The sequence below is a fragment of the Sinohyriopsis cumingii genome, chromosome 2 (assembly GCF_028554795.1).
Source record: "Sinohyriopsis cumingii isolate HCF-2022 chromosome 2, ASM2855479v2, whole genome shotgun sequence".
In the NCBI taxonomy this organism is placed as follows: Eukaryota; Metazoa; Mollusca; class Bivalvia; order Unionida; family Unionidae; genus Sinohyriopsis; species Sinohyriopsis cumingii.
In genome coordinates, this window is record NC_142962.1 from 711878 (window position 1) to 856056 (window position 144179).

Consider the following 144179-nt stretch of genomic DNA (forward strand, 5'->3'; position numbering starts at 1 on the left):
ACAAAATGGACCGACTAAGCTTCAATATTTAATTTTATAGTATTAAAAAAAAATTGCTCTTGTTTTTGGTCCATAATTCGCTGTATTGAAGGCAAGTACTTAAATACGTTATTATTTTGTATCCGTTAACATCCTTTAAACTATATTCTGTACTCCATATTGGCCATGATGCAATCTTCTGAGTTAATAACAACTTGAATCTTGGAATCTATGATGACGTGCATTTTTTTTTTTTTTTAAATTTTATTTATTTTTTGTAAACCCCTAACCGTTCTTTTCTTACTCATCCGCCATAACAGGGTTCTCGTCAAATCACAAAAACTAAGCGAATTCGGGCCGGATGCGTGCGAATACCGGCCGCTATGAGAATAAGGCACTGGAGTCGTGACTAGAAGAATGCGGGTTCGATACCCACATTCTAACCAGTTCATATAGGCAGCAAGGTGTGTCTATTTCTCCCACTACAATTCTAGATTTGGACCAAGTCACAATAACTGAACATACTCTAATGCTAAAATGATATTCTTGTTGAATTAGATTTACGCTTCATCCGTGTTGCACAAAATTTTTAAATAGATGTGACACAAATCTATACAGGTATGTGTACCTGTTGTTAGATATTATTAAATGTACATGTAGGTTGTGAAATTAAATTTGATTAGGTTATGATGCTAATCTGCCTTTGATGCTAAATATGATTATGATTTTGGAAAAATAAAAACTTGCCGAGTGCTTCTTTTGTTTGATATATTAAAATTTATACGAAGCATTTGCAGTTTGTATCGTGGATCGCATGAGTTCCAATTTCCTTTGACCCTTGATTCCACACCCCAACATAAATGTCCAAATATCAAAAATTGGGTTGTAAGAGTCAGAGTGAACTCGGATCTGGATCTCCTGTTTTCTTGTGCTATTACTACCACCACCACCACAACTACTACTACTACTATTGTTTCTACTGCTATTACCACTACCACCACAACCATCACCATCAGCATCACCAGGAAAAGAATTCACTCTCCACCTCCGCTAATATACTGTCATCATTTCTATCATCACTATTATCCCAACCACCAACTATCACCATCACCACCACCACCAATACTACTACCACCACTACAACGACAAGACCATCACTACAGGTAACTACTTCAACCACCACAACCAATAAGACATATATTATCCTAATATTTTACTCTGTTGCTGCTACAATAACAACAAGATGACTACAACTAGTACTACTACTACTACTACTATTGGTGCCAATGGAATTTTAAATGGTTTGTTTAGTTATTAGTTAGTTAGTTAGTTAGTTACTTAGTTGCATTGCAGACCAACCATAATTAAGTTACCAGTGGTGATTGCAGAACTTTTCTTTAATTGCACTGCTAGTGGTTTGGTTATTTTATTACATTTGTAAACCTGCAATTCAAGCAAAAACAATAACGTTTGCGTTACCTTAATTAAATATATTTTTATCACTTTGAAATTATTTTGTAATTTTTTTTTATTTTTTTTTAAAAAAAACATTTAAACAACAAGATCACGTTGCTCGCCTGTAATGCTATTAGTTAGAACCTGATAATTTGGATCTGTTTAAAGAGTTGTTGTAAATTTAATACAAAGTATTAATTTGGAGCCCACTTCACAAAGTCTGCTGTATGTTACTAAAGTTGATTAGATCACACTCCGGATGAGACAAAAATATAAGCCTCAGAATTTGTAGTTGATGCGTTTTGATACCCTGTATTACAGTTTGATTAGTTTTATACCGTATATTACAGTGATGAGTTTTATATCGTATATTACAGTCTGATGAGTTTTATACCACATATTACAGTGCCCGAGTGGTCTAAAGGGCTGACCGTTCCGGATCAATGCCATCTCACCTCTTTCTGCGTCGGTTCAAGTCTCAGGCTCGGCGAACGTGGGTAAGTGAGAAAGCTTGCCAGTAGCTTCTCGTGGGTCGGTGGTTCTTGCTGGGGTTTTCCATGGTTCTTTTCCACCAATTATACTGGCCGCCATGTGCTGAAAATGGCGTCAAACCCTACAACAACAACAACAGTCTGATGAGTTTTATATTGTATATCTCAGTCTGATGAGTACTTTAAATATTTTTAAGTTTAATATTACAGTTTGAAGAGTTCGAAGCTTGTACTGTGTATTGTTTAGCAGTACTGCCAAGCCTATATCATGCTTCAGAAAGCAAAATTGAACTCTAAGGAACCGTATACGCTGTAAGGCTCGCTTTGGAGAATTATCCAACTTGTATGTGCCACAATCCATTGCTTCTAAAAGGAATTTCTGTGTTGTCAAGAGAAAAAATAAATGAAAAAACATAATAATTACAAAATACTGTACCTACAGGAACTTATGCCTATTGTTATCATTTAGATGTGACATATAGATGTGTTCATTTATTTGCGTGTCTTGAGAGAGTGGAGAAAAATGAACTTAGAGCATCGCGACAAATACCCTTGTCAACTAAACATAAAATTCGGGCTCCAGTGCAAGTACATTGATTTGCGATTGGAAAGGAAAGTCCTACAACTCAATCACGTCTCGAAGGAAGTATACCTAAAGTTTGAATCCTTGAGTCCAATACTTGACAGTAAAATCCATTTCAATTTTATTAAATTTGTACGTGGGATGTTCATTCATTTATTTATTATACATCCTGATAAGGGTATGAATTACACTGCAGACGATTTTTTAGGCCTTCCCACAAATAACTAAAATAGCAGTCTCTGCGTCTGCTTCTTTAAAGTTCTTCTTTTCTACCTGTATCGTTTCTTGTCTTGCCCCCCTATTGGTACTATATTCTATATATCACTACCACTTTATTAAATACAGCAAACTCCTAACGATGTTGGAGGGGTGTTATTCCATGTGTTCATTGTAAGTGTCTTTCCTCTATGGATGGGTGGAAATGTCATTTTTAATAGATAAGTAAATTTTACTTATTCTCTTAACTTTTGAGCAAAAGCCTGATAACATACAAAGGTCAGGTAGAACACGTGAAAATACAGCAGAAGATTCGTTTCATCTTCAGGATATATAGATATGGCAGATTTATGTCCTTATATTGCGACCAGATGATATCTTCAAAATGTCTGGATAATAATAATTCGAAATATGCAAAAGAACAAGTGCCCTGAACAGCCGACTAGTCTAAAGCGCGTGTCTTTACCAATCACTGCCATCTCACCTCTGTCCGCGTGGGTTCGAGTCTTGGGCTTATCGTATCTGAGAAAGCTTTCCAGTGGCTTCCCGTGGGTCGGAGGTTCTTACCGGAGTTTTTCCAGGGTCTTCTTCCACCAGCTGCCATATGTAGCCTATCATGCGCTGAAAGATAGCATTCAACCCAAAACAACAACAGAAAGGTATCGCTTTCATATCTACCTCTTCAGGTATGGGTACGCTTTATGATCAAAAACAATTATATTACAACCTAAAAATTTACATCATTTGAATTTACTTATTCATAAACAAAGATTAGACGAATTAAAAAAAAATATCATTTCACATTATTATAAGACTGACTGAAGACGTGATTGCATCATTTCAACATTCAAAGCAGGATTATCTAGTATTAATATTTCATACAATCTTGGGAATCTCTCTTGTGTCTGCTATATTTTGCTGCTGGTGCAATCGATCTAGCTTCCCCTAAAACGTTGGGTTCTTTTGCATTTATGTGTGTCAGATTACATTAGTAGAACCCCTCCCAGTGCTAGAATAGAAACAATCTAGATTATTAAACCGATCAATAGAGACAAGTTCAATAAGTTTCAAGTACTTATCGTCGTCGTCATCTTCACCATCCTCGTTATCGTTGTTGTTATCATTCAAATCTTCATGCTAAAGTTGTGATTTTTCAAATAAACAAATCGGGGCCCCGAGTGGCCGAGTGGTCTAAAGCGCTCTCCGTTACGGATCACTGCCATCTCACCTCTGTCTGCGTGGGTTCGAGTCTCGGATTCGGCCAATGTGGGTATGTGAGAAAGCTTGCCAGTAACTTCTCGAGGGTCGGTGGTTCTTTCCGGGGATTTCCCGGGTTCTTCCTCCACCATTAATACTGGCCGCCATGTATAGCCTATCGTGGGCTGAAAAATGGCGTTAAACCCTACAACAACAAATAAACAAATCAACAACTTAAAGTGTCTCTCCCATTTGACATATCCTGCAAAAAAATAGTCAAGTAAATGGTTGTCCTTGTCCCATTGTTTTTGTACATTATATGTTCATAGTTTGTGAATAAGTTCGTAATATTGTTCTTGACACTGAATTAAATTGTATCACATCTTTCTTGTTGCATTTTTGTAGTGATCCAGAGCGTAAACAAAATTTATATTACAATGATCTTCGCAAGGTTACTTGTACTCATATGTACCGTATGTACTAGCTTATAAGTCGAGTCCAACTGCAAAGAACATAGACCCTGATCTGCTGGCGTATAATCCGCCGGCAGATCCCGGTCTGTGTCGTCTTGTTCTTCTGATTACTCTTTACAAACTACATATATCAAGATCTGTCGGCCAATAATGCGACAGCAGATCTGGGTCATTCCAATTTATAGCTGGGCTCAACTTTTAAGTTAATATATCCAGTAAGTAAGTTTTAGTTTTCATATTTTATTTTGCAAAATATGTTTTCATAAATTACATTACATATCAATTCAGTGAAAAAGATGAGACACGTTTATCACCCTCACTATAGCTGTGTGGCAACATTTCTGTTCTCTTTTTTGCAGGGTCTGTACTGAACTCTTTTATTTTCACTCCCTTTCATGTTTTTAGTTGTGTTCAGTGTATAGCATGGTTGTTAAACACCGTGTTATTTCTTTTGTTCGTACATGGTTTGCGGACATTTATCCGACTGAGTAAGTGAATGTTTGGATTTTTTCATGGGTCATTATGCAGGAAACCGAAGCAGAAGATCCAGACACCGATATCGGCAACATTAAGGTCTTTTGCTAGCGCATATTTTGAATTACCCTTAGTATGTTTCGTATCTGAATAAGTTTGCAGCCCATTTGCAATTGAATTTGAGTGTTGAACCAATCCCAAATGACACCCATTTACCAATATATTCGTAAATTCACGTTGGATTATGAAGAGATATTATTCCGTTCTTTACAATATTGACAATTGTTAAAGAAACGAAGGAATTAAAGGACGACACTGAATGCCCGTGTGGTAGTTTCAATACACTCTATTCCACTCAGTACACTCCACGTGTGTTTTGAAACTGGTGTTAGACCAAGCCAAAAACGACCCACTTACATGTACAAATAAAATGATAGCTTTTGAGGAATTAAATTCTCAAATATGTATTTAGATAGAGCTTTTGAAATTTTTCAAATGAGGCGACTTTTTCGGACCGTGGCAACATGATAGATTACGAATGCGAAAGGGATGTGACATTTTTTGAAACCGTAAACTAACAGACTGGTAGCTAAAGAAGAGTTACTTCCTGTCACAAATGAAGGCGCAGGAAAACAAGCGCGATAATGTCTATTATAAATGTTTTTTGAACGTAAACGTTCCATGCTTTCCTTGTTTTCACTAGGGCGCGCGACATATGCAGCGAAACAAATCACCTTATTTTCCACATTCATGTCATTAGCTCTCGGTTAGTATAAGATACAGGTGTAGAGGAATTTACCTAAAATATCGAAGGAAGTTTCTTGTTTGCATAAAAATGGAGAGTAAACCAAGTATTAACCCCTTTGAAAGTGCAAGAATATCGTATATATAAGTCAAACCAAACTGCAAACAACATAGTCCCCTTATCTAATGTCGAACCCAACTGCAAACGACATAGAGCTTACCTACTGTCGCACAATAGATCAGGGTCTAGTTGAATCCACCTACGAACAACATAGTATCTGATCTGCCGTCACATGATCCACCAGCAGATCAGGGTCTCTTATTTCTTTATGCATTAAACCTTGTATTCTTGCATTCCCATTTCGTCTTCCGCATTTAAAAAGTATATCGATCCATTTATTGTGCATTTTTAAAAGAACATTTAGAGTTTTCCATAAAGCTCTGCTTTTACGGAGCTTTTTCCAGATGATATAACCGACACTCCATGGTTAACCGGAGAACGCGTGATGCATTTACAATATGTTGAGAAAGCAGCTTTAAGACCCTAAACATTGATCTTCGACTACCTTAGAGAATCAAACGAAAAATGATACACTTTACTTCATGTGATTCATCTTTTCGGATTTGACAAAAGTTCTTTGAGAACTGATTTCATTCCATGACAAATTTTTATTGACCTTTGTTCAGATTTTTTTCTTCTCTTTTCTGAACTTGTTGTAGAAATTGCTTTGCAGCATATGTTTTCCTGAAATGGACCAAATATAGAAATGGACCAATTATAGAAATCTTTTATACCAAGTCTAGTATAGAGCTTAATTGCAATGAATTTATTTTGAACTGAAATTCATCCAGACATAAAAACCGAAAAAGACTTTGCAAAGATTTATATTGATTAGACAAGTTACAACACGTCCTAGCACAGTTAGCGTACTTTTAGTCATGACTTGAATTTTTACCGAAGTCAGTGTTACTTTGAAGGTCGAAAAGATACTGTCAAACAAAACTGAAACTCCCATGCCATTCAAAGGTAGTATTACAATAAAATGATACACATAACTTCCTGTTATAGACTTCAGTCAACATATGTAAATATGGATGCAACTTAGACAAGTTCCAAATTCAGTATTTGAGTGTATAAACTATACCAAATATATCTTTTGAGAAAATCCCTCTTCATATGAAGAATAATTGATATTCCTCGTATATGAAGGCATCGTCCGGAAGCTGTTAAGCGTGCTCGTATAGCAAATATATTTGATGTATACTGTTGCCGGGGGTGATTGTTTTGAGTCTTCCAGAAGATGGGCCGGATTAGATTACCAGAAGGGGAGCTACTGATTTGAGATGCTGTTACCAGTCTACTCGCCACGGAAAACTTAACAGTTTAAATTTAGCACTGGACGAGGCGAGAGAAGAACTTCTTTGGAATACTGCACTATTGATACATAGTCACTACACAACAGTTGTGTTTACTGCTGTGAAAATCAGCGTTTTGCCACACTACGATTCCTGTGTACCCATATTAGTGGATCACTGTATATGAAAATATTATATCGCTGTTATACCTGTTACTAATAACACGTTTGTTTGTTTACAGCTTTCCATTCTTCAAAGAATTATCGGATTATCTGCTGCAAGGGAAGAAGAGATGAAGGATTAATCATCATTGAGACATATAAATCGGGAAATATTTTGTTCGTTCTAGGATTCATAAATATTGGTTTGTACAGGATTACATCTCAGCAACGGGTTATGAGGCAAAAGGATTATCGTTCAAGCTTCTGGTACACTAAGGTTGCAGTCGAGATGTTCGAAATGGCAAACAAAGATGTGAGCCGCAGTCTCAAACCTTTACTCAGGTAGATCATTTTGCAGTAATGTACTCCATTAATTTCTCTTTATACATTGATTTAGATGTCTTTTGAATTCAATAATATATCTGTCTCATTTCGAGTCATAGCACACCCAAATTAATTTCACTTTCGACGGGAGGTATTTTTATTCAGGAACACGTTTTGTCGCCAACGATAAAGTATCTCTGACAGAATTACCTCGTGTTAGATACTATTAAATCTCGTATTAGATACTAGTAAATCTCGTATTAGATACTATTAAATCTCGTATTAGATACTAGTAAATCTCGTATTAGATACTATTAAATCTCGTATTAGATACTAGTAAATCTCGTATTAGATACTATTAAATCTCGTATTAGATAATATTAACTCTCGTAGTAGTATCTTATCTAGTTTATCTTATCTAGTTCATATTAGACACTCGCAAATCTCGTACATCTTGCATATAATCAAAACCTGGTCTTAATTAGTATAAAAACCAAATATTCATATATTATTAATTTTGCATATAACAAATATTTTGTCATAAATTTGAATATAACATATACTTCCCGCCTCAGATTTAACTATGGCATATACTTCCTGCCAAAAATATGAATGCAGATGCTGGCATAAATATCCCCTTAATGATAAAGATAAAACACATAGACCACGACAGTTACATGTGTTTTACAACCCAGAGTCCGCATGTATCTCATATACTAAATCATTGGCAACATACGGATAGATTTTGTAAGCTTTTATTGCTTACCGGTTTGAGATAATTAAATTGCTTACCGGTTTGAGATAATTAAATTGCTTACCGTTTTGAGTTCATTAAATTGCTTACCGGTTTCAGTTCATTAAATTGCTTACCGGTTTGAGTTCATTAAATTGCTAACCGGTTTGAGATCATTAAATTGCTTACCGGTTTGAGATAATTAAATTGCTTACCGTTTTGAGTTCATTAAATTGCATACCGATATGAGTTTATTAAATTGCTTATAAATTATTATTTTAAATACTTACGAAGAGTATAACCTATCACGCGATGTTTTCATGAATGAGGTAAGCAAGGCTTCAATTGCATTACATTCATCATCAGTCTGTATGGTTTTACGATTGTGTGGATGCAGCATTATATGTAAATGTAATCCCGTCTGTATTATATCCATGTTCAAAATGCCAATAACATGCTGCTTGATGTATTAAATACAAAACACACGTACACATATAAGTTTGAGCCATTAATTTCAAGGTTTACGTACCAAGACCAGACATTACATTTAAAAATATAAAGTCACAACATATTTATGGCTAGATTTTTGAAACAGAATAAACTGATTGGATATGTGTTGAATCAATTTTGTCTGAAAATTTAAATAACGTATTTTAGATCTTGATTTTCTTCTAGATTTGTTGTTACCAGTATAAAAAAAATTAACAAAATACAAAAATACAAAAACATAATATAAAGTTTATTCTCAGATTTCTTGCCCAACTTTATAACCATAGCCATTCGTCCTTCCTTCCTTCCTTGCTTGCTTGCTTCCTTCCTTCTTCCGTTTATTAAAGCCTTAATTAGAAATACACATATTATACACAAAAACAATTTATACAAAAGATTGACATTTGAATTTAACATCCTTATTGATTTATAGTTTTAGGGTTCGGGATATGCAGATAGTATCCTTCTTTTACTTACATGCAGTAATATTTGGATTTGAGCCGAAACTCATAAATCTCATTTTAATTTGAGCACATGATGTATTATTATAGTTTGTTTCTTTCCTTTTGTGGGTGTAACATACTGTGTCAGGTGTGATGGTATTATATTGCCATATTATGACATCGACTGACATATGTATGTATGCATGCATAAATCCATCCATCCATCCGTCCATCCATCCATGCATCCATCCATCCATCCATCCGTTCTTCTGCGTGAATATATGTCTTGCATTTGTCTGTCGTTTTTACTCATCGTACACTCATCACATCGTCTGTCATTACGATGGATATAATTAATATGATGAAACGTCTGTGGTATGGAGCCATTGATGAAGACCCAGGGGCAGAAACCCCCGTAAGCTCATGCACTCAGGTTTTTTTTTTTTGGGGGGGGGGATTGGAGGGAAATATCCTTTAATTTCCCTCGTCTTGAGATCCATGCCTGTATACTTGATGTTAAATGTATATGACATTTTGTGATTATAAGTTCATTCTATCGATAAATCTTATTAAATTTCCTAGCCGACGCAAATAATCCAGTTTAGTGATGCGAAACATCAACGCCTCATCACGAATCAAATAGTGCTCGTGGTTAGTTATACAATAATAATAATAATAATAATTGTTCTTATTTAGATAGTGGGTGTAGGATCTGGTTGCCTTCCATATTCATATAAAGTTAACTCAGTACGATATGAATTAAAACATGTTTGCAGTCATGGCTTATGGAGAACTATGCAAGCGCCTATCCATCCCGTCCCCCACCCGAAAGAATTTCCAAATTTACGCTGGACGAACCCACCCACCCAGGGAAAAACGACAGCGATCTCTTTATTTTTTTCAAAATATTGTAATCGTCATGGGAATAATAAATAACCGCAGATATTTTATAGAGAAAGCGTTTATTTATATAAAATGCAAAATTAAAAATACTTGGAGATTTTTCATTGAAATGAGATTAAGTGGCTGGCGTAGAATCGCAGCGGAAAGGGCATGATCGCAGATTTCTAAGGAAGTTCTGATATAATAGACCAATAAAAACGTAGCTGAACTAATTAGCATCTTCATATCTTTCATTAACATACTTTATAGCTTAGTATTTAATTTTTTCATGTATACCTGTAAAACTAACACATTAAAAACGTCCATTTTGAAAACAAACGTTCTTAAATGCTATCTCACATTCTCTTGTTAGAAGCCCTGTAAATACAATGTTGACAGCGGATTTTGCTCCGAGTTTCGTGTCCTCACCATTTGATACTAACAATACATTGATAACAAATGCACTGCTTTCGATCAAACGTGATGTAATTCATCAATATTTCAAAGTTTATTTGGAAAAATCTACGTACATTAAAGTAGAAAGTTATGAGCGATGAGCGAACGATCGAACTTGTCCAAAATGGAAAAAAAAAAAATGTATTTAAATCGCCGGCCGAATATCATACATTTTGTTCGATCGTTCGTACGTCTGAATATTATTTTATTGTTGCTGATTTAATTAAAGTCATTACGTTTGAGTCGTTTGTTTATCGTTGTACTCAAGATAATCACAATTATAAGAATCCGATGTTGCTTCCAGTGATCTGAACCATGCTACAACGCGATGCTGGTCTATGCCTCACCACAACGCGATGCATTTGATTTTCTTCAGCCCAGTGCGGTTCTAAGACATACTACAACGCAATGCATTTGATTTACTTCAGCCTAGAGCGGGTCTAAGCCATCCCGCGTTCTTTTTGCTAACTGCGTGTGTCACTAGACCTTTACAATTAACTAGTCTTTGATCAACTGTCAGTTTTAACACATGAATGGCTCAGTGTAAGATAAGATGGAGCAAACTGATTCAAGTCTAATTAGGATAATGATTACATCCGACTGACGGTGACGATGAAAAAAAAAATGCTTCACGGAATAAACGTTCTTAGTACGAACATGGTAGCTTAAAACACATTAATAGTCGCACAACATATCTAACAAGTTGTCGTTTATGAAAACGTCAATGTATTTGTAACAGTATCTTATTATGGTCCCACAATGAGCTAACATCCTGATGAAGGGAGTGAAAATCATCGAGGTTTACACGGGTTTTGAGTTAGAGTTTCTGTAATATATAAAGATAATTTGCACTCAGTTATCCAAGCAAAGTAGCTGCAGTTTTGTGACTAATATACTGTTATGCTTCAAGGAAAATGGCTTAGATGTAGTTATATGTAATTTGTATTTTTTTGGGATATCAGTGTACGTCACCTAATTCTTCGAAGTCTTTGATGATCATTGAAAGCATGGTATTCAATTACGATATCTAATTACAATCTTTTTTGTCAAGACGATGGAAAGTATTATATGTCGAATGATAATCAATAGCGAATGCATTTTCTTCTTGTCTTACAAACAAATTTAAATCGGAAATAAGTAACTCTCTGTAGTCAAGTACTTCAAAACGTATTCTGCGGAAAACGTCACATCAGAAAAATATTTAAACCAATAATAAAATAAGGAAAATTCGTCATGCTGGCGCTTACTACCACACACCTTAGGTATATAAATTATTATTAGAGGATATTATATATATATATATATATATATATATATATATATATATATATATAGAGAGAGAGAGAGAGAGAGAGAGAGAGAGAGAGAGAGAGAGAGAATAATTATGATACTTGTTATTCTAACTGATCCGCCCTGAAATAAATGTACATTCTGCTCGTGTCATTGTGCAGGAGGAGATAATCTGTAACCTCGTCTTTTGCCCTGTTAGTGTGGAAGGTATTAAGATCGTAAGATCTAAGGGTTGATAGTATCAACTTGTCGTCAGTATCGATCCAGCAAAGTTTTGGTTGATAAAAATGTTCCGTGATCTCTAAGCTGTGCACACATCATACACGTCAGATATCTTCGTGGTATGATAAACGTCAGATATCTTCGTGGTATGATAAACGTCAGATATCTTCGTGGTACGATAAACGTCAGATATCTTCGTGGTATGATAAACGTCAGCTATCTTCGTGGTATAATAAACGTCAGATATCTTCGTGGTATAATAACATCGTGTATTTTCGTGGTACGATAAACGTCAGATATCTTCGTGGTATAATAACATCGTGTATTTCGTGGTACGATAAAAGTCAGATATCTTCGTGGTATACCATTGTTGCACCTTTCAATGCTTCTCACAAGAAAACTGAGATAAGTTCAATTATAATGAAACTAATGTTGTAGTGATATCCTTCCCAAGGACATACAAAACATTAAACATAGAATTGAGAACAAAAATGCTTGAAAGAAAATTTGAAACGATATTACCACACCACCCAACCAACGAATGAACTAACGAACGAGAGAGAGAGAGAGAGAGAGAGAGAGAGAGAGAGAGAGAGAGATCAGTGTAAATCAAATGGAGATCGAAAAGAGAAGTTGTCTAGAAACTGAACAAATGTGTGCCCATGTTCTGAACCTGCTTCAATGGTGTAGTTGCGACAAATAATTACCGGTGCCACTGATCAAAGATCAATGGCGTGTGCTACTGATACAAGTAAGCTAGGCAACTGAGGCGATGCCATCAATAATGGATACGATGTAGTTTCTGCTCGACCTCCCGGACTGATATAACTGTTGATCTGAACTCAAACGCTCAGATATTAGTAGTGTGTCTATAAATATTGTACAACTCGGATGTTATGCTTGTCTTTTTACAGACTGGAGAGTTTTTTTTTTTTTCTTTAAATGTGCTTGCTCTGGCTGATTATGAATAATTCAATGAAGTCTCTACTCTGGGATTCACGATGCGCCTCCGTACGCTAGGTAATTGGAAATCATACTGTTGTATACATAATAAATTCCGTTAGAGTTATTCGTATTGAATACTATATTCTACTTTATCTTCTTTCAGATATGCGAATTTATGAATCCAATTCACTGTGTCATCATAGAAACACCCGAATAAGCTTCCCCTACAGGTGATATCGAACTCACATGGATGCGTTAGCTTCAGTCTCTTAATTCTGTTACTAATACAAAAGCAGGCATATTCCTTATGTTCATGATGGATATACGATTACTATGTGTTGTGATAGTCTCTTGGATCGCTACTTGTTCCGGTTTAACAGCAATTGATGACGTTATTAACAAAGCAAGATGCAGGGCAACTTGCTTAGCTAAGGTAAGTTGTATTTTTTTTTAAATTACAAAAATACATTTTTTTGTGAGTAGGTATTCGTTTCTAAATTAAATTCTGTTTGAGAAATATCTGAAGTTGTCCATATTTTTATGAAAATGAAACAGAAATTATTTTATGATATTCTCTTCACCATTATCAGATGACGCCTTTTGATATTATAGACATACTTTGAATTGCAGTCAAACAGCAGATGACGCCTTTTGATATTATAGACATACTTTGAATTGCAGTCAAACAGCAGATGACGCCTTTTGATATTACAGACATACTTTGAATTGCAGTCAAACAGGAGATGACGCCTTTTGATATTATGGACATACTTTGAATTGCAGTCAAACAGGAGATGACGCCTTTTGATATTATGGACATACTTTGAATTGCAGTCAAACAGCAGATGACGCCTTTTGATATTACAGACATACTTTGAATTGCAGTCAAACAGCAGATGACGCCTTTTGATATTATGGACATACTTTGAATTGCAGTCAAACAGGAGATGACGCCTTTTGATATTACAGACATACTTTGAATTGCAGTCAAACAGGAGATGACGCCTTTTGATATTATAGACATACTTTGAATTGCAGTCAAACAGGAGATGACGCCTTTTGATATTACAGACATACTTTGAATTGCAGTCAAACAGGAGATGACGCCTTTTGATATTACAGACATACTTTGAATTGCAGTCAAACAGGAGATGACGCCTTTTGATATTATAGACATACTTTGAATTGCAGTCAAACAGGAGATGACGCCTTTTGATATTACAGACATACTTTGAATTGCAGTCAAACAGGAGATGACGCCTTTTGATATTATAGACATACTTTGAATTGCAGTCAAACAGGAGATGACGCCTTTTGATATTACAGACATACTTTGAATTGCAGTCAAACAGGAGATGACGCCTTTTGATATTATAGACATACTTTGAATTGCAGTCAAACAGGAGATGACGCCTTTTGATATTATAGACATACTTTGAATTGCAGTCAAACAGCAGATGACGCCTTTTGATATTATAGACATACTTTGAATTGCAGTCAAACAGGAGATGACGCCTTTTGATATTATAGACATACTTTGAATTGCAGTCAAACAGGAGATGACGCCTTTTGGTATTATAGATATACTTTGAATTGCAGTCAAACAGAGATACAAAACGTCTACCGTGAGTTTGGGTATCAATATCGTGATTATTGGGACAACATCTAAAGGACGAAGGCAGATTCATAACGCATTGCTATTTTTAAATTTGCATGAACTCTTTTATTCCTTCATTCTGAAGACGTATTCATATCCTGTTGTTGTAACTATGTAATTTCAAACATTTCAAGGGGCTGCATTAGTACTTGATACACTTTGTCCGTTTAAAAAAATATGAAGAAAAATCCAGGAAAATCTACAAAAGCAAGATCTTTTTCATGGCAACCAAATGCATTTTTTTTAAAATTAAGATCTATTTAATAGCAACCAAATGTGTTTTCTTAATGAAGATCTATTTCATAGCAACCAAATGTGTCGTATATTAATGAAGATCAATCTGACAAATAAAAAGAATTTGAAAATGTGAGAATTGATCGACAAGGCCCATGATTTTAAAGGTCCAAGACTGAAAAAATCACAAAAATTAAAAATTCTTTCAGCTACTCCGTCTAAAGTAAACAAAATTTCTTATTGTGAATTTCTAAAATGCGATATATGTTTAACTTTGTCAGCGTTCCAGGACAGCAAGCGAGACTGTTTTGGTTCAATATTTGTATTGTTCTTTACCAAATTATGAACTGGTATCATTTTCAAACTAATATTTCCTCATAAATCGAGAATCGATAATGATCTAATTAATAATTATATTTTGAAATATGATATAGGCACCAGTCGGTCGAAGAATGATTTTGTATGAGAATAATTTTAGTGGATACGATTCTTCATCAATTTGATTTATACATTGGCTATAGTCTCGTAAACTTTGCTTTGACTGAGGAACAGTATATATAATTTATACTTACATATGACTGAGGAACAGTATATATAATTTATACTTACATATGACTCCAAACTTTATTTTAAATAAAGATGTCAAAAAACTTCTTAAATGTGCCCACCAATAAAGTAGCATTACATGACATGAAGCACTGCAAAACTGAATCAGTTTTAAATTGTCTATAACTGCGAAGTCTTAAAATAAGCAACTCTTTATAACGTTCAAACATGCATTCAATTACTTTACCATTTCCATAAAAGCTTATTTGATATATGTTATACGTATAATATGCACGCTGTATAACTGATAAATCATGAGATAAATTTTTCATTGCAATGAAACTAGGCTTGCCGAGTTTTCTTTCTTCGTTTGTTAAAAAACGTTCACAGCGAGTGTTAACTCAAAGGCACAGCGTACATATACATCACATGCAACTATACATACTTGTAAGGTAGACTACAGGCAAATGTGCAGTGTGTCGGTTACAATTTGTAGTTCTGTATTTGTTGTGGCTCTTTTCAACCCTCTTTGTAAATTTTTAGGTTGCTTCTTTTCTTGTTTGAGATTCGTTTCATTCATATTGATCAAATAAATATAAGACACACTTATGAGTCAACCATGAAAGATGATTTAATTGAAGAAAGTAGAGTACTACAAACGCAAAAGGCTTAACTTTTTGAGCATCGAACACGCAGCCATTAACTTACCGGCGAGTATCTTGAGAGGAGAATATAGAATAAAGAAATGACGAACCTGCAATAGGTAATTCAAGCATTTATATTTTTTTAGAGTTGATCTAAATCATTATTTGGCTTTAATTAACATTGTTGCCGACCATATTATTGGTATTATCTCTTTCCTCTTTCCGTTGGTCGCCTTGTTTGTAATTTTATAATTTTACCATCATTCCTAGGGTCAGGGACATTATTGTATTTCACAGAAGAAAATCCGTTACATCTTTTTAACGGATTTTCGACCGTAGCTTGCTGCGATGGTTAAAATTGTCCCATTTTTTATTTAATTCAGTAAACTGGGATTATTATCACTGATCTTGAGAGCAGAGAACCAACAGCATATTGTTGGAACAACCGTTACTTTTAATTAAGACTTCAGTCTTCATAATGTAGAGTTACCTACCTTTAAATCATGAAATGGGTACCTGTGTTTCCAGACATTTGTCTTAGAGATACCTTTAAATCATGAAACGGGTACCTGTGTTTCCAAACGTTGTTGTCTTAGAGTTACCTTTAAATCATGAAATGGGTACCTGTGTTTCCAGACATTGTTGTCTTAGGGTTACCTTTAAATTATGAAATGAGTCCTGTGTTTCCAGACAGTTTAAGAGCAGGAAACAACCGTGAAAATGTGTATCGTTTGCGCTTTTCTTTCTAACACGTTTTGGACAGTACTCAAAACATAAAGATACACTTCAATTACATTATTGTTAACTGAGATGTCATTATCTATACTGGATGGAAGAAACATGTACACAGTCTTTCAGATGTTTGATATTTGCAGTTGTGTCTGGTTCGCTATTTATTTATTTTGTATAAAGATAATGTCTTTGCGTTCTTTTTGAGCTTAGACATGTTAGGAACGGTCAAGTAAACAATTCTAATTTAAAACTACACATGCTGCATATGAACATTATTATGATTTGAAATGTTATGAATTGCGATAATGACACCACGTTACTGTAACTGGGTGATTGCTACTTGATGATGACAACCAAAACGGATGACGTAATTGTTGTGAAAGGCGTACATGTATGTACAATTAATTTGCAAAGAATTTGTTATTGAATTGCGAGCGAAACATGCGCAAATTTCAGTGTCATAGACTTCTCGCTTTTGAACAACCTCATTTCATTTTTCTTTTGCTTAAAATATGCATTATAAAGGTAAAGGAAGCTTAAACTTACACACACATAAATCGTTTATTCTGAGAATTTTACTCTGATAATCTTTGATTCGCTGATTGCTTGATGACGACGACAAATCTCCTCCTTCTTCGTATTATTATTATTATTATTGCAAAGACTAGTAATTTTCGGATTTATTGCTGAGTATGTTAGTGCAATGCATATGAAAATCTATAAGACAATTATGGACACTGCGTCATCAAGATGACGGCAAATGATGGGTTCAAAGGAACTGTTTGAACGAAGTTGTGAATAGGGGTGTCGAATCTTCATTGATGGATGGGCGAGGTGAAGCACAATTGTGTGATTGATGCTTGACTAGATGATTCAACAGACAACAACTGTGAAATTGTTTGACTAGATGATTCAGTAGACAACAATTGTGTAATTATTTGACTAGATGATTCAATAGACAACAATTGTGTAATTGTTTGACTAGATGATTCAACAGACAACAATTGTGTAATTATTTGACTAGATGATTCAATAGACAACACTTGTGTAATTGTTTGACTAGATGATTCAACAGACAACAACTGTGTAATTGTTTGACTAGATGATTCAGTAGACAACAATTGTGTAATTATTTGACTAGATGATTCAACAGACAACAATTGTGTAATTGTTTGACTAGATGATTCAACAGACAACAAATGTGTAATTGTTTGACTAGATGATTCAACAGACAACAACTGTGTAATTGTTTGACTAGATGATTCAATAGACAACAATTGTGTAATTATTTGACTAGATGATTCAACAGACAACAATTGTGTAATTGTTTGACTAGATGATTCAGTAGACAACAATTGTGTAATTATTTGACTAGATGATTCAACAGACAACAATTGTGTAATTGTTTGACTAGATGATTCAATAGACAACAATTGTGTAATTGTTTGACTAGATGATTCAACAGACAACAAATGTGTAATTGTTTGACTAGATGATTCAACAGACAACAACTGTGTAATTGTTTGACTAGATGATTCAATAGACAACAATTGTGTAATTATTTGACTAGATGATTCAACAGACAACAATTGTGTAATTGTTTGACTAGATGATTCAGTAGACAACAATTGTGTAATTATTTGACTAGATGATTCAACAGACAACAATTGTGTAATTGTTTGACTAGATGATTCAATAGACAACAATTGTGTAATTGTTTGACTAGATGATTCAACAGACAACACTTGTGTAATTGTTTGACTAGATGATTCAACAGACAACAATTGTGTAATTGTTTGACTAGTTGATTCAGTAGACAACAATTGTGTAATTGTTTGACTAGATGATTCAACAGACAACACTTGTGGAATTGTTTGACTAGATGATTCAACAGACAACAATTGTGTAATTGTTTGACTAGTTGATTCAGTAGACAACAATTGTGTAATTGTTTGACTAGATGATTCAACAGACAACAGTTGTGTAATTGTTTGACTAGTTGATTCAGTAGACAACAATTGTGTAATTGTTTGACTAGATGATTCAACAGACAAATGTCGCCTAAGCGCCATAGTTAATGATATTCTTCAGACAATTATGTTTAGTTCCTTACTTCTCACATATATCTGCTGGCAAAGCGCCTGGTAATTTCCTTTCCGGACAACATAAATATCCTTTACTCGACTGTAAATGACCTGTGAGGAATAACTTTTCCCCTCCTAGCAATTGCCGTCATACACTGGTAAAAATGATCCCGAATTCTGACATCTTAACTCCAACAATGTTAATACCATCGTGTATGTCTGTAAAGACAAAATACTGCTGTGAATGGCTGGTCGAATCATTTACTGTTTTGCTCAGATTTTTGGCGTTGTGTGACCAGTGCATGGTACCGTCTTTTATTACAAAGATAATATAATTATAGTTAGAAAGAACAAAATTTAGAAATAAGGTATATTGTTCTACTTGAGCTCAATATAAACCGCAGCCTTTATTGATGACATGACTACTTATGCGTTCTCTTTAACCGCATGAAAATTTCGTATTGATACTCGTACTGACTGATACTAATTATGTAGTGATAAAATAATGTATAAGGAAACAATATCTCTGGCCTAGCTGAGCACAAAAGTATAGCTTATCACGTGTTATCATGATTGGTTTCCTTACATATTACCTTATTTTCTGTTTTTTATTCGTTTGAACGAACCGAATAACGCAACACTTTCGTTAACTAAAAACAAATAGACAACGGCATAACAAGTTTTCAAAAGAAGCTGTGAAATAGACTTTGAATCATGTTATTAGTTGCTATTTGCTTAACTCGTGTTATTTGTTGCTGTATGGGTAACTCATGTTATTGGTTGCTATTTGCGTAAACTCATGTTATTGGTTGCTGTTTGCGTAACTCATGTTATTAGTTGCTATTTGCGTAACTCATGTCATGGGCGCCCACACATAGGGACAAGGAGGGGAGGGGTAATTGCCACCCCCACCCCCGTATTTCTCCTCCAACATGTTTTGGCCTACATCCGTAAAACTTAACACATGACCTATACATGTTTGCCCCTCCAATCCCCAACCCCCAAATACGTTTGCGCGCACCACTGCCTCCAGTTCTGTTACTGTTTAGGTGCAGCAAAAGGTGGATTGGATTTCCTTCATGTCCTTCTATTGTCCAGGTGTGCGGTGAATGGTTGGTTGGATTTTAACAGCACTTTCAACATATAGACAATATTTCGATACACTGGGAGCTAAGATAATTTAACAAAGATACAAATAGCTGGTCTGGGCGGGGATAGTACCAGGGACTCATGGATAACGAGTATGTCGCTCAATCATCCAAATAATTCAGTTGTTGTCAACATATGCATAATGACTTATAGCGTGTGCCTGTTACTATATTCAAAGTCAGGTTAAATTAATTATGAAACGTTCATAACGGCCATGATCAGCGTGATTAACCGGTTGTTCCAGCTGCATCTTCTCGGCATCGAGACTATAAGACTACTTGAACTGGAGTCCCCCAGACTATAAGGCTACTTGAACTGAAGTCGCCCAGACTATAAGGCTACTTGAACTGAAGTCCCCCAGACTATAAGGCTGCTTGAACTGAAGTCCCCCAGACTATAAGGCTACTTGAACTGAAGTCGTTGCAGACTATACAGCTACTTGAACTGAAGCCGTCCCAGACTATAAAACGACTTGACCTGAAGTCCGCCAAACTATACTACTACTTAAACAGAAGCCTTCCCAGACTATAAAGCTACTTGAACTGAAGTCCCCTAGACTATAAGGTCACTTGAATTGAAGTCTTCGCAGACTATAAGGCCACTTGAACTGAAGCCCTCCCGGACTAAGTCCAAGTCACCTCCCCCGTTATACTATATGAGGGTTTGAACCGAAGCACTCGTAGACTTAGTCCAAGTCACCTTTCTTGAGATACCATCAATGGGTTATAATTGAAAAGTGAAGAAGAAAAACCAAAATTTAATTTGTCAACTCCGTAACAAACAAAAAAATATCCAAGATGTTCACGCAGTTGTTGTTAACTGATGAAAGAGAAATATATTAAATATACTTAATAACAACACCTTTCCAAAAGACAGCCAAAGTTATTTTGTTGCAGTTCATAATAGTGCTGTCTGTCTGTGCAAATTCAATGTTGTCACACATATCAGAGATGTTTGTTTTTGGCGCCAAAATTCTAGTTCTAGCCTGAAAGTCGTCAAACTTTAGACAGATTTTTAATTGTACTTTGTTTTTTCTGAAACCATACATGTTGGCAAGGTCTGATTGGATATGTTTAATAACATTTACTTTATAAAGGTAATGGAAATATTTTAATTAGCTTCAAATGCTTTTATAATCTCCGCAATAGAGTGGCCTACTATGGATAAATGGCGCCAGTGGCAACGATGTGGTCCAATTGAGTTTTAGCGCCCCAAGCCCTCAGGCACGCGGAGTTTTGACGCCCCAAGACCTTTAGCGCCGCCCGATTTCCCTTTCGCCCTCTCCCCGTTAGTGCGCCTCTGCCGCAATGGATTGAGGACATAACCTTTTTTCTGCGTACCTCCCAAAAAACCTGCTCAAATACCTTTGCTGCAATTTCCTCTCAGACATTTCCAATACCCCTAACATTAAGTATTGATTTAAACTCATTCCAAGAAAACTTGTACGATGTTAATTTTTTCCGTAACCTAAACTCTGGGCTAGGTTGTTTAATTGGCAAATGATGATGAAGTGTAAACAATACCAGACAGTCTACCATGAAGGCTATTAATTGATATTGTTTTGATTCTTGTTCTGGATACGATTGATTTGACAGATTTATTGCCCTACAGCAGGCATCCGTAAATAATGAAGCGGCATCCATAGTGGTCCAGGCTGGAGTAGGAACTGACATGACCTGAAAGTATACAAAGCAAAAGTGTCTCAGACTCATAAAACTTGGGAAAGGTCGGTTTGTTGCCAGATGGGGTTTTCTTTTAGCTGTTATAATGCTCACAGAAGGGATATCGCAATTCCAAAATTTCGGGAACCAATATGTTCGCGAGTTTTTTTTATACGTCTAATTAAATAATCCAGCAAATTGGGATTGGACTAAAACTGTGGCCATTTTTAGAAGATTCAGAAGTCTGTCAGCTTTTGTTGCCACAAGGATAATTAATTTAGTTTCTGACTTAGATACAGAATTAAATTTTTGACTATAGTGTTTTTGTAAAATGCATCCCTATATTCCCCAGCTTGTTACTCCCACACATCACGCAAATTCTATCTGGCTGATTCTTTTCTGAATAAACCTATATGGTTGACTCGTTACTGGATAAGTTTATTTGGCGGACTCTTTACTGGACAAGTTTATTTGGCGGACTCTTTACCGGATAAGTTTATTTGGCGAACTCTTTACTGGATAAGTCTAGATGGCTAACAAAAATATTGGATAAGCTTATTTTGCTGATTCTTTTCTTGATAAACCTAGCTGGCTATCTCTTGACTGGATAAACCAATCTAGCTATGTGATATGAACCATTAAGCTGTATCATTCGGACTTGTGCATTTGAATGAGTAGGAATAAACTTGTTTCCAGTGTTTTAATTATTTTCAGATAAATTGATCGGGTAGTGAGGTCAGTATAGGAATATTATTTATATTCCTATTATTTGTATAAATAAATTGTATACCGTTGACAGATAGAGTATACATGAACTGCATACAATATATGACTTTAATAAAACTAAATTGTATACCGTAGACGACTAGAATATAAATAAATTGCATAAACTAGACGACTAGAATATAAATAAAGAGTATACCGTAGATGACTAGGATAAAAATAAATTGTATACCATAGACGACTAGAATATAAATAAATTGTATACCGTAGACGAATAGAATATAAATAAAGTGTATACCATAGACGACTAGAAGATACATATAATGTATACCGTAGACGACTAGAATATAAATGAACTGTATACCGAAGAGGACTAGAATATAAATAAAGTGTATACCATAGACGACTAGAATATAAATAAATTGTATACCGTAGACGACTAGAATATAAATAAAGTGTATACCGTAGACGACTAGAAGATACATACAATGTATACCTTAGACGACTAGAATATAAATAAAGTGTATACCGAAGACGACTAGAATATAAATAAAGTGTATACCGTAGAAGACTAGAATATAAATAAAGTGTATACCGTAGACGACTAGAATATAAATAAATTGTATACCAAAGACGACTAGAATAAAAATAAAGTGTATACCATAGACGACTAGAAGATACATATAATGTATAGCGAAGACGACTAGAATATAAATAAAGTGTATACCGAAGACGACTAGAATATAAATAAATTGTATACCGTAGATAACTTGAGTATATATGAATTGCATACAATTGACGATTGGAATATAAATAAAGTGAATACCGTTGACAATTAGAGTATAAATGAATTGCCAACAGTAGACGAATATAATAGAAATAAAGAACATACCGTAGATGACTAGAATATTACAGAGTTCGTTTTGCTTTTCAATGTTTGACTTCTTCATACTAAGATTCCTATATAAATAAAAGAACAAATTTTAAACCAGATTCTTGTGATTCTGCTTGTGTTATGTGAAAGTAATTCAAAATTTTGTGTAACAAGAGAAGGAAACAAAGAAACATTGTCGTTGCATGTATTTCGTACTTAAATAAGTATGTGTCCATCTGTCCGTCTGTCTGTTTCTCTCTTTCTTTTGAACTGTACATACGTTCATATTTTTCTCTCCTGTCATGACCTGTTACGGAAGCATGTTTTATGAGAAATTATATTTTTGGGGTAGTGGTGGTGGTAAATATATGGAAATTAATATTAGTTTTGATGATATGAGTATTAAAACTGGTTCTTGCAAATCCATATAAATTACAATTGGCAGTTTTAATAAAGTTGTCTTTTGTACATTGCTGAGATTACATTACAAGTATGATATATGAAAATCATACATGAAAATAAGTCTACAAATGCAAACAAAAATGTAATAATGTGCCTCTCAGGCGAAAACGAGTATTAGGGCCATAAGGCTAGAACCCAGACTTGCATTAAGAGTTTGGGACGTTTATATATTCACTCTATTTTACATTGCTATAATATTTTGGTCTTGCCTATTAGCTTTGTTATAAGATGACATTTTAAACTTTTAAAAATTTAAATGTATTTATTCGTTTAAGAGGTGGGGCGGGAAGGGCATCTCTGACAAAAGAAACAACTAGTAAATGCCACTGTTTTTGTTTCAAAGATAAAGTGCTGCATACATTTCCTTAACACACACACACACACACAGTACCTATCTCATTGTAGAAATCCCTTACGGGGCTGTGATAAAAGCTCTGCGGCAACGGTTCTTGATATAGCGCAGTCCCTTTATACAAGACTTTTTGATAAGGCTTCAACTCTGGTGTTACTGAGGCAGAACTTGCCAACTGGGCATGTAAGTACCTGTGTCAGGTGTATACCGAGTCATGCATCTTGGTTGTTGAGAGGGAAAATGGTCTTATTACATACATATACCGCACAGGCGTACACAGGGCATTGCATATCAGTCTTCGTATTTTAAACGCCCATAATAAAGTGCGTCAAACTGAAACACTGTATAAGAAAAGCATTTTTAAAAAAATGAACCAACACAAAACCAATGTGACGTTCTGTCGTATTGGGGTGGGGTTCTCCCAATATAATTTAATTAAATTAAATTAAAAGTTCCACCCTGGCTCGTTAGGTTAGAAAGTTCAATTAGTGATGATGTAGATTTACAGCTCTGATCCCCCAGTCAGCAATGCCAACGGTTAAATTATAGAGAACACGAAGATGAAATTCAATCAATAACAATTTAATAAATGTGATAATTTAAAACGATAACTTCCAATCACTCGTCTTTCCCTCGACCAAGTGACAGCCTAATTCATCCCGTGATTTACAGTGTGAGTTCGATTTTCCCCCGTCCTTGCATCTACTCATCTATTTCTTTCCCGCTGATTCCTTCCTTCTTTCCGTTCCTCTAACTCCTCCTTTGTCTCCGTTTCCCTCTCTACTATCTCCTCCTACAATTTCGCTCCCAGACTTCAACTTCTCCTGACTTCTCTCCTTTCTTCTCCTTTCCTCCGTCTCTACTATCTCCTCCTCCAATTCGCTCCTAGACTTCAACTTGTCCTGAGTTCTGTCCTTTCTTCTCTTTTCCTCCTTTCCTCCGTCTCTCTATCCGAGACAACGGGACCAAACTTTAACTGGTCTGTCCCTCAAAGCTTCCTGTGAAAAACCACAAGGCGTTAACAAATGTTTTATCGAACCTCACCTCACACTATAACGACAATTAACCATCAGACAGCTATCACTGTTTCGGCCACGCATGCATACACATCGAAATTCCCACACACTTCTTGCAGGGTAAACAATGGCGTAATAACACAGTATCAGCGAATTGTTATACAGACATCAATACATTGCGTCACGTCAGTATATACACATATATATTTAATCTCATCGTACTACAATCTGACAAAATCAGACGCATGTCTGTACATTACAAATATTCAACAATGGCAAAATCTATAATCATATGAACATATGTGTTAGTCTACTATAAAATACCCACATAGTAAATTACAATATTAACTCTTACGACGGTTGGCAAGCTATATAATTCTTTACAAATATCAACTCATTTCTTCAAAATATGCAAACATATTAACAAAACAAAGTAATTCTTCGTACTATGATTCTAGTACTAATAAAGTATACATACGACCTACAATTAAAATGCAGTCGCATTCCACAAAGACCGAACAAATATCTACTGACCTTTTGAAGCTTTCTGTACTTAGAATTTCCCGCTCTAAGATTTTCCCGCCAATAACGAATGGCTATTCGGAGTTACGCTAACCTCTTCTCTGGGTAATTTCTCTCAGCGAACTAACTTTTGCCGGAAAACGCAGGGATATCATTCTACCCAAATCAAGGTCTTCCCCCCCCCATCTCGATTCTGATTGGGTGGCGCTGTGCCCCTGTCCAATCGTCTTAGCGGCCAGTTCAACCTGTCTGTCTATTTGCAGGGGAAAGAAGTTAGGACACTCCAACTTCTTCATGCAATTTCTTTTGATCTGGGAACATTTCGACACCTAGGTGATAACTGGCTATCGGGCGCCTCGCAACTCCGATGTCCGGTTCTTCTGTTCTAGCCACAACAGTCTTACGTAACGGATTAGTGCTAGCCTTCGGCAATGTTCGACATCAAACAATGACCCGTCAGAATTACCTTGATTATACATGTTTCAAACTGGCTACTCTGGGTCGGGGTAAACATGAAAACCAATATGCTGATCATTCTTTCTATTGAAGTGAAAATCATTCTAAATATAAATATGTAATGAAATACAGTGTATCTTTTGATCTTTTGTAATGAGTGAGGGATAACACGCTGATAAAACGAGCGTTACCTTTTGCATTATTTTTAATGTTCCTCCCAAGAAAGACTGAGAAAGAGACAACGATACAGAGAAAGAGACAACGATACAATACAGAGAAAGAGACAACGATACAGAGAAAGAGACAACGATACAGAGAAAGAGACAACGATACAGAGAAAGAAGAAAGGGAAGGAATAGTTCTGACTCTTTCTATTGTCCAACATGAATTAATACTGCTGACGAAATTCAACATGTCATCCTACGACATAAGGAATGTTTCAGTCCATTTGAATCCATATAGTGCTCTTTAAAATTGCATCCATATTGTTGACTTCAGCACAGTATAGTTTCGTTGATAGTATTGGATAACAAAATGAGTGACTTGTTTATTTAGGTCAAATACTGTTCTGAAGAAAAAGCACTTACAATATGGCCACTGCGCTGTTATGTACATTTCCTGAATTGAGAACACGAGAAGGATCGGACGAGAAAGCCGCCGTGATACAATAATTTGAAATAATAATAAAAAATGAGTTCGTCAACATGGTTTTAACCATGAATTTTCAGTGTCTAATTTTAAAATAAGTGTTTCAATATAGTGACCCTTTCATTGAGGACGAAGAAATGAAAAGCCTGAGAAGAACATTGACTACCACCACTGACTCTAACTAGGACTCGCAATGCGAATCGCGTTGGCCCACCCCCACTCCCGAGTTTAATAATATGCGTACGGGACACATCAAAACATGCCTCTAATTTCTTTCATGTTCGAGTGTATATAAAAATAAAATGATTATGGAATTTGCGAGACAGTAAATGGTTGATAATTATTTGTCTCTTGCAACTGTTTTTCGTCATTAGTTTCATAGAAACAAAATGAAAAAAGAAATGACCCCCCACAAGAGTAATACGATCCAAATTAAAGGTTAACACCTGTATTGTTTAATTGCAGTCTCTTTACCTCCCTAACTGGTTAGTACGAGAGGATGTGGGCAACATAGTTCCCATAATTCAACAGCTCATCTGATTCTCTAGAGACGAAAATACTACCAAGGTTAAATCTGTGCTGTTATAAGAGAGAGAGAGAGAGAGAGAGAGAGAGAGAGAGAGAGAGAGAGAGAGAGACTTGTGCAGTACAATGATGCTCTTGGCTACTGAGCTATCTATGGTTGTAATAGTAATACCCCCTCCCCGTCTCTCTCTCTCTCTCTCTCTCTCTCTCTCTCTCTCTCTCTCTCACACACACACACACGTGACAAGTCTGTGTAAAAAGGTAACTTGTTCCAAATGTAGTGGTAAACTGGCTTGACACTCGTATGTCGTCCGATAACCCAGCTTGGCATCTGGTAGCAAAGTAGATGCTGATAGCACACGCTGTCTGTCGCTGAATGGTGTAATCCTAGTCGAATCTGACCTAACTACCGATACAACACGAATAAAATATGTTGATAATACTTCCCTTAAGATAGGAGAAATTTCCATCTTGCAGCTTGCATGCTCTGTTTTATGACCTTTATACTGGTACACGTAGTATCCCTCAATCCAACGAAAATAAACTCTCACGCTGGTGCGCGTTTTTATAATCTTTCGAATGAATATGGGGTGGGGGTGGTTACAGTCGCTAATAGGTGTAGGCATATAAAGGAAAACATATGTTTATACTGGTATATAATGTAACAGATATTTATAGTGGTATATAATGTAACAGATGTTTATACTGGTATATAATGTAACAGATGTTTGTAACCTACATCTAAAAATCGGACCGATCATCTAACAATTTATACCGCAGAATGTTATTCCCGCCGAGAGATATGGCTTATAAAAAAGATATCGATACGTTCAACCATGTTATATAAACTCAATGCGCCGCCTCTTTTGAAACTTGTAAATGCATTTTAGCAACTGGCCCAACCAGAATCTAGGGATTGTATTATTTATTTAGTCTGACAAAAACCTCATGGTGTTAAAGTAAGTCTAAAGCTGCCATTATAATTATTTTAACCAGTGTCGCATTCTGAAGTCGGCCAGTTCTAAAGAGAAAGAGTTAATTCATTTAGTTTAACAAGTTTCTACTTCAGCCGTGTCTTTCGCAAATCTATTTTCATTTCACTTACGGTACGTTATATGTAGTATTGTTTGTGAATTTGGGTCTTTTTATACATTGTTCCACCGCACTATTAACACGTGTTTTGACGATATAATGTCTAGGGAAAAGAAAGCTAAGCGCCGTTCTCGAGGTCACGCCGCGGCAGCTGACCCTGGCGCACGCAGGAGACGCGGGATTTAAGAACTGAACTACCGCAGTTTAATTTGTATGTGATAATATATTTATAACAAGCCATGGGACAGAACCGCACATCTTTCTGGATAAATGTTCACTGTACATCCTTCAGATAAGGGACCGACCATGTAAATTTCGGAAGGTGGGGTTGGGGGTCACGAATTGTTTATAAATTTGTCAGGCTCTCAAAATGATTTGATTTGAAGACGTTCGTCTTAATTTCAACTTGAACTGGATGAAAGAGTTATATGGAATGAAAATTGCAAGGTGCTCCTCTTTAGCTTGTCGTAGAAGATATTCCATGTTAATCATTATTCCACGTTAATCATTGGTCGTTTTAAGAAAGAAAAAAAGAGAAAGAAAGAAAACGTTTAGATCGTCAATCTGAAGATACTGTCATATCATTGATTTCCATGCCAAGATTCAAAATGCCAATGCCCTTTAAGTTACATAATGTTTCTCCTTGGAAACGCGAAGCAGGCTAACACACAGTGGTCGGTTGACAGATGAAGACGTTTCCTTGTATTGTGATATGCTAAGACCCCATATCTGTCATCTAGCATGTGAAGATTCAATATTACGTACCAGGCAGCAAGATGAAGTCGACATATTTTCATTTTTATAAGCTGATTTCTTTGTTTTGAATGAATACGTTATTACATAATCGCGTGTATTTATTCCTGGTGTTTAATTGTTGAACTTTATTTCCGTACTGTTCTTAATGTTGCTGTCCCCTTTGTTGATGGTGTCGCTATCCGATCGTTGCTCTTTTTATGTCCAAAGCATGCTCTTATTGTAATTCTGAATATTATGCAATTATGTTATTTCCGGCAGAATAGTATCTGACACGTGATCTTGTTTTGGTCTTGGGTTTATAAAACGAAACGTATGTGAACAATAGTGCAGTAGCACTAAGTTGACGAAATGATTATAAATGGAAAACAACGGAATAAATATATATATTTAAAGCAGTATCATTTGAACGGCATCACATGATAATTACAAGATGATGATGGTAAAATATCATACCTAGTAAATGTCTAGTTCGGCATTCATATATATATATATATATAGTTTGGAGTCCACTTTCTTCCATAGTGACATCCATTTACGAAGAGAGTGATAAGCAATTGCGCAGTTGTAGACTTTATTTTCAAATTTCGAAATTTGTGTTATAATGGATGCATTGCTAGGTGTCCGACTTATAATGGCTGTATATATATATATATATATATATATATATATATATATATATATATATATATATAGTACAGTATTCATCACACGCGCATTGCAATATCATACACATTGAACACAAACTATGCTTTTTTGTTGCCTTGACAACCCATTTCCAGAAAAGGAATCGAAATCCGGGGAAACTTGTTAATAATAATTTTTTGGTCATATTAGCAGCTGAAAAGTATGTATGTGATATAGGCAAAAAGTCATTGGTAAAGAGTGCATGTTGTTGTTCAAATACCTATGCTTGCCTTTAAACCAACGTAACCTACTATATTCCTTAGCGTAGAAATACACCTTTGACGAATAAATCGGTCGTCAGTCACTGCATCAAAACAATTTTATTCGTAAAAGCGGATAGGAATAAAGGAATAGTTTTGTGTATATTTAGAAATGATAAGTCTTTGAGAAAGGGATATCGTAAATATGCTCATGACACCCTTTGTTTTCCCAGCAGTTTCAATATGGTTTAATAACATTAATTATGTATGCAGGCAAGCAATAGTTTGAACACAATATTTAATGTCACACTTAGACGGCTAAACTAGCTCCTTTTTTCGTCAGCACACTGATAGTAAGGTCATCAAATATAACAAGCACTACTTAAAATTTCTATTTAACAGATGGCTTTCTACTCCTCTGCTACAATTGTATCATATCAACACCGTACCATGTGTTTCCCTGTTTTCATAATGGGTTGGCTTTTGTCAGCAAGTTTCACGTTATTCGTTCTTCTTTTCTCTATACGAGCAATTATGAACAATAGGAAACATGAAAATGTTACACAAGCCCGTTAAAATTGTCTGATACCTCGAAACGTACTACCAAGTTGGCACATAGGGTAGCATGTGTAACATATGCCAGCTAAACTCTCGAGTTTGATAATCGTCCATCTGATACGTTGTATCAGAGACAAGTAGGGCGTCGTTCAAAGAAAACCTCGTGCGGTGCTTGTCATCAAATTCAATCCTGAGTTCTAAAGCGCTCTTTCTTGATTCCTTTGCTCCATACCGTTTACCGGGCGATATTTAACCCCATCAGCGAGCCGACATAACGATGGAATTTATCACGCCAACAAGATAGAGTATATATTAAAAGTTCCCATCGTTTACATCTTTATGTGATTTGTACTATCTTTTCCTTTCCAGAGCTTTATGTACAGGAGTAAACCCACTGTAAAACTGATTAAAAATGATTTTGGTACTACATGTTAACCTATGCTCCGAATTGGGCGATTGTATGGCACCCTTTTGCGAAAAATGGTTTCTTAAAGTTCGTGCATGATTGAATTTAAAACCATTATTGTTATACCGACATGATTGAATTTAAAACCATTATTGTTATACCGACATGATTAAATTTAAAACCATTTAAAACCATTATTGTTATACCGACATGATTGAATTTAAAACCATTATTGTTATACCGACAGGGTCAATACTACTTTTTATTTGCGCCATGTGATTTTGCTATTTTTGTTTAATTATTTTATAAAACATTTCGGGAGGCAGACATGTTATATCTTAAACATGGTCTATCCGTGTGTTTCAGCATTACGTATACTCCCTCTCCCTCTCTCTCTCTCTCTCTCCATATCTATATATATGCTTTAAAAGGCCAGTAAGGGTGCCAGTAGGCATACTGGTTCAGCGGCTAGTTAGCTTGTTGCTGGTTCGAATCCTACCATCCGATTAGCCAAGGTCGGGCACTGGGATATGTCTTTGGGCAAAGCACTTCATTCCAATTGCCTGGGAAATAAATAGCTATCCCTTGCCGTAAAACTTCTAGCCTAACCAAGCAGTCATGACAGAGCATATAGAGGTCTGAACATTACAGGATGATTTCGCAACAAAGCATTTAGGATGCATACGTAAGCCTTTCACTTGACGCATTACATCAAAAGCTGCCATGAAGAAATCAGTAAATGGAACATAATAATACCAAATAAAACTTAAATTCAAAATAAATTTGGGGAATTAAATGTAGGTTAGCTGGCGAGACTAATCAATATTTTTTTTTCTAATACAGGTATTTCACAAATCAAATTAGTAATAATTGCAATGCCAGTAGCTGGTAAAGGAAAGTAACATTTACATTGGTCAGAATGTTACCACGTGATCAAATGAATCTCGTTTATTTCTGTATAAACTGTAAGGAGAACTACTTTTTTTTATTAAAGAATACCCACTTCTATAAATAGAGTCACGTGTACAGCATAATATAAACACTGCAAGTGAAGGCAGACACGAAGTAAGCATTAAAGGAAAAGAACATTCTAACATTTTTTAAAAATTAAAATAACTGAATAAATTTGGTTTTCATTTGTTGAAGGACTGGTATTATGATGACCTTATTACGATAAAGCAGGACATTCCCAAGTGCTATGAATAGCTACGTAACAGAAAACCCCAAACATGTATTACTACGCTCAATTAAGATTTCTGTTTTTTAATGATGCAAACAAAATAATATAATGAATAATTTAAATTTCAATTATAAGACTTTAACGTTGTTTTTTTCAGAGTTTATCCTGGTATAAACATTGTTGCCAACTCACACAGCTTACATAACGATCGTCGGGCGTTATTTGCTGTGCGAGTCGGCAAATGACAGTTTATACCACGATAAACTCAGAAGAAAAAAACAACAACGTTAAAATCTTAAATCACTGTTTCAGGCGATTTTTTAATCGATATGCAAATATACGCTTTGGTGGATTTCAGGACAATCTGCAGAATAATTATTTCTTTTAATGCTTCGATTAGAACATGTTGGGCATAATTTCATCTATTAATATTTATTCCATAACAAATATAAAGTTTTTTTTAAAAATGTTCTTTTTCTTGCAGTTTTTGAAGCCGGACAAAGTGACTAGTGACATATGTGAAGAGAACAAAAACTGCCAAACGGTAAGTTAATTAGTATTTAAAGAAACTTTGATATTTGGTTTGTGTTTCTTTTCTTTAGAATAAATCTGTTGGGTGGAGTTGATCTTTTCAAACCATTCCCCCTCAAAAACAGCTCTGTGCTCATCAACAACTCATCAGAATCCTCTTCGGTTCAGATATTCTGAAGTCAATCCGAAGAGCAATTAAAATGTAGAGTCTTAACTGTGTAGTACATCGATTAACAAAACAGGGAGATTGCCAGATCCATGTTGTAATAAATATCTATTAGTCTTTGAACTTCATATCCCTACACTCATATGGCTAGATCTGTAATTTTATTCAAAAAATTTGTTTCTTGCTCTTGATTACCTTGGGTTGTCTTGGGGGTACAATGAATTTGCCGTATGTAAAAAATATCCGCTTTCAGTTTTTCGTTTCGAAAATTTTGAAAAGACTGGAGTTTATCTCACCGCCTACAACATGCAAGTTACTTTTTTGTAATGTCCCAGCACGTGATTCCCTTACATATAGAGATTGAGAAACAATGAAAATAACAATTTTCTTTTGTTTCATTTCTGAAGTTGTGTTTTGATGTAAATTTGCAATTTGCCCATACAGTAAGCATAGGAACACAAATCTGGAAACGACCAAATAAGAACAATACATAAAGTATAGATTTATTTAATTATTTATTAATATTCTGAGAGAACACAATTTTAAGCAAGAATTATTTTTTCTTTTTACCGCTGTCAGAGTTATATATATATATATATATATATATATATATATATATATATATATATATATATATATATATATATATATATATATATATATTCTTTTGAACAGATACAACAAATATTAATTTGTTAGAAGATTTATAGCGTGAGGTATATATACATACATACATACATATATATATATATATATATATATATATATATATATATATATATATATATATATATATATATATATAAAGCATGTATTACAATATTTTGCGTACCCCAGTAAAAAGCTCATTATCATGTAGATGAACATATGGCCTGTAATCAGAATATATGGGTCAAAGTGGACTTTTTCGTGTTCGTCTAACATTATCCTCGAATCACAATTATGGGTCGAAAGGAGCTTCTTCACGTTCGTCCAACACACTCGAATCAGAACTATGGGTCGAAAGGGACTTTATCACGTTCGTCGAACATTATCCTCGAATCACAACTATGGGTCGAAGGGGACTTTATCACGTTCGTTTAACATTTTCAGATACATTCACCTTATACCTCGATTTCTTGGATAAATCCCCCACTTTTCTTTTATAACATGAATCCTAACTCTAGCCCAAAATCATTTTTGTGACTGTGGTACCTTATACTCAATAATTTATCTTAAGGACCTCACCAGTGTATCTTCTTTTGGTTTATTATCTTGGAGGTATCTACTAAACGGGTTAATTAGTTAAATAACGATACTCATGTTGAAAAAATATCTTTGTTAACTTTCATACCCTCACATGTTTTCAGAGTATTTCGTTTCTCCGATCCAAACTCCTCCATATATTCAAAAATATTTCTCCCTACATCGGTTTGAAATCGCTCTTTAAAATTATCAGACTCTTGTCAAATGATGTATTCTGCATGTGTTTTAGATCTGATATGCAAACGTTGCAGAAAACAGCGCTCTTATCAGTCGCAAAATTTGCTCTTTGCCGTCCAATATGACCAGGGAGCTACATTTTACTATGGTTCAGTGTGTATACACAGATTTTGACAGGCACGTAAATATGTAAATCTCACGTGACCAAGTGCAGTTCATGAAACTGACAAAACATTTGTTACACAGGTTGCCCTATTCTAAATGATGCATACCTGATTGCGTGTCAGTGTCTTGTTCGTTGCGGAAAAGAACTTGAAACATTCTGATAATCCTTTCAGATCCGCTTCACAGTCCGTTGGGACTTTATTCTGTGATTGAGAAATGTTAGCAGGACTGTAAGCAAACCCAACGTTTATGTTTAGTTCAGCAAACAGTATTGTTACAAACGACAAAGAAAGAAAAACAATAAAAAACGAGAATTGTTATAGCACCATACCAACAATGTATGTCCAGTACACTATTATGTGTTGAACAGATACTTTTTAAAGCAAACAAGTCGTTATCATTTCAACCTATTCGTACAGGAATGTACTGGTCGCAATCCGTTTTTCCTACTCGAACCGTAATGGCCGTCCCGAAATAAAATTATTAACAGCAGTATCTTTAGAATTATTTCAAATAACGGTTGGAAATATTCCAAATACTCGGTATTTTTGATAAAACACACACTTTCCACAAACATCACTGTCTAGGAATTGTTTCCTTCGATGACATTATAAGAACCATAATGAATAAGTTGTATTTTTTCTGCAAAGGCACTATGAATATATGTAAACCTTTCCAAATACATATATTACTTTACTCTATCTCTATCCCCGTGGATTCCAGTCTCGGACTTGGCCAACATGGTTATGTGAGAAAGCTTGCCAGTAGCTTCCAGTGTGTCTGGTTCTTTCCAGGTTTTTTTCTGGTTTCTTCCTCTGCCAGATATACTTGGCACCACATATAGATTACTATGTGCTGAAAATGGTGTTAAACCCACAACATGAACAATAACAACAACTTTAACAATGTCTCTCACTTGTTATGTATTTTATTTCATACAAAATTTTAAAATTTGTACTCTAAGTAATTCATCTGATATTAAAACAAAACCAAAAACATAAACCATATAACTGCATGCTGGTATTTTCTTCTTTTCAGTGCTGGGAGACATGCGGCCTGTTGTTTGAAAACTACAATGTATGGGATGAAATGTGCATTAAGAAATGTGTAAGATTCTTGTACTCTCTTTCCATTATTCTCATTAGCGATAATTCCAAGTGAAAGTGATGAAATACATGAGATCAAGAGTATATCATTATGGTAAAACAAAAATGTCATTGGTCAAGTGTGTAGCATTTAGCGTTGGGAGTGTCTCGTATTCGTTGATTTGTCATTCTGTCAAATAGGCTTACGTCAGCGGCTTGGCTCTCCAAATACGACGAAACCAGCAATGCGTGGACCTAATTCCGACTAAAGCTCTATTATATAAAAGCAGTACTATTCAATTTTATTTACGAAATTAGAGACTCTAACATACACATGTAACAATAAATCCATTAAATTCATGTACGTTGTATTCTGTACACTATATTTCATAAAGCATTAAAGTTATTTATGCGTCAGGTGTGTTTTATTTTCGGTATATCATTATGAATTGGCAAGACCCACATTAACTTTTTGGAGGACAAATATGTTCAGTAATGAATCCTCAAAGTATGGATAATCCAGTTAACTAATTTAAAAACTTCATGTGCTTATTAAGAAAGACGTTGACAGAAGTAGGACGTGAATTCTCGAAACATTCTGTTCATTTGAATGAAACAATTTCAAAAGATGGAAAACTGAAAAAGCAATGTAATGGAAATGTATCGTTCTTGTCTTTCTTTACAGAAAAGATATTGGAGTACAGCTTCGTTGAGAGGCATCATTTCCGGTTTATCTAATTATGTTTCAATACAGCTAATTAGGTGGTCATAACATTTATTATAGATTTTTCTACTGATCTGCGAAAGAGAACCTTTGCAATACAGGAATATTCTACACTGGATGCCCGAATAAAATATCTTATATTGATCACATGACATGCACAAGTAAATGTGTAATCTGCATGCACGGACCGTCTGCACTCGCTTATAAGATGAGTCCACCTACAAACTGCACAGACCCGGATCTGCCGTTGCATAATGCGCTTGCAGATCTGAGTCTTTGAAGCTTGATATGAATAATCAGTAGAACAAACAACACAGAGCCTGATCTGCCGGCGCATTATGTCACGGCTGAACAGGATCTTTGTAGTTGGCAGTTTGATCGACTTATAAGGACGTATAGGCCGTACTTCAGAATCTATAAATAATGTAAAATAAACGTGCATATCACATATTAAATATATGAAGGGAGATGCACTTTTCCCTCTCTTCATGAACAATTAATTAACCCTTCACAAGGGAATAAAAACCTATGTGTCCCGATGTGACGTCATAGTGGCGACCAGTCGCAAATGGCGTCACATACTGCTTGGTTGACACCTAGCGCAGCTAATGCAGACTGAATTGCTACCTTTAACTCGAGTATAGCCTTACATTCAGGTCGCTAGGGTCTATGAAGCCAGTCACATTGACCCAAGACCTGACGGCTCAGTTAAATAGTGCCTTTTATGTACAGTAATGCCTAAGGGATGAGGCTTTAATTCCTTCCCCCCGGGATCAGTTAAATAGTCCGCTTATGGACATTAGCCAGACGTACATGCCCGTATGGGCGAAACCGCCTATAATTTAAATGATGATGATGATGCACCCACGATAATGTAGTATCAACGGTATATTTTGGTTACGGTTTGTATAAAGAGCCTACACGACTGACTTATTTTCGCTAGGGTATTGCTTGTATAAATCCAGAATGTTTCGCAAACGTATCAATGACTGTATACTCGTCAGTCTCGTCACTTGTTCATTGATGACCTTCTTAAAAGGGATAGGCGAATCGAACGTCATGATTCATGGAATAACGTAATTTTTTTACCTTTGCTGCTAGAGTTCGTAACCTAGCTGAGCGTCTGACTCGTAATTTAAGAGATCGTGGGTTCGATACCCGCTCAGGCAAGGCTAGGTTGGCTGCTTCTGTGCGTCCTTAAAAATAAAGGCACTTAGCTTCCATTCCCTTGGCATGATATTGACAATAATAGGGTTTAGAACCGTTAACCAAAAACCCAACTAACCAAGTCTTCAAGAATGAGATCAGTATAGATGTATACGGTTTTAGTGTATGATAAACAATTTAGTACTGTGCTTGCTTTTATGGCACTAAATCATACAATCCTTGTGTATTTTATGCATTGCAGCAGTTGCTTTTATCTACTTTATGTAACGTTAATTTTTTAATATTGGCTTAAAGTCCGGATCAAACGAGCTCATAAGTACACAATTGAACATCCTGAAGAGAATATCCTGTTTCCGGTTTAAAAGAATATGATGCTAATAGCTGTTATTGAAGATAAATAAAAAAAAATTACTGGCGTACTAATCTATTTAAATTTGTCAAAAACATTGGTCTGAGTCACATTTTCAAAAAACCTTTATGTTCCAAAGTCGCAAAGTTGAACAATGTCCGAAAAGTTAACAACCAAACAAATGTTTGCTTCGCTTACGGCAACGTTATTTGTTAAACATTTTTTCAGCCATTCGTATTTTTGTTTGTGTCCACATGTTTATTTTTTATTAAGCAAGGTTTTTTTTCTTAGGATTGTATCAGTTTGTTCGCTTTACATTTTTTTTTACCAAATGTTTTACTCGGTACTGCATAACCAGGATTGTAATGATGTACCATTACAAACGTATACATAGATACATACATAGATACATACATACATACATACATACATACATACATACATGCATTCATGCATACATATATACATACATACATACATGCATTCATGCATGGATGCATTCATACATACATACATACATACATACATACCAATACACACATACATATATACCAATACACACATGCATATAAACCAATCTATACATACCAGGGCAGATAGCGCTCTTGATTATTAAATTTTTGATAAATCTGAGTTTTTGTTAATTTTAGAGTGCTGTTGATACCTATTTTTCTTTTACAAATTGTGTACATTATCCCACAAAACGGAAATACTGCTTCATCCATGTGACACAGAGGAATCTTAATCATCTTGAAAACATTTTTTTAGATGAGTTAGACATTCTTGTCATACGAAACTATCATCATCATCGTCATCGTCATCATCATCACCATCATCATCTTTGGAAAGATTTTGGATGAGTGCAAATGAAAATATTAAGTTAATATCTTAGTTCAACAGTACAAGTTAGTCCACGCGTATATCTATATATCTAGCTATCGGTATTTGTATCTATCTGTCTATCTATCTGTCTAGCTATGTGTGTGTTTGTGTGTGCGTGTGTGTGTATAACCTTTTGCAGGTAATAAATAAGAACTTGCAAAGCCATTTAATATTTGCTATTGTTTATGTTACAGAGACAAGGGTGCAAAGTTGCCTGTAGCTTCGTACAGACGCCAACCTCAAGTATGTACAGATTTGTTTCCTTAAATAAATTATTTCTCGAAACTTTTGTATGGATTAGCAAATTTCATACCATGTCAAGTGTAACATTTAATTTGGAACCCAAATATTAAGGAACTGACCAGTACTGGTCAAATTTTTGGATTAAATCCCAAAGGTATCTTTAAATTCTGATTTAAGTTCTTTGTTGAAATAAATATTTTTTAAACACAGAATTCGACCAAAGCGTGTTTTAGTTAATGTTATTTTATTATATTTTACAGATAACATAATCTGTGTTCCAAATACTTTGCTTATTTTATATCTTTCTATGAACACACACACACACACACACACACACACACACATATATATATATATATATATATATATATATATATATATATATATATATATATATATATCCTTAAAGGTATTTCTATCTTACTTTCTGATTATTATTCTAACTCGTAGGTACCGTACTTCCTGGAAATGATAGCTGGGAGTTTGCAGAAAAGCCTGTGGTAATAATGAGAGAAGACCTACAGCAAGCATTAATGCTTTGGTCGCCGCCACAACCCCGGGTAAAACTAGCGCCTGAGGCAGACCAATTTGTCGTGTACATATTGATGTCAAGGGATATTCTACACAGAAATACTTCTTCAAACTGGATGGAGACTCTGCAGGTAGTGGTTGATATCTCTCTCTCTCTCTCTCTCTCTCTCTCTGTATCAAGAGTCACAAATAACACATAATCAAAATGATTTTAAAATCGAAGGTTAATTTTGCAGTCTCAGATCTACCAACTCTTTTTCAAGATATAAAATTTAAGTTATGAAACTCGGATAAACATCATAATATACGTAACGTTTATGAGTTGACTCACACGTGATCATAACTTCGCCAAGGTTTCGGGGATAAATCCAATTGTACATTAAAAATAATGGCGATATATTGGTCAATAAAAACGTTGCGTAACCAGCCACGTAGTGTTTAGCATGTCGGTCTTTAATTCTGTACTCTTGCTTTTGCTACGTTTTTAGGATTTCACTGTTCCATATTTAGACACTAATATTAATTTCTTGCAATGTCAATTCATTATTTTAGTACGTTTTTAGGATTTCACTGTTCCATATTTAGACACAAATAATAATTTCTTGCAATGTCAGTTTATTATTTTCCTCCTTTATAGGATTTCACTGTTTTGTATTTAGATGGACGTATTAATTTAATGCAGTATAAATGCACGATTTTGCGACATTTATCGATTTCACTGTTCTGTATTTAGACGCAAGAAACAATTTATTCACGAATAATTTATTGCAATTTAAATTCAAACTTTTCTTTTTTTTTCTCTTTGCACAAAATTCATATAAGCCACCGAAGGGTCGAAATATTAAATCAGTTGATCTAAAATCATCTCAGCCATTTCATGTTCACCGAGCCAATACACGCAAAAAAAAAAAAAAAAAAAAAAATTATTCTGCTAACGAAAAGGCAGGATTGAACAAAACACAAAACTAATTGAAACACATTGCGGTATCCAGTTGGTTAATCGAGACAACCATAAACACTAAATTGTCCAAAGGTACTCACACAAACGAAAGCACACACACAGAGAAACAGACACACAGCGGATATGTGCGATGTATGTTAGATACAAGGCTTTGAAGTACAGACCACTTTCTTTTGTAAAAACATTCTCTTCCACATTCTGTTTAAGTAAAGTTTCGACTTAACTTTGAAGTTTCAAGTGCTCAAGACTTCATTTACATTTTTATTTGCGTGTTCATATCGACAGCATATCACTATGACAACACACGATCAGAGGTAATGTACTTGATAGGCCACGATGAGAACTTGACACGATCAGTGAGGTAATGTGCTTGATAGGCCACTATGACAACTTGACACGATCAGTGAGGTAATGTACTTGATATGCCAAGATGACAACTTGACACGATCAGTGAGGTAATGTACTTGATAAGCCGCGACTCTATCGAAAATTGACTAATCTCCTAGGCTTCATGTCGAGATTTGCTTTTGGCAAAACAAGAGTTTACAAACTCAGGTTGTTCAGCTTAGAAATCTTACTTTGGTTCCAGACGCAAACAAGATGGAAACTGGAGGCCCCCTGAGGAGTGCGACACCTGTCAGAAATCGTATATTAATGTTTAAGAGTACACATCCGTTTAGAAACATATTTTCATAATGTCGCTTCCACGTCACATGTCTTGTATACTTTATTCTTTTCGTCAATGGTGTTGATAAGACACTACGCGAATTATGCTATAATGAAATATTTACATAAATAGTACGAAAACTTATCGCCATTACTCTGGTATAAATTATGTACTGCTGGTGTTGTGTGGTCCACATTTAGATATATAATGTACTCATCGTCTGGCAGCTTGAACTGCAATCAAACATATCATCTACACTGACCTAGAAGAAGCCTGTGTGAGCCTGAATTTTCACTACGATCCTATTAATATCACCGCTCATTGCATATACAAGTGTTACACTTGCGTCAAAAGGACAGGTTGATACGACGGTTTCTTGAAATTTCAATAACCCTAGGTTTTATGTCTATAGACAGTGATTTTGTGGCAATATCGTCAAGTACGTTAAAGTGCGTGTGATCACTAAATAATTACATCTGATGTTTAAAATTAAAATTGAATAAATCACAATAAATGTATGTTTCAAGATCATTATTTCCGTTTCCCGGGCTAACAAAAAATATGATGACAAGAAATAAATAGAAACAAATTAAACAAGTCAGTTATGGTAAAATAAAATAACCAAAGGTTCCCTGCTATTGTGATATTTTTTCAACTAAATCAACTGTTTAAGTAATTTCTTTTAATAAAAACAAATGAATCCTAAACTCAATATCAAACTGGAAGGCTTCACGTCATCATTATTGTCCAACACCTCTTTCTAAAATCAACCCTCTTTCCTTAAATGTTTTGCTATCTACTTACAAGTTTACACCAATATTGATGTTTCCAGCCAAATATCCACATTCGCAGCCTAAATACGCAAGACCTGTTTATTTTCATACTCAGCCTTACGTTGCTGTACAATGTTCGCACAGAAAATTAACCCCATTAAGTGCAGAAGTTCCATACATACATACTTACGGCGGTCTTCCTACCGAAATCCCATACTGTGTTGTCTGATATCTGATGGCTACATCTTTGCTTATCTGGGACTTTCTAATCTTAAAGTAAAGTAAATGGCTGCATAAATTGATAGATTTGTTATCATTTAGGGCAAACCAGAGTTCACTAGAACCTTTTCGGTGCCTTTGCTTTTTTCATCATTAACACTGATGCTGAGAGATGAAATAAAAACTGTTTCATGTGAACCGCTTTCCACTGGCACGAAAAGAAATACATTGGCTCTTTTTATAGTTATATCTAAGAGGACCAACGTGATTCTATGAAATAATACTTGTATTAAAATAGGAAATATACACATAAGTTATCTGCATGTTCAATGTCAATATTAAGGACGATACCTCGAATGTATGCCGTTCAGACCACTTACGAACGAAACAAAGACTGAAAAAGAAGTTGCGAATGCATCGAACTGTTGTTTTTGAATGCATCGAACTTTTGTTTTTCATTCACAACTTCTCCATCAATCTTACGGTCAGTCCAGTCGTAGAAATAGCTGTGGTGGTCCAGCTAGACTGCGATTTCTTTTATGCGAAAAATATTTCCGACCGGAAAACAAAATGCACGATTTTCCCTGTAAATTAACGCGCCAATATACATATTATTCTTGTCTGGCAGAAACATCCGATGTTATCCAAATGAACTGCATGTTTGCTAAAATTTAGGCGGCAGGATGTTTTTGGTGGTTTAAAAACTCGTACATTCAAATGAAGCTCAAAGGAATTAGAATCACATGCCTTCTTACATTTGATAGCTTGCGTGTATTTTCTTAAATGTAGCCACTTCAAATGTTATAAATTACGAGACTCGACCTATCTCACGACGTTCGAAATGTTTCATCGTTTCTTACTTGCATAATGAAAGACTGGAACTTATGAGGTTTCTCAGCTGATATCGCGCAGTAAGTGCGCGTGACCTTCCTTAGTATTAAAAGTTGATGCGTAGATAACGAAACCGGCGGGTGTCAGTCAGTCCAGCATGGTGCGTGCTTACTGGATAAACAAATTGAGGGGAGCCAACTTCCATCAGATAGGACATTAATTTTGGTCAGATTGCAGCTGATGAGCTAGATTATTGATCCGGATTATCAGCTACACTAATGCAGGAAACACGAGAGGGGTTAGCGAGCGCACCACAGATTAAACTCAGCGGAGTCTTTTCAGTTCAACCGAAATCGCGGACGTTTACATAAATCCATTAACTGAAACCTGCATGGTTCATGAAAACAACGTTATACTTTTTTGTCATTGGAAATCAGAACAAAAACAATATTCGCATCGTGCATTAAGTTGTATCAGATTTAGTGTATTCTCTATGGCCCACTTGGAGACGAGCTCCGGTCGTTTTAATGCAAGAGCCGCTGAGTCAGGGTGATGGGGTGGAGGACCAACTAACTCTGAATTGGCGACTACCAATCATCGTGCATGCTTTTTCAGGGGGAATCGAATCAGGGACCTGTACATTAAGGCAAACGAGAACATTGTTCATTGCTCAAGCCTAGTGAGGTGTAAACCAAGTTAAAAACGGACATAGAACTTTTATATCCTGCCAACTCCAAAATCACACGATTTTGAAGTTTAGTCATCTAAAACTCTAAAGATCTCGCCGGAACAATTTCGCATTAAACGGAATATGCTAAATAATGTATAGAGGCAAGGAATGAAAGTAACCAATGCAAACAATCATACCCCACTGGATGTAAAACCCAATTTCTCCCCATTAAAAATTAAAAGTCATCAGCACTGAAGCCTACAGTGCCTTTCAACAGAGGGTAATTAATCGATTCACCAACATAAATTACTGCTACATCAGTGCGGCTATAAACAAATGAACATAATTTCCTTCTGTGGTAGTCCCCCTTGATAAACCAAAGACGACCATTGTTAGTCCAATAAATCAGCCCCACACCTGATTAATATTGTACTATTACACGTTAGGGGGATGATTTATTGGGCTCGATCATTGTAGTCATTCAAATTACATGTCCCACAAAAAAAAAACACAAAAAAAACAAAACAATACCGCAGCTATGCTAGAGAGATCAAACGATGAAAGAAAGAACATAAAATAGGTATATATTCGTAAAATGTCCAAAATTTTAAAACTTGATCTGAAATGATTACAACTGATTGACAGCCTTTTCTGGTCTAATTTCTCAGATAATAATCTATTTTTGAGATTAGATTGCTCGTGGGATCGACCTAGAAGTTGCAGCTGAAAAGCAAAAAGATTTCGTTGCATTCGCAACTTCTCGGGCAATCCTTGTTTCGTAAGTAGCAGAAGTGGTCCGAAGGGCAACTACCGACATACATTTAAGGTTTGATCCGTATTGCGAATGGTCTTGTGTGCACATAACGTAATTTTAAGAGTTTGTATGCACGTATATGTCTGAGGAACCCGTGTTGGTTAGTCAGTTAATCACGCTCTGGTTAATGGCTCTTTCCACATCGATACTGATGAGTTTTTATTTTTGAAGTGAGAAAATGGACCCTAGCTATAGTGGGGTATGGTAGTATACATTATATATATATATATATATATATATATATATATATATATATATATATATATACACACACACACACACACACACACACACACAGTGGCGTCACTAGGAGCGGGGGTGCGGACCGCACCGGGTCACACCATCATAGAGGGTGACACCAAAAACGTTTGAAATTTTTTGCAGGAAGGAGGCCCATGAGGGTGATACCATGAGTTACCACACTGGGTGACACTAATCTTAGTGACACCACTGATTTTACATACATACACACACACACACACACACACATATATATATATATATATATATATATATATATATATATATATATATATATATATATATATATATATATATATATATATATACACACTCACACACACACACACACACACACACACATATATATATATATATATATATATATATATATATATATATATATATATATATATATATATATATATATATATGTGTGTGTGTGTGTGTGTGTGTGTGTGTGTGTGTGTGTATTATAATCGGTTTATGCAGAAATTGTTTGGTGACTATATTGCAAAGCTCTGTGCTGATAATTAACTCGGGGTGGGATTCGGTTTGCGGAGTGGTGGTCGAGGTGGCAAAAGCAATTGTTTATTACGTGCGGTCACTGTTCCAGTGCTACACCCAGACGATTTTTGCCCGAGATTGAACCTGTCTGACCGAAGAAAGAGTATTAGACTCTGTCGGAAATATATAATTTTTGAGGTTTTTCTTTGGAACCAGAATTATTTTTCTTTTTTCTGAAGTTTAATTCTACACATTTTTGGATTTATATTTTTTAAGATATTTGCGGCTTCACCTCTCAGACATGCGGTTAACACTAAAATGGCCTCACAACTGGAATGACGTAATTAAAGACATTAGTACGTATGCCATCAAGGGCAAGAAAACGCAGTGCTCTCTCTAGTGGCGAAACTGGATGTGTAACATATAGCGAACTCCCACGTAAGACTTGAAATAATTGTTACAAATAAAGACCTCGGTAACTCCAACTGTGAGTATAAACTCTATGTCGTTCATGAGCAGGAATATCCGGTGCAAGAAACACGGTCTCGCTGCGATTTTGATTGTGCCAACCATTGCATGATCAGCGTCATCATGAATCGGTGTTAAACTATTTATTAATTATCGCAGAATAAATGTTTAATCTGCATGGATATATTTTTTTGTTTTATCTACATTCAGTTGGAAAAACGAGTGTTTTATAAACATTTTGCAGAATATTAGCATTTTTACCTTTCATATTTTACCTCTTAGTAATGAGTGTTTTGGAATAGTTAATTTAGAATAGTTAATTTAGAATAGTTAATTTTCATGAAACTTTTGTGCAATTCTTCATTTATTTTTTTATTGGCACAATGCAGTCAAGTTAAGTACAGAGAGAGAACAATACATTATACTGAAAATTAAAATGTAACCGGTATGTGGGATTAGAAAGGCCATTTTTGGATTGAAAGATTTCCATGCATATATAAAAAGTTCCGATACCTAAATCATCGTGATAATATGACAACTACTAAACATGGCAAGATGGTCTCGTGGTTAGAGCATCCGCCAAGGATGCGGGTGGTTGCGGGTTCGAACCCAATACCAAAGACTAATAAAAATGGTACAAACAGCTGCCTCGCTTGAAGGTAACTATTTTTAGGAAGTTAGTGTTAGGACTGGTCGGTCTGGTGTCAGGATAATTTGACTGGGTGGGACATGATGCTACATGTCTGTGGCATGATGTTCCAGTGCTAGACATCGCTATTAACTGTTACACTGCAGACTTCATAGCGATATGGCTGAAAAATTGTTAAACCTATGTTAAAAACTCCAAATCCAAAACATGGTAAGGGGTTTATTTACTTTAGATTGCGCTCTAATTTAAATGGCATTAATTCCAATTGGAAAATCATTTTGGTTGCTGCAGCAGCTTTCTGTACTTTGTTTACTTGCATAAACCTACCATGTTGCCTTCAGAAGTTTATATTTGGAAACATGCTATGTTGTACGCCCAAGTGTGTTACTAGGGGAGTCGATCTGCCTCTAATTTATAACACCTGTTTCAAACTATACCAGATCAGTTATATTCGGGTAATAACAGTAATAGATATGAAAAAAGTTCGCATTTGCAAGATATCAACGTGTACTACATGGCTCGTTTTATTTCGTAGTTGAAGCTTACAGAGCAAATATTTTTTCGTTTCAAAATTATCGCCAGGCTTTAAGGTATCATTCGCCTAATTGAAACAATCATTTATTATTGCATCCTACTGTAGTCCCAAATCATTTATTACTGCATCCTACTGTAGTCCCAAATCATTTTTTATTTTTTTTGGAGACCAGTTGACCTGTTGTGAATGCTACTTGCCGTGAAGAAAAGTGGCACAAATGTCTAAACAAAATATAAAATATTTATTGAATACAGTCTCTTGGCTTTGGCGAAGGGTGAACTAGATTACAGGGTGTGATTCGGCCCGGTCCAGAAAAGTTAGAATCACTTGCGCTAAAGGTCCTGTAATTTAATTCAAATGGTACTATTTCCAGAAAATGGTGAATAACAAATGCTGAATGTTGGATATTTCGAGTCCAAATGATCGCTTTAACAAACTTAGGATAGTCTCGGTATCGGCTTGGAAATTATTTTAGCAATACCGTAGTAATTTACCATTAAATGCAAGTACTCAGAACAATACATTTATTTAAGTATTTGCTATAGTTATAACTATAACCATCAATAAAGATTTTCTGTTATGAACAAAACCCAGTTCTTTTAAATAAAACCATAGATGATTATGGACAGATCTGACTTTACACCATTCATACCATAGCGATATAATCAAGATTGTGTCCTCTAAAATATTGTTAACTATATGCTTCTATGATACAGTTTTTCCCTCATAAGTCATGTGATAACGAGGTACAGTATAGAACAACTTGATACTTATGAATATTTACCGAGTTTTGACGTATTTAAAAAAATTAGATTGTCAGCCATGTGTACATGCTTCCATTACGGAGAATATAAACATGGCGGAGAAGTTAGTAAATTGTTTATGATGCTGTTACGGGTGAATCACTGCAATTTTATGGTGACATTTTATTTAGCTATTTAGTCCTTTTTTTTCTCCCCGTAATCGTGTTGCCATGTTTTTAGCAAAACGATTCCGTATTATTCGCACCAAAGCAGATCTTTAAGTTGTTTCAGGCACAGGTGCTCGACGCGAGTTTGACTTTGAGAAAAAAAAAAAAATAATCTAAAGGAAAAAAAATCATACAGAGTGACAAAAATGCCCTTGATTACACACATGACCCGTTCTGACATAGGAACCTCTCTATCATAATATATTAGAAAGAAGGTACGGAACTTCCAAACACTTAGTTCCACCCATGACGTTCGATTTCCTTATGCTATTTCCGTTTTTAAAGGCACACGACCATACTATATGGCTTGTTTTACTCCTGAGATATTTTTCTATTCATCAAGCTATTATTGACTTTTCTACGTTGTACCAAACTGAAGGTACGGGCTCCGAAATGTGCGATTTTCACGAATTGTTGCTGCTGTGACAAATGCGTGCACATTTGAAAACCGGTGAAAAGAGCTACATGTACCATGTTTACGACTTTACGATGCATCCCTTCTAGAATTACAGAACAGTGATAGATGCAAAAGTAAGTTTTTACTTACCATTAACTCGATTCAACTTTAGGAATCTTGTTACATGCAAGAATGAGACATTGTCTTCTTTACTGCACAGACATCGTATACATGCGACTCTATTTTCAAAATAGGTAAGCTATGCAGCACACACGTCAACGCCGAAATATGATTGGCTCAAAAGGTTATACTTATTATCACATGAGCTCGGACTTGTCCCATTGTAAAACTTACGCGAAAATCGCACGTTTCGGAGCCCGTAACTTCAGTTTGGTACAACGCAGACAAGTCAATAATGGTGGGTAATCTAAGGTATTTTTGTCACTGTATGATTTTTTTCCTTTATATTATTATTATTTTTCTCTCAACATCAAGCTAGCGTCGAGCACCTGTGATTTCAGGCATCTGCGATTTTACCCAAAAATACAGTAGTAGTTCGCAAAGCGTATTTGGATAGAAACCTGAATTGCCTATCAAAAGATAACAGAGAATTCTTATTACCGACATTATGATTATTAAAGGGACTATAAAGGGGCTATAAAGGGACTATAAAGAGACTCTTTTACAAGTGGCTTTTACCCTTTGGTCGAGTGCTGTATAATAATTTGAAAGAAATTCATATCATAAGGCAATGTGTCATTTAGGATAGATTATTTTAATAGGAATCCATACATTCTTCACCGTTTTTTTATTAGCATGTTGTTCTATTTTTTCAAGAGGTCGTGGGTTCGAATCCCGGTTGAGTCATACCAAAGACTTATAAAAACGGTACTTGCAACTGCCTCGCTTGGCGCTCAGCACTAAAAGGTTAGTGTTAGAACTGGCCAGCCTGGTGTGAGAATAATATGACTAGATGGGACATGACGCTACATGTCTGCGGCATGATGCCCCAGTGCTAGACATCGCTATAAACTGACACACTGCAGACATCGTAACAATATGACAATACATTTTTAAAGCTACGTTAAAAATAATAACAATAACAACAAACACAAACACCTTGTCTCAGTTATAATGTATGAATGTGCGCCAGTGTATGGTCTACATACACACTGGGCTAGTCATATTAAGGTTGCTAAAATTTAAAAAAAGCACATGTAGCCGTTAAAATATCTCATTAAATGTATATTACTTACAAAGTATTTAGTCATTTATTTGAACTGGGTTGGTCAATAAAAGATACTTTCTTTATCACTAATCTGGGGGAGGAGATGGCTGCTGAAAATGACCCCGGAACGGTCAAAGGTCATGCCTCACAAGATATATTTTTCACAAACGTCGAATCGTGGTAGGTGGCCTTTGCAATATTTGTTCAAACGGTTCTCTACCGTTTATACTCGCTGGAAAGTCGAGTCCAACTGCAAACTTTAACAATCTGGATATGCCGTCGCAAAATGCTGTTGTAGATTTGGGTCTATGCACTTTGTCTGGAGTAGACAGCGGAATATATAATATAGACCTGATCTGTCGGCGCGTTATGTTGTTGACAGTTTGACTCGACGTATATGCGACTGTATACGGTATTTAATAAACGATTCTGTTCGATCACTTGCATGTACCTAAGTAGACATGGGTTATATAACTAGTGCATAACTGTCACTTTTAGAGAGATCCTACGGTAAAGGTAGTCATTTGGCAACTTCCCAGTAAGTTTGCCTCAAACTTAAATCCTTGGCGGTTTGACATTCCTCATGTTGTAATTATTTAACCAAAGATTCCATCAATTTCTCATAATAATACTGCTCTACTTTAGTCCATATAGACGAAGTTGTTTAACATTGCTTGTTTATTACCACCTTTTTTGACATTATTGCATCTTGATCATATATGTACTTATGTTCTTGAAACATCTCTGTGTGTGCACAATAGCGTGTTCATTCTTTTAGCAATCGTATTTTAATATTGTTTTGCACATTAGTCATATGAATACCTACTGAATGTAGCCAGAAGCTCGAAACTATCGCATCGGCCTGTCTACACTTTTCACGCAAAATGAAAATCATGTGCTTCGAGTTTCGAGTTCTTTGAGGGAGCTCTTAGAACGAGACCAACTTGAAGCATAACCTTCAGGCGTAAAACACGTCGTCGAAAGGTGCTATTTGCTATACTTCAAACGCCAATAATTAGCACACACACACACACACACACACACACACACACACACACACACACATGCATACATACATACTTCACTGAATGGACCATTTTAATTTCTTACTAGACGGCGTCCGCCATAGCTCATATGGAGCTGAACAAACTGCCCTACGCCCCGGAATTTTGGCTGCTGGCGGTCAACCAGGATGGGACAATAGCGCAGTTACTGTTTGACTCCAACTACTGGACAGAACTATCGTATGAACGACGTAAGATTTATACTCACGTAATATGTGCAGTAAGGGTTGTATCGATGATTTTGCCAGAGGGAGTTCAAAGGAGAAGGTGGGGGTGTTGAATTCGACTATTATAAGTTAAAGTTACTAACGAGTTGAACGTTGGAGGGGGAGGGGGATGTGATAAGTAAAAATGTGATGTATATGTGTTCCACATATTATGATCACATTTATCAGTCCCACATTGTACAATGTTTTGCACACAAGCTTAATGGGTACCAAAACACGCTTGTAAGTCGAGTCCAAATGCAAACTGTTCAGATCTAGATCTGACGCTGTGTATATGTGGTTTGTTGTTGTTGTTCTAGGGTTTACTCAATTTTTCAGCACAAGATAGGCTATACATAGCGGCCAGTATTAACGGTGGAGGAAGAACGCAGGAAGACACCGGAAAGAACCACCGACCCACGAGAAGCTACAGGCAAGCTTTCTCACATACACACATAGGCCGAACCCGAACCTCGAACCCACGCAGACAGAGGTGAGATTGCAGTGATCCGTAATGGTGAGCGCTTTAGACCACTCGGCCACTCGGGGCCCCGTATATGCGGTTTGTGAGGAGTAATCAGTAGAACAAGCAACATAGACTCTCACCTGCCGGAGCATACTGCCACCTCAGAGCAGGGTCTGTGTTGTTTTGCAACTGGACCAGACTTTACTCGAACAGACACGGTACCTGATAACTCATTTTAGTTAATATATTTTCTTCACAGCCAAATTATTTCCATATACAAAGAATACATTATACATTAGATCCAGTCAAGTCCTACAAGCTCATAAAAGAATAACGCATATAACGTTCTATATAATCCGAAGATAACGTCAGTGTTTTACCGACATCTTACACGATTTTTTCAATTCATTCGCAATTGGCATTTTCATATTGCTTCACTGTATCGAAGGACCATTTAATTAGCGTCTCATAAGACACTGAAAATAGATACAAAGTTTGGATTGCGAAAGCAAACACTTCGGCATATTATAGAAACAAGCTGATTGGTAAATAAATCGGATGTAAAGGAGTAAATGTGTATACGTGAGATGAATGGTTAAAATCACAGTACTACGTGCTTAAAATTGTTATATATCCTGTCGTTGCCACGTGACCGCTATGTTGACTAAAACGACATGGTTGCATAGATTCCCTATGCCCTCTATAAACTCCACTTTAACGACTCTCTTTCTCACTGTAGATGATATACATATTCCCCCAAGGAATGAAGAGGTAAGCGGCGTAGAGGCCAGCGTTGAATATGACACAAGCTCCACGCTGAACGTTTCCATGGATATTCAAGTAGTGGATGGAGAGGTAAAGCCAACCTTTATGTGGAACCTTCCCGTGATTCCCGGGAAAATCATGCAGGACTATGCACTTCATTATTTTCTGGACCACTGTGATTGTGATCTACCTCCGGACCATTATGAGCAATCACTGCGTTTCGAGAATACGGATGTGAATAAAATAGTGAGTTTCTTTCTTCATGTAAAGTACGGAGCATGTGAGATGCATACCCTATAATTACTGCGTATATACCCTATAATTACTGCGTATATACCCAATAATTACTGCGCATATACCCATAATTATTACACATATACTCATAATTACAATGGCATGTATATACCCCCATAATTACTGTGTATATACCCCATAATTCCTACGCATATATCCATAATTACAATGCCACGTATATACCCATAATTACTAAGCAACAGTCGAGCTAGCATAAATTACTGATAACTAATACGAACTCGGATATATCTTATTTTGTATGCTCCAGACAAGTATGACATGTCAAATATTTAACATTAAGAGATTAAATTTTGTCGCAGATCTGCATTAAAATGATTGCACATTCATTAACATCGTCATTTACACTTGGTTATAAAATGATTGAACATTCATTAACATCGTCATTTACACTTGGTTATTATAAAATGATTGAACATTCTTTAACATCGTCATTTACACTTGGTTATATAAGTCAGTTTCTCTTTATGTTACTTGTTTGCTACCTTTTCCAATGTAAGCCTAAATGGTGATTCCTTGCACACTTATAAATGATATTATATAATAATGACACGTGCAGCAATTGACTTTTCCTGGAGCGGGTGGGTTGGTTTCAGTATACACGTGTTGAAACACATGCACTTAGATAGGGTTTGGAAGGAAGTGAAGCTAAGTAATCGATGAAGTGTAATTTACTCTCAATACAGTATAGTACGATATAATCAACTATAAGTAAAACAAAGCAAGTTTCCTATGAAGTCGATTATAACAAAGTTTTGCAACGAATGAGACGAATTCTTCGACTGAAGTAAAGATCATAAGCGTTCAGAAATAAAACTTCATTGGATACGAAGAAATGTTGTATTTAGTCATGTTATTGTTTATTATTATTATTATTATTATTATTATTCGACACTAGGCTTCATTTCGACTCAAGAAGATCGCTTTTAGTGCACAGTACCAGCTTATACTGGAAATGGAGGATTACAAGGATAAATGGTACGCCAAAATAAGATTCTACACCCCAAAGTGTCTGGAATTTGAGGCCCTAGAGTTCAGTAAATGTCGAACACAGGCAAAGACCTTAATTCAAAGCTCCAAAGGCGATGCTGATAAAGGTAAGCAGAAAGTATTAACGGCAAAAATTAAAATCAAACAAAATTTATACATTTAAATGCTGCACGTTATAAAAATAGACATATTTGTCATTCATTAGCAATAATTTATTTATGTTCCTCATTTCTTGTTGTTCATTATCTGCGTGTTTGTTTTGCTATTATAATTAATGTCATCATCATTGTTGACACTGTAATTAACACCATAATAATTAAGATCTTCATCGTTATTGACACTAATAAACACCATTATAATTAACACCATTATACTTAGCATCATCATTGTTGACACTGTAATTAACACATTATCATTAATATTTTCAACATTATTGACAGTAATAAACACCATTATCATTAACACACATCATAATAATTAAAACCATTATAATTAACATCATCATCATTGTTGACGCTGTAATTAACACCATTATAATTAACATCTTCATCGTTATTGACACTCTAATAGGAAATGCAATTGATTTGTTGACTTTACATAAAATAGCTATCAAACTTTACTTTCAGTTACAACGAAACTTGACAGTAACGATGAAAGTATTACATCAAGCATTAAAGCGAATACATTAGCAACGGGTAGGTTGATGTAACGTGATATTCCCATGAATACATTAGCATCGGGTAGGTTGATATAACGTGATATTCCCATGAATGCATTAGCATTGGGTAATCATAACGTGATATTTCCATCAATATATTAGTATCGGGTAGGTAGATGCAACGTGATTTTCCCATGAATACATTAGCATCGCGTAGTTTTTTCTAGATGTCCTTAACGAACTGTGTAATCGGCTATGACTCCGGTCTCTTGCTAAATAAGGTATAAATAACATTCAGTCTCTAAAAACATTAATAAATAAATAACTTAAAGAGGCAATATCTAAAAACTTATAAATAACATAACGTAGGAAGGACACCCTAATCACATCGACTAGTAATACCATAATAACCTTGAAAATCTCTCTTCTTACATGATTTCTACTAACAACCTCTATAAACAGCATAGAACCCCCCCCCCCCTTTTTAGAACATTTTGAAGAAAAAAAACCCAAAAACCAAGAAACACCAGGCAAATGCAACAAGAAACCAGCGATGTAAAGCAACCAGGACCGTTCCCGAGCTCTCCTTCCCACTAATGACAGCCAACCATTCAACTGTAAGGGACCTTTATGGACCCACATATTGAGGCCAAACTATCAAGGTTCTTTTAACCCATAAAAGCCTGGGGGAGGTGGCACCATTCCCTTCCCCAGGAACAACTAGCAAGCTGCAGTGCAGTCAGAAAAAAGTGGCACATGCACAATTGTGCGCACGCCACTATAATTAAACTCAACAACAACAATAACGTGATATTGCCTTGAATACATTAGCATCGGGTAGGGTGATGTAGTGTGATACTCCCATGAATACAGTAGCATAGAGTAGATTGATGTAACTCGATTTTCCCATGAATACAGTAGCATCGGGTAGGTTGATGCAACGGGATTTTCCAAGGAATACAGCAGCATCGGGTAGATTGATGTAACTAGATTTTCCCATGAATACTGTAGCATCGGGTAGGTTAATGTAACTTGATTTTCCCATGAATACAGTAGCATCGGGTAGATTTATGCAATGGGATGTTCCCATGAATACAATACCATCGGGTAGGTTGATGTAACTTGATTTTCCCATGAATACAGTAGCATCGGGTAGGTTGATGTAACTTGATTTTCCCAAGAATACAGTAGCATCGGGTAGATTTATGCAACGGGATTTTCCCATGAATACAGTAGCATCGGGTAGATTAATGTAACTCGATTTTCCCATGAATACAGTAGGATCGGGTAGGTTGATGTAACTTGATTTTCCCATGAATACAGTAACATCGGTAGATTTATGTAACGGGATTTTCCCATGAATACAGTAACATCGGTAGATTTATGTAACGGGATTTTCCAAGGAATACTTTAGTATTGGGTAGGTGGATACACTGTAATATTCCTAATTTTTCCTTTTGCAAAGGACTATAAGAGTTTAAATGAACGTAGAAATCTGCACTTCTTATACTTCAGGTTTGATATCCATGTGTGTGTGTGTGTGTGTGTGTGTGTGTGTGTGTATCTCCCTACCTATTTTAAACTGTTTCATTTGTCAAACTTTAAGTATTCGAATTGCAGTCATACTTCTAGAAAGAGAATGAGGGAGAGAAATCATATTTCTTCACTATTTACAAACAACAATGCGAGTAAATCGATATATTTGTATTGAACGACAGTCTCTCTCATTATTATTGTATTTAAAATAGGATACATAGAAGACTTAATTATATTTTTATTTTATGTATAAAGTATTCAATTTTGTTTTTCTAGGTCAGGGAAAAACACAGAGTATAAATGCACCTGATGATAGTCACCATCTGGAAACTACGACCACAGAAGGTTTTTTTACACACGTTCTTTTGTTTCAGTAAATACGCAAAATTTCGGCTGTGTCCTATTCCTACTATTTTCCAGAAATTACGTCCCATATATTTACAATACAAAGAAATAATAATTTCGACTTTCCCGTTAATCGATATATTTAGTTTTGGAAATAACTTATTGGTCGAAATTTTACTGTCATTTGCAATTTTTCATTCGATTATTAGTTACTGTTTGGATGATCCTCCGTGGATACTGCGAAGAACTGTTTTGATTGTCTTCCGTAGATACTGTGAGGAAGTCGAGACCATATGTCGGATCAATCGAAGAAGATACGATGAAAATATTTGAAACTTAAAAATGAATTTCTTGAAACTTAGAAAAAACATTTTCGCATTTGTGTTGCTAGTAACCGTTTGTAATGTCTGCCAAGGCGTTTCGTTTCGATATACAAACAGGTACTTCATCAGTAGTCAAATGCCCGGATGTGAAGCGGTTTGAACATTATTGTAAAAAAATTATTTTAAAAATAAAGTGAACACAGAAAGATTTATCAGGGCAGTAAAGTAACTCTCCAATGGCTTTATGTTTCATACAATAGTAAATACGTAATTATTTAATTTTAGAGCCAGAGAAGTGGAAGTTGCTGCTTGTCAGTATTGTATACCAACCTGAGGAGAATGCCGTGATTTACAATGTCACGTGGTCCACTGTGTTTAATCAATCAGCAGTCAAATACAAGCTGGATGTATACGACCACAAACTCAATAAGGTCGTTGATGTCCTGGTGGAGAACGGAACCTACGCCATCATTGAAATTCCTGGCTGGTTGAACGACACTTATTTTATTCATGTAAGATTTATCAATCTAATTATGTGTCTAATATTTACTTATATATTATTATTTTAGTGTTAATGGATCAGTATGTTATGCAGTCTTGTTTCAATGTTATTTAATTGCAACTCTTTCTTTTTATCTGAAACAATACGCTCTTCTTTGCAGATGGCTATTCTGCAATTTTGAAAACAGTTTTGGTCTACTGGATGGCGAAACTATATACGAACTATCATGTTGTACATACATATAATGTTCCAGACAGGTTAGGCAGCGCCTACTGCCGTGCGTAACAGTAGAACGTGCTACATGTTACGGTTGATCCAATATCTGTCTCTTCCTGGAAAGTCATCTCTGGTAGATCAAGCGGCCGGGTAGATATGCTCGTCCTTTTTTTACTGTGAAGGCAGATGGGCTAGAGCTGTATGGACAGTGCAAGACATGATGTAAGGTTGTAACCCCCACCCACCAACCTCCAGACGTCTCGACAATGTCGTGCTAGTGGATTCAGACAGACCTGAACGAGAGCGTGACGCAAGTTCTGCACAACTTTCCCAGATCATATACAATCAAGTTCTATGGCGATTGGAGAGTGGCAAATCAGCAGGTGTGGATACACATTGGAAGCTGCTGCTGTAGACCTGCACACAGGCCGCTCATGACATATCGTCGCTTTTCACCGGACCGAAACAGTAGTGGAACTCTGCAGCCATTTGGGCGACCAATCAGCCCTTTTTAGGAACACACTGCCTCTGTAGCACGAGGAAGGGGATAGAAAAAGGTGCCCTTCACCTTCTTCCGGAGTGGCTGAAGTAATCAGATCACTGTTTAGTCTAAAATCTCACACATCTCCCAAAGGGCATGACTGAAATGCAATCGAGACTCCGACACTTTTTAAAACGACATTCCTCTGTCATTTCCGCATATGCACCAACGATGACCAACCCAGATGAGATCAAATACAAATTTTATGTAGACTTGGAGTCTCTCATTGCAGAAGTATCGAAGGCAGATAGTCTCATCATCCTTGGTGATTTTAGCGCCACAGTTGACACAGATCACTAGACTTGGCCAGGCGCAATTGTAAAACAAATGACTTTGACTGTTCTTGACTTCTTTTTTTGCTGACGTTAAGTCTGTGTCTGACATGTAACAGAGTATGGACCATTTCTCTTCAGGTTTTGGGTCTCAAAATCAGTATCACGAAGATGGCACACCCAGAAAGCCTTACGTAGAACATGCCACACAGTGAATTGCCAACCCCTCCGCCTTACGTAGAACCTGCCACACAGTGAATTGCTAACCCCTCCCCATATAGTGGATAGGTTTACCTACCTCGGCAGTTCGCTGTCACGTGCAGCCTACATCGATGACGAAAGCAAGGCCAAAATTCATATGGCAGTCTGCGTGCAAACGTTTGGGAGCACAGAGGCATCATTCTGAACACATAAGACTGAAGGTTTACAAACCTATTTGAAACCTGGACTGTGTACAAGACACCATGTAAAGAAGCTGAACCATTTTCTGAAGAAACTGATGTGGATAAGAGGGCAGAACAGAGTTCCAAGCACTGAAGTTCTCACACGGGAAGGTATTTCAGACATTCACTCTCTGCTGATGAAACCACATATGAGCTGGAAAGGCCACGTCATCAGGATGACAGGAGAATGACTACCAATGAAATTCTTCCACAGCAAGCTGAAAGCTAAGTCAAGGAGGTTTAATAAAACGCCCCATAAACTCCATCTAGTATTCCTTTCAACACTCCAACATTGGCCCTGAATCTCTGGAAAATCTCGCACAGGATCGTTCCACCTGGCGCAGTCACGTCCATACTGGAGCTACATACTATGAGCGGAGAAGAAATGAAGAAGTGCAGAAGCGCGAGGAGCATAAATCCCGGAAGTACAACACGTCTTCTATTGAGCCAGATACTACATGCAGCATCTCCTGTCCAGGTGGCCGCGGACACACCAGATCACAACTCAGCCTTACCAGCCACTCACCTGCGCACAGAAACCACACCAGATAGAATGCCATCATCATTCAACTCAAGGACGAACAACAACTAATATAATGACATTTCAACATTGACAAAAACAAAATGAGAAATATTTTATGATATAGCGGTTCAACGGAATTTCAAACGCTGACAAATTTGCAATCATCTGTACATGTAATTGAAAGCAACTGGATTGTGTCCTACCTATAAACGCGACACCTGGCGGTCAGATTAAAGGAGATAACTTTCTACAGCTTATTACGACGTTGGAAATGAAAAAGCTTAAGGAAAACTAACATTCATATTTTCTATTATATAATTTGTTTTACGCGCCGTCATTATCAATTTTTATTTATTTATACAAACATGTTCATAATACTCTAAGCCAGCGTTAATCTCAAATGAAATTGATCGTCTTAGTTGTATTTAAAACAGAATACTCTAAGCCAGCGTTAATGTCAAATGAAATTGATCGTCTCAGTTGTATATAAAACAGAATACTCTAAGCCAGCGTTAATGTCAAATGAAATTGATCGTCTCAGTTGTATATAAAACAGATTTTGGGGTATTATCTTGGACAGATAGGTAACATAAGTGTTTAAAATTACTTAATTTAAATAACATGGCTGTAATACCCACTTACATTTCTCTAATTAAACAGACCGTGTTTTTAATGGAGCTGTGAGCAAGCCATTTTCTGTTATTGAGCTTAGTTCCACCTTAATTTCCTCGGAAAGTAAATGACAGTAGGGCAAATTTATTTTCTATTATTTATTTTGGGTTTCTACAGTGAATACAATTTTTAAACCTCAGCAGATATTTGCTTGATTTAGAAAAGTTCTTGACAAATATCAGTGTAAAACCTGTTTGGATGTATTGTATTATTTACCTCATTTATACATTTTATAGGGTGTAAAACCTGTTTGGATGTATTGTATTATTTACCTCATTTATACATTTTATAGGGTGTGGCCTTATACAACACGACTTCAGGAGAAACTCGAGAGATCACCAGCAAACAATTGGTGGTTGGTCTTCCAAACGAAGACATACACGCCAAAGTCTTACCAATTAAAAAGAATCTTCAAGGTCAGTATTGATATCTAGAGCAGATCAATCTTTAGTTATATTTACTAGTATTACTACAACTACTACTACTGATACTATTGCTACAACTACTACTACTAATGTTACTATTACTACAACCATTCCAGTGGTCTAGTGGTTAGAGCAGTGCTGTCCAACCCGCGGCCCGCGTGCTGATTTTAATTGGCCCGCTGGAGCTCTAGCAGCTATATAGTCGTTACTTTTAAGTTTTCTGCTGCGGCCCTTGGCTTCTAGAAAAACATTTTTCAGTGGCCCATGGTGTCAAAAAGGTTGGACAGTACTGGGTTAGAGCGTCCGCCTCGGATGCGGGAGTCTCGGATTTCGAACCTCGCCAGAGTCATACAAAAGACTTATAAAAAATGGTACTAGCAGCTGCCTCGCTTGGCGTTCAGCATTAAGAGTTTAGTGGTAGGACTGGTCGGCCTGATGTCAGGATAATGCGACTAGGTGCGACATGAAGCTACATGTCTGCGGCATGATGCCCCAGTGCTAGACGTCTCTATAAACTGTCACACTGAAGACATTGTAGCTATATGACTGAAAATTGTTAAATCTACATTAAAAATCCAAATCACTCACACACACGCACACCACTACTACTGCTGCTGCTACTACTGCTACTGCTACTACTACTAATAATAATAATAATAATTTCATACACAAATTATTCCCTTAAATTGAATATTTACTGAAAATAGTCACACATCAGGCAGATCGTTAATGTTGAAATATATCCACGGTTTACATAAATAAGAGACCCATATAACGTGGAATTACAGAGTGCATTAACTGTAACATTTTTCTCGCTATCTCCTTCACTCTAGTGTTACTATTTGTTTATCTGCTCCACAGTGTAGAAGCAAATGTAATTATTTTTTCTATTGTCTTATACATAGAAAGGAAACACCAGTAATCTTGAAACACCAGTAATCTTTTACCCTGCTGAATTGTCTTATACATAGAAAGGAAACACCAGTAATCTTGAAACACCAATAATCTTTCACCCTGCTGAAATGTCTTATACATAGAAAGGAAAAACCAGTAATCTTGAAACACCAGTAATCTTGAGACACCAGTCACCAGTAATCTTGAAACACCAGTATTCTTTTACCCTGCTGAATAATCATGCTATAGTTCATGATATATTGATGTATATTTTTTTTATTTCGCTCACGTGCTTATTATTTGTTAATGTTACATGCACTTTGTAATTTGGGTCATTGGCCTACAATACTCCAATAAAGACTTACTATTAGTACTCTGCTACTACTACTACTACTGCTGCTGCTGCTGTTACTACTACTGCTACTACTACTACTAATTTTAATTATAATACAATTATAGCAAGTTTTGTTTATATTCAGTTTCAGTCAAAATTTATTAAGACAGCCTCATACCATGATCAGTTTTCACCATATTTAACAGCAAAGGATGGTTGTAGGAACTATGACAGACTGAACACCACAAAACTGGTACAAAATCCACAAATGTGTGTGTAAGAGTGAAATTAAATTTGATTTTGCTTTTTTTTTGTCGCATTCGCGTTTTTTTTTGTCGCATTTGCTTTTTTTTGTCGCATTGTCGCATTTGTCGCATAAAAGGATTTAATAAAATTTTTACAGATGTCTTATTTTGGCAAAAGACCGATCCAAGGCTCGGCTAGCGTGGGTACGTGGGAAAGCCTGCCAGTAGCTTCTCGTGGGTCGGTGGTTCTTCCCTGGGTTTTCCAGGGTTCTTCCTCCACCAATTATACTGGCCGCCATGTATAGCCTATCTTGTGCTGAAAAATGGCGTTAAACCCTAGAACAAAGCTGGCTAATTATAGAGAAATTACAGTGTTCCTGTTCGATATTGATATACATGCTTCTTAACTATTTCATATTGTTCTATAATTTCCTGCTCGTCTAGCTACCTTAATTCGTATTTGTTTTGATTTGCGTTTCAGCAGAAGAAATCAGCATATTTAATGGGATTATTCTTGGTGTCTGCGTGGTCGCCAGTATCATTATCCTCGGAATCATCGTTCTTTTTATCTACAAGAAAAGACAAAGCTTCAGGGATATTATCATCACAAAAACTACAGTTGCCAAGAGTAACAGTTACAAATCCAACGTTGGCTGTAAGTCTTTTTTGATTTATGTGTATAGAAAAGCTTCCTATATCGTTGTATCATTGCCCTCATTTCCTTTATTGGTTGGTGTTTTTGTCAACATTTCGTTACTGCATAACAATCAAACCTTATTCATTTATGACTTGTGCAAGGTTTGGAATCACTCATTTTGCACATACACCAGGCGGTTCTTTGTAAGGTGAGTTTTAACTAGTGCTGGAAACGAATCGTTTAAAATATAAAGATTGATGATTGTTTCATTAGAAGATATCAACAGTCAATTTTAATCGGTTGGAGATATTTTCTGTATTTTACATGGAGAATATCAATTTTACAAACTTGATATACTGCCAGTGCCAATAGCAATTCAAACGGTTCACCGGCACATCTGTTGTCTGCCATAATGTTGTTGTTAACGGATAGCTATATTAATTGGATGCTATTATTCACACACTGTGCTTTTCCTGGAAGACTTCGTCCCAAAAGGTCGAATAGTTAAAAAACGACAATTTGAGTCGTTCATGATCGATTATAGAAAATCATGATCGACGCTCTATTTTGATCACTCGTCATACCACCAACTATAGCATTTGTATGCCATATTGCCATATGGACTAGAGTATTATTTTGTGTACCGCATATTCGATGGACTAGAGTAGTATCTTGTGTGTCAGATATTAGACGGACTAGAGTAGTATTTTGTGTGTCATATATTAGACGGATTACAGTAGTATTTTGTGTGTCATATATTAGACGGACTACAGTAGTATTTTGTGTCTCATATATTAGACGGATTACAGTAGTATTTTGTGTGTCATATATTAGACGGATTACAGTAGAATTTTGTGTCAGATATTAGACGGACTAGAGTAGTATTTTGTGTGTCATATATTAGACGGACTACAGTAGTATTTTGTGTGTCATATATTAGATAAACTACGTCAGTATGTTAATTAAAAGCTACATTTTCACATGGAAGTATTCTCATAGTATTAGTGTACATTTGTATCCTTATTAAGACAGAAATCCAGCGTGAAGTAAAAGACGTAAAATATTATCATGGATAAAACGTTTAGAATAGGAGAAATTGCAAAATTAAATCAAAGATATATTTTCATAATTTGTAGAGATGATCTTTCATACTGTCTGCAAGTTTTGGGGCGTAAGTGGGTTGGTTGGTATAAAAAGTGATTTTCCAAGATACTAATTACTTATTTGAATATATATATATATATATATATATATATATATATATATATATATATATATATATATATATATATATATATATATATATATATATATGTGTGTGTGTGTGTGTGTGTGTGTGTGTGTGTGTTAAAATACAATTTTTCAACCTGTATTGCATCTACTTTCAGGAGTGCGAAAATCAAACCGTATTATTAGCATTGCAGTGTGTGTGTGTGTGTGTGTGTGTGTGTTAAAAATACAATTTTCAACATGTATTGCATCTACTTTCAAGAACGTGAAAATCAACCCGTATTAGCAATACATCCCATCATGCATCTGCCAATAATCACTGAATTCTTTATTACATTATCTCAGCCATGCTAAACTAATCTCGGCATAATCTAGTTTTATGACTTCTTGTCCCAGTATATTTATCAGCAAAGTTCATTAATGTTCCACAAATTAGACTTGGCTCGGGAAGGCAGCACATCGAGTCACTGTTTTATATATGGGACTACACAACAGTTCGAAGCCCAAATGCTACCCAGAATTCATCCTTTCCTAGTTAAATGTTGAGTAAAATCATATTCGTTTTAAAGCCCTTTCTCCTTCATTGGACCTCAGTGTAGAACTACACTGTGCAACAGTACCAAATCGAAACAAATTATGTCCGGCTTTAGAAGATGGCTAGAAGCAGACTGGTCTTCAGTTGGCTTCCAGAAGCTTACATGAATTTTCCTTTTTTGTTCTTTTCTACCCACTCCAAATTATGTCCAAAGCGGTTGCTGCTTTTCATGAGATGCCCTGAAATTTAGGTGATAAGGATTTTCAATAGTAGACCATATTATTAATATACGCTGTAATCTTTAATTTCATAAAGGCTGTACTCTTTACTTTCATAGGCCATAATCTTTAATTTCGTAGACTGTAGTCATTAATTTCAAAATGTTTTTCTCTCTTTCTCGTCCATCAGGTAAGGTGGATTATTCAAATCAAATGCTGATTGTCAACGATGAATGGGAACTCGACTGTAGTCGTCTGAAATTCAGCAGCCCATTAGGTCAGGGAGCGTTTGGAAAGGTGGTTACGGGATTTTATGGAGAAAAAAGAGTAGCTATCAAACTCGTTAGAGGTAAGACATACTTTATAGTAAAATAGTATGCGACATATTGATATTAACCCAATTTTACATTCGGGTTCAAAGGACACACAATCACCAAGTAAGGGTCCTAAAACTGTATGTAAAATAAAGCTAAAATCTTCACAAAACTAAAAAACAGTGATGCTTACAGTACCAAGCCCAGCTACATAACTGCCTGCTCTCACATTCCACTCTTGTTTTAATAAGGGTTAGAGATAAGTGATTTTAATTAATTTAACATTTGTGCCTTAGTCAAGGGCATGAACTGGTCCAGGCTCAGTCAGCCATGGGAAGAAGATAAACAACAGAACCGAATCTCTTGACAGTCTCTTGTATCAATTATCCAGAATGCTGGGATTAATGTTATGGGCAACTGTAACCTCTAACAGCTAGAATCTGATACAGGCACTGAGAGTGAAATCATACTGATAACACCAAAGTTAGAGAGAGAGAGAGAGAGAGGTGGAGCCGCTGTAACTAGGTTGTTGTTGTGGGTATCGACGTCATTTTCAACACATTATAGGCTCGACATGGTATCCGCTATAATTGGTGCAGGAAGAACCCAGTAAAACCCAGGTAAGATCCACCGATTCAATGGAAGCTACTAGCAAGCTTTATCACATACCCAAACTGGCTTAGCCCAAAGACTTCAACCCTTGTGGACAGAGGTGAGATGGTAGTGATCTGTAAAAGCGAGCGCTTTAGACCACTCGACCTCCAGGGGGCCCCTACCTCAGTAGAGCATAGCATTCTTAATACAAGGGTAGCTGGTTCAATACCGACGCAGCCCAAACTATGTCTGCTCTGTCCAATAATGTGTTAAAAGTGCCAATAATACAAACAAAAACAGAATGAAAAATGAGAGATAGAAATACTTTACGGCATTATGTAACATATTAATATTAATATCTTTAAAGAAAGAATAATTTCAAAATTCTGTAAAAAAAATAATTTTATTGGGATATTAGTTTGATTTAATGGTTGCTGAACACCATGAATATAAGGACACAACTATTAATGATCCGTCTAAAGAACGAACAATCAATAGGTTCCGAAACAAATGTTAGTTTTTGCAACACCACGAAGATTGATACCATCAGCAACACCACAATATCGATACTGTCAACAACACCACAGAATGAAAAGTGAGAGATAGAAATACTTTAAGACATTAATAGTTGTGTCCTTATATTCATGGTGTTCAGCAGCACCAAGAAGATTGAGACCGTCAGCAACATCACGAAGATTAATACCGTCAGCAGCATCACAAAGACTGATACTGTTAGCAACACCACGGACCTTCAGCAGCATCATGAAGATTAATCCCATCAGCAACATCACAAATATTGATTTCGTCAGCAACATCACGAAACTGATACCGTCAGCAACACCAAGAAGATTGATACCGTCAGCAACACCACGAAGCTGATACCGTCAGCAACACCACGAAACTGATATTGTTAGCAACATCGCGAAGATTGATACCGTCAGCAACACCGCGAAGATTGATACCGTCAGCAACGGCAACACCACAAAGATTGACATAGTCAGTAGAAACTTAATACACAGTAGTATTGGAGATATTAATAACAACCCCTTTATATATATATTTGTATGAATGAGGTTAGTTTTTTAGTAAGGAAGTTAGTCTGTATGAATGAGGTTAGTCTGTATGAATTACATGTATACATCTATGTTTCTACGCCTCTTAAAATATAAAACCCATGGAGGGAGTTAATTGTACTCTCTTTTGACTTTCATCTTACTGTTAAGTAGTATTCCACACAGGGCCGTAAAGAGTGATCATAGGCCCTGGGGTAAGAAACACCCGGGTCTCTCCTAGTTCTTGTTCAAACAAAATATTTCTTTCATAAAATTAAAAGGTGTTGTTCAACCCGGGCCCCCTTACGTGCCCGGGCCCCGGGGATATCCCCGGTTGCTCCCCCTCTTGTTGGCCCTGGTTCCACATACTAAATAATCGATTTTTGATTCACATAAATGTAACACACACATCAACGTGCTCTTGACCCCAACCCCTCCCCCGAAAAAAGGCTTCGAGTGCCGTGTATGTATTGGAGTAAGTGTGTTCTATGCACATATTATGTTGCCCACCTCCTCTAAAGTATGCCGAGAATTAGAAACGAATATAATATTCGTGCTTATTTTGTACCGCACTGTTTCTGAAAATACATACCACGGCATACCGCAATTATATTAGGGACCAACAATTTAATTTTCTTGTGCAGGCACCTGGCCTTTTTTTTCAATTTCCGGCTGTATTATATTTGGAAAAAAATACCTGCGTGCATGTGTTCCTTCGTTTATTCTTACTATATTTTTTGTATTGTATGCTGTTGATGATAATGTCTTGTTGTTTATTGTACTAACCGCTATTCAATGTATCATTACAGTCCGTCTGAATGAAATCTTCTGTAAATAATACTAGAGGTTAATTCCTTATCAGAGAGCACCGCTGTTCTTTCTAATTTATTATTGTAACAGGAATTCTAATTAGCTTTAGTTGTGTTCACGAATTTCAACTCGAAGTAAGAGAATTGTGTACCGTTACACGTTATGCTAAGAAACGTGTACATGGGTGTGATTTGGATTTTAAACATAACTTTAAAAGTTTTTTGGAAGTATCGCTATGACGTATGCAGTGTGGCATTTTATTTTGATGTCTAGCACTGGGGCATCAGACACGTAGCATGATGTCCCATCCAGTCACATTATCCTGACACCAGGCCTACCAGTCCTAAAACTAACCTTTAAATGCTGAGTGCCTAGCGAGGCAGCTGCAAGTAACATTTTTATTAGTCTTTGGTATGACTCGGCCAGGGTTCAAACCCGCGACCTTCCGCATCCGAGGCGGACGCTCTAACCACTTAGGCCACCGGAGCGGTTAAATGTGTACAGACACAAATTTGTGTTATCTGTAGTTGTAGACCTCCACTATTATGTGATCCTGTGATGCAATAAAATAAATTATCTTGGATCGAAAGAAAACCGTAGCCACTCCGCCGAAAATAAATGGTTAGTACCGCTAGTACATGAATGTGCTATGTGTATTATCTGTCATCTAAATAGTGTAAGTGAAGTCGGATGATAAAACTTACACTACACCTGCCACCTGTAAAAGACACGGTGCGGGCATTAGCGAGTTGGTCAAAATATGAAGTGCAGGCACTGAAGCCTTTCTTCATTTTTTTTAATCCGAAATTTCTCCAATAGTTTGATTTGGACAGAATATATTTTACAACATCCCAGTATGAAGTCATGTTGGCATATTTGACATGTGCCAAATATAATTATATTTATTATAATCGGAAATAATTTGTAACAAATGGAATTATGTTTTAAAATAACACAAGTTTTTGAATTATTTTGTCATGAAAAATACAATCATACTTATAATATAATTAAATGCGTCACAATATTACTCGGAAATTTCCATACATTTCTTACGGACGTACACTCCCGAAGAAGATACAGTGAAAAAGTACAAGGATACGTGCCACCGAATAAACATATATCGTGTAAACCTACAGACCGGTAATACAGCACACACTTACCATCTATACATTTATTTACTAATATGTTTTGTTTTGTTTTGTTGTTGTTGATTATCTTTTCTGAGGATGATCTCACAGACTCTCAACTACACGTCCTTAATGTTTAAAAGGGTTTCACCCACCCCTGGAGTCAAGACCTTTCGCCTCGTGCAAACACTAAAGTGTCTGACTTTGCTGTGTAATTTATATTTAAAACACAAGACTTCGGATGGGAAACACCCCCTCCAAACCAATAACTACCCAAAGGGATCTCGTTTAAATATCACTCCGCTATTAATACACCCCCCCCCCTCCAATCATGTGGATAATTTTACATTTTCCTAATGAAATTAATATACTCATCTCTACAAATTTTAAACTTATGACAAACATTCCATCAAGTACAAAAGCTGTTTCTGCAACATTTAACCCTTGGTCATTTCGATAAACAAAACCCAATCTTCACACCTTGTCTATTTTCGGCTGACATAGTTATCATTAACAATTAATGAAGTCTCTGTCGTATATATTCAGGTTCTTATATCCTTAAATATGACACGGATATAACGCGCTGCCAATTCTCATTTATCAGTTTAACATTTTTTTGGTTACAATGACATCTGTAAAATTCACCTTTTTTACATATTCATTTCGTGTCATGGCCCGAAGTACAATAAATTTCAATTTGGGCCTATGGAAATATTATTCTAATTTCATTCTTTGACTATAACCTTAAATATTAGAATACTAACTGTAATAATTTTAAGCAGATATCGTACAGAGGTAGAGTTTGGAGCTTTTAAGGGCCAAACTTCCACTATATCCGTCATTTACAGTTTAGATCGAACCCTTTCTGTGCTTCGTTTTAGTGTATCTTATGCAGTAATTTCTTTGCCTTAACTAGCAGAACATATCAGGCTTGTTTTCTAATAATCGCTTGTACGAAAGAATGAGACAATACGAAGTGTTTCTTGTTTTCTGTAAATATTTATTACAGATGCAGTTTAATCGTTGATATGCCATTTACAAATGTTTTCTGAAATAAATTCGTAAGTTGTGCGTTTATGCATGTGCTTTAATGTCCACATTGAAATAAGAAACATTTATCATTGTCTGTGTTTGGTCGTGCCATCATTAGAATATTATACCCATATATTGTCTATGTCTTTCATGAAAATAATAAACGAGTACGCGGCCCTGCTAAACGAATCTTGTATAACCAGTCTATTTTCATCTAGAGCTGACAAAGCGGTACTCTAGTAAATTAAGGAAGTAGTTTTTACATGTCTGGACTGCATTTTCTTGTTGGCTTCGATGTAGAAGAATTTATACTTATTCACCCATTTATCTATAGATTAAACACAACGCAAAAACAAGGTGTTCCGAATGTGATAAAGCAAATGGCACTTTCCTCCATCTCTCGTAATACTCTTTACCTGTTGTTCAAGATTGCAGTTTAGTAATCAAAGAAGCAAAATACTGAATTGGCACAACTGGATCTGAAACACTTTTAATTCTCTCTCTCTCTCTCTGTCTGAATTATTGGACTAAATTATAGTTACTGCCTAAGCACAGCCGAGATGTTTCTTGTTTTCATAAGTAAATAATTTTAAAGAAAGCATTGATCCTGTAATTGTTACAAACGCCAGTAAATGTCACAAGTTATTTGTAACATCGAATGCAAAGTAGTACTTAAGTGTTACTTTGTGACATTTGTTGTGACATTAATAAGTGCCACAAACTCCGGTAAACATTATACTTAAAATTGTGACATTATCTATCATTAATACGGTTTTGTTTTTCACACAGTGCTTTATAGTGCCCGTGTGTTATAACGCCGGTAAATGTCATATTGTATCCTAACATTTATTAGGCCGATAAATCAACCCCCAAACCTGTACTAATACTGTTTGACAGTTTGGGGGATAATCTCGCCATTTTTAAAAATGTGAAATCACATGCAGACACTCGTGAACACTAAACAACAGTGGAGATATTAGACACCTACCGGTATTTCTCACGGTTCTTGGGCTACGATCAGCTGAGGGATCCTTTCGGCAATATGTACAGAATATTTCCGGATCAAATCCTATATTTGATTCGTTGTAAATGAAGGTGGAATAACACACTAGCAGACGGCAGAATTAAAAAGCAAAGTAACTAAAATTCACACATCTACATTTTGTTTCTAAAATGTGTTCGTAACGGTCTACAACTACAATGTAATAAATTTGTGTATTTTCACTTTTCTCTAACTTTGAGTTTTAATTGGTCAACACAAACCGATTAGCAATTATTTCACAACAATACATGAAAAAGAACAGTAGTGCTCTTTGATAAGGAATTAACCCCTTGAGTTATTTTTAGAAGAAGAAGCGTCATTATTCATTCCAATAGCCCAAACGGAATGTGATGATACTTTGTTTTTTATTTAATGAAACTGAATGGCGGTTAGTACAATAAGCAACATGGTATCGTCATCTTTATTATACAATATACAAATAAAGCTTAGTAAAAAACTGAATTACACATGTATGCAGATAAATGCAAATAACATAAGCAGGTTAACTCACACATGTTTTAGTAGGTGAAAGAGGTATATACATTATACCGGTAATGATCTTCTATTCCCATCGTAAGTATCTTCATGCTAATTCACAGTTTGAAGCATAGGCGAGATTATTCCCCAAACAGTCAGTCAGTATCAGAACTGTTTTGTGGGATGATTTATGGGACTAAACAAGTATAGGTTCATTTCGCGCCGTTAAAAGTAACAACATGACAACTATCGGGGACTCTAGAATAAATGTTGCTAATAAAAATTATGCATTGTGACGTTTGTTGTAGGATTGACATTTTTCTACCTTCCTACATATGCATTCATTCAGCCATCCATCAGTCTATCAACTTATAAATCTTATTTAATCAGTTACTACCCCAAACTTCCTAATTTTTTCCACTATATTGAAAACAAAACATGGAATAATCTGCACATATAAGTAAATAAAGCAATGGAAGGATAACAAAGGTAAGTACATACATTCCTAGCTAGATGTATTGAAAGACAGATGCAGTACCAACGATAAATGTAATAAAAACAGTCACTGTCACAATTTGTGACGTTTACAGTTGCAATGTCAACGGTAAATTAACAAAAACAGTCACTGTCACAGTATATTACGTTTTCAGTTGAAACATCAACGGTAAATTAACCAAAAAAGTCCCTATCACAGCATGTGAAGTTTACAGTTGCAATGCCAAAGGTAGATGTAACAGAAACAGTCCATGTCACAATATGTGACGTTTACAGTGGCAATGTCAACAATAACTGTAACAGAAACAGCAATTGTCACAACTCATTCGTCATACTTGCAACAATACACTTAGGCCTGCCGGTAATATGGCGTGATATTTACAGGCGTCAAAAAAACCAATACATTCTAACATTTACCTCGGTTTGTGATGCTTACGGGTGCTGCAAAGCATTGAGCATGGGACGTAAGAGAAAGCGTGTCTGGTTTTGAGATAAATTCACTCAGTGTTTCTGAAAAAGTGATAAGGTAATCCGAGCAAGAAAACGGATTTATAAAGGTATTAATCTTGAGGACATAACAACAAAACGGATACTTGCTGTTTCATGTTGAATTTTCTCATTAAAAACTGCAATCTATGTAACATTTGGTTAATGTTTTGTTTATGCTAATGTTTTTGTTTGGTATGAAATGTGCGTTTTCAGACGCGTGGTTCCTAATCGGTGAGTTACTGTATTGCAAGCACTTTCAGCGGTTGAGAAAGCATAGCAATTTACCTATTTTAGAATGAAATTGCCAAAAAATAGATCCCGACAAACATTTTTCACCTGATATTTTATTACCTCCATAGATTTGCGATCGCCATTCTTTATCTGCTCGGGAAATGTACGCACGCGCCAATCCACGAGTCTCCTGCTGCCTTGCAGGTCGGCTTTGGCTACCCAAAGGCTATGGGAGTAAACCCTAAAAGAAAATCCGGAGTGGAGACCCTAAGGCAGTTGGACAATGTACTATATCCCCTTCTGGCAACTCCTTGGTCTGGAGAGCGATGGGCTCCGCCAGACGACTTTTGCCCAAGACACACTGATAATGCTGGACAAATCGGATCTTACCATACCGGCTCGGTCGTCGCCCGGGTCAACAAGGACCGCACCTGCCGTTGTCCACCAGGACGGTGGTGACAAGTGTGCTACTGGTACTTTGCATAATATCAGAGCGACAGATAGCATCGCCATCGCCACCTGGAACATTAGAACTCTGGCGCAAATTGGAAGACTCCAAGAGTTGGCACATGAGCTGGAACACTACACATGGCACATTCTGGGACTCTCTGAAGTTAGATGGAAAGCCCTAGGAGAACACCAAACTGAAGATGGGCATATATTCTACTATAGCGGAGAGTTTGACAAGTCCATAAATGGAGTAGGCTTTCTTGTAAACAAAGCCAGCAAGGGATCTGTGCTTGAATGCTGCCCCATATCTAGCAGAATCATTTCCATTCGTCTGAAAGCATCTCCCTTTAACATCACAATTATCCAAGTCTATGCTCCAACTGCCGATCATGATGATGAAGAAAGAGAGGAGATTTACAACAAACTCCAGGGTATTCTAAACATGGTCAGTAAAAACGACTTCCTCGTCATCCAAGGAGACTGGAATGCCAAAGTTGGCAAAGATGCTCTAAAAGACTGGGAAGATCATTGTGGATCTTCTTGCAATGAGGTTACCAATGAAAGAGGGAGGCGGTTGCTCTACTTCGCAAGCTACAACAACTTGGTACTAGCCAACACCCTGGGACAACATAAAGCTTCACGGTGCTGGACATGGCACGCACCAAATGGAACCTATCACATCCAGATCGACTACATACTGGTTCGAAACCTTTACCAATCTGGCATCAATAGAGCAAAAACAAGGACGTTCCCAGGTGCTGATGTTGGAAGTGATCACGACCTCGTGATTATGAACTTCCTAGTGAAGCTGAAGAAAATTAACAAGCCAAAGAACATCAGGCTCAAATTCAACCTTGAACAACTGAAGGACCCTAATATCTGCAAGTCATTCCAAGCCACAATTGGAGGAAAATTTGTTCCACTCCTTGTGATGGATGATAATGTTAAAGTGATGACAGACACTTTCAGCACAGTCATGACAGCAGCTGCCAAGGACATCATTTGCCTCCATCGCCCAAAGAAAAAACCCTGGGTTACAGAAGAGATTCTGAAGTTGTGTGATGTCCGAAGAGACCTCAAAAACACCAGACACACAACAGGGGCAATGGAATACCGAGAAATAAACAAGAATATCAGAACAAAACTTGAAGAAAGCAAAAGAAGATTGGACTGGACAAACGTGCACAGAAATAGAGAGCAGTCTGATAAGGAAAAACATCAAAAAAGGCATTCCCAATTGTGAAAGACTTCACCAGACAGAAACAACCAAGAGTCAGTACCATTCAAGCCAAAATGGAAAATGCATCACAGAAGCGAGTGACACTGCAAATAGATGGACTTAGTATTGCAAAGAACTCTACAACCATCAGTCCACAGGAGACCCAGACGTGCTTGAAGTTCCAAACTCCTCAAGGATGATGTTTTCCCCATTCTCAAAGAAGAGGTGGAGTCAGCAATAAGAGCACTGAAGAATGGGAAGGCAGCTGGAGTAGACAGCATCCCAGCTGAACTTATCAAGAATGGGGTGGGGTGGGGAATCAGTGAAAGAGCTACTAACAAAACTCTGCAACAAGATCTGGCAGACAGGTGAATGGCCAACACAATGGACCCAGTCATTGATTATAACACTCCCCAAAAAAGGGAATCTCCAGCTGTGCCAAAATTACAGAACTGTCAGTTTGATCAGCCATGCTAGTAAGGTAATGCTGAAGATCATCTTGAACAGACTGAAACCACAAGCAGAAAAAATAATCGCTGAAGAACAGGCCGGGTTCCGGAGTGGAAGAAACACAACAGAACAAATATTCAATCTCAGAGTTCTGTGTGAAAAGTACTCGCAACACCTACAAGACATTTATCATGTGTTCATAGATTTCAAAAAGGCCTTTAACAGAGTCTGGCATGAGGCACTGTGGGCCACAATGAAGAAGTACAACATGGGTCAAAAGTTGACCAATACCATCAAGCAGCTGTACGCCAAGGCTACCAGTGCAGTAATTGCCCAAGGTTCTGTGGGGGACTGCTTCCAGACAATAGTCGGAGTGCGTCAAGGCTGTCTCCTGTCACCCACGCTTTTCAACATCTACTTAGAGCGCATCATGAGCGAAGCCCTGGAAAACCACTGTGGGACAGTCAGCATTGGAGGGCGTAACCTACGCTTTGCAGACGACATTGATGGGCTGGCAGGCAGTGAAGATGAGCTTGCCACCTTAGTGAAGAACCTGGATGAAACATCTTCCAGATTTGACATGGCGATAAGCGCTGAGAAGACAAAGCTGATGACAAATAGTGGCAAACAAATTTCAGCCAAGATTAAAGTCAGAGACCATGAACTGGAAACAGTGAGCCAGTTCAAATACCTTGGTTTCATAATCACCGAAGAGGGATCAAGAGCAGAAAGTTTGTCAAGAGCAGCACAAACAACGGCAGCTATGTCAAAGCAAGACCCATCTGGAGAGACAAAAAGATCTGTCTGAAAACTAAAATCAGACTATTGCGAGCACTAGTCATCTCAATCTTTTTGTACTTATGTGAGGCCTGGACCTTGACAGCAGAATTACAACGAAGAATCCAGGCACTTGAAATGAGATGCTACAGAACCATCTTTGACATCTCTTACATGGACCACATCATAAATGAAGAAGTGCATAACACCATCAGGCGCAAAGTAGGCCAATATGAGGACCTCCTCACCATCGTCAAAAAGAGAAAGCTGAAATGGTGTGGCTATGTCACAAGAGCCAACAGTCTATCCACAACAGTCCTGCAGGGCAGCGTCCAGGCTGGCAGAAGGAGAGGTAGACAGAGAAAAAAGTGGACTGAAAACATCACAGAATGGACCAGGAAAAGTTTTGCGGAGACACAGCATTGGCACATGATCGAGACAAGTGGAGGGAACTGGTCAGATGTTCAGCAGCACAGCGCCTCGACGACCACACTAGGTCAAGAGACTGATGATAATGATGATGATAACTCACCAAAGTTTGGAAACGTCTTTCTGGATGAAAATCGCTACATTGTCCTGAAGTTTAAACGCTAAGATCTGCAGTTTTATAGATTACATGTAATTACTTAAACGGCCTTTTTAATTCTTATTCTATGTACACAGTAGGCTAAACCTTTTTTCAGTTCTTATCTAATGGTGGATATAAATTTCATCAATAAATATATATATATATATATATATATATATATATATATATATATATATATATATATATATATATATATATATATAATAAACTAGAGACAAACAGTCATACATATAATTATATTGTTATAAAGGATATGCAATATATCAGTGTAAATTATACAATTTTATATAGTGCATTAGCATTAAGTCCATTAGGATACAGAATATCTAACTTATGAATCCAACAAGTTTCTTTTATGAGTCTATTCATGTCACCATGCACAATATCTATTGGCATGAAAGAAAAATCAAGTAGAGAGTGATTATTGGTGTTAAAGTGTGTTGAAACATTAGAGGAGAACTGAGGATCTCTATAATTTTTTATATGAAAGCGATGATTATTCATTCTCTTAGAAACTTGTTGTAGTGTTTGTCCAACATATTGCATGCTACATTTTTTACAGGTTATTAAATAAATCACATCAGTTGATATGCAGTTAGTGTTATCGCGTAGAGAAAATACCTCTTTTGTATTAGCACTACTGAAAGAAGTACTTTCTCTTATGTTTGCACATTGAGAACACCGGTGTCTGTTACATTTAGATGACGAAAAGTGTTTTTTTTTTTTTTATTTTCTGTCTGTTTAGTTCTGATTAAAAAATCTTGCAAATTCTTGGGTCTTCTATAAGCGAGAACTGGTTTAATTTTGAAAAGTGATTTGACGCTAGTTTTATTGGATAAATTTAGGAGACTATAATATTTATTAATTATACGACCTATATTAGGTAATGAAGGATTATATTGTATTGTGAAAGGAATTACATCTCTCTCTATTTTACATTCTGCTGGGTTTAAAGCTTCATGTTGAGTAAGATTAAAGGCTTTGTTAAGTGCAGAATCAATTATGTATGTAGGATAATTTCTATTTTGGAAATAAGTTCGTAATTTATTCAAAGAATTTTGTAATTGACAATCATCTAAAATAATGCGTCGGTATCTTTTGGCCTGGCTATATGGTATACCGTTTTTGCATGACATGGGATGACATGAAGAATATTCTACATATTGGTGGATATTAGTTTCTTTGATATGAATATTTGCAGAGATAGTGTTATCAATATTTTGTATTACATTTACATCTAAAAATGAAACATGCGTACTTGATGCAGTATAAGTAAATTTAATTGTCGGATGAAAATGATTCAGGCGATCAATAATTTTTTTCAGTTCTTCATTTGAATGGTTCCAGATCATAAATATGTCTAAAAATCTGAACCAAACAGATGGATTAAACTTTTCGTTTTGAAGAAAACATTTTTCTAATTTACCCATGAAAAGGGAAGCGTATGAAGGAGCCATGGGACTACCCATTGCTGTACCCATTATTTGTATGTAATTCATATTATTGAATTGAAAATAATTGTTTTCCAAGATAAGTTTTAATATTTTACATATATCTTCACTAGATAGTGTGCTATTATTAAAATTGTTATCAATAAAATATTTACATGCTTCAACACCATCTGCATACGGAATGTTGGTATATAGTGATGTTACATCTAATGATACAAGGATTGAGTTATCAGATAGCTGTGGAATAGACTTCAACTTTTTAATGGAATCAGTGGTATCTTTAATGTATGAAGGAAGTGATTTCATTAAAGGTTGTAAAACACTATCAATAAATTTGGATAGGTTTTCAGTATATGAATTATAACCTGATATAATTGGTCGTGAAGTGGTTCCAGAAAAGGTTCTCAATGTGCAAACATAAGAGAAAGTACTTCTTTCAGTAGTGATAATACAAAAGAGGTATTTTCTCTACGTGATAACACTAACTACGTATCAACTGATATGATTTATTTAATAACCTGTAAAAAATGTAGCATGCAATATGTTGGACAAACACTACAACAAGTTTCTAAGAGAATGAATAATCATCGCTTTCATATAAAAAATTATAGAGATCCTCAGTTCTCCTCTAATGTTTCAACACACTTTAACACCAGTAATCACTCTCTACTTGATTTTTCTTTCATGCCAATAGATATTGTGTATGGTGACATGAATAGACTCATAAAAGAAACTTATTGGATTCATAAGTTAGATACTCTGTATCCTAATGGACTTAATGCTAATGCACTATATAAAATTGTATAATTTAAATTGATATATTGTATATCCTTTATAACAATATAATTATATGTATGACTGTTTGTCTCTAGTTTATTTTATTATTTTGTCAGAATATGACATTTACGATGATTCACTGTAGGTAAAACACTTCTTACTATTCTTTCCTACCGTATGTTTATTGGATTGTAGATGTGTTCCTTTTTTAAAAAAAATACCAATTGCATGATTTGAACAAATTTACTTTTTTTTATTTTCTCTTTTACTTTATGTTTGATATTTATTTGGTAGGGTTTGTCTTCCTAAAGTTGTGGGAAAACCATTTTTACATTTGTCGAACTTTAGCTAGTTTCATACATATTGTGTGATGTGGTTCCATAAAAGGCTGTATGCAAACATATTATGTGAAGTGGTTCCATAGAATTCTGTATGCATACATATTGAAGTGGTTCCATAAAAGACTGTATGCATACATATTGTGTAAAGTGGTTCCATAAAAGGCTGTATGCATACATATTGAAGTGGTTCCATAAAAGGCTGTACGCATACATATTGAAGTGGTTCCAGAGAAGACTGTATTCTTACATATTGTTCTTTCTTAGGATATGTATCCACACACACCGCCCGGCATTCACGTCGGTATGTATTTATGCACATACGTGTAATACGATAAAATGTTTAATATGATGGATTTTTTTCTTCAGTGATTGTATAAACTATTGGATAGATTGATTTTATTGTTTCATTCATATGCAACGTACAGCACATATCAGAAGTAAATAGAACTCAAAATCACATGTTTTTTTTAGTTCCTTTTGTTATCGTAAAGTCCATCTGCATTCCTACATCTGCTACAGCAATCATCAACATATTTTGTTCTCAAGATTGTCTTGTTGCTTCTTCAAAAGAATGTATATCTCCATTTAAAAATCAAGCGCAAGCAGGTAGAGATGGTTAATTAACGTTGTCGACGCTTTACTAGAGAAAGAAGTTCTGTATGCAAGTGTGCAAGACAACTAAAGCATCGACACCCACAATTTAAGTCGAACATAAAAGTTCGTCACTGATTCTATGTCAAGCAATTAACAGACTTACACGTGAAGCAAAAATGTTTGATTGCTTATAAGAAGCTAATCATGTAATAATACGATATCACATGTGAAGGCAAAGTTAATGTGCGTACTAGGATTTACGTCACATACGTACAAATGTGTTATGTAGTGTCCGCAAATGTTCAGAAAATGCCTAAATGAATTGCACAATTTAGTAGGAAGATAAACCATTCAAAACCACCTAAAATCAAGCACATGAACATAAAATTTCAATCGTAGACACATTAAAATTCAGTAAATATATATAAGAAACGGATAAAAAATAACATATTGTAAAGTATTTAAAACATATATATATGTGTGTGTGTGTGTGTGTGTGTGTGTGTGTCCCATCAATCAAGGATAGGAAAAATATCATAAAGTAAAACCGATTAAAGCTAAAACAAGATTAAACGATCATACTGCACTTAGATATAAATTTGACCATTTCAGTTTTAATTAGAGAACATAAACCGAAATTTGGGGAAAAAAGAACTGAAACAGAATCAAGCGTTGTACTTTCTCCGAAAACATACCTTGGACAATTAAAGAAACAGATGTTAGGCTCTAAAACTATAGACAGAATGTTTTAAGGTTTCGGGGAATGGCCATTATTGATAGACTGAACGTAAGGTTTTATTAACAATTATTGTATAAGTGTTCAAACATTATAAATTAGTTCTTCTCATACTTTACATTATAAGTACTGATACTTCATAAATGCTGGGTTTTTTCTCTCTCTCTATCTTACTTCATAGCAGTTTTTTATGAATGTTTCCAAGAATATAAATGCTGACACTGGCGTCTGCACAAATGTGTGTATGGGAGAGGGGAGCACTTGCTTCCCCTCCCCATTTTCACCTCTAACAACCGTAAAACTTAATAGCTGACCACGCAACATGTTTGCCCACCCCATGAAAATAATTTTGCGGGCGCCCCTGCATGCTTTGATCTCTGAAGGCAGCAGCGTCCGCAGCAAATGTCGGGCTTGATCTGGATCATTTTGGAAGGAACCCCTGGATTTACACACAGGGCTCCCTGTGAGCGCGACATTTGGAAAAAAAACTCTTAAACAAGTTGTTTATGATATTGAACATAAAATTATCTTCCATTACTTTAAAATAAGTTCCTCTCTTTAGATATATTTAAAAAAAATTTTAACGCGTGCGGCCCAGTCATCGTTGGACCCAGTTGGGCCAAATTGGTCCAATCGTCCTAAGGCCGGTCCTGTTATAATGAAGGTATATAGTATAAGCGGGTAACCAATAATACACTTTAAATCATTGTTCTAGAATTTATCATGTGACATAATTGTTTCCTGGTGATTATGCAGTTTATAGGTGTCATTTGTGATCTCATCCTTTTTAAACATCTGATCGATCGATAGCGAAAAACATAAAAATAACATAGAATGTTCGAACTGACATAATTAAAAACAAAAATAGTATCAGAACTTGTTTACAGTAGCTCTCATTTTACAAACTCGAACATTTTTCTTTGCAGAAATTACTTTGCCCATACTCTCTGCAAGGTTAGGTAAATTAACAATATATTCCTCTTGAGTTTCGGGCTAAAACAGTGAAAACAGCATACGTAGGAAATGATGCAATATACCCTTGACATCCTTACATAATGGCTGTCTTGGTGTTAATCATGCCTGACAAAAACAACTGCATATAATGACAAGATAATATTTGGGAATTATTTAAAATGCATTGGCATGTTTCTGTTTGTGTGTTACAGATAGTGCTCCCATTTCGTACAAAGAGGATTTGCTGGCGGAAATAAACCTAATGAAGAGACTGGGCTCCCATCCTAACATAGTGGGTATGATAGGAGCGTGTACGCACATGGAACCAATTGCATTGGTCATGGAATATGTGCCTTACGGAAACCTACAGAATTTCCTCAAGTACGTTTCATCATTCGATGAAATTTTGATTCCTTATTTGTTTTAAATTCAAGTTAACATTTGTGTCCACTGTTAAATGTGAAATTTGATATATGTCCTTTGGTTTTATTGAATAGAAGGTCCGATAATGGATTGCAAATACTCTCTAAAATCAAACTCCTCTGGTAACTTAAACATTTACAATTTTTTTACCGACTCGTATCCAGTGTAGGTATTAATTAAGGCAACGACGATTCATTAATCCGGATTGTGTCTCTAACATTAAATTGTGGTGGTGCTTTAAAACCTTATTTAATGTTTTGGACTTTTTAACTTCCTTTCTTCCGGACGGTCCAGAGTATGTATGTATGTATGTATGTATGTATGTATGTATGTATGTATGTATGTATCTATGTATGTATGTATGTACGTATGTAGGTATGTATATATGTATGTGTGTGTGTGTGTGTGTGTGTGTGTGTGTGCGTGCGTGCGTGCGTGCGTGCGTGCATGTATGTATGTATGTATTTATGTATGTATGTATGTATGTGTGTGTATGTATGTGTGTGTGCGTGCGTGCGTGCGTGCGTGTATGTATGTATGTATTTATGTATGTATGTATGTATGTATTTATGTATGTATGTATGTATTTATGTATGTATGTATGTATGTATTTATGTATGTATGTATGTATGTATGTATTTATGTATGTATGTATGTATGTATGTATGTATGTATGTAATGTATATATGTATGTATGAATGTATGTATGTATGTATGTATGTATTTATGTATGTATGAATGTATGTATGTATGTATGACTGACTGACTGACTGACTGACTGACTTTATTTCCTCTTTAAAAAGAGATTACATCAGAATAAACAAATTCATGATAATACAAGATCATAAAATAAAACAGAAAATTGACAAAAATACAATAGTAATACTGTGTCAGCTACCGTATTGACAAAACGAAATATCTCAATGCCTGCAATTATGCAAATCTGCAGTCATTTGGCGGAGCAAGGCACTAATCTTTTAACAGTTGCTTGATGATGATAATATTTCGAAAAGTTAATACGTCTGTAGTGTTATGTGCTTAACATTAAGTTCGAGATAGTAACGAAAATGAAATGGAAAACTTATAACAGTGTAATTCTATATGTAGTTTTTTTTTTTCTTCATATGACGCATGTATTTATGCATATATATACTTGTTTGCGCGTATGCGTGCGTGCATGCATTTATCTATGACTGACTGTCTAAATGACTTAGTTACCTCTTCAACAAAGAGTATATCAGGTTGCTAAGATACATATTATACATATCATAGGATTATGAGACACATCAGAGACGAGAACGCAAGCATGATATATATATACATCGTCAACTAATGCATTTACAAAATGAGATATATAAATACAGAAAACCGTATAGAAATCTCATGGAAATAAACATAAACAAATACATAAACAAATACATAAACACACACAAACAGCTGTCATACAACAAAATTTGCGGATTTGACAAGAAGACTTTGGCCTTTAATTGTTTATATTTAATGTTAATTTACTACTTACTTTTAATATCATGTTAGGGCATGTTAGTTGATAGTAGGGCACACATTTTATTGTAGAATGAAGCTATGCTGTTTGCGGTCACCAACATGATATGATATGTATGTATGACTGACTGACTGACTGACTTTATTTCCTCTTTAAAAAGAGATTACATCAGATTAAACAAATTCAGAATAATACAAGATCATAAAATAGAACAGAAAAGTGACAAAGATACAGTAGTAATACAATTGTAATACTGTGTAAGCTACCGTATTGACAAAACGAAATATCTCAATACCTGCAATTATGCAGATCTGCAATCATTTGGCGGAGCATGGCACTGATCTTTTAACAGTTGCTTGATGATGATAATATTTCGAAAAGTTAATACGTCTATAGTGTTATGTGCTTAACATTAAGTCCGAGATAGCAACGAAAATGAAATGTAAAACTTATAACAGTGTAATTCTATATGTAGTTTCTTTTCTTCATATGACGCATGTATTTATGCATATATATACTTGTTTGCGCGTATGCGTGCGTGCATGCATTTATCTATGACTGACTGTCTAAATGACTTAGTAACCTCTACAACAAAGAGTATATCAGGTTGCTAAGATACATATTATACATATCATAGAATTATGAGACACATCATAGACGAGAACGCAAGCATGATATATACATCGTCAACTAATGCGTTTACAAAATGAGATATATAAATACAGAAAACCATATAGAAATCTCTTGGAAATAAACATAAACAACTACTGTATGTATGTATGTATGTATGTATGTATGTATGTATGTATGTATTTATGTATGTATGTATGTATGTATGTATTTATGTATGTATGTATGTATGTATGTATGTATGTATTTATGTATGTATGTATGTATTTATGTATGTATGTATGTATGTAATGTATATATGTATGTATGTATGTATGTATGTATGTATGTATGTATGTATGCATGCATGCATGCATGCATGCATGCATGCATGTATGTATGGATGGATGGATGTATGTATGCATGCATGCATGTATGTATGCATGTATGTATGTATGTATGTATGTATGTATGTATGTATGTATGTATGTAATGTATATACGTACGTATGTATGTATGGATGGATGGATGTATGGATGGGTTGATGGATATATTTATGCACGCAAATAGGCTGGTAGATTCACAGATAGTTGTATGGAAAATAGAGTAATATATATTGTAGCAACATAGCTAATCACTTTCGAGGGAAGTGACGAGTAGAATTGACTCGTGCATTTGTTTTCATTTGTAGCTAATATATTTCAACACTTCCTGACACACAACTGCCACTCCAACGGCTTCCTTTGAATAAAAAGAAACCGGATGCAAACCCATTTTTAACTCAAGTTGAAGTAGGTGTATCCTAGAGAACAAAATAGGATCTTGAATTATATAATTGGAGAGGCAGGTGCTTTGTATTAAAGAAGGATAAGAATAAAACTAGGTTGTGAAGTAAACTTTGGAAGTGATGTCTGTGGTATTTAAAAGGATGAGCAAATATAAATCAGATATATTAGATACATTAAATTTACCTACCTGCGATTCCACCATCAATATACCAGAAGTGTTTAAAAGAGAGATAAGGACAATGAAGGTCACTTTCCGTTGCGATGATTCATCCCCCTATTTGCCAAAACGATATCAGAAGTTAACTTGGGCCAAAATGAGGTATGACATTTCAGGTCTATTAAGCATCGGGGCTCATGCGTTTAATCTTCTAAAATATAGAGATGACACGATGTTGGTATTTACGTTTATAAACAATCACGATAGAAGACGTTGTATCGTTTCACCTTCATTAGATCTGTATCTCATATCGATCGCTGTATGAGTTATATTGAAAATTACTTTACTATTTTATGCATGTTCCTGAAATTATTTAGTCGTTGGATTATAGTGTGAGGTTTTAGATTAAAAGTTCTTGCCTTCGGGCTTTTTTTCCTCCAGGTTAGCCAAAAGCTGCAATATCTGTATTGATCAAATATTGATGCTAAATTAACAAACTTGATTAGCGTAAAAGCATTTTTTCAAAGATGGTCCAATATTTTCATAATAAATAGATTTCCAATATTTTCATAATAAATATACCTTTGCTTAGTCGACGAAAGCTTTAACACTTAGTTAGTGATCAAACAGGCTGTAATGTATGCAGTAATGTCCTCGTTGTATGCAGTAATGTCGTATGCAGTAATGTCCTCGTTGTATTCAGTAATGTCCTCGTTGTATGCAGTAATGTCTTCATTGTATGCTGTAATGTCCTCGTTGTATGCAGTAATGTCCTCGTTGTATGCAGTAATGTCCTCGTTGTATGCAGTAATGTCTTCATTGTATGCAGTAATGTCTTCATTGTATGCTGTAATGTCCTCGTTGTATGCAGTAATGTCCTCGTTGTATGCTGTAATGTCCTCGTTGTATGCAGCATGACTCGGCTAATGATGTGATAACCTGAAGTTGGTTGTTACGGTAAATAATCCCTTTCTCTTACTCTCACGTCCCTTGTGAGAGCAAATGCTTTAAACATTTCATAGAGCTGCAATTATTAAAATTTTCTGGTAATGTTTGAAGTTCAATCTGTGCCTGGATAACTTCTCAATCTTACATGTATCGTGCAGTTGTATTGTTTTCATTACTCTTGGTGTTTAATTAACTGCTTTCCCACACTTAAAAGAAAACTTCGTAATATCCCATCATTCCAGAGTTGTAGATCGAAGTTATTTTGGGACAAATATTAAATTATGAGTCAAATATGCATTTTGCTGTTTTACGTCATCGTCGATGTTGTGTAATTGATATTTTGGGTCAAGATGTAACCTTTTGCTATATCCCGTAGGGGTTTTATCATTGGCAAATGGACTGACTTTGTTGGCCAATATTCAGTGCATTGTTTATCTCTTAACAACTCAGCATTTTCTCTCTGGAAGTAAAAATAATTTACATCTCAACACTCTGATACCAATGGCGTAGAGATATTGGCGGAAGTGTAAAGAAGTTCCATAAATCTTAAGGTAGTTTGGCCACGTGCCAAAGTGTCTAGAGTAAACCAAAATTCATTTGAAATTGACTTGATAACATAAGTAAATGAAACATCCAGGTTCGGAAAAGCAATATTTTCAATATAACGCGTAGCACAAAAAAAATTTGAAATTACACTGCGTAAGTCACCAGCTAAAAATAAAACCGTAACAAGAATTCCAACGTCGCGTCTTGGTTCGTTTATCAATTACTTAGTGTAATATAGTTCAGTTTATGTTTCCTTTGAAATTAACATTGTCTGTTATAACCTTTCCTTTTAAAACTATCAGCGGTAATGGGAAAATTCAGTGCACCGAATAATTTATGCGGCGTATTATCTATCTCAAGAAAAGTCATACTAGTATAGATTACTTAATTGTCAATTTACCTTTCACAAAGATAATGAAAACGGTCCACTGCTTTAAAGATTGCAACTTCATAGATAACCAATTTCATATGATAACTATGGTACTGCGATTCGTCGAAACTACCAAATCTGTATGTACTCTGCCGGCAGTTACTACCGATTTTTATTGCTGTTTACAGAACAAGTGACATCGCCAAATCTATTGACTACTTAACTACAATTCATAGTAGAAAAAGACATGAAAAGTAAAGGAATGGAGAAACTGTATAATGCTATAAAATAAGGTCTTCTGAAAACTGCATCCAAGCCAAAGTAACTTTGGAATTTACAGTAGCGCATAGTCGAATAATTATATCATTCAAAATTGATATTAAGGAACTGAAATCGTTCAGGTTTGACAAAGATTTGGATTAGTGGCAATGTATTTATAAATATGTTTTATATCTTTATCTTTAGAAATACATATTGGCATCTTCGCTCATATTTGGGATTGGAGAGCATGCAAACTGCTAGGTAAAAAATAAAATTTTTAAGACAAAATAGTCTTTTCGGAAAATGGAACGCGCATGTCTAATTGTTAAATGTTATATTCTTCCTTTTTCCAGGAAATGTCGTTTAGAAGGAGAGTTGACTAAAAGTGGATCCCAAACGGAGTTAATATATTCGCTCATGGACGACGATGGAGGGATTGATAACGGCGTCATTCGACCGACAGATATGCTGTCTTTCGCCAGACAAGTAGCAATGGCCATGGTGAGTACAATGTTTGACTCAATTCGAGTCCAACATAGTCTACATGACTACATCGAACAGGGGTTATTACGTTACCCGTACCAAACGTATCTCTTGTGAACAAGAAATTATCAATTAACAAAATCGTATTTTTCGTACACAAAAACTGTCCGCCATCTTGCTTCAGTTTATATATGCTATAACTCAATACTCCATCCCGCTTCAGTCGAAATGAGAATAACCCCTGCTTAAACTTTGATTAAAGCAATGACGTCAAAAGACCACAACTAATATCACTAAAACGGCCAAGCAATTTGAACGTGTTCCTGGTCTGAACACAGCCTAAACTGAACCTGACTTGGACTTTTAAGCGGAATGTTCATTACAGATTTGTGACTAAACAAAGAGACAGACTTGTGTTTAAGAACAGGACATGCTTTTTATTATATATTTCATAATGAGCTATTGAACTATATCAGTGGCAGAAACTGATATAGCCAAAATGGCGATGTCACATTTGGAACTACTTTCTTTTCCCATTTAAGAAATATATCTGCCCTTACGTATGCTATTCAAGTATGTATTTCCATATTTATGCCTTCTGTTCTTCTCTCTTTCTCTCATCTATCCATCCAGATGAACAGATCATAAAATACACAACCATTGTAGAACCCTAGTACACATTTATATAATCAGTAAGGAGGCACCATAAAAAATGCCTAAAATGAATTCCAAAGAACAAATAGTAGGTTTCAGATTATTAATTTTAAAAATGTCTTTTCCACATGAATCCTGCAAATGATTAGTGACTGAACTTACAGGAACTATTGCTATTGCTGTTAGATATTCTGTCACCCACACATGAACACATTTATAGGGAAAAACTTGCGGTTAAATAGAGCAAACAATTGTTAAAGTAGAAATTATATCGGTTCCTTATACTGTTCATTTCTCCATTCAGAAATGAATTTTGTTGTCTTTGCAACTTTGCAGTTATGCTCTGAAATCTGTCCGATGTGACCGCTTCGTGATATTTGCACAAAATCCCTATTCCAAGAACGGTTACTGTATTAATCCGCGCCGCACAAGGAATGTGTTCACATAAATCAATATATGTTAATTTTTGTTTGAAAACAGACGATAATTTGACAAAATACACAATTTCAAGCATTACATGTACAAGATAAATTTGAAGAAAAAAGTCATTGACCTAAAGTATTGTAAATTTCAGGAGCTTCTTTTTATCGATGTAGTAGTGATGCAGCCGTTATTCACATTGGCATGGAATCGAGCCAGAAATCGATGCAAATTGTATATTTTTGAGTAAATACAATTAAATATTTCATTCGTGAAGTGGAAACACGTATTGTCACTCACAGTTTTTCTCACTTTACTCGTGAAATATTACTTATATGTATGCAAGAAGCGAATATATCCTCTACATATCCATCAATTATATTCAGTGCAAGTCATGAGCAGTACGAATACTTGATTGATCCTGCCTATTTGCTGTGCTTACTAAAACGTCTCAAAGTATTCTATCGATAGGTCCAGTTGGCAATGCTTTGGGGTTGATCTTTATGTTTATTGATATGTTCAATTGGCAATGCATTGGGGTCGATCTTTATGTATATTGATAGGTCTAGCTGGCAATGCATTGGGGTCGATCTTTATGTTTATTGATATGTCCTGTTGGCAATGCATAGGGGTCGATCTTTGTGTCTATTGAGAGGTCTAGTTGATAATGTATTGGGGTCGATCTTTATGTTTATTGATATGTCCAATTAGTAATGCATTGGGGTCAATCTTTATGTCTACTGAAAGGTCTAGTTGGCAATGCATTGGGGTCGATCTTTATGTCTATTGATAGGTCATGTTGGCAATGCATTGGGGTCAATCTTTATGTATATTGATAGGTCCTGTTGGCAATGCATTGGGGTCGATCTTTATGTCTATTGATAGGTGCAGTTGGCAATGCATTGGGGTCGATCTTTATGTATAATGATAAGTCCAGTTGTCATTGCATTGCGGTCGAACTTTATGTATAATGATAAGCCCAGTTGGCAATGCATTCCGGTCGATCGTTATGTATAATGATAAGTCCAGTTGTCAATGCATTCCGGTCGATCTTTATGTATAATGATAAGTCCAGTTATCAATAAACTGGGGTCGATCTTTATGTCTATTGATTGGCCCAGTTGGCAATGCGTTGGGGTCGATCTTTGTGTCTTTTGATAGGTCCAGTTGGCATTGCACTGGGGTCGATCTTTATGTATAATGATAATTCCAGTTGTCAATGCATTGCGGTCGATCTTCATGTCTATATATAGGTCCAATTGGCAATGCATTGGGGTCGATCTTTATACAAAGATTGTTTGTAAAAGGCGAAGAAGAAGATGATAAGATATTTCAGTATTTTTAGTAAGGATGAAAAGCAAATTTTGAAGAAAAGATTGTCACATGCTTAATTCTTGATAACCAGGATCTTCCCATATTATTTTCAGTTCATGCACTTGTCGAACACCTGATGTAATTTTATTTTCCTGTGTGCATTTTTTCTCCGAATAGATTTAAAAATGAATCTTAATTTCAATTTTACGCAGACCGAAACGCTATTATCTTTCGAAAGTTATGTCTAGCGCGCGACTAAGTTCAGATTTATCTGGGCGGAGTTATGTGCGAATTAATAACTTTTTTGTTGTGTAATGATGAAACTGCGCTTGTGTATTTAGTTTGGAATACGCATAAATTCACTTACTTTGTTTCTTTTAGTGTATTTTTGTTTATATCATTAAGCCTTAGGTAGAATAAGAAAATGAGCATATAATAAAAAGGTTACTGCATTTGTATTGGAAAATATGAACTCGTTTTGTCGAATGGATATTCTACACTTTCAAGGTCGTGCAGTATTTCCATGCTACAAACTCGTTCATATTTTCCCATACAAATGCGGTAACCTATAAAAGTGATATGTTCACGCGTATAATATAAAAAATATGAAACTGAACACACTATAGGCAAAGTGTACGGAGTATGTGATAATTAACTTTATTATATTCACTGTGTATCATTACGTTAGTACCTTCATGATATTCTGTGTGCTTTATTACGTTATTACCCATATACGGATCGCCGGTCTATTAAGACATATTTCCATAAGTCTATATCAGTGCAGCTTTACCAGTATGTAAGGACAACCTGTTTATTACAACCACTTTCAGACGGTCTCCCTAATGGCATTTATATTTCAATTCAACTCTGCATTTTCTGCTTGCAAGGAAGCCGAAAATATATCAGGATTATACGCCTCATAATGGCACAGAAGATATGTCCGTTTCACACCAAGGCCAAACATTCCCCCTAAGCAAAAACCTGATAATAAATTAACTGTCTAGTCAATCTCATGCTTTTTGTGATATGATATATACTTTTTTACGTCAATAGTTGGTTAGTTTAGATTGCATTATGATTCTCTGAAAAAAGACATGTCCGTGCAAATTTATATTTGTTATTAGAACGGCGGCATATTTATACGGATGACAAAGATTGTTGCCGCTTCTAAGATTCCTATATTTGCAAATTCAGCTGGAGGCAGACGATGACCTTTTGTGTCAGTTTATGTCATAAACTTATAGTGTACAAAGTTTATATTAAAGGTCATTGGAAAACAAAGCATTCTCTTAGAAGTTAGCAAACGTAAGGCGTAATGTGGACATCCACGTGACAAAAGACGTAAAGTACTTGATGTTGAATAAAATGAATACCATGTACAATATGTTCATTGCGCAAATATCAGTTTCATTCCCAGTCGTATAGTATCAAGAATAAATTTGAGTAATTCTTTTTTAAGTTTGTAAGGTCTTGTGCAACATTTTTAAGTTTATAAGGTGTTGTCCAACATTTTTAAGTTTGTAAGGTCTTGTGCAACATTTTTTTTAAGTTTGTAAGGTCTTGTACAACATTTTTATGTTTGTAAGGTCTTGTACAACATTTTTTTAAGTTTGTAAGGTCTTGTACAACATTTTTTATGTTTGTAAGGTCTTGTACAACATTTTTTATGTTTGTAAGGTCCTGTAAAACATTTTTAAGTTTGTAAGGTCTTGTACAACATTTTTTAAGTTTGTAAGGTCATGTGCAACATTTTTAGGTTTGCAAGGCCTTGTACAAGATTTTGTAAGTTTGTAAGGTCTTGTGCAACATTTGTTAAGTTTGTAAGGTCTTGTGCAACATTTGTTAAGTTTGTAAGGTCTTGTGCAACATTTTTTAAGTTTGTAAGGTCTTGTGCAACATTGTTTAAGTTTGTAAGGTCTTGTGCAACATTTTCTAAGTTTGTAAGGTCTTGTGCAACATTTTTTAAGTTTGTAAGGTCTTGTGCAACATTTTTTAAGTTTGTAAGGTCTTGTGCAACATTTTTTAAGTTTGTAAGGTCTTGTGCAACATTGTTTAAGTTTGTAAGGTCTTGTGCAACATTTTTTAAGTTTGTAAGGTCTTATGCAACATTTTTAAGTTTGTAAGGTCTTGTACAACATTTTTAAGTTTGTAAGGTCTTATGCAACATTTTTAAGTTTGTAAGGTCTTGTGCAGCATTTTTCTCATATAGGCATCACATGATATGATGATACGTTTACAGACAGTTGCATATTCAGTATTTTCTTTCTACCTAGACATCCAATGTCTATCACCAAGATGCTTAATTTGTCGCACAAATTGTACAATATATTGCAGAACTGGAAACTGATAATCTTTTCACCCGCTACATTTAGACGAATAATACTGATGTTGCTTAATTGATTAAAAGGGAAAATCTATAACAATTATAGTCAATAACGAATAGCTTCAAATTTCTCAGGTCCTCACTTCGAGAATATACAGAAACCAGTAGTGTCTGTCCGCCTGTGTATCTGTCAGTCAGTTCTCTTGTACCCTGAACTCCAATTACATAAATTGTGAGAAGGCGATTATGTTTTGTATGATTTATCACTAGAATTAATAGATGACAAGATAAAGGTTTCAGATCCTGACTGCACTCCGAGGGGTCCAAAATAAAAAACTGAAGTGCAGAGATTTTTTTTTATGCCATCATCTTTAGTTTTGTCTGAGCAAATTCCTTGTTGGAGATTCAACAGAATAAATGCAACTGTATCTGATGCTCCTTTCAGCCAAGTTTTCGTCGACAAGTAAGTCCTACATGTACGAACCGTTAACGCTGCCCAATAATATAAGTCGTTACAGTATCTTTTGGTTTTGTACGTTTGATTTAAATAATTATTTTATTGTAAGTTTTATTACTCAAACAATCCATTCACTTCTATTTAATGCAAAATTTGTTTTACATGTAATTTCAAGTTTAGTCTGTGGTTTTATAACAGACTCGTGCTGTGGGGATTCTTTGTTTCATATCAAATAAAAGGTTAGTTAAATGTTTCACAAGAACTTCTTTACTGCAAAGATAAAATATAATTGCGGTATTTAACAACATCGGTCGCGAAAGGTTAACCGATATAACACTTTTGTATAACTTTCCGGTAACTGGAACACCTATGTAGACATTGACGTCTGTTAATTCAATACAGACGATGCCACAAACCGACAAACATATATAGTAACACGTCTGGAACCAAAACAACCATGACACTAGAACCAAATAAACTCGAAAGCCATGTAATGACTTTTCTGTCGCCACTCAGTGGAATGGTTAATGCATATCTTGGCTGATATGTATAGCCTTCCACGTTTGTCCGCCTTTCCCTTGTATCTTTTCTTGTGAACTAAGGATGCTACGATGCAAGCATAATTTCATTAGTTCATTGGAATCACGGTCAGTCCGTGCACGTGAATTTACGTCGTAAATACAGCAATCATTTAAAACCTGTTGGCTTATGGAGAATTATCTAAATGTCTAAATAGTTGTTCAAAAAATGATTGTTTGCAATCATTGTGATTAGAACATATGAAATCTCCCAAAACGTTTAAAGAGTACTTAATCTATGGATGGAAGAAATTTCATCAATCAAGTACAATTGTTTTATGTGGAATCACTTACAAATGTGTAGTACTTTGTGATATAAGCCTACTTCCATCCTTTTAATTCCTAGTTCTGTAAATGATTTTCTACCAGCCATAGTACAATTCAACCTCGCCCTAGACGATTGCCATTATTCAACCTATATCAGAGAAACTATACCTTTTTACGCCGTTAGTTCATACATCATCATCCAAAAAGGGCGTGTTACCTACAGCAAAATGAATATCTAATTGGCATCGTGAGCATGCCAATTCTTAATGCAGCTGTAGTATTCCATGATGATGTGAACACCTGATATTTCATGGCAAACACCAAAACATTACTAACATTATTCATGATGGTAAAGCTTAGTTATCACGGTACGAGGTGTTTGACACTATATATATATATATATATATATATATATATATATATATATATATATATATATATATATATATATATATATATATATACCATATACATTAAAAATAACATGGCATTTAAAGTATTGGTATAAAGCAAATTGATATACCAATACTAATGGTATATCAAATTATGATCCACCCATGGCGCAATAATATGAATATATAAACATTTTTTCAACCGCAGGCCTATAGATCAATGAATTTTTACTCATTCATTAATCATAAATGACATATGAAAATAACGCTGAAAAGTATTAATAATTCCTGTTTTCTAAATGATAATAAAATGGTACACAATTACATAGGAATCCTTTATTTTTTCCATTCTCCTGAGAGAGAGAGAGAGAGAGAGAGAGAGAGAGAGAGAGAGAGAGAGAGAGAGAGAATTGCATAGTCTTTAAAATGTTAATCAAAGCAGAATAATGACTTAGATGAACTGTCAATATATTATTATATTTTAATTACCTCTTGTTGGTTCGTCATTGCACTTAGTATCCATTCCACGCTAATTTCCATACGCCAGTACGTGAATGCCTTGCAGTACAGGTTCAGTGTTCAAGTAGTTAACCTTGTTTGCAGTGCACTACTTTCTTTATAAAAACCATATCTCATGTTTAAATCATGAGTGCGTCTCATACTGATTTAATAAATGTGAATAAAAATAGAAACTGAAAAAGAAAACAATTAAGTTATCAATTTGCATAAGTGATTGTGAGCAAGAAGAAATATCGTAGAACTACATTTTTTAGCGGACGCAATCGCAGGGATGTGAGGAGTTCATTCACTTAGTCAATACACAGTTGTCAGGAGCATATCGTAACTCAATTTCAAGTACAAATATGTGTATTTGTGTGTGATGTAAATAATATATATGTATAGTATGTACGCTGTATCAATGATATACAAGTAGTACACATTTTTCATTAAAAGGAAATTCAGGCAAGCCTCGTTTCCTTTTGATGAAAAATGTATACATCTCGTGGTATATCATTGATATAACGTACATACTATATATGTGTGTGTATTAGTTTCATGCACCGTGATATAATAGGTTATGATGAACTCTCATTTATTGAAATCGTCTTTTGAGACCTAAGGTTCAAAACGTGCGGTAGGATTTCTTTCATTAGTTTATGTCATTCAAACGAAGCTTACGCTGTATAACATGCACATATTGAAATGGACACTATTTCGTAAATTTTCAACTAACATTTATTGCCGTTTTTAAGAATATACTTAGAGTCTCCTCTAATTAGCAGTGGTGTAATTGACTGATCAAACAAATTTGATGTTATATGATGAAATATGCTAATGAGTTGGCATGGCTATGTCTGCATTGACGATGGGTGAATTTGGAACGCCTGTGGTAACAAAGACTGGTGCTCATATGATGTGATAAAAGAGGCGTTCAGAAATCCTCATTGTTAAATAGAAAATCAAATGCTACATCATTTTAATAGCTCTATTTTTCCCGCTGATGACATTAATGCCGGAACCACTAACTTATGAAATAATTGTAATAACATTCTTAATACAAACCAAGCTGAGATACTCAGTCTCGACAACAACTCACAAGACATAAATTGAAACAGGTATCATATACTTTTATTGAATTTTGGTAGAAATAATAACGTGCTTATTTAGAACGGAAGGGTGGGTGTAGACGAGTTGGAAAATGCGCATATGGTGACAAGATCCTAATTGATTACCTTGTAAGGACTTTAAGTTGCTTTCAATTTTTAAGGAAAAAATCAAAACTGGTCGATTTAAACCCTTTCTTTTCGGACATTCATTGTGCTTTAACATACAAAATTCGAAGTGATCAGAATGTGCTTTAACATACCAAATTCGAAGTGATCAAACACTCAGTGTGCTTTAACATACCAAATTCGAACTGATCAGACATTAGTGAGCTTTAACATTTAAGAAAAATTCAAAATTGCTCGATTTAAACCCGTTGTGTTCGGACATTCAGTGTCCTTTAACGTACCAAATTCGAAGTGATCAGACATTCAGTGTGCTACATACTAAATTCGAAGCGATCAAACACTCAGTGTGCTTTAACATACCAAATTCGAACTGATCAGACATTCAGTGTACTTTAACGTACCAAATTCGAAGTGATCAGACATTCAGTGTGCTACATACTAAATTCGAAGCGATCAAACACTCAGTGTACTTTAACGTACCAAATTCGAAGTGATCAGACAATCAGTGTGCTACATACTAAATTCGAAGCGATCAAACACTCAGTGTGCTTTAACATACCAAATTCGAACTGATCAGACATTAGTGAGCTTTAACATTTAAGAAAAATTAAAAATTGCTCGATTTAAACCCTTTGTGTTCGGACATTCAGTGTACTTTAACGTATCAAATTCGAAGTGATCAGACATTCAGTGTGCTTTAACATACTAAATTCGAAGTGATCAAACACTCATTGTATTTAACATACTTAATTCGAAGTGATCAGCTACATATACTAGATGATTCAGTCATAGAAAATTATATGATAGAAAATAGACCTAGGATATTGTGGGATACAAGGAGAAAAATGAATTCTTGGCTAATATAACTATTTAAAATCTAAATTATATTACCTGTGAATTGCAGTAACTCACCACGAAAGGAAATATAACTTGAGACGATATAAACAGACTTAACAGCGACATGAGTAAAAACTATCAGTTCTGCTGAACTAAGATTTCCTCAGAAGGATAATACAACTAAATACTTTCCAAATGCACGCAAGAAAAAGCTGACTCTACCCCGTGGTTTGGCAGTTAGTGCAGGAAGGCCAGAAAACATTGAAGGTCCACGAACTTAAACACAACAGAGTGTCAAGTTAAAATGCAAACCTCTAATGCAAACTATAAGAAAACTCTTGCAAAACATTAAGAAAAATCTTTGCAAAGGAATAGCATTGCAATGCAAGAATTTTTCAAATATTTTAAAGAAATAAACGCAGTGAACACATATAGCGACGACCGAGAAATCCAAGAAACGGAACAAACGGCGGATGTTGTCTATAAGTCTTGTTTGAATGATCCAATTACAGGTGAAGAATTATTACAAGTAATTTACAATCTTTTAAAAACTACAACAAAGTAGGTTCAGTTGATAGTCAATGAATATATGAAATGATAAATTGTTGTAATCTTAATGTGTATGTAAAACTTTTTAATACGATCCTGGATAACATGAATAATATGATCCTGGATAACATGAATAATATGATCCTCGATAACATGAATAATATGATCCTGAATAACATGAATACTATGATCCTGAATAACATGAATAATATGATCCTAGATAACATGAATAATATGATCCTCGATAACATGAATAATATGATCCTGAATAACATGAATAATATGATCCTGGATAACATGAATAATATGATCCTGGATAACATGAATACTATGATCCTCGATAACATGAATAATATGATCCTGAATAACATGAATAATATGATCCTGGATAACAAGAATAATATGATCCTGGATAACAAGAATAATATGATCCTGAATAACATGAATAATATAATCCTGAATAACATGAATAATATGATCCTGAATTCTCGTTTGAGAAACCCATATAAAACGCGACATTATTTAAAATTATATATATATATATATATATATATATATATATATATATATATATATATATATATATATATATGTACAAGAATGAAAGATATAAATATATATCTTGTGTATTTTTAGAAAAATGTCGGATTTTATATGGGTTTCTCAAACGAGAAGCACAAATCAAGCTGTGAGATATATGATTGGTCCTGAACATGTAGAAAATGAAAGTTATGGAATTTTAAATTGTAACATCTTTCAGTAGGTTATTACACCATTTGAATTATCACCGTGCGTACTCTATGCGTATCTTGAGGTGATGGTTGGATCGTTCTTAGTGATATTACACTATTTGAATTATCACCGTGCGTACTCTCTGCGTATCTTGAGGTGTTGGATCGTTCTTATTAATATTACACCATTTGAATTATCACCGTGCGTACTCTATACGTATCTTGAGGTGTTGGATCGTTCTTAGTAATATTACACCATCTGAATTATCACCGTGCGTACTCTGTACGTATCTTGAGGTGATAGATCGTTCTTAGCAATATTACACCATTTGAATTATCACCGTGCGTACTCAATACGTATCTTAAGGTGATGGTTGGATCGTTCTTAGTCATATTACTCTATCTGAATTATCACCGTGCGTACTCTATACGTATCTTGAGGTGATGGATCGTTCTTAGTGATATTACACCATTTGAATTATCACCGTGCGTACTCTATGCGTATCTTGAGGTGATGGTTGGATCGTTCTTAAATTATCTAAATTATCACCGTGCGAACTCTATACGTATCTTGAGGTGATGGTTGGATCGTTCTTAGTAATATTACACCATTTGTATTATCACCGTGCGTACTCTATACGTATCTTGAGGTGATGGTTGGATCGTTCTTAGTGATATTACACTATCTGAATTATCACCGTGCGTACTCTATACGTATCTTGAGGTGATGGATCGTTCTTAGTGATATTACACCATTTGAATTACCACTGTGCGTACTCTATACGTATCTTGAGGTGTTGGATCGTTTTTAGTGATATTACACTATTTGAATTATCACCGTGCGTATTCTATACGTATCTTGAGGTGATGGATGGATCGTTCTTAGTGATATTACACCATTTGAATTATCACCGTGCGTACTCTATACGTATCTTGAGGTGATGGATCGTTCTTAGTGATATTACACCATTTGAATTATCACCGTGCGTACTCTATACGTATCTTGAGGTGATGGATCGTTCTTAGTGATATTACACCATTTGAATTATCACCGTGCGTACTCTATACGTATCTTGAGGTGATGGTTGGATTGTTCTTAGTAATATTACACCATTTGAATTATCACCGTGCGTACTCTATACGTATCTTGAGGTGATGGATCGTTCTTAGTGATATTACACCATTTGAATTATCACCGTGCGTATTCTATACGTATCTTGAGGTGATGGTTGGATCGTTCTTAGTGATATTACACCATTTGAATTATCACCGTGCGTACTCTATACGTATCTTGAGGTGATGGTTGGATCGTTCTTAGTGATATTACACTATCTGAATTATCACCGTGCGTACTCTATACGTATCTTGAGGTGATGGATCGTTCTTAGTGATATTACACCATTTGAATTACCACTGTGCGTACTCTATACGTATCTTGAGGTGTTGGATCGTTCTTAGTGATATTACAAATTGTTCAAATGTTCTGTTGGATACTTGTATTATTGTTCGTTAGATAGTCTTTAACGCTTCCAATTCATACCAGAGGGAGTGAATATGTAATATATTATAATAGTAATCCAAGGAGTACTACTTTTGAACATTCAGTGGCCCCAGATGTACTCGTCTGCATTGTAATGATGCTTTTGTTGTTATACTATCTGGGGACATTTGTGCTTTTAATTAATATATTAACTAGGGACATTTGTGCCTTTTGTTCTTATATTATATGGGAACAATTGTGCGTTTAATTCTTATAATATATGGGGCCATTGGTATTTTTAGGTCTTATATTATATGAGGACATTAAGCTGAGTCCATGCTAAATATCTCTTTCACATTCACCTGATTCTTACAAATACATTATTTCAGTCACGTCCTCAACTGATAGTACGTTATCGATTGTACATTTAAATAGTAGACCAGGTCGCCATAAAAAAAAAACATTTCATCGCCAGATATTTTGACGATTTGACTTTATGGCCCTTATAGCGACTCGTCTAGATAATAACATTGCTGACGATGGTCTTTAGTTAGATGGTTACCATAAACCAATTATGTGTGATCGAACAAAGGTATGCGGTGTGGATAAAATGGCACAATATACTTAAGGAACGATCTCATCTACAGTTAAACCACTGTGTATTCTATTCAAAATGTTTTCCGTCAAATAAGTATTTCAAGCCTTATGGAAAAACTTCAAATGTAAGCCAGTGTATAAAAAGTGTCACTGATTCTATAAGTTATATGCATATTTAACAATTGATCTGTGTTTGAAAAAGGTATGGAAAGAATCATTTTTAAACATCCCTGCAAATACCTTCACTTAAATGATCTTATAGTTAAATATTAATTCGGTTTTCTTCCCAGCAGTTCTACAGTATTTCAGTTCATAGATATGTAACTTTGTATAGGTACTGCGCTAGATAGAGATAATGGTATATGTGCTATCTCTTGCGATGCCTCCAAAGTATTTGATCTTATTTGGCATTAAGGTCTAATACTAATACTAATTTAAAGTGTTATGACACTGTCAGCTGTCTAATTGACTGGTATTTTGACTACAAATCTAACTGAATCCAGTCGGTTTTGTAAATAATCTGAACCCAGTAGCCAAACTAATGCAGCGGGCATACCACGGGAATCTGTTTAAGGGCCGTTATTTTTTAATGTTTATTATAAATGTTAAAGGCGATAATCTTTTCAGTGTAAGTAAATTCTTTCCTGATGACAAATATTTCGTGTTGAACAGGTGATACTTAAGAAATTAATAATGCATTGAATTCAGATTTATAAGCGATTGGTCATGGCAGAAGTTGGTTGACTTTAATTCAACCAAAACGGAGGTAATGCTGTTCTCGCATGAGTTAAATCCCGTTTTTCCTGAACTAAAATTAAAAACGAATTTCTCTCTTCTGTTGACTACCCTGTTACAGATATCTTGTTATACCTTTTATTTGTCTAGGGAACTGAACCAAATTCATTGATACGATATTTCATACGCCCTCAAAAATGGCACATACTTTGAAAATACTTAAATATCAGTGTAGCCGAAAAAGGATAGAAAGGATATATTTTACGAACATCCGCCGTTTACTTGAATATGCTCAAGTTGTATGGAATGGATGTTCGACTGATGGCTTTTTTAAACATAATCAAAAACTACATTGAAAAGTAGGGAAAATTGTAACTGACCTTACTAGAAGTTTTTCTTGTCGCAAGATATATGGAGAAACTAGCTGGTTTACCTTGACGGATAGACAATAATTCGTATGAATTAAGTTGCTTTCGTATAACTGTATAAGGCGTCTCTCTTTCTTATCTAGTCAACCTTCTGCCACTCCTGTTTGTTGAGATAAACATGTATAAAGATAGAAATATAAATAATTTTGTTCTAGTTAATGTCGGACTTAAAATAAGTTGAAATTCACTCTTATACTCTTCTTTTCATACCTAGAATACACTCCCGGATTCAATAAAGCGTGAAGGGAACCATTGCATCTTTATAAGTAAAATTGAAGCCAAAACCATACACAAGCATGTATATTTCTTAGCTGGCATTTGAGAGATAATCCACGTGTGCTTTTGGTGAAGATACAGGAAATGGATGGCATTGCATATTTATTTGCAAATACTGTATAGAATATCGTAGGAAATTGTTTCAGAGTCTAAATCTAACCGATATACCATCGGCTATAAATAATTTCTGACACGTATCGTCTCATTCTGTTACGTATGTTAATATGCTCTTTATTTTTAACTTGTTCCATAAAATATTAAAGACAGGAAAAGCTTTATATAATTAAAGAGAACTCAAAATTTGATTTGTGAACTCGTTTCCTGACATAGTCACAAATATATGACGTTCTTCGTTCCTAGCCTTTGTTTAGTGTAATTGTTTTTGCTGTATGACGTCTACTGCAATATCAGGCAATATCATTCATTTAAATAGTAATTCTCTCTCGTACTTCATTATTCCTCTTGTTTATGAATCGCGTATGCTTACATATAATTGTATGAAACCATATTAATTTTGTAATATCTATGTTGTGCTTGTAGCCCCACCCCATTATTATATATGCTTGGCAATACAATATATTAAAACGAACTATTTTTCCATGAATTAAAGACGTTCCCATCTATATTATTATAAAAATGGGATTATTTTTCATCTTTTCATCAAATCATTCCTCTGGCAAAACTCGAATTATGTTAAAATATATCACCATAAGCTAAGCAATGTAAATCTCAAAACAAAGGCTAGGCGTCTAAGGTATCTACTTTACAAAAAAAAGCGATGCGTCCAACCATTCTGTTCTGATGATTACCTTTTCCTGGATTTGCGACTTAGCTATCAGTGTTTGCAATCGCGATGTGTTTTAAAACTTACATACCTTCATCTTATTAATGGGCATTCTACGTAAGCCCATATTTACATTCGGATAGAAAAATAACTTATTTTCTGCCACGCTGGTATCAAATCTACTGCTATTTATTTTTTGTAGTTCATTTTAAGTCGCTTGTGTCAGGCATTTTTATTTATATGCAGATAAAATAAAATATACACAATCAGTCTTGGAGTATATACAATGTCTGAAACTGGGTTTATATCTGGCAGTAGTGAAAGATATGGGTTGAAAAATCGACATTTGATAGTAAACAGGGTTAATAGCCAGCATAGAAAAGAAATAACTAGACTGCAAAAGAACTCGATTAACACTAGATATACAGTAATAAATTGTTTTTCGGACATGCGCGCAAAGAGAGTTTTAACGAAGATATTGATTGAGCCCTGTATACAATTAGGAATATATTTAGTTTACCCTCATCCGTCAGTGGCGTAATTATGGTATTTGGGCCCCTATGCAAAGTTTACCGGTGGTCCCTGCAATAATTTGCGGGATCCAAAGTTAAAGAATTTTGTGGGTGGTATATTGCCTGTTCTTAGTTTTTTCTTTAGTGTAAAAATAATTTGTTTGGATGGGCTCGTGGGCCCCTTTGCTTTGCATACGTTTGCTATTATGGCAGCTACGCCCCTATCTCCAGTCCAGGTTACTTATCTGTTAGATAAGAATTGCTTAATGGACCTATCTGCTTAACTATTCTTTGTGGTACAGACGTCAAATGGAAAGAATTTGTAAGTTCTTAGAGTATTTTATGTAAGGCATTTTTCATCCTCATGATTTGCCTGAAAACCTTTGCAAGAAAATATATTAAAATCATTTGTTTCTTCAAATTAAGCTAATGTTTCAAATCAAGGATATCTACAGGAGCTGTTAAAAATAAATGTAGACAATATATTTATTGTTATTTGAAATATGAAGATAATCTGTAATGGGTTAAAGAGGAATAATCCAAAGATGGTAACACTACTAATAATGTGGTAATAAAAAAATGTAGGCTGGCATGTAAAACTTCATGCTGTTTTATCAGGTTTACGGTGATTGCTTGACGATTGATTTGATGAATCTTGTCTTCACCCGCAAATTATGAGATATGAAGTAAAGAACATTCCAAATGGTGAGGGAAATCAGTGAGTTTATGACGCTACGGCATCTTCTCATTTGGCTTTAATCGCGAATCAAGAGTGCTAAGCACCTGTTGAATGATGAATACAAACATTGACATTCTTAGATTCCTTGATACTAGCGATAAAAGTTAATACAAAACACCATTTGTTGAGTCTGAACAGTTATTCTTATTCTGAGTCAGCAGGAAGACGGTCAGAACAAAAAGAAAGCATGTTTAGGGACGTTGAAATATTCAGATAAAAGGCATAATTATCGTAGTATTATCTCTGTAACAATAAAAAGTGAAGAACCTGGAAGAAAAACAGCCCCAATAAGACTACCCCCAATAAGAACACCCCCAATAAGACCACCCCAATCAGAATAGCTTCCTCAGGACTAGTACAAATTTGAGATTTCATAACAACGTTTTGCTTAATACTGAAATTACAAATCATGAAACGTCTTGCATTATATATGAAATATTGTTGGCTTAACTTTGGGTTTACAATATCTTGCACAAACACTTAAACAGAATTCATAAATATGATGTCTAGTTGGTTAATGGAGAATCCCTGTCAAGTTTTTGGTTAGTTTGCAAGTATATTCATCAATATTATTTTCGAGAAAGTATATGTCACCCATCACATACTGTCGCTTTGTGTAAACTAAATGACAAAGACTTGCAAATAATCGTCTCTTTATCCTTGGTCACAATATGACCGGTATAAGTTGTAGTTGGTCACTTTTCAAAACAGGACTAAATTAAAGTTGTACTTGGTCCTTGTTTATCATATGACGGCTAAAAGTTGTAGCTGGTTATTTTTCAAAACATTTAATCTTTTATTCCACGTATCCATCTTTTCTATTATATGATGTTTTACATGGATACCTGACAGTATTAATATGGTTAGTTAATCTTCATTGCGAATGTGAGGGAACAATTACATTATACTTGGGTATTCCTTATTTAGCCATGTTTAGCAGAATCTTGAATTATTATTTTTCCTGCAGAAGGGTTGTTTTAATAAGCCAGGGTTATCCTAGCTTTTTGTTCTTTTACCGCATCCTAGAGAAACTGACGTAATGTAACAGTTTATCTCAGTAAATAAATGATTCTGATTGGTCTTTTTCAGTAGAACTGCATTTGTCTTAAATTTCAAAGATTCCTAGTTCTCATTCCAAAAACACAAAGTATGTTAAGGAAATCGTATAGAGCGCATGCATATAGCTTCTCCCTGTAACAAAAATGTAATGCAATCCTCGAAAGGGTTTAATAATTTCATATGTTGTTTTAGAAATGATCCCATTAAATTTGGATCATGAGTGCATTAACAGGTCAAAACAGGTAATACTATGTTATGTAGAAGTGTTTGTTAGTAATCCAGTTGCCTGAAGATAAGGGTTTGTCATTTGTCAAAAAAAGTCTTTTAAAACAAGACGATATATTTTAATTAGATAAGTCTCACCTGAGTTATATATCAAATAATTGCTGAATCGCTTTGCATATACGATCTCCGTCATGTTTCTTTTGTGAAGAGTACATTTCCAAGTTTTTAAATTTTACCTTTCCATCCATACGTAATTTTTGTTCTCATTTACAGGAATATTTGGCTGAAAAGAAATATGTGCACAGAGATTTGGCAGCCCGGAACATACTTTTGGGATACGATAAAATTGTAAAGCTGTGTGATTTTGGTTTGTCCAGGGATGTCTATAATGAAAACCAGTACAAGAAATTGACTAATGGAAAACTACCTCTCAAATGGATGGCAATAGAATCTCTGACCGACAGGGTATTTACAACACAGAGTGATGTGTGGTCCTTTGGAATCCTACTGTGGGAAATAGTTACAATGGGTAAGTCCACAATTTGTTTCTTGGGGTAAACTTCCAAAGGAAAAGACAATTCGCGAATCATATTTAAATAATTCAACGTTACACCTATGTTATAAATAACATAGGTGCATTAGTTTTGTTGTTACCATTATAGGGCTGGACTGAATGTTTTACTTCAGAACTTCAATTGCCATCATCTGACAAGTGATTATCCATTTATTGTTTGGATCATTTAACGGGTCATATATATATATATATATATATATATATATATATATATATATATATATATATATATATATATATATATAATCCAGTCATATCGCAAGCAGCATCTAGTCCAAAAACCTAAAAAAATTCAGTTTGTAAGGAATTTGTATAATTTATAACCAGATAGCATAGTTTATCGTCATTAAAGATTAACAATAACACAGGAGTGCTTTGAGAGTAATACTAAGTTAACAATAACACAGGAGTGCTTTGAGAGTAATACTAAGTTTACAATAACACATGAGTGCTTTGAGAGTAATACTAAGTTAGCAATAACACAGGAGTGCTTTGAGAGTAATACTAAGTTAACAATAACACAGGAGTGCTTTGAGAGTAATACTAAGTTGACAATAAAGGAATGATCTTATCCCTATGAATTTTTATTCCTGATATGACCATTTTACAATTTCCAGGAGCATCGCCGTATCCAAATATTGCCCTTGCTGATTTGTATTACGTATTGTCAAATGGATACAGAATGGAGAAGCCAAGTAACTGCTCAGATGAACTGTAAGTATCCGTTTGTAATCATTCACAACAAACGCTCAGCCAGAGTATTTTCAGAACTAACTTGTGGGGCTGGAGGTGTTGTTGGGGCTGATTGGCGGATTGTACCTTCTTCCATGGTGTCTGCTTTGTTTGGTTTTCGTTATCTAGAGGGTGATCGCCCTCTGTGTTGTTGCCCAGATCGAGTATATATTAATATAGAGTGTGAAATTTATATATGGAATAAATAGAAATCTTAGCAGATATATAGAACAGAACGATACGAAATACAAGATCAATTACATCAGAAACTGTTATAATACGTTACATTAGGAAGATACAATTCTCTTTGGAAAAAAAAACATTCTCTGAATTTTAAACACAAATATACTTATGTAAAGAGCTGATATGTTTTAAAAGATATAATTGGTTCATTACATAATCGAGTGAGCAGTCGAAATCATTGCCTTGTACAACTTCACATAACCTGCTTATTTCCAATTCACTCCAACTTCACTGTGGCTGTTCTTCTTGGTCCTTTCGCTTTTTTCTTCTCCAAACTCTCTATTGTATCGCCTCTTTCGGCCCTCAAACTTTGTGTGGGTAGGTGGATACGTAAGCACGTAGATACGTAGATACTTGGATAAGTAGGTACATGGATACGTCAGTGGAGCTATTTCCCCTTTCAAAATAAACAGAGAAGCAACCTAAATCTTCTGTCAGATGTCCTACTGGGAATAGATTATTACTCCCCTCTCGTTGTGTCAGATATCGTCCTATCGGAATTCAAACAGATACCAGAGGCTGTTTGGTCAAGTCAAACATGGCAGACCATAAACAAACCTAGTTTCCTAAGATTAATGTACTTCCTAACGGATATTTCATCACTGACTCACATTAACATCCCACGAGATAAAACAGTTCCGTTCTTGTCTCAATTACACAAATGAATGTATGAAATCATTACATGGTTAACTACGTTATTTTTAACAAATACACGCATATAAGTCTTTAGCATACACGAAATGTCACTTCATGGCTTAACAACGTTAATTTCAGTCAATACGCACTCAAGTCTTTATCATACGTGAATTCATTTAAGACTGGAGACTTCATACTGATTCTCGTAACTCAAATCAACTAAAGTAATACATGAGATTTTTAGAATCTGATTCCTATAACAATCAGGACAATACATTCAGGCAAATCGTCAAATTTATATAAAGAAGATGATATAATTAACTCAAACACAGTTATACTCATATCAAGAAAATTGATATACAGATTTAAACACATTCATGCAAATATACGCAAAAAATTCAAGCAAATCATTATATTGGTATCAACGAATGACATGAGATTGACGCAGGTTCCTTGTGCTTTCAAGCTTTGCTCGCTTTTACCGTCAGATTGGTGTCCGTCGACCTACCAGACATCCGGTCCCATGGATAAATGTTTTACGAGAGAATTTCTTCTAAATTCAATCACAGTCTCCTATATTTTTTCCTCTTGCAGAAAAACGTAGACTGACTTAATTTTGCGATGGGGCATATAAAAACCAAGAAATTTCTTGTGGGAAACTCGCCCCTTATTTAGCGTAACCAATCAGTATTAGATGTATCTACCGCCTTTTAAAACTAGGCGCCAAAATTGTGGTCAGCCTGACTTATAGATTTCAAAATAACTGATTCTTGACAATTTCATCTCTGACATGTTTGATACAAAGATTCAAGTTAACTTTTTCCTACCAGTCTGCCTGACTGTTAAATAAACGAAGGCTTAGTTAAGATTCACTTCATCACACGACACAGACATTAAAAATCATTGCAGTATATCGCTTTAACACGCACCTGTCCCCATAAATCTAATTAATTGTTATCTTGCCCAACTTGATGTGCTCTTTATAGCTCTACATAAATTTGCACCTTACATAACCACAGATCAGGTGTGTTTGTTAAAATGACATTGATATCTAAATATAAGAATAATGAAATTCAGAAGTGAAAATCTAATCAAAATCGGTTAAATACATTTTGAGGGAGTTACATTTTATCAATCTCATCAATATTTATAACTTTTAATGATGTCATAGACGAGCTTCAGATGAAGATATGTTGAATAAAGACAGGATGAAAAAAGTTAATGGTCTATTTACTTTCTATGTTAGAGGAAGGCGACGTGTAAATCACCAGACCCGTTCTTGACACCAATCGTGATACATAATCTTGCGTGGTATGTTTAACATTAGTCAGTAAATACGCATGTGGCAAATGTATGCCAGCTTCAGAAGCATATATCAGTCTCGGTGTTCCCAATTATTTTAAAGAGATTTATCTCTAAGACGTTTGAAAACTGTGTAACGAACTTTGTGACTAATTTTGCTATGCACTTTACTTCGCGGAAAATTTTTGGGATAATTTAAATAATATTTAGCATTATGATAATGTCATTTTGTGTAAATCTTGGTTTATTTTTTTCTTCATCTATTCCTACCACATCATCGAGCACAACGAGATGCGTTTTGGCTAGAGTCTGACAGGATCCTATCGTCTTTGCGAGGAACACCTTCAACAAACGAAACGGATTCTCACTGACGTTCTTTCAGTAATGATTAAGAGGATTGAAACTCTTTGCAATACTACATTGTGGAGGACGATCAAAGAAATGCTTGTATTCGATCAAACGTTTAATTAGATTAATTCGGTGTTATTTGAACCTCTTAGCCAAGTAACGAGTTTTCTAAGGGTATGTCGAAGATAAAGTATCACTTATCTTTAACCATCAGATCTTTTGTCAATCACTTTGAGATATTGAGATGCAAATTCAGAAACTACCACAAAGGACACAATACATTTTATATAAAAAACGCGTTTTTTAGTCAACGAGACAACCGTAACTCGATATTCATTTTTATTTTTCTCTTTTTTTCTTGGGATCTGTTTATTCCTTTGATGCTAGGTATCGTGTAAACATTCACACATTACTTTTGCAATGAGAGTAACATCTTGCTTCCAGTTGTTGAATCGAAGAATTTTCCATTCACATGCATCGTTCAAGTAAAACGTATCTTGATATACATCACTAGCGACACACACTACTTGGAAAGAATGAATTGTGGATGAAGTGCAACGATTTTCTTCTACACACTTTGGCATACTGAAATTCATCCCTACTACGATGAATTTTAACAGATTGCTGTTTTCAACAAGGTTTTGGTGCTCATGTCTTTTCATGGAATGGTCATACATGCGCAGTATGACAATAGATCCACAATGGATCCTTCTTAATTGTCCATAGAGCGTACTTACGAGTCAAAGGGTACAACGACCAAACATCGATATATTTGACTCGTTCTTTTCTATATATAGATTTATCTGCGTCTTACAACAGGTTTGTCGCATTGGTCCGTCCTGCAAACAAACTGTCTCGAGTCTTGAAAGATTCGATGTTTACCATGTTGAAGTCGTCGAAATCCTGGGCCTGTTTTTTAAACGTTGGTTTTAGTCGTGTTCCCATATCTCCACCACTTGATATCCATGACTTTCCGAGCGCTGTCGTCGTTGGCGAGTTATTTCGTACAGATCGTTCATGATCAGCCCTCTATATGGATATCTCAGTTCTTGTTTAGGATAATAAAACTGACATCGGTTCAACAGACATACATGAACTTCTTACACCATCTGTGCGTTTTCCAACCATTCACGGAGTAACGTCCGATTTTCTTTGTCCACCGTTCTGCCATATTATATCCACTTGTCTTACCAAGCACAAGCAATGTAACGAACGCAAAATCCTGATCCAGTACTGAAGGATCACGGTTTGATACAATCTGATACCATCTTAAGTGGTACAATAACAATTGTATTCTCAGGATTGAAATTGTATCAGTACACCAATCTTTGAGAAATGGTAGAAGATTCATTCATTGGATCGATACCCTCGTGTTTGAGGATTAACTATCAAAGGATTCCACAATACCGTCGTAGAAAGGCTGCATTGGACCGCCATTGTTTTACTATATCTTCTAGGAAATCCGAAGGTTTCAATGACTTGACTTGGTACCAAATGTAGAAAGCATCCCACTGCTCCGCTTGCATACAGTCTGGGTCGCATTCGTGTGCTTCAGGAAATGAGGGAGCACCGTGTGTTGATTTTCTTTTGTGTTACAAAGGTTGCGAAAATATTTAATTATTTCAGTCATTCTATATGATGGGATATATATATATATATATATATATATATATATATATATATATATATATATATATATATATATATATATATATATATATATATAACCTAGATGTAAGACATAATATTAGTCAGTTCCACTTCCAACCTGTGAAGCTGAAAGAACCTCAAAAAGATAAATATTCTGGTCATCAATTTACAAAGAGTAATTCGAAAATATACGAATTTGACCAAGACCAATGATGAAACTCGACGTCACTGCTCTCAAGTTGAAAGTTAAGATACCTGTTTTATATGTCGAGAGAAAAGGCACCGGCTGCAAGAATGTCGACAACGCCGAAGAAAACTGAGTTGTTAAAAAATGAGAATATACCAGCTTGTGTAATTCTAAATGGGTCGGTCTTTTATTACTCATAAGATACAGACACATACACATACATACACACATACACTCGTACTCACATATTTTTGGCGTGTTGTAATTTTGAATTACCAGTCAAGTAGTATTTCTTCAGCGAGTGATATAGCTGGCCCTGAAAAGGGCTGTAGGGTAAAAGAAAGACAATAATCATGGACTTTACATTATTGGCTACAACTGTTTTAAAGATTTCTCTAGCGGAAGACCTCCTACTGCTGTTGGTAAGTGTAGTGCCGTTGTAAACGTCTAGCTTGAAGTGACGGTAGTAGATATCATGGATGTTTCGGAATTCTTTCAATGTGAATTTCTGTTTTTCTAAGATTTAATCAAAGAAGTTGCATTCGTGGCTTTTTAGCTGTTTCTGTTCATTCGGGATTTGTTACAAGACACTTACGGTTTGATTGTTCTCACTGTTGACCGTTAGGAATCCACTGCAGGCGTACTGCAACATAAACGTATTCGATTCCAGTTCTGCAATGTGAATCGTAAAAGCGCTTTATGTTATATATATCGAGTGTGGCGTCACAGAGGCTCTGACATTCTGATTGGTGGATACAAAACTGCCGTCGCTAAATTACGTTATACGCATTCCGACTGGTTGAACAGGTTGGGACGGATGATTAATTTTCAATCCCTGGCCATTCGTAACAAAAGCATTGTATCGTCCGTTCTCAAGACAACCAACCAGATGAAGTTATGTGATACCATAAATGTGACTTAGTGATTGTGTATTTAGCGAATATGTGAGCACTCATACCCCTTTTCTCCTTTCACTCCCCTTTGTGTAATTTGCCTGTCTATGCATTACTCTTCCTTACTTAGCCTCTGCTTTACTTACATCCCCATCCCATTAACACTCCGTGCTGGTCTATATATATATATATATATATATATATATATATATATATATATATATATATATATATATATATATATATATATATATATATATATATATATGTAAGATTTGGTGTTGATGAGTGGGTGTGATACTTGTCGATATAAGTCGGTGCGTTGGTCAGTAGGTTTAAGTTTTGGGCAGTATCCATTTCCATGTTAGATTCCCACAATGTATAGTTTGCCTTGTTAAACCTATGGATTTTTTTTCACATTACATTCCTCACTGTGTCCATATCATCACACAACGTTAATCTTATAGGCGTTTCCCCTTGACCGCATACCGTCCCATCCTGTCCAACTTATATACATTTATCACATTACATATCTCTTGGTGACCATTGTGTCCCATAATGTTAATCCTACTTACGTTTTTAACATTACATTTCCATTTATTCCCATGGCATCCGACAATGTTAATCATATGGACTAATTCCCTTTGTGCCCATGCAGTCCCATTCTAAGATGGCCGCCGTAATGTTAATTCTATGTACACATACTGTCCCAAATATTGCACCTTATCCTTAATGTGCATCCTACTTACGGTACACTTTGTTTCGATGGTAACATAACAAATATTGAATGCGGAAGTTCCAAGTTCCCAAAGGCAACTCTACACAGCTTGCTTGAATTGTTACAAAGTTAACTTGAAATATCGTGAACAGTTTATTGTTATCGTCCGCAAACGAAAATGTATATGCACCGACAGACATACGGACATAGTGATAACTGTATTCTATCTCCTACGTACAAGGGATAACAAAAACAACAACATCAATAATAATAATAACTATGAATTAGTCGAAGTTCGGATAGCAATATAGAGAAAGCCGTCACACCAAAATTAAAAAGAAAAATACAAAATAAGATACTTTTCAACAATTTACATGCTAAGAGTGTTATCACCTTTTGCATATGTACCCAATACATGCACTTGATATTTTATATATTTTATATGATTATGAAACGGGAAGTTAAGATCGCTCCTTTTTAAATTGCTATAATTATTTGCTCTGTTTTCAGATATATCATAATGAGGCAATGCTGGATGGAGGACCCAAGAGATCGTCCAACATTCACTGATCTTCGTGTACAACTTGAGGTCCTTATGTCGAGAGATCGTAATTATCTTGAACTGTACAATATAAATGTTCCCTTGTCGACTCCAGAATCGAGTAGTGCTAGTCCCGTGTCCGATGACACAGCATCGCTTCTTGCAGCACAGGCCTTGCAGCCGGCCAGAAAATCTTCGAAAGACGAATTGACAGTCAGTGTTAGCGTTCATGATAAATCCTTGGACAGACTTTTGAAAATGAAGGGAGATTTTGATGCTAGATGTGGTGTGACAGTTTTGTGATTCCATGTTAAAGAAGGGCTTGCTGAAAAGCGTTTAGGTGATTTTTGTACTATATTTGCAGAAAAACATGAGCAGCCTTCATCTGCGTACCTTCTCAAAATGGACGAATTGGATGGATTACCTGGGCTTGCGCAAATACAATATGTCTGGATGATTGTATATATTGCTGGCGACCATTGTTTTTCGCCCATGAGAATCATGGACCATTTGGCATTAACAATCAAAGACGTGTTCAGTTAATGATAAATATGGATTGCTGTTGCCATAATTATCATAATAAAGGCCAGTATAATGCGTGAAAATTGCCTTCGTGATAATAGAAAACGTTTGTACCGAGTTTTCTTTCTTTAATGGCATTCAATTACGATTTTTGCGTAATCATACCAAGCATTCTTGGTTGAACAAATTAATAGTAGTTCAGCTGACACAAATGGCGTAGTGCATTAACACTATTTGTATTGTTGCAGAAAGAAAAGTTAAGGAACAAAACGTGTGCAGTATGTACCCTTTACCTCGTGTTCTTTTCCTAAACTTTTGAAGCAACGAATACTCTGTCGACTACAAATATATTTTGAACATGAAGGACTTGGAAAAGTACGTCTGTTTCCTACACGGAGAGAGAAAAAAAGAACCAGTACTGTTTTCCGATGTTAAACCTTCTTTTATGATAACGTATCACTTCTGTAAAACCTCACATATTGTTCGTTATAAATTAGCACATAATTCACAATACAAAGTGGTTTGAATTTTGTTGGAATGATAGGGTGCTGGTTCTAGTCAAGACATTATCATCTTTCTTTACAGAACTTACTATATAGGTTATGCACGCATATGGCAATATATAGGTTGAAATAAGGTCGTAAGGGTATATTCCTTGGAATAAAGATTTTATACAAGAAAAATATATTTCTATTCGCTCTTAATTGCAGCGTGTGAACAGAACAATGTTCTTTTCTTTATCTGACAAGGCTGTTCATGCAAAGAAATAACTTTTGTATTTGGCATAAACATGAATTGTATGACCTTTTGTTTTTTTGAATTAAAAATATTGTGTAAAGTTTGAAATCAAAGAATAAATGAATGTAGGGCTCACTGTCAGTAAAATAGAAAACTTCAGTTTAAACAAAGTTAGAAGAAACACAAGGAACAGTTAGAACGAGAATTTTACGGACTACCGTCCAGCTCTTCGGTTACGGTGTAAATTACACGATATATTGCTGAAATAGTACGGGTGGAATGCTTAAATCGTTGGTTCAGACTGATCTGTAATTTTTGTTGTTGTAAAAATAATTGTTTATGTAAATCTTTTTATGAATATTGGTCGTCATAGATAAAGTGTTACAGTGTAAATCACGCGGTAGAAATTAAGATACGCTTATGGATAAAACCATTGGCGCGGTCTAAAACAATATTTTCTTTCACACTTTGTTAAAACATGTATCGATTGCATATCAACAATCTGAATCAATTAGCTGTAACAAATTCAAGTTACACAAAGGCCTACTTATCTGAAGACCTTGGTACTGGAATATATGTGAAAGAAAGCATGTTTGCAAAGTTCAAAGCCACGTCATTTGATTAAATTTCTTTTCTAAAAAAATGAAGAAGCAATAAAATCAAGATTTTTAAATTAGTTTTTCAAACTTCAATTCTCGTAAGACGTTTGGTAATTGAAAATAAAACAAAACATATAAAAAAATATGTTATACATGTGGCGTTCATGTATTTTGATAGTACCAAATATTAATATGTTATACATGTGGCGTTCATGTATTTTGATAGTACCAAATATTAATATGTTATACATGTGGCGTTCATGTATTTTGATAGTACCAAATATTAATATGGGACTGATAGCCAAATATTTATCTTAACAGCATTGTTTCGAATTGAAAAATATTTACTCAATATCTCAAATGATTGTTTTGGATCCTGCTTGTTTCCGGAAGAAGTCTTACTCGCGTTTATGTTTTTATATAATATTTATCTTAATCATAAAGTGATCAGATAACATCTTATAGCTAAAGTTTCTTTCGACGTACGACATAGTTACGTAATAGACACGTGCGTGTTCTAAGTACCTTCTTTGGACTTGATACATGTGTCATTACTGATTAAAGGAATTTAATTATAGTTAACATTTTCTTAAGGCCCACTGAGCTCTTGCCATGGCTGTGCATCCATCATATTTAATGTGTTTGTCGACATATGCTATTTTCAGCTTTTCCAAAAACTACAAGACCAATTTCGTCCTAACTTGGCAGAGAACGTTTGGGTGTAAAGATGTTTTAATATTTTTTAATGGATGCCTATGTGCATTTAGATATGGCCGCACTTACTAAAATAGAACGAGCTGAACAGAATTTAAAATATTTTACTTAAAGCTTCATGGAATAAATGGCTTTACAGTTTTTACACAGGGCATAAAATATAGGTGTTGCTAAAAATGCAAAACCTTTAACAGTTTCGTTCTAAGCAAACGTTCAACAGAATTAGACCAACTTTGTCAAAAAGCAATTTAGACCAACTTTGTCAAAAAGCAATTTGGCTTAAATCTGATGAATGCCAATGATGTCATTTAGATATCAAATATGACTGCCGTTACTAAAAATAGAAAACCTTTAAACCAATATTTCTCAAGAAAGAGAAGAGTAGAAATTTACAAATTTGACAGAAAATATCATGACATAAAGGTCTTTAAATATAGGACACATGATGTTGATGTATCATGAACTATCAATCATGATACAAACACAGAGTAACCTTGCAGCAATTGTTTTGATTAAATATGCAATCAACATCATTGGAAGAAACCTCTGTAGAAAGCATCATAAAGACCAAGCTGCCCTGACGAGCTGCTCTTGCGATTGTATTTAAAGCACGTGTCTGCCACGTGAGCAATCTCGGGCCTACTTCGACTTCTCTTTGCCAAGAAAACACAATTATGATTATTTTGACACACGTTATAAACAAGTGTTATACCTTTAGTCGGAAATAAAAGAGCTATCTACTTCGCTTGTGTGATGCTTCCCAGGACTTCACAAATATGTGTAAGTAACGTTCCGGATAGACTTCTGTGAAATTACTGTAGCTTTTTATTCGTTTTGTTTAGACCAAAACCAAATCTTCAGTAAAGTTTGTTATTTTGCCGTACCTCTATTTATATCTATATATTATAATGGACCGTGGCATCCACATGTATTATATTCGTCAAATTTTGGTCGATTAGTTCACTATCAATTGTTTATATTAGGATGAAACCAGGTAAGAACATTGATCACATGACTTTATAGTTTTCCTATCAAAATGCATTTATTTTTAGACTTTTAAATACGATGACAAGTGTTTTATAATTTGAGGACATTTAATCAGAAACACCTGCAGGCTATTACTCTGAGGACTTTTAATCTGAAACAAATGCAGCTTTTCACTCTGAGGAGCTTTAATCTGAAATACCTACAGGCATTTACTCTGGCTATGTATAATCTAAAACACCTGCAGGCTTTTAATGAGGACATTTAATCTAAAACAGCTGCAGGCTTTTACGATCAGGACATTTAATGAGAAACACCTGTAGGGGCTATTTCTGCCCTTGGCAAATTAGTCCACTACATGATGTACTACTTTTTCAAGGTAAACGAAAGGGAATGGACGATGTATATATTAAACAATAACTTTTACAGGGTGTGATATTTTCAAAGTTATTAATCAGACTGTGTAATGATTCAATGAAACTAAGAATGTGAAGGCATGTTACATATACAACAGTTGAATAATGTAGTATACTATTCTTTGTACATGCATTTTTATTATTATTATTATCATTATTATTATTATTAATATTATTATTATTATTATTAGTTCATCAACATGTAGTTACAGAATATAAGTGTCAGTTAAGACCTTTCAAATGTTATAGTCTAATATTGTACATATCTTGGTACTTCTTTTAGGTGTCCATATTTTCTTATATATTTTGGGTGTGGTTAAACGATAAATCTAGCAAGTGCCTTGAGAATGTGAGATGTCAAGGAATCCGATTAAATAATTAACAAATAAAAATGTTCAGTGTAACTTGTGTAGCAAGTATGAAAATTTATTCTGTCAGTGAGCATCTCTGTCGTCGTGATATTGTAATCGTGTCACTGAAGTTCAGTACACTGACGATCCTAGGAGAGAATTAACGTAGAAGCAACCAGTATAGAATTGAAACAAAGAATTGCGCAAGTGCTTGAAATATTAGAACAAGATATTGTTTTGCAAGATTAATACATGTTTTATTCATATATTAGTATATAATATCCATATTAAAATTATATATATATATATATATATATATATATATATATATATATATATATATATATATATATATATATATATCACTTTAACTAAAACAAAGCCATAAATACACAACAAAAAATGTGTTTATGGAACATGAAGTCTTGCTTAACGTCATTGGTATATTTTAGAAAAGGACCATTTCAGTATGAGACTTATTGTGGACCATTTGCCTCAAATCTGTCACTTCATTTTTTTGTATGCTGCGTTTTCCCTAAGAAAGTATAAGAGTGATGTGGTTAATTTTCCCCGGGACACCTAACAATTCTAGCAGGGTTATGATATAACTTATGTTAACTTTTATTTAAAAATAGCGCTTACTATTAGTAATATTAGTCAACATTTTCCTAATGACACAACCGTCTGAACGTTTCAAACACTCTACTGAACATTCGATAAAATCCCTGAACCGTCTGAACGTTTCAAACACTCTACTGAACATTCGATAAAATCCCTGAACCGTCTGAACGTTTCAAACACTCTACTGAACATTCGATAAAATCCCTGAACCGTCTAAACGTTTCAAACACTCTACTGAACATTCGATAAAATCCCTGAACCGTCTAAACGTTTCAAACACTCTACTGAACATTCGGTCTAATCTCTGAACCGTCTGAACGTGTCAAACACTCTTCTGAACATTCGATCTAATTTACCATGATAACCATCTATACTCATGATCTACAAATCTCAACAGAATGAATTTTTCTCTGTAAACTTGTTTGGTTGGTCATTGTTATGAAGAAATAAAAGACAACAGTAAACAAGCGGTACAAGAGACTGGCATTATAATGAAATAAAGAATTGCTAAATTATTCTCAACCTACAATAGTTATTGATGTCTCATTATCAGTTAAAATGTATATATATATATATATATATATATATATATATATATATATATATATATATATATATATATATATATATCAATTGGAGAAAAATGTAGAGGGTTGTGAACACATGGTTAGCTTCTTTGACAAGCAGCTGGAAATATTCTTAATTTTGTCCACTCGAAAACTTTGAATCCTGAATTTACTCATGTCAGAATTGATTACTGAGTGATTTCAATCGTTGAGTGGGATATTAAAAGTTAATGATACCTATAGATGTATGTCACTATGTTATAAGTTGAATATAAATATATATATATATATATATATATATATATATATATATATATATATATATATATATATATCATTAAACGGCTTACATGGTATGTTACTATAAATGAAATGAAGGTAAGTACTTCGTAAAGATAATGAAATATTATTATTGGACAACGTCTGGGTGTAACGTTACACCGGCTGTTTACACTATAATATAACAGAACGGATTGGAGGTTTAATGCATATGGTTCATTCATGACGGCAAGGATGAGTAATAAAACAGAATATTGAATGGAAATAAAGTTATTATTGAAGTAATAACAACGTGTTTTATAAAATTGAAGTTAAGACACGGTTGATCATCAATGAATAGTTAACATTGTACCATCATGTATTATTTTACTATGTCTGTCAAAATATCGATCATGGAAAGAGCATCATCAATGTAGACATTATACTTCAAAGTTTATTCCAAACTTTCCGTTTTCTAACCTTGATTAAGTTTCTAGAAAAATGTATATATCGAACTAAACTTCGCTTCAGTCTTCTTTCCTTCGTATATATGGAATTCATTACAACTATTACTTCTAAATTGATATTGACCGTATTTTGTTGATTACACTGAAATGTTATTTCAAGCGACCATGTCATTGTAGAAAATAAAGAAATACAAGTAGACCAATGAGATTAATTTCTTTGTTACATAAATATTTATCACATCCTTCTAGCTATTAGAGCCATAGAGAACGATCACGGGCCCTGGGGTAAGAAACACCCGAGCCTCTCCTAGTTCTTCTTCAAACACATTTTTTTCTTCATAAAATTAAAAAGTGCTGTTCGGCCCGGGCCCATTTATATATATATATATATATATATATATATATATATATATATATATATAAAAAATACAAATCGTATGGCGAATAACAGTCCTTTTAAGTGCACTGGATCCACCAAGGGATCACGTGTGTCAGGGATTGATTAAGATAAATGCAATAAACTGACAACGGACAGTGCGAAACGCTCGATGAGTCTTTTTCAAAGGCAAATGCGAACCATAGACAAGACAAACAAATAGAACAGAAAAACGGTTATGTTTGCAAAACTTTACATGGCTGATTTTACAGGAAATAAACCTTTAACTTTATTGTGTTTCAACTAGTTTATTTGAACTTGTTAATGATATGTAAAATATTTTGTATTGACCTAGAAATAGATGAGCCATTACGACATGTTATTTTATGCAAATTTATGTAAGGTCAAATTATATCCTGGATATTGCATTGTGATAGTAGTCATTATAGGCTATTAAGCAAATTTAGAGAATATTTTAAAAGAAAATGTGTCGGCTGCAAAAGATACTTTTTTTTAAATCAAGAAGACTAGAAAAAGACAGCCATGCCTAAATAAAATTATCTTTTACAGCCGATTATTCCATCATTTGTAAATTCAGACATGTAATTATTGACATTTTGCATGAGTAATAACTTTTATTTGAAACAATGTATGGATGACATGTATCGTTGAGGAAACATAACTCTCTTCCATGATATAACAATGTATGGATGACATGTATCGTTGAGGAAACATAACTCTCTTCTATGATATAACAATGTATGGATGACATGTATCGTTGAGGAAACATAACTCTCTTCTATTATATAACAATATATGGATGACATGTATCGTTGAGGAAACATAACTCTCTTCTATTATATAACAATGTATGGATGACATGTATCGTTGAGGAAACATAACTCTCTTCTATGATATAACAATGTATGGATGACATTTATCGTTGAGGAAACAACTCTTTGCTATGATATAAGAATGTATGGATGACGTGTATCGTTGAGGAAACATAACTCTCTTCTATGATATAACAATGTATGGATGACATGTATCGTTGAGGAAACATAACTCTCTTCTATGATATAACATTGTTATATGATATAATAATGTATAGATGACATTTATCGTTGAGGAAACATAACTCTTTGTTATGATATAAGAATGTATGGATGACATTTATCGCTGAGGAAACATAACTCTTTGCATTGATATAACAATGTATGGATGACATTCATCGTTGAGGAAACATAACTCTTTGCTATGATATAAGAATGTATGGATGACATTTATCGTTGAGGAAACATAACTCTTTGCTATGATATAAGAATGTATGGATGACGTGTATCGTTGAGGAAACATAACTCTTTGCTATGATATAAGAATGTATGGATGACATTTATCGTTGAGGAAACATAACTCTTTGCTATGATATAAGAATGTATGGATCACATTTATCGTTGAGGAAACATAACTCTTTGCTATGATATAACAAGGTATGGGTCACATTTTTCGTTGAGGAAACATAACTCTTTGCTATGATATAAGAACCAGTGTCATGGGGAAATAAGGGTTATCGTACAGTAAATCGTCTTTAAACTTCTTTGACGCATGCAATGCCCATTTTTCACACGTTGGGTGTAAACAAAAGATAATATGGCATTGCCCTTCTCTCTAATCTCATAAATATGCTTTAGAACTAATGTATTTTTTTATCATGTACAGAACTGAAGTTGTGAAATGGAGTGTTCTAGAAAATAAGATTTAGGTAGGCAAGAGGTCTGAACTCAAAACATCTCAAAGAAAATATCAGGTTTAGCTATTTAGTTCCTCTTCCGTATAAGTAGTTAAGTGGGACACTTTAGCTTCATGTGCACTTCTATGTTACAAAAGGGTCCCGGCACTATATACTCAAACTGGAATTGAACATAGACTCAATAGGAATTGACGTTACGGTAGTGGACATTGGCAACAATGTTGCAAGTAGCTGACCTCAATTCGGCGAAACCCCAATTATATTATCCACACAAATGTATGCGCACGCATACAAACACAACTCTACTATCCTACTATCAAAAATACCCCAATACATATTATCAAAAGACCCAATATCTACTATCCACACACACAGACACACACACTACTATCCACACAGAAGGAAGGGTAAACACCCCAATATCTACTATAACAAATACCCCGATATTTACTATAAAAAACAAATATTTACTATTCACATAAACGTACACGCATGCATACAAACACACACTCTACTATCCACACAGAAGGGAAAGGTAAACAACACAATATCTACTATCAAAAATACCCCAATATTTACTATTAAAAAAAAATATTATCCACACAAACGTACTCGTACGCATACTTACATGTACTCTACTTTCTACACAGAAGGGAAGGGTAAAAATCCTAATATCTACTATCAAAAATACCCCAATATTTACTATAAAACCCAAATATCTACTATCCACACAAATGTACGCGCACACATATTAACACACACACGCCACAGAGGGAAGAAGAAAATTCAAACTCAAATATACTATCAAAGCAACTACGCGAACGCATACAAACCCCAAATATACTATCCACACAAGGGAAGAAAAACAAAATAAACAAATATACTGTCCTCACAAACGTACGGGAACGCACACAAACCCCAAATATACTATCCACACACGAGATGAGGAGAAAACAAACCCCAAATATACTATCCACACAGAAGGGAGGGAAAAGAAACCCCCAAAATACTATCCACACAAACACGAATGCAAAAACACACAAATACACAAACCACACACACACACACACACAATTCAATCGTTAGGTATTCGCTTAGAATCTAAGAGAAGAAGATTGCATCTCACAAATTAGTTATCTCTTGCACCACAAAAAATACTATCCGTTACAACCAGTATACAATCCATTATATCATACTCACTATCGAAACGCGCTGTGTTACCTTAAAATCTAAGAGAGGGCGGTAAAATTTCACAAAATAGACTATCTATTACACTATCAAATATGCTATGTGAAAACAACGCTAATATCTATTTATAGTCACCAATGGTAGGAAATTCCTTTGGAAAAACCTAGTATTTGTTTGTAGCTACCTGTGGTAAATTCTATGGAAAAACCCACTATCTATTTATAATCTCATCTTGTAGGAAATTCATATGAACTAACCTAGTATCTATTTATAGCTATAACCTGTTGAAATTTCTTTGATATCACTCTATCTACTTATAGCTAAAACCTGCGGAAATTCCTATGAAATACCCACTATCTATTTCTCGTCACAACTTGTTTGACGATCCTGTTTGAAAACCCTAGTATCTATTTGTAGCTACACCTTGTGGAAATTCCTATGGAAAACAACAAGTCTGCACTTATAGCCTCAACAGTTCTAGCTTCAGTGATGTCACTGTACTGGGCGTTTCAAATGTAGTAATCTGACTTATTGCAGTCATGATGGAACGATCGCACGATTTCGTGGAGAAAGGAGAAGAAATTAAGAGGCAGAAACGTGATTAATCGCCTCTCACAGTAGCTGAAGTCTTTTCTTAGATTCATGGCAGCGATTTTGAAGATGACATGAGTGAGCCCGAATCCAGGCCCAGAGAGTCTACACCCAACCAAAGTCAACCAGTATCACCCGATAAGTACTACCACAATCGAGAAACGGAAAAGCGGTCCTCTAGAAAATTTAGAACTACAACCTACAAGTATACGGTGAAGTTTAAAGATTTCAAGTCCGAAGTACCGCTGAAGAAAGCAGAAGAGTTGATAACAGATGTATGGGATTTTTTGTTAACCACACTGAAACGAAAATGAGAAGCCAAAGAAGACGATCGCTTGAGACTTTCCATTCATCACGACAGTTTGAAGTCCATCGTTTTGATACAATTTAGCAAACCTTCAGAATTGACACCTTTCAAAGTCATCGACACAATTCAACACGTGCAACAATTAAACAAGTTTCACATCAACGATGAAAAAGCGATATTCTTCATAACCGACGTTTCTCCTCCTCAAGGGACCGGACGCAATAAGGTGTTATTGGTGGACGACATTCACAGCACCAGCAAGAGCCTCGTTCAAATTAACATTCCTCAAGACCAGATGTGTTTAGCCCTTTTCGACATGAACGATACGGCATAATGGAAAAGAGCCTGGAAAACTATTCCACAATCGAACCAAGTCAAACAACGAGGAGAAGCAGAACTCCTGTAACAGCATAGACAACCCCTGTGTGTTACATATTTTTGATTTAATTTATATCTGATTTAAGTTGTGTTTTATTTGATTTGATTGTATGTATGTTTTGGAATCCTTTTATTTTCTTTACATGTCAATGTAATGTATTTTTGTTTACTAGGAATTTGATCTTGTCCAGAAAATTCAGTTTGACCTGGGTTTTCCTTAGACACTTAATAATAGAAACAATTGTTAATATTTTTGACTTAGTTCCAGGCCTTGATTGAAGGTCAAGTAAACAACATTTTCTAGGAGTAACATGATTGTTTCTTATCAAGGACATACAGGTCAGTCGTACGATGCTGTCCGCCTTCGAACTACCTCGTTACATACAGAAAACGAACGAAATTGTTCTAACGGCAGTGGTTTGGTGACGGTGATAGCCTTCTTTCGAATCGCCTCAGTACGGTTTAACCCAATCGTGTGTGTTGTTCCATTATGTAAAGCTTTTAAAGCTGGTATTTGGGACCTCATTAACAATGCCTGCTCGTACTGACGTCCAAATAACCGTTCCTCAAGCGTATGGTTAATTAATTCCTCAATAGCCTGATCACGCTGTATATTAACACGTTTAACATCTCACACCTCATGTTTTGTTAACAACGTAGCAACGGCTCCAAAAACATTCTTTGCCCAGATCCATTAGCAATAGACGTGTCATGTTTTTGGACTGCGTGCTTAAATACGTTTCAGCACTTCAAAGCTTTAAGCGTCAACAGCTCAGCTTCTTTATTTCTCCTGGTAACATATGGTTAACGCGTTCTTGTATGTACATCCCAGTACGTGGTCGCGTGGAAGAAAAAACATGATCAGCCTAAGGAACTTCGTTGTACGTTTTGTCCGCTCCGGTGGCCTAGTGGTTAGAGCGTCCGCCTCGGATGCGGGAGGTCGTGGGTTCGATCCCCGGCCGAGTCATACCAAAGACTTACAAAAATGGTACTAACAGCTGCTTCGCTTGGCGCTCAGCATTAAGAGGTTAGTGTTAGGACTGGTCGGCCTGGTGTCAGGATAATGTGACTGGGTGGGACATCATGCTACATGTCTGCGGCATGATGCCCCAGTGCTAGACATCACTATAAACTGCCACATTGCAGACATCGTAGCGATATAACTGGAAAATTGTTAAAGCTACGTTAAAAATCCAAATCACATCACATCACACATCGTTGTACGTTTCGACATAAAACCATTCACGGAAAATTTCCTTGGTTAAGGTCGGTACATTTTGTCGCAATGCTTATTTAACCAACAATGTTCGCCCTCGCTAACGTTTCAATAGCATCTTCACCCCTCCTAGGGGTTAGAGCGTTCGCCTCAGATGCGAGAGGTTGCGGGTTCAAACCGCGGCACAGTCATACCAAAGACTTATAAAAATGGTGCTAACGGCATTAAGAGGTTACTTTTATGACTGGTCGGTCTGGTGTCAGGATAATGTGACTGGGTGGGACGTTATGCTGGATATCAACTGCTAGACATCACTATAAACTGCTACAATACAGACATCGTAGCGATATGACTGAAATTTGTTAAAGCTAAGTTAAAAATCCTAATTACACGCACACAGACAGACACATGCACACACACACATAAACTCACACAGACAAACAAACACACACACTCACGCACGCACGCAGCTTCACCCATCGAATAACAGCTCGGACTGTAGTAGATTTTACCAATGTGTATTACATCAATGTGCTTTACGTCCATTCATGCCTCCTTTGATGCTCCATCTAGCGATTCATTCTCTGAGTGCAGGATGAGGTCTATATCGGCACGTTGTCCTGCACAAATATCATTTCATGCTTGGCAGGCAAAATCCTGTCGGCAACACGTATCATCGACACGGTTTATATGTGTTTCCGGAGGCTTCTATGGGTTGCTGGAATCAAATCGCATATCCAGTCGTATTCCTGAAATACAATAATTATATCCATTAATGTGCTTTTCACCAGAGCATTTGCTTCCTGCTTTTTTGACCCAGAATTATTCTTTTCATACAGACCATAAAATAAACAAGAAAAGCTGGAAATTCGGCTAATGGTCATACTAAATGACTCTTACATGACGTTTGCGTTTTTAAGATTATCCAAGCCTTAAATGTGTGCAAAAATGTTATGTAAAATATTTTAAATATAATTTTTGTGTCTAAAATTAAACTAAATTCGAAAAGAACTGCACAATTGAAAGTATTTATTCAATTTAAATTGAATGACCTTTCCAACCTATAAAGAGAACAAAATATTTGAACACTCCATCATACGAAGTGAAAACACATTAATGGGCATTTACAGCAAGTGTCCAAGAATCTACACAGAAACAAAACAAAAGTTTTTAATTGTAAGTCTGCTTGCGCTTAATCACCCTAATATCACCTTGGCAACCACATAAAAAGTGATTGCCATCTTGGTTGTAGTATCCATGCATGGTACAATACTTTTACTATGTCAATCATTTTTCTTTTCTATTTAGTACGAAAATTCTAAAATTATTGGTTTGCTTCCCTGCAAACACGAATATGAATTAGTGATGGTAAATAAATGTCAATTAGGTAACGGCAGTTTAATACATCCTCATCTAAAGTACATCAACAAGACTGTCAGAACCAATTATCATTATTTATTTCGCAAAAAAGTATTACATAGACCGTCAAGGCTTTGGAGAAAAGCACTGTAGTTAACTCTTAAGTTGCTTTTGCATTACGTTCTTCCAGTTTTATAATAATGAGTTAACAAAGTAATAACCCATTATCAGTTTTCCTTACAGTGTTTACAAAATACTGCTTTTATTGCTGTAACTATTGTTTACATTTTACATTCTTCATGTAAATAATATGGGTTTTCTAAGACAACGAAGTCAGATAAAATTTGACTGTCTAGTTTTTTTCTTGTTATATAGGATTTTCTGTCTAGTCTACAATTGTTCTATAAAGACAGTTTTGAGTTAAGTTGATTGGACGAAAACTGGTGTCATTTTCATCATGAAAAGGCAGTGTAGACAAATGTATCAAACTAGTGCATGTACTCACTTGTAGGTCGAGTCATACTGTCAGCAACAAAGATCCTGACCTGCTGTAGTATAATGCGACTGCAGATCAGGCTCTATTTTGTTTGTTCTACTGAATACTCCTGATAAACTGCCGGCGCATTATGCTACAGCAGATCTTGGTGTGTGCAGCTTACAGTTGGACTCGCAACTTATAAGCGACGTATATATTGTGAATAGCAATTATTTCAGTGGAATTATTCAAGTCTTGAAATAGTCTAGAGAAAAGCTGGAACATTGGGGATAGTTGCCGATAAGAAAGTTTATAATATATATAATTGCTTATAAGTAGAGTCGAACCGAAAACAACACAAGATCCTGATATAGGCATAATGCAACTTCAGATCAGGCATTGTGTTGTTTGTCTGCTAATTACTCCTAGCAAACTGCACAGACTCAGATCTGCTGGCCCATTATGGGAAGGCAGATCTGGGTCTCTGCGGTTTGGAGTTGAATTGACTTGTAACCAAGTACAGACCGTAAAGTATATATTTCAGTCATGAGAGAATATTGATATGTTGTTGTATTGCCAGCCGGATTGACTGCTATGAGTTAAAGCTGTTTTGTTTAAGGACGATTTGATGACTGGATTTTGCATAAAGCAACTGAGAACGCGTCAACAATTTTCTTCTGTTTTATCTGCAGTGTATATACCATGCTTCATGGGTGTGAACAAAAGAGTACTGGTAACGTAGTTACAGCAACCAAAGCGTAAATGTGAAACATGTTTCTTCTACTGCGATCAGGCTTTCAAGTTGAAATGAGAACATTGTATGTTTTTTTCATCATCGTTTCTTTTCAACCAGTCAGCTTGTTGAAAGACGAATACCTATCAAGAATCACTGTACCTTCTCTACGGGAACTCTTTCATTCCATCCCCACCCAACCCATCTCGCTGGCTTACAACATGTACGAACTTTTCCGAATTATACGGACAATTAGCTATATGTTGACGAGTAACACAAAGTAAGGAATTTTTCATGATTTAAATCTGTACTATCAAATTGACCATTTAAGCTGATTTGTATATATTGCTTTTTTCTTTTGTAATATTTCTAGCATATGAAAATATCTGCAGCCGGAAGGGACGGATTGGAAACAAAAACATGGTAACGAAAGGTACTGATATTCTGGTGCTGTTAGTGAATGCCATTTTACGATTTTTGTGTGTCACCCGTGTTCGTATGTATGTATGTATGTATGTATGTATGTATGTATGTATGTATGTATATATGTGTGTGTTTGTGTGTGTGCGTGCGTGCGTGTGTTTTCAAAGTGCAATACTATACATTTTTGCAGTATAGTGTGCCATTTTCTGCCTGAAAGAGGGATCTATACCCTTTTTATAATACAAAGTCAGCACAAACTATGCTAAAATAGTTACCTAATTACATAAATAAAATCAGTTCTAGGTTCTCACTAAAACTCATTTCATGAAATTGTGTTTTATCTTTAACACTGAAAATGACCATCATTTTTAATGCAGCTATTAATATCGTGTATCTATCAACCGCGTTAAGTAGTGGAATGGATCTGTGACATATTCTTCTGTGAAACTTGACCTCGTTTTCAAATGAATATAATCAAATCACACACACACACACACACACACACACACACACACACACACACACAACTTCTCCGTTTGCCATCGTGTGTGTTAATACATTTTGTTAGCGAATGTCATTCTATGCCAAACACAACACATTCGTCTGCAACAAATTTTCATGGCGAGCTCGTACCGGTATCGTAGTCGTCTTTTCCATTGCCTTTTGAATTTCTCTCGTGTTTAATACGTGGACAAAAATGATATTTTTGTTATGAGTGGCAACACAAAGTTTTCGGCAACCGCAACCCTTTGTGATAAACTTACCCACTGTCCTAAAACTGAAGTCGGATCTATTTTTGTTTAATGACTACGTCGTCTGATTCATTATCAATGGATCCGCCTCACCACCCGATTCTTCCTTGTAAGGTGTCTACTTATGGCACGATATCAAAGTCCGTTACTAACGAGGAAGAATGGAATGCAGATGCAAGAACCCTATCGAAGTGTCCCGTAAATATATTTTCCAGTTCCTACTGGAATAATAAACGTAGATTACACTTAAAGAAAAAAAAAAGGTTTGAGCAAACAATTAACAATACAAGCTAAAGACACCATATACTGTGCACTTAATGATTTTAATTCATTTGAATTTATGGTAGTATATAATTCTTAATGTAAATAACCAGGTATGTTTCAGTCTTCTCATAATATATAAAAGAGAATACCAACTGACCAAACTATAATTTGTCTGTCAGCAAGAACTACCCGCTGAAATAATTTCACGAAAGTTTATCTGGATAGTCATTGTAAGCGTACCCACGGTCCACTTTGTTGAAACTTTACACAAAGTCCCCTCTTCTTGAAAGAGGTTTGTGGGTTGGCGGATTGTACCTTATTTCAAGGTGTCCGCTTAATTTGGTTCTCGTTATCTAGAGGTTGACCGCCCTCGATAGTATTGCCCGGTTCGAGTAAATATAAATATAAGTGGTGAAACTTATATGTGGAATAGATAGAGATCTGAGCAGAGATATAGAACAGACCAACACGAGCCCCCGTACATGTAAACAACAATTTAATCAATTACATAAAACAACTGTGAGAATTAATTACATCAGGAATATACTCTGCTTTTAGAAATAAAACTTTCACAGAATTAGCAAAACACAAATATATTTAAATAAAGAAGCCGCTCTGATTTACTAATAGATTTAGTTCATCATAGGATCGAGTGAACAATTGAAGTCAATGCCTTGTCATTGCATAACCTGCTTCTCCGTTCACTCCACTTCACTGTAGCTGTTCCTTCGACCTCCCTCTGGTTTGCCTCTTTCTGTCCTCAACTCTATGCGCAGCACGTAGATTCACAGATACCTGGATTTCAGGTGTGCATATATTCGTATATTTGTTTCTCGCAATGGATTGTATATCCGGGATGTATATCTAGAAGCGAAAAATAATGTACTGCTAACACGGTCTCCTCTCAGAATGTATCATATATAATATAATAGTGAACATTTGACATGCTTCAAGTATACCGTAAGTACAGGTTACCTGCTATAAAGATTAGTCATGAATGAGGAATCGTTCCAAAAGTTACATTGTTTATAAACGAATAATTAAGCCTGACTTTATGGAGCCGATTTGGCACGATATGATCTAAGCATAAGTGAGTAAAGTAAATTTGCCTTAGGAATGTAGAATGCAGTCATTTGTTATGCATAGACAAGGATATGCTAGTTATTGTGGTCCAGGTGTAATTCTTTGCCATTCCTTCCAAGTTTATGAACATGCTATGAGCATAAGTTGTCCTGCCTTTTCTAGTAAAATAATTAATGAAAATACGACACAGGAACCATGCGCGTAATTGTTGCATGTGAATCATTAATTAAAGAGTGCATGCCAAAACATCAGAAATATTTACATGAAGAAACGGAAAAATATGTCTTTTTACGATCAATAAAACTTGCATTTATAAATATTGGCATGTAAGCTGCATGTTGGAGTTTGCGTGCTACATCAGTACAAAGCATTGAGAGCGTAACACATAATCTGAGTAAAATAGTCCGCTTCTGAAGAAATAGCATTGTAAGAGTTGCTTTTTATCTCATGCGCAAGCAAATCTAATTGTTACTGGTGTTCTGGCAAAATACAACACAGCAATTTTACCTAGTGACTAATCCTTTTGGATGATAAAGGGTCGCGTTCCACACCGTTTAGAACTAAATAATGGGCCATCGCAAAAAGGCATTATTTTCTGGGAAGGTGAGAGAGAATATTAACAACGAAGTTTTTGTTATGTGCTTTGTTTTGAGCTGCAAAGCCCACGTTCAAAGACATTCTCAGTATGTTGGAATTTTCTTGGTACACTGTCATTGTCAATACGCTTATCATTAAACTGTGTTAAAAAAGTAACAAGAAAATTAGATTGCATTCTATTTAGTTTTTAAACCATGCAACATATCATAAAAACACATTCTTTCATTAATACCAAAAATGAGTATTCTGGAAATAAAACGCTAGATAAAAACTCGAATAAGGTGAACATAGTGAAATAAAAATAACAAGCTAAATAGGATATCATAATGAGGCAGAGATAAACGACGAAGTACAATCGACGATTATGACTCATTTCGCATCAGAAGAACAGGGCATTGCTGTGTATCTCTTTGGGAAGAGCTGTTACCAGTTATCGTATATAGTAAGCAAAATGATGTCGGCAACACGTAGATGAATCGTCTACAATCATGTTAGTGCTATACAATATTCCCACTTACAAGGTATACAGAAATTCTGAAGTTTCCATGTAACAGAATATATATTGTCCACAGCCACACTGGACTGTTGTTTTCTTTACAAGTTACACGGGAATTCTGAAGTTTCCATGTAATATAATCTATATTGTCCACGTCACAGTGGACTGTAGTTTTCTTTACAAGGTATGTAGGAATTCTAAAGTTTCCATCTAATATTATCTATATTATCCACAGTCACAGTGGACTGTAGTTTGCTTTACAAGGTATGCAGAAATTCTAAAGTTTCCTTGCAACAGATTCTAAAATGTCCCAAATCACAATGGTCTATAATTCACAAGTTACGCAGGAATTTTAAAGTTTCTTTGCAAGAGGATCTAAAACCAGACTAACCTGCACTTTACTTTACAAGTTATGCAGGAGTTCTAATGTTTCCTTGCAAAATATCAACTTTATGGGCTTAATTTTTTAAAACAAATTTATTGATCCTGATATCAAAGACATATCACAGCCTTATTGGTAATCATACGGATCAAACCTCTTACCAACTAGTCGGGTTTCAAACAGGAAACTGACTTTCTGGAAGCTGCTCGCATCAAGTTCCGCTAAAAGAATCCTGGTATTTTTAGAGTTAGGGAAACATAATGAGGTTCCAGTAGAAGCAAACGAAATGTTCTTATACACGCTTTATCGACTAATAACTACTTTCTCGAAACTGTCAGTTATGAGATTGAAATGTATTTCCTGTGCATTTTAGATTAATCGGATATTACTTTCTTTGGATAGAAATCTATACCTTTTAATATATCTATATTATAAATCAACCAGTGTTATCTAAAATCTGAAGGATGCCAATTCAAAAATGAAAAGGAAATTGACAGTAACATTGTACGGGATTAATGCAACATACATGCATAAAGTACGTACGTATGTATGTATGCATGCAGTGAACTTTTATCTCCCATGTGCATATTTGTATATAATACAAAAGGTATTTACGTGACAATTTATATATATGTACATATATATGAATGGATACATGTATGACTGACTGACTATCTATATTTCATCTTCAACAGAGATTGCATTCTGCTATTTTTATTATTACATAATAATAATATGAATACTAAGGTGACACTAATGAATACACAACACACACTAAGCATGAAAATATATTACAAAAGTAGAATGAGTGTCATTAATCCTCAGTAGTAAGATTATATTTCTTGCTTCCATTTCATTAAGATCATATCCGTGTAGTTTTTCAGTTTCTCCGAAATACTGGATGCTACAGATCTGTCATGTGATGAGATAAATTACATTTTGTGTTGGGCACCGGAGACCTAAACACCTCATGGACATCCTGGTCAGGGCGAAGCTAACGCCAATCACTAACCAAAAGCACACTAGTCACTCTGGCCCTGTGCCGATAAAAGGTGCAAAACCTGCCAACAAATGACAGAGACAAGGACATTTTCTAGCACAGTGACTAGAGAAAAACTGACCATACATGGTCCAAATAAATAGTGCAAAGCAGAGAACGTGATTTATACTTCCGTTATTTCAGACGTTTTGCATAGGACCCACCAGCAGCTATTTTTGATGCAGAAAATCGCAGTTCCTGCAAAGCCAGATGGACGTTTTCTTTCCCACAGACGCCTCCAATTCTTGTATTATATTGTAGAAACTAAAGTTGTTCCGGAGGTAACCAATGCTTTTGTATTCATACACTATGTAAATCCTGGAATAAAGATCAAGGGTTTCTGACATAACGCACATCTTGGTCCAATACAGTATGCTTAGAAAAGTGATGCAACTTATAATTAAGCACTCCTTAGTTGGTAAATGGCGTACTCAAAATATTTTATTTATCATACCGTATCCTGGCTAATACAAACGTGGGCCAAAACCATTGTTTCAGTGTTCTGCAGAATAGCGTTTCCATAATATTAACACGAATAGTATAAGTTTCTTCACTGTTTTGACCCCTTTTTGTGTTCGAATATTTATAAGTTTAGCTCCTCGATTTTATGCATGGCTGTATATTACTTTATTTTCTCTGGACCGTAGTCAGCCTTATTTCAAGATAACAACAACCATTTTGTTTTTTTCGGGTTCCATTTCACTCCACTGGATGCCATGTCGTGGATTCATACTTGGATTGGTTTATATATTCTATTCGTAAGACTCATATGCTGCGACTTATTTCTAGCAGCAGATTGCTGATCTTGATTTACTGTATCTTCTTTCTCGTCTGTCTTCAGTTCACCCGTTTTGACTCTTCTGTACCGTATCACACTTTGTGCTGTAGTGGTTAGGGTCTTTGCTGCCGGATACTGCGATACTTCTGAAATACGATTCTCTCTTGGGGGATGCCTGAGGTTGGTTAAGCTAGTATTTATTTTCGTTGGTCTTTAAGTTCTACTGCAAAGTTCTTATTGTTGTTTATCAATTACAGTTTTATTAGGTTTTGTATTTTGGTGCACTTCGTGTATTTGTAGGTATGCGCGAATAACTGGTAATCCTTGCATGCGAACAAGAACTTTCGTATGTTGAAATTGAATTCCAAGAATCAGCGCACGTACGGTTTCAATTTGCTTTTCGTTTAAGACTTGCAACTTTTTAATTACAATTTCCTGATTCCTCATAGCTTCTACCATTTTACGTTGGTCTGCTTCCAATTTCCCGCCAACCGTGTTAGTTTCGTTTTATTCTCCTTCTTCATTGTCCATGATAGATTCAAATAGTTTTGCTTTTGATTCATAGTTTGGATCATCTCGTACATACGACTGATATCTAATCTCATTCTCTTCATTTATTCCAAAATATTTGCACAATTGACGCTTATTCATATATTACGAATTGTTTTGGATCAAAAGGTTCTCGTATTGCAGTACGGAAAGTTTTGTTTCTGTTTCTTTATCTTTACTATTATTACCCAAATCGTCTGTTGATGCATTGCCTTTCGCTTGTCCGATTTCTTGCAGATTCTTTATACAGCGCATATTGTCGGTTCAACTCTATTTATATTTACCATGCCTAGATATACATGCCCACACAAAACTAGTGTCATCATCATTTTCTAGAAAGTGAAAGTCATACAGAAATAAAACAAGGAAACCTTGCTTTATGACTAAAGGACACATATTCCTAAAAGGAAATGTCTAGGCGTATTTAGCATACCACCATATCAAAAGCGACAGCTGCATTTCAAACTTTTCGTGAATGTAAGTCGTTGTAACATCACCATTAAATGACATTCATATCACGTGACAGGAGGCCAGAATGATTGATCCATCGTGTAAATGTAGCCTACTGTTTTGTTCAGTTAGGAAAATAATTGTTTATTTGAAATATTCGTTGGAATTACCAAAGCGCTGATCGTCTTTTGGATTAATTAATACGGTACTTTGGATTTGCATGAACTCATTCAAAGGCATTGTTGTTTGCAACATTGTGTTTTATCTGGACATTCAAACTGTTAACGTTCATTCTGAACACGCATTATTTTTGAACTTGTGATATTACATTTGGGCTTATTTGGAATTTAATTCACAATGCTGTGAGTTCTTTGGAATTTTATATTTGTATTGTAGGAGCAGAAATTACAAGTCAGTTCAAAAGTACGATACTGATCTAGAATAGGTAACATTTTGGTGAAGTTTAAGAAACTATCAAAAATAGTTTATCCTAGTATGAGTTTATTAGTTAGTTTGACCTGCGTGTAATTATAATGTCTTACAGGTACCAACAGCAGTTAGACTTCATTACAGTGTATATATTGTGATGTGTAATGTGAATTTATAATCCCTAAATATAAGGTATAGTGACCAAAATCGTCTGAAGAACCTTAAATATCACTGAGCACTGTCCTATCTTCCTCTTTCTACACTTAACTCCTGCATACATGTCTATTCCAGAACCCGATGTTCTGTATTTAACATGAGGTTATGTGAAATGACAACTAGGTGATTAAACTGCAAGAACGAGTTAGAAAATGTGAATCTAGTTATATCTGTTTAAAAGTGCCACTCATTAATTGCAATTGCTTAGGCTAAAGACATTCATTTTCCAGTGGACTTGAATCACCGAATGCATGACGATTTTTGGAGCTTCCACGGACTTTTGTATCCCAGATTCTTTCTTCTAATTATTCCACACAAATTTGAACCGTTTTGTGTGTTTTGTAAATAATTTTTTTATATATTTCTCTTTTCATTCTTCACGGACAAAATTAAGGTGGTGTTATGTAGAACACGAAGGACCCAGTGATTCAGAACAGCAAAAAAAATTTAGAAATTTCAAAATAAAAATGCGTTCTTAAGTTTGTCTGTGGAAAAACTATACAGTGCAACCTATGAATGAAGCAAATAAAAATGGAGATCACAAGAGATACACATAGAAGGAATGATATGGATGAACAAAGGGATATGTAAGCTTGTTATCTGTAATCTTTTAATCTAATCTTTTAGCAATTTTATGTAAAATTTATTCTGATCATAAATGCTGAAGATTTTCTTCAGCCGGCGTTTTGAGGCATCCACTGAGACACACCGGCGTTTTGAGGCATCCATTGAGACACACCGGCGTTTTGAGGCATCCATTGAAACCCACCGGCGTTTTGAGGCATCCATTGAGACACACCGGGGTTTTGAGGCATCCATTGAAACCCATTGGCGTTTTGAGGCATCCATTGAGACACACCGGCGTTTTGAGGCATCCATTGAGACACTGACAAAACACAATTATATGTACATGAGTGACAATGATGCATTTTGAAGCTTGATATTTGAACATTATACTCAACGAGGAATGACAAACAAACGTATTCACTCTAGCTTCGAGCTCTGCAACTCATTTCAATACTCGATAATATCCGATTGAATGATGCCTGTTGTAAATGTTTCTCACATGTTTCTTCCATAAATAGTGTTTCTGATATAGTTTACAGTCAGTTGGTCATATGTTAAATATGTGATCTTCTCTCGAACTCTTATTCTCGTAGCAAGAATGATTAAAGACTCTTGCACAAATATTGAACATTCAGATGGAAAAAAAAATGTATAAATGTTTATTCCATAGTTAAAGACTGGCAGACATCGTTTGCAGAAATATCGGGTGGAGGGGAGGTGGGGTGGGAGTTAATCCGAGTGGGGGGGGGGGAACTGGGTGCGGCGTCCCCAGAAACTCCTGCATTTAAAGCATTCTCGCTGCATATATATATATATATATATATATATATATATATATATATATATATATATATATATATATATACATATATATATAACCACGAAAACTGCAATGTCATTTATCTCCTTTGTATCAGTAATATCGAAAGAGCATATCTGGATAAAGAAGACTAAGGAAGAAATACATTTCTTTTTTTCTTCTGGATTATGCTGGCTGGAATCGTAGTGTTTGTATGGTACGTTTGTAAGGATGTCACCTGCTAATAAAATAGGCGAAGCATAAAACAATTTGTTACCCAGAGAATACTGATAATTTATTACAAGTTTCTGAAGCCGTCAGTATCGTTTTCACGCCTACTGTGAACATTGTATGTCAGCTTGATACAGCACGTTTGGCCAACGATACCTTAGTAAACATGAACCAGACTCATATATTAACACAACATAACCCGATACAGATCAGCTTTTTGTATATCATCAATTAGCGGTTGTACATAAAAATCAGGTTGGCACGTGAAACATAAAATTGCTTGAAACACTCAATAGAGCCCGTGTTAGTTAACTTAGGTAGTGCAATTAAATGTGGGTACGTTATTGTGCAAGAAACCGAGATTGCTCCAGCAGCTATTTGGGACTGAGAAAGATGATGGTATTAGTAACATTTTTCTTGATGCAAATATAGAAATGGGATCTTGATGGCGTAAACGTATTAGTAAAGAACATTTTCATATTTTGTGATATGAGGAGCAGAATCTTTATTGTTATTATTTATGTTGAAAAATTTCGCTTTCTTAGAAGACATAACATTTCAGGGAACAGATTTTCTGAAAATGTTCTTATGTACATATAAAGGTTGAAAAGCCTGGTTTTAAAGAAATAAATGGCTCTTATTTTGTTACATATCTTCAGTAGTATAGATTTTCTGTTTTTCTTTATTCATTTATATAATTAAATTTACCTGACTTATCATTGTTAATGTGCTTATATGATTACTAAGATCAGGCTATTATTGCTAGACCTTCTGACAAAGTCGACATTAACACCTTTTCTTAATAGTTGTCCAAACATATACAAAACTCCTCAACGAAACTAATCATTAGTTGACACAAAAGTTAATAACTGTAAACAATTAGCAAGTTAATTACTGCAAATCTAGTGATTATATTAATTACTGCAAATCTAGTCAATATATTAATTACTGCAAATCTAGTCAATGTATTAATTATTGCAAATCTAGTCAATATATTAATTACTGCAAATCTAGTCAATATATTAATTACTGCAAATCTAGTCAATATACTAATTACTGCAAATCTAGTCAATATATAGACATTCATAGCTGAAGAATATCGTCATGGGCAAGTTTTAAAAACAAAATACGCATCGATTGCAATAAACCTCATTCAAGATAGTAATCGATTATTGGTGCAACGCGTTGTCAATTTGATTTCTGTGAATGTGACTGATTTCATAGAATTAGGTTGAAGTAGTAACGTCACCGCCGCTATAGATTATCGTATATAAGGCTGAAAAGATCCTGAAAATAGAGGGTAAAATGAATAATAAAATGCACGTACCCAAGAAATGAAAAAGAATAAGCTGAAAACATTATGCCGATAAAAAAATGCTGTACACCATTCCTCTAGATGTAATATGACAAAAGTACGCATCTTCGTAGACGACTGAGGAAGACTGCTATCATACGCGAACATGAAAAGCTCTAGTTTGTAAAACATAACGAATTTCAAATATGTTACAGATATGGAGATAAACATTCAAAAATACAGCAATCGTGCCAACGGTTGCACAATCAAATTAATTTTTCTATGGGCTAATCGTTTTACCATGCACAAAAATTTAAGAGAAAAATAACACATACTGAATCATATAACAAATTTCATTTGCGTAACACTGTTAACATTCCACTACATCATGATTATTTGATATTTATTAAGAGTGATGTTTATAAAGAAATAAATAAAACAACATCATAGATGATAATAGGAATTTCTGGAAAATAACAGGGGAAAGGATATTTAAACTTATATTCCAAAATTCCACTAACGATGTGGGTTAACGCATAGCATATGCATAGCTCAGACACGTGCTGATGCCATTTATCATGCAACATTCAACGCGTCGCTTACGGAACATTTCAGCCTCGTTTTGAAAAGTTATTGAGGTTTATAACTGGGCAGCCGTCAAACATGGATACTGAAGAATTTATAAAGCTATTATGTACAGAATATTTTAGCGAGTTCACAATTAATAACTCATGTTATTTTACCAAAATAAAGTTGTTGCCCCAATTTATGACCCTTACATATAAAACTATTAATTATTCTTGAAACTGATATACATTTCAGTCACTTGATAGTATTATATTCCACAAAATCTTGTCTGGTACGAACTAATTCTTGAGAATTTGTGGTGTTATTTCTGATATAAATGTATATTCTCTCTCTCTCTCTCTCTCTCTCTCTCTCTCTCTCTCTCTCTGTCTATATATATATATATATATATATATATATATATATATATATATATATATATATATATATATATATATATATATATATATACATACACATATATAGTGTTACGGGGTACAGAAGTTGCAAACAATAACATCTAATACAAAGTATATTCCCAGCCAATTTTTAATGTTCACCCAAGCTAGGGCTCAAGACGACTAACCTTTACAGAGAACAATTCTTTAGTTTTACACCAGGGCAATAGTTTATCAAAACAACAGTGATGACAAATGCCGACTCCAGCTCCTATGGGTCAGAATCTTTTTCAGTATCAGATGTGAACTAGGTAGTATTTGTTTCTAACATTACTGTATCTGACCGCTTAAAGTCCTTTAAACTAAAACTACCATGTACACCTATGTCTCTTGTCCTAATGATAATCAATATTTATACAAATAAATTGGAGGGAAATGTTAAGCAATAATATGACGGCAACACCTTTCCCCTTAACAGAAAACTAGTTTTCGAACAAAATTATAAAGGATGGATAAGCAAGATCGAAGGGTTAATATTTAGCTGTATACAGTTCTATGAAATTACCTTGCTTCAAGAAATTTAAAAGTTCTAGCATCTCCCTGGCAATTAGAGTTGTATCAGATAGCATACACTGCAAGCATTCAATGAGTCGCTAAATATTTCCATATTCTGAATACAACATTTAGCATAACATCTAAAACAAACATTTTGGATTCACTTAAAATCAAACTAATATGCATTACGAAAGTACTTCATTAGTACACAAGCTATAATACACATTATCATATGGGTGTTAATTCAGATAAGTCCAACAAGAATGAACACTAAAACACATAGTCTTAGACTTCAGCACGTGACAACCCATCAACATTTGCATTCTCTGCTCCCCGACCGTGTTTGATTGTGAACTCATATGGTTGCAGACACAGGGACCATCTCAGAAGCCGTTGGTTTTTTTCCTTTGTTTTGGCTTAGCCAGGTTAGTGGGTTGTAGTCAGTTTCGACACCGAATGGAGCACCACACAAGTTGTAATGAAGAGATTCTATCGCACATACTATCGCAAGGCATTCTTTCTCAATTGTAGAATAGTTCTGCTCCCTGGGCAATAGTTTTGCGGCTGAGATACGCTATCGGATGTTCGTCCTTATCGTCATTGTACTGACTCAAAACAGCTCCAATGCTCACATCACTTGCATCCGTTTGCAGTACAAATGGGCCTTCAAAAACAGGACTGATCAAGATATGTGCCTTTACAAGTGTATTATTCAAGTCACTGAATGACTTAAAAACTGTTTCTTCCCATGTAACACGATTTAGCTATCCCTTCCTTGTCAAAATACAAAGCGGAGCCGAGAGCTCAGCGGAATTCTTGATGAATTTTCTATAATAGCCCACCATTCCTAGAAAGGATCGAACCTCTTTCTTTGTTGTCGGGAGTGGGAAGTCAACCATAGCTTTGACTTTGCCGTGGTCTGGTTTAATTTGCCCTCTGCCAAAATGTGACCAAGGCAAACAATAGTATCCTTTCCAATGTCACACTTGGAAGGTCTAACAGTCAGATTGTTTTCTCGCAGTCTCTCCAAGACTGCTCGTAGATCCTGAAGTAGGTCATCCCAGGTCTCACTAAAAATAATGATGTCATCAAAGTAAGATGCAACATCACGTAATTTGGACAGCAACAAGTCTGTCATGGGCGAAAATGTAGCAGGTGATGTTTTCATCCCGAAAGGCATAACGGTAAATTCATAAAGTCCAAAGGGTGTCACAAAAGCAGATTTCTCCTGCGTTTATTTTGACAGAGGTACCTGCCAGTAGCCTTTGGTCATATCGAGTTTACTAATATATTTTGCATTTCCCAACTTCTCAAAAAATTCGTCTATCCTTGGTGTAGGATAGGCATCAAAGAGTGTGACGTTGTTCAATTTTCGGTAATCAACACAAAGTCGCAGACTTCCATCTTTCTTTTGAATAAGTTCAATTGGTGAACTCCATGGGCTTGTCGATGGTCTTAACAATTCTTGCTGTAACATTTCGTCTACTATAGCTCTGACTTCAGCCATTTTTCCATAGGGAATACGATAGGGTTTCTGAGTGACTGGAATGTCTGTTGTGAGTGATCAAGTTGGTTTTGCCTGGTTTTGAAGTTAGCACGTCTTCAAACTCAGAGCATAATGTTTGCACCTGTTCTCGCTGTTCATTCATCAGTCTGCCATTCATACTGATTTCGTCCAAACTCTCCATGTCGGCCAGTGGGAAATCAATCCGTCCTCCTCCATCAAATTCATCACACACAGTTGCTGATAATAGTACAGCTCTCTTGTACTGACGTAATAGGTTACTATGGTAGGTTACTTGTCCTCGCCTACCACCAATATTAATCTTGTAATTAAGGTCCCTTCCAGTGAGCTTTCATCCTCGATGCATCAGATGGCAACAAAACTAGGACCTCATCTCCCGGACTAAATTCCCTTTTGGTAGCATTTTTGTCGTATCATGATTTAACTTTCTTGTGACACTCTGTCAGATTTTCTTTCACCAACTCACTTACATCAACCAGTCTCTGGCGAATCGAAAGCACATGTTCTACAACTGACTTCTGTGCCTCACCCTCACCGGTGAATAGATCCTTAAGAATCTCCATCGGTCGTCTTATTGGCCAACCATAGGGCAGCTCAAACGGCGAAAACCCAGTTGCTTCATGTGGTACCTCCCTATAGCAAAACAGTGAGTAAGGCAGCATTACATCCCACTCTTCACCGTTCGTGGAACACAGTTTCTTCAAGACAGCTTTGAGTGTGCCATTCGATCTTTCGACCTTTCCATTGGATTGTAGCCTGTAAGGAGAAGTTGTTATCCCCTTGATCTTCAACATGTTGTAGAGTTCTTTCAGAAGTGTACTTGTGAAGTTGGTACTTTGGTCTGTAAGGATAATCCTAGGTATACCAACCCAACTAAATAGGTCAATTAAGGCGTTTACTACATTTTTGGCATCAATGTCGTTCAAAGGAATTGCTTCCGGATACCTGGTAGCTTCATCTACTATGGTTAGTATATATGTGTTCCCCGCCTTTGTGCGCTGTAGTGGGCCAATGATATACATCGCAATCTTAACAAAAGGGCCAGCCACAATTCTTGGACACACCATTGGAGCTTTCTCCTTCCCTGTTCTCCTTGCTGTCTTTTGACAGATGTCACAGGCCTGACAGTGCCTCTGAATATCCCCAAACATTCCTGGCCAATAAAATTTGGTAGTTATTCTTGCTTTCGTTTTCTCTCTTCCGAGCTGTCATTCTTTTGATACTGAGAAATCAATTCCACATTGTGCAGCTGATCAAGCGACAAGTTCTTGTCATCAGCCTCATCTTCATGATGGATGTCATCCTCATCCTCATCAGGACCATGATCACTATCTTCGTCCGAAAATAGCTTATCTAGATGCACGTCGTCCAGTTCATGGGATCCGACCCCACATTCTTTTTATTTTCCTTTCATTTTCTTCAGCGTCCATACCCAGCAGCGCTTGTGCTGCCAAGTCAGATACCAGTCCAACCTGGACATGACCCTTGTAGTATGGCGTGTCTAATTCTACTATGGCTAATTTCACCTCAAAAGGCTGTCCAATGGCAGTGTAGAGTGTCAGGTTCTGTCCTTCAAGGATACATGACTTATCGGCAAGGTCCTCGCCTATCAAGGTCATTTCTGCACCCGTATCTCCAACAAATAATTCTTCCTTGTTGTTCACTGTTCCCGGTACATTTATTAACCGTTCAAAAATGGTATTCTGGACAAAGTAGGTTGCTTGATTTTGTTGTTTTCTGCTGGGACAGTCACGCAAAACATGACCCTTCGGATGACATTTATAGCACTTTTTGTCTCCATAGGATTTTTCTATCAAACCAGTTTTCTTGGACTTAGGTGAACTTGATGCTTGGTTATTTGTTTGTTGTCGGCTGTGCTTAGGGTCGAACTTACTGTCATTGATGGGTAAAACATAATCCTCAGCAGCATCGACAACAGAGCCATTGCTTTTATTGCGCCTTATCCACTGCGCCTGCACTGGTGGGAGAGCCTTCAAGAAGTATTCATCTGCTAAACATCTATTTGGATCACGACTATCAATGAACCGTGTTAAATACTGCTCTATACGTGCCATCAGACCTCTGTATGTTTCATTAGCATTCCTTCTTATGCTAACTATTTGGCTAAAATATTCATGAGGTCTTTTCCCAAACCTATTTATCAGGGCCTTTCTTAGCTCAACATAGCTCTTACTTGTTTGCTGTGCTACCTCTCTTGCCTCCCCTGTTAGCAGCGTTCTCAGTTGCAGGGTTTTCATTACTTCGCCCCATGTAAGAATATTCTCATTCGCTTGATGATTGTAAGTTTGAAGCTTGACTTTGAAAAGGAGGCTGTCATTCATTTTATCTATGTCTTTCTGATGTTTCACCCTCTCTATCTCTAACTCCAGCTCTTTAAGTTTAAGATTGTGCTCCGTTCGCAACTTCTCCCTTTCAAGGTCTAATTTTTGTCTCTCAATTGCACATTCCCTCTCTAACTGTAACCGGTCACGTTCAGTTTGCTTGTTGGTGTCCTTGGATGTTTTTAGTTTCCTCTGTGTTTTCTTTAGTTTTCTTACAGGATGCTCTTCCTCTATTTCCATGTCATATGGTTCTTCACCACTGAAGTCTCCCTCAATATCTGTGAATTGCATCAAATTTGTTTGCTGTTTCCATCTGGCTCTATCCCTTGCAATGCTGTGCTCTTCAACAGTCGTTCCTACTTCCTCATCGATAACGCTAACTTGGGTCGTCATTTCAATCCTTATTTTGTTTATCCTTGGCTTAACAGGAATCACACCCACACAAAGTTACAGAGTATGATAATCAATATTTATACAATAAATTGGAGGGAAATGTTAAGCAATAATATGACGGCAACAATAGATAGATAGATAGATAGATAGATAGATAGATAGATAGATAGATTCGAATCCAAAAATAATCCAAGAATATAATTTTAGTAGTCGTAATAATAAAATGTCCTACTGATTTCAAATTTGAATCCCGGCGAAGAATCCAGCATGGAAGACGATGACCTATGGTGAAATGTGTATTGTTGAATTATACAGCTGCTTGTAGAAACAAGAATAATCACTCCGGTTTCTGATAGCTGAATACATTTTTATAAAAAGCTGTCCATTTTCCATAATATTACATGACCACATGTAATGTCCAGAAAAATAAAAGAATTAATCCTTCTGAATCCAATTAATTTGAAATAACTCCAAACATCGCAAATACATACAACTTCTAGTGTAAGAAAAGGCCCAGCTGCAACTAATTCTCCAATACACAGGTTATATGGTCTTGTAAAACGTAAACAAGGGGTCATGTTATCATCTTCTACGTTTTAAAGATCACGCCTACCCAGTGTGACCCTGACAACAACTAATCATTTTACTCTAAGAAATAAAAAATCCCAATTGCTTACATCTTAAAGACGAAGTCTCATCATGACCGCGACAACAACTAATCATTTAAAAATAAAGATAGAACTTGTTTACGATGGTTGCTAAAAAGTTTGAAACAAGGTCAGGATTTAGACCAACACCTGGTGTATATAAATTAACAGTCAAGGTCAAACTATTTTCTGAAAAAAAAGTATCATTTCTGGAGAATAAATTTACATTATGAACGCCTATAATAAAAAATAAAAAATTCATTTGACAAACAATTAAATTGAAATAAATATATATTAAAACAGATACAAGTAAATTAAATATTTGAGGTTAAAAAGAACTCATATAAATTACACAGTGTACACGAAATAATATATTGTCAACACGGGAAAGTGCGTCTGCTATTAAATTATCTTTCCCTTGGTGTGCCTGATCTCAAGATTATATTCCTGTAATAACAAACTCTACCTTAATAGTCATGGGGTTGTCACTAAATTCAATAATTAAGGAAGGAGCTGAACTTAGGTAATCTTTAAAATAAAGTAATGCCAATATCAAAGCCAAACATTCCTTCTCAATTGTTGAATAAATTCTTTGCTGCTTATTATACTTCTTAGAAAAAAAAACCATACTGGATGAAATATACCATTTTCATCTTTTTGAATCAAAACTGCTCCAACCCCAACATCACTTGCATCAACTAACAGTTAAAAGATTGGCTGAAAATTGGAACTGTAAGAACTGGCGCGCTTTTAAGTGTGGCTTTCAACGTATCAAAAACCTACTGACATTTTTCAGTCCAAAGGAAATTGTTTTTCTTACTCAAAAAATTTGTCCGGGGTTCAGAAATTATAGAAAAATTGGAACAAAATTTTCGGTAGTATCCGGTCATGCTCAAAAATCGCATCAGTTGCTTTTTATTAACAGGCACAGGGAATTCAGAGATAGACTTGACCTTAGTATCCATAGGTTTAACTTGTCCATGCCCCACGATGTGTCCTAGGAAAGTTACACTAGCACGGCAAAACTCACTTTTAGATAAATTAATTGTCAAACATGCACCTGTGAGTCTGTCAAATAATTTCTGAATTGTTGCTAAATGTTCTTTCCAGGTGTGGTTGTAGATTATGACATCATCGATGTAAGCATCATACTAGTCTAGACCAGAGGTAATCATATTCATGAAACGTTGAAATGTACTTGGCGACCCTTTCATCCCAAACGGCATTACTTTATATTGGTCAAGTCCATCTGGAGTCACGAATGCCGAAATTTCCTCTGCTCTTTCCGTTAGCGGAAGCTGCCAAAATCCTTTCAGAAGGTCAGATTTGGTGACATACTTGGCATTCCCGATCGTATCAATACAGTTATCAATTCTTGGTAATGGAAATGAATCTGTTTTTGTCACACTATTCACCTTCATATAATCAGTACACATACTGAAAGTTTTATCTGGTTTTGGAACAAGTAGGCATGGTGAACTCCAGTCACGTTTACCGTGCTCTATAAAATCATTCTCCAACAAACATTGAATTTTTTTTTCAAGTATTCCTGTTTGAGAGGGTTTATCCTATATGGGTATTGTTTGACAGGTTTGGAATTTACAATTTCAAAGTCATGGAAAATTTTGTTTTGTCTTTGTAGGAACAGCTGGAAATAAGTGCTCATATTAAAATAAGAACTATTTGATTTAATTTCTTTCTTGCTCTTGTAAATGTGAATGTTTCTGGTCCAGATCTTTCATAATTTCGGAATTCCGAAGATTTGTCAATCCAACGTCAGTATAATCCGATCATATTCCTTCACTTAAATCTTCACTGAATGGGACAGTACAACTAAATTAATTGCATGTTGAACCTGTCTGTGTCTTTCAATATACTCTTTTAGCATTTTTTTGCGATAGAGTTGATTTTGTTTACGCCTCCCAGGAATATTTATGATGTAATTTAAATCATTTGTTTTCCTGTCAACTGTGTAGGGACCATAATACTTGGCCTGAAGAGGATTTTGCGGTATTGGCAAAAGAGACAGAACTCTATCACCAGGCTGAAAGCTCCTTTACTTCGAGTTTTTATCATATCTTGACTTCGTTTTTGATTGAGTATAGTTCATATCTGCTCTTGCGACCTCACAAGCTTTTGGCAACTTATATTTAAAATTAGAAACATAATCA

The 144179-nt window shown here is 35.4% G+C and overlaps 1 protein-coding gene and 1 long non-coding RNA gene across 3 annotated transcripts; one reads left to right on the forward strand and one right to left on the reverse strand.

Annotated features, from left to right (window-relative positions):
- The first annotated feature begins 6958 nt into the window (after nucleotides 1-6958).
- LOC149804193 (uncharacterized) lies at nucleotides 6959-117058 on the forward strand. 2 transcript variants are annotated; one of them, XM_089937730.1, is made up of 20 exons: nucleotides 6959-7471; nucleotides 13077-13346; nucleotides 32559-32618; nucleotides 35397-35465; nucleotides 38760-38808; nucleotides 39259-39470; nucleotides 50382-50523; nucleotides 51744-52015; nucleotides 52980-53178; nucleotides 53698-53766; nucleotides 55542-55610; nucleotides 56219-56445; nucleotides 59395-59518; nucleotides 61482-61655; nucleotides 63811-63969; nucleotides 79834-80002; nucleotides 85581-85728; nucleotides 103074-103329; nucleotides 103992-104088; nucleotides 110594-117058. In XM_089937730.1, the coding sequence occupies exons 2-20, from the start codon at nucleotides 13221-13223 to the stop codon at nucleotides 110925-110927; spliced, it is 2955 nt and encodes a 984-aa protein (XP_089793856.1). In that variant the 5' UTR covers nucleotides 6959-7471; nucleotides 13077-13220; the 3' UTR covers nucleotides 110928-117058. The 2 variants fall into 2 exon arrangements, with proteins under 2 accessions (XP_089793856.1, XP_089793862.1); XM_089937736.1 differs by having other exon boundaries at nucleotides 61485-61655.
- On the reverse strand, nucleotides 20735-41984 carry LOC149804194 (uncharacterized). Its single transcript, XR_016415126.1, has 3 exons — nucleotides 41931-41984; nucleotides 34466-34561; nucleotides 20735-21635 (listed from the first exon to the last, which is right to left on the reverse strand). It is a non-coding gene; the product is annotated as an uncharacterized LOC149804194 (long non-coding RNA).
- Nucleotides 117059-144179: the final 27121 nt, after the last annotated feature.

Coding starts and splice junctions, on each gene's coding strand:
- LOC149804193 (XM_089937730.1), top strand. CDS start 13,221: ATGTTCATGATGGATATACGATTACTATGTGTTGTGATAGTCTCTTGG. Junction 32,619..35,396: donor AGAACAAAAACTGCCAAACG/GTAAGTTAATTA, acceptor TCTTCTTTTCAG/TGCTGGGAGACATGCGGCCT. Junction 55,611..56,218: donor GGAAACTACGACCACAGAAG/GTTTTTTTACAC, acceptor ATTTAATTTTAG/AGCCAGAGAAGTGGAAGTTG.